The 144,179-nt window shown below is 38.9% G+C and overlaps 6 protein-coding genes across 13 annotated transcripts; 1 reads left to right on the top strand and 5 right to left on the bottom strand.

Annotated features, from left to right (window-relative positions):
- Nucleotides 1-38,845: 38,845 nt before the first annotated feature.
- kctd12 (potassium channel tetramerization domain containing 12) lies at nt 38,846-43,108 on the bottom strand. Of its 2 annotated transcripts, XM_012956312.2 has the most exons (2): nt 42,986-43,108; nt 38,846-42,896 (listed from the first exon to the last, which is right to left on the bottom strand). In XM_012956312.2, exon 2 carries the CDS (start codon nt 42,889-42,891, stop codon nt 41,917-41,919), a length of 975 nt encoding a protein of 324 aa, XP_012811766.1. In that variant the 5' UTR covers nt 42,892-42,896; nt 42,986-43,108; the 3' UTR covers nt 38,846-41,916.
- A 19,970-nt stretch (nt 43,109-63,078) lies between these two features.
- On the bottom strand, nt 63,079-78,950 carry acod1 (aconitate decarboxylase 1). 2 transcript variants are annotated; one of them, XM_031897089.1, is made up of 5 exons: nt 78,909-78,950; nt 67,888-68,049; nt 66,243-66,332; nt 65,567-65,772; nt 63,079-64,662 (listed from the first exon to the last, which is right to left on the bottom strand). In XM_031897089.1, the coding sequence occupies exons 2-5, from the start codon at nt 67,963-67,965 to the stop codon at nt 63,708-63,710; spliced, it is 1,329 nt and encodes a 442-aa protein (XP_031752949.1). In that variant the 5' UTR covers nt 67,966-68,049; nt 78,909-78,950; the 3' UTR covers nt 63,079-63,707. The 2 variants fall into 2 exon arrangements, with proteins under 2 accessions (XP_031752949.1, XP_002931983.3); XM_002931937.5 differs by lacking the exon at nt 78,909-78,950 and adding an exon at nt 69,780-69,881.
- A 4,884-nt stretch (nt 78,951-83,834) lies between these two features.
- LOC100490530 (ES1 protein homolog, mitochondrial-like) lies at nt 83,835-87,829 on the bottom strand. Its single transcript, XM_002931936.5, has 4 exons — nt 87,695-87,829; nt 86,191-86,362; nt 84,849-85,053; nt 83,835-84,080 (listed from the first exon to the last, which is right to left on the bottom strand). The coding sequence occupies exons 1-4, from the start codon at nt 87,800-87,802 to the stop codon at nt 83,888-83,890; spliced, it is 678 nt and encodes a 225-aa protein (XP_002931982.2). The 5' UTR covers nt 87,803-87,829; the 3' UTR covers nt 83,835-83,887.
- A 42-nt stretch (nt 87,830-87,871) lies between these two features.
- Nucleotides 87,872-106,417, top strand: cln5 (CLN5, intracellular trafficking protein). 2 transcript variants are annotated; one of them, XM_012957729.3, is made up of 4 exons: nt 87,872-87,957; nt 91,806-91,980; nt 95,948-96,173; nt 103,538-105,681. In XM_012957729.3, exons 2-4 carry the CDS (start codon nt 91,867-91,869, stop codon nt 104,026-104,028), a joined length of 831 nt encoding a protein of 276 aa, XP_012813183.2. In that variant the 5' UTR covers nt 87,872-87,957; nt 91,806-91,866; the 3' UTR covers nt 104,029-105,681. The 2 variants fall into 2 exon arrangements, with proteins under 2 accessions (XP_012813183.2, XP_002931974.3); XM_002931928.5 differs by having other exon boundaries at nt 87,945-88,298; nt 103,538-106,417.
- Nucleotides 106,418-108,737: 2,320 nt separating this feature from the next.
- On the bottom strand, nt 108,738-114,788 carry lhfpl5 (LHFPL tetraspan subfamily member 5). 2 transcript variants are annotated; one of them, NM_001017269.2, is made up of 5 exons: nt 114,551-114,693; nt 111,302-111,748; nt 110,391-110,453; nt 110,217-110,267; nt 108,738-108,800 (listed from the first exon to the last, which is right to left on the bottom strand). In NM_001017269.2, exons 2-5 carry the CDS (start codon nt 111,711-111,713, stop codon nt 108,784-108,786), a joined length of 543 nt encoding a protein of 180 aa, NP_001017269.1. In that variant the 5' UTR covers nt 111,714-111,748; nt 114,551-114,693; the 3' UTR covers nt 108,738-108,783. The 2 variants fall into 2 exon arrangements, with proteins under 2 accessions (NP_001017269.1, XP_031751863.1); XM_031896003.1 differs by having other exon boundaries at nt 110,217-110,453; nt 114,551-114,788.
- Nucleotides 114,789-120,892: 6,104 nt separating this feature from the next.
- On the bottom strand, nt 120,893-140,090 carry fbxl3 (F-box and leucine-rich repeat protein 3). Of its 4 annotated transcripts, none has more exons than XM_031895952.1 (6): nt 139,761-140,090; nt 133,566-133,680; nt 125,960-126,323; nt 123,682-123,804; nt 123,081-123,252; nt 120,906-122,233 (listed from the first exon to the last, which is right to left on the bottom strand). In XM_031895952.1, the coding sequence occupies exons 3-6, from the start codon at nt 126,320-126,322 to the stop codon at nt 121,590-121,592; spliced, it is 1,302 nt and encodes a 433-aa protein (XP_031751812.1). In that variant the 5' UTR covers nt 126,323; nt 133,566-133,680; nt 139,761-140,090; the 3' UTR covers nt 120,906-121,589.
- Between the last annotated feature and the right edge of the window lie 4,089 nt (nt 140,091-144,179).

The following is a 144,179-nucleotide window of genomic DNA, read 5'->3' as shown; positions in this document are numbered from 1 at the left end:
ATCGTTCTGTACCCTGCCATGTTATGAGCACCCATGGGTGCAGTCCCATAAGTATCATGTTGGTTCTGTGCTTTCCAAATGAAAACAGCATTGCCTGCATTCAACAGTACTATATTCCTGAGGGTTGGGTGGAGAGGAGCAAGTAGGCATCCATGATCATCCCTCTCCCTTCCATTACCCTGACATGCAGATCATTCAGAAATGGTAGTGATGTATGGAAACTCTCATCTCGGGAAAGATGTTCTTGCTTGAAAGTATAGTACATGTTTATAGGAACCAATATGCTACAATCATGTGTACAAAGCTTCATCAATTTCTTTTGAAAAACAGATTTTGTTTTCTGGTTTAAAATGAGTGTATGACCAGCTTAAGGCCTAAGAAGCAGCAGGACCTGCTCCTGCTTATAGCTGCCTTAGAAGCTATACAGCATCTCTGCACCTACCAGGGAACATTGCCCTGTACTGTGCTGGATTGATTGTTGTTGCTGGCACTCACAGGAGTGAACTGGGATCTTTAAAGTTTACTACCCAAGAGCAACCTGAAAAACTTTATAGATCAAATAAAATCACATATGAAAAGTTTTGTACTTCAAAAAGATCACCAATGACTGCAATACTAACACAATGTGAATTATAAAATTGTACAAGCTCAAGCCCAGTCCTAACAGCTGATTTGGTTTTTATAATGGCCCAACTGCAATTTTGTACAGAGAAAACACTATCAAATTAGTGTTTAATGTTTTATTATTCTTCATCCATTCAGTCTCAAATGAGTTACTATAGTTGGGTATACACTAAAAGGTCCACTACTTTATCTTCCCCTGACATGCCCACGTCATTGAGCTGAGGGGGTTTTTAAACCTTCCTGATCAATATCTGGATGATTTTTCTCCATATATTTGTTGGGAAGGCCTGTTGGAGGACCCCATACATGGACAAAAAACCTGCTAGTTGGGTCTGAAGGAGCTGAATCGACAACTGCCGTGTATGGCCGCCTTAAGTTTCTTAGAAAGGCCTTATCTGATGTAACTTGCTCCCATATAGACCAGATAACTAACATAGTTAATTTTGGTTGAAAAAAGGCAAAAGTTCAGCAAGTTCAACCCATCCAAATAAAGCCTGGTGTTCCTATATACACACACTCTTACTGACCTATCTATATACTCACATGAATAAACTATATATTCACATATCTATACTAACTGTAGATCTTACAATCCCAATAGCCTTGGATATTATGCTTGTTAAAGAAGTCATCCAAGACCCAAGTCACAACCACATTGCCCTCACTCTGATGAACCATTTTTGTTGCTTCAAATGAAAGTTAAGTTACTTAAGTCTAAAGGGGCAGCTGCTATTTTTGTGTTCTTCTTCATGTGAAAATAAAAACCCTGTCCATAAGGTTCTCACAAGCGCCTATTTTCCAGGGAAAACAACCCCAACATTGACTGTCAAACTTCATAGTTTTAATCTTCCATCCTCTTTACCAGTTTAGTTGCACGTCTCTGCACTCTCTCCAGCTCATTAATATCCTTCTTAAGGACTGGAGCCCAAAACTGCACTGCATACTCAAGGTGAGGCCTTACCATCTGATCTAATAATCTACCTTAATTAAATGATTTTGCTGTTGTGTGTTTGTTTTTGAATCTGTGTGCTTGCAACTTTGATGTTTGCAGAAGTAGACCAAACCAAATGTCAACTGCTACCTCCAGCATAATATTTTAAAGTCCTACTTTATGAAGCAAAGTTCATGCTTCTAACTTGTGATATATGAGTGAACTTAATAATGTTATCCATGACACCAGCTGTCGCTACAATGCCATGGCTAGCCATGTCTAAAAATAATAAACATTAAAACCTTTTGAGAACCTTAATATTTGGACAGTGTTTTTTTATGATGAAAATGCACTTTATAATATCAGCAGGCAAAGCACAATGCCATTTCTGACAAATACTGTGTATCTTTTTAATTAAGCTCTCAAATATACTCTCTGATTTATTGCTTCAAAGCTTAAGCAGATTAGCCTGTTATTGAGCACTCCACTGTGTATGCTATCTTTTATAAATAAGGATTTAAGGTTTCCATAAACATCATCCTGCAGCAAATATTAATTGGATCATGTGAACTACAACACACAGAACACTGAGTAACTATTCAGTTGAAACTCATTAGAATTGCACCATAAAAGATTATCCTTGCAGAACAAGTTATTTATTTACCCATTTAAGTGTAATTCAATTAGGAAAAGAAAACAGAAATCAAGAACTACAAATGGTAAAATGAATTTTTGTGTATAAACACTCACACACTCACATATATATAATTGTTATAGCAACAAAATGTGCATTGTTTGTTTACACCAAAATGTACTAATATACAGAAAATTGGAAACAATGTCAAAACAAATGGCAGGTGTTATGACTATTCTAAAAATGTACTTACAAATAGCAAGAATGTACTTAATTCTCCCTCTTCCTATGTCTATTTTAAAACCTTCTAGTCACCCATCTGTCCATTCTATCCCTTCTTCAACATGTGTCTGGCACAAGGGGACTATGAAAAAGGTGTCTAATTCCATTATTATGTATATTTATATGCTTTTTATGCTTTGCATGTGTTAGGTGTTGGGGGGTGTGGCCTCATGACATGCCACAGCAAATCAGCTTTCACTCTGCTCTGTCACTCACACATTTCTGCCAGAGATTCTGGAGGGTGGGGGATGGGGGGCTGCTTTAATAATTAGCCATAACTTTGTAATAGTGCAAAATCTTTATTTTTTATGAATTGTCAAAATGTTTGTCTAGGCTATATATTAACAGTATTATCTATGTCAATAAGGATCAGTAACCTTGCTATAGCATTAACAAACCTGAGACCCTTCAACTCCTAACTGTATAATTATGTTTTATTTACAGTGATCCCACATAAGAAGCTGACCAATGTCCTTAATGCTCACTGAACTCTAAAAAATGAACATTAAAAAATAAAATGTTTAAATCCCCAAAACCTGATCTCAATGAACTATAGAAATACTGTAGTTTCTATTGGAATGGCTCCTCATTTTCAATATTATGAATAAACCAACAATTTATATTTTCTCTTTAAAAAGGTGTAATTACAGAAAAACAGGATTGTAATGGGCATTTCTTTGTGAATGTTAAAGGGAGGTCACAGTCTGATCCTGGACAGTGTAATTATGCCATTAAAAGCAGGGAACATTACATTAATTAACCTGATAATCTGCATTAAGAGTATCAGTAACCTGTGACTCCAGTAAACAAGGCCGGACCTCCACTTCATAAAGCATCTCAAGAATTCCACTGGAGCAGAGAGAAGCTTTAAAGACTAAGGCAGAAGAGAGGAAAAGCTGATAAATGTTCACTGCTGCAAGAAAAGAATTTACATTTGTTATTTTAACACCAAAATCTAAACATTCACATAAAGTATAAACTGCAGTATATATGTCTTTTCTAAGTAAAAGGGAACATGGAAAAGAGAAATTAGGTGATGGAAAATTCCTTTAAATTCCAGTAATAATTAACTCTTAGTACATATATAAAATTTGACTGAACTGTAGAAAATATGTGATTTACAAGCCAAAGTTAATGGGTCAGAAATGAAATATGAGCCACTCCAGGGTTTTTTGACAAATGATTATATCATGACTAATATAAAACAACATTTTTTGTCATTTGCACAGGCAGAATGAATGCTGAACTAAATATTTTATTTTTCAATGGAAGAAATGATATCATAGTGAAACTTGATTATTATATTATGCATGCATGTTGGAACTGGAAATATTTCATAACGTTGGTATCATTAAGCACATTTTCTAAGGTACCATTTAGCCTGCTGGAAGCATCACAAGCTGTCTGTTCAATCTGGAGAAAGACTGTGGTTAAGTTTTACACCATAGAGGAAATGAATACCAGGAATTAGCATGTATAACTGCTTTCAGATCATTTCAAACTCTTAAAAATGATGCATTGCTACATTTAGAAAGGAATTCCATGCTGGTTCAATCCATTTTAGCATTGCACAGCAGGCCCCTTTTATTGGGAGTAGGATATGTTTTATGCTATAAGGCTATACAAAGCCCAACACTCATTTCTATATTATAGGGTAAAACTGATCCACTAAACCTTTAAATATAAACACAGAATGCATTTTATTTAACACTTGAATTCCTTATAAAGTATTCTCATTGGGATACTAATCCAACAAGAGATTGAAAGAATGTTACAGTTTTCCAGACAATTGGGCACATTTACAGATGCAAAAAAGTGCAGTCACGAAAAAATGGACTCAGCATTGCACGTATTGATAATCATCAGGTACTCGGACCTTACACACGCTCCATGCACTATTTTTTTTGCTCCAAGCTCCATTGCACCCAGCCAGTCTGTCTAATGAATTGCTGCAAGTGTACTGTATCTATTCACACAGGTAAGCCACCAGATTTCCAAAGTTAAAGGGATTCTGTCATGATTTCTATGCTATATTTTTTTTCAAAATTACACTGTTTACAGAAAAAATAATTCACTCTACCATTTAAAATGTTATTCTTGAACCAACAAATTTATTTTTTTTAGTTGTAATATTGGTGTGTAAGCGCCATCTCAGTGCATTGTTCCTGAGTCTGAGCTTTTAGAAAGAGCCAGCGTTACACATTAGAACTGCTTTCAGGTAACCTATTGTTTCTCCTACTCCCATGTAACTGGAGGAGTCCCAAGCCAGACTTGGATTTCTTACTATTGAGTCCTATTCTGATATCTACTGGGAGCTGCTATCTTGCTCCCTTCCCATTGTTCTGCTGATCGGCTGCTGGGGGGAAAGGGAGGGGGGGTGATATCACTCCAACTTGCAGCTCAGCAGTAAAGTGTGACTGAAGTTTATCAGAGCACAAGTCACATGGCTGTGGCACCCTGGGAAATTAAGAGTATGTCTAGCCCCATGTGAAATTTCAAACTTAAATATAAAAAAATCTGTTTGTGTTTTTGAAAAACAGATTTCAATGCAGGATTCTGCTGGAGAAGCTCTATTAACTGATGTGTTTTGAAAAAAAACATGTTTTCCCATGACAGTATTCCTTTAACTTTAGGGACAGAAAGGGACCTGTGGCACATGTAGCAAAATGTTTATATGCCACACCCGCTTTTTGGCCTTACCCTATTGCTGTACACCCATTTAACATCACAGCTATACATTTCAGTCCAAATAAATTTCACTAGGAAAGCTTCAAAATAATTTTATACATATTTCCAGACCTAAAACCATAATGCAAGCAATATTTCCAAATTCAGAACTTAAGGAGCCAGGAGTTGGAGGGTATGGGAGGATGGAATGGGGTCAGGTGGCAGAAGATCACTCTTTTCTTCCTCCTGTCCTAGAATAGCAATGATTGGCTGGGGGGGGCACAGGGAAAGCCAGGGACAGCTTTCAAATCAGGGATGCTTGCTGGGGTCAATTTTCCATGGGGACCAGGAATCTGAAACAGGGCAAGTTCTTCTTAAATGGGGGACTGATTGTAATGTTACACACAGGGGAAGCCTGGAGCTACTGCTAATTACAGGGTTTCCACTGAAAGCTTTTTCAATATGGGCAGCAGTTTTGTGCCTAAAACGTTTACCCTTACACAGCTGCATTTACACTGGAATTGTGAAGAAAACATGGCGATTTGTGTTGAAAATGGAACTTTGCACTTTGCAGCTGCGTTTGTAAATGACCCCAATAACTGGCAGCATTGTTAACCGAATTCTCTACAAAGTTCTCCATTGACAACTGACAATTTCCTGCTTTCACTACGTTGTTGAAAAGAGAAAGGCAGCCGCCTTCAAACAATACATGTATACTTGTAATGATGTTGTTTTGGTCTAGATTTTAATAACCCTGACTTGCAACAAAGACAAATTAAAGCCAGCTGATGCTTTATTTGACAGTGGCAGTAAATTTTAGTATTCTGAGTATATGAACTGCTTAGTCTAACAGGGTACTTCTAAGCCTTAATTGTTTGCTGTTACCTAGTGATTTTATTGCTCTGTCGGAAATGTCAGGACTTTAGTATATAAATACAGAGTTTATATCGTCATCACTATAAATAAGGAACCATTCAAAAAGCCTAAAAGAAGGGTACTTGGTAACATGCTGGCCAGCAGTAAAATCCTAATCATCCTAATCAGGTTCCATTTCTGCTTCATAAATTGATCCTTTAATCCCATTGTTTCTGAATTTGCTGCGTGCTTCCGTTTCAGATAACCAGGCAGACTTTTAAAAGCAGGCTGTGATCCTTCCATGTTTTGTGGATTTAAGGTTTTGCACGCAATATGTTACAAGGGGAATCGTAAAAAAATATTTTTATAATACTTTATTTTTTTATAATGCTGAAAATATATAGTCTATACAAACATTATACCTTTTAAAGATTTTGCACCCTTACAAAGTTATGGCTAATTATTAAAGCAGCCTCCCATCCCCCACCCTCCTGAATCTCTGGCACCCTGATCTGTCTCAGTGATGCAGAAATGTATGAGAAATGTATGAGTGAAAGCTGATTTGCTGTGGCATGTCATGTGGCCACCCGCTCAACAGAAAGCATGTGCAAAGGGAAAGTAAAGGAATGGGGCTGGGCTGGGTGCTGATGTACATTTGTACATATAACAGTAAAGCAGATTATTGTTTATATCCTATATATCCACATAAAAACACAAGAAAATGCAAAGTCTTGTGTCTTTATGCGGATATCGGTTCCATGTGCCTGCACCCGAGTGTATTCAATTCATTTGGACGCAGGCACTGGTAGAGGGAGTTTTAAGCGTATGGAGCGTATTCTTGGCAAGCGTTTTTGCGGCTGGCCGAAAATATGTTACATAAATGCTACAGACTGACCAGGTGGGACTGATTAGACTCAACTGGCAAATCAAGAAGCCTGAAAGCCTGGCTAGTCAGTCTGCAGGAGAGCTCTGATAGAGACATAGAGAGGCCTCTGCCTCCCCTGTGGATAGCACAGCAACATCCAGCACAAAAACACAGTAGGGACCATATAATAACTATTTCCAAATGCTAACAATTTCCCAGTACAAACCCGTGCCAGGTTCACATACCACAGCCAACATAGGGCAGGCAGAGTACTGCCTGTGTGTGCCATACTCATTCTGCCCTACCCTGCCTATGTGTCATACTCTGCCTGTCCTATGCTGCCTGTGTGTGTCATACTCTGCCTGCCCTATGCTGCCTGTGTGTGTCATACTCTGCCTGCCCTACCCTGCCTGTGTGTGCCACACTCTGTCTGCCCTATGCTGCCTGTGTGTGCCACACTCTGCCTGTCTTTGCTGCCTATGTGTGCCATACTCTGCCTGCCCTACACTGCCTGTGTGTGTCATGCTCTGCCTTACCTACACTGCCAGTGTGTGTCATACTCTGGCTGCCCTACCATGCCTGTGTGTGCTATACTCTGCCTGCCCTATGCTGCCTGTGTGAATAGGTGAACAATGTGGGGGTTTACAATCTGAGCCTGAGGTATGAACAATGCAGGGGGTGAACAATACAGAGGATTATACGGTGTGAACAGTACATGGGCTTACATGTTTAAACAATACAGGGGGATTACAGACTGAATTTGAGGTGTGAACCATGCAGGGGGCAGTTAATCTCAGTACTGATACCATTTAAAGGGGATATATACCATACAGTTTTACAATTTTTATTATTATTATTATTATTAACATTTATTTATAAAGTGCCAACATATTCCGCAGCACTGTACAATGCACTAAACCATGTAAAATAGAAGTGCTTTTATTTTAATACCTTTGGGTATATGTATATGTATATCAGAATTTGGCCAGAAACATGCTTGGCCTAATTGGTAACAATGTGAGCATTTCTGACCAGTAGTGGATCCAGTGCTGCAACCTTGCCAGTGGCCAATCTAAGCAGATGACTGCAGTTATTAGTTTTTGACCCCCCAATGCATGCTTGTGATGCCCAAAAGTATTCCTTTTAAGGGCGTTTCAACTGGGGGTTACTAACCCCGGAAAACTCTCCACTGCTCACATTGTTACCAATTAGGCCATGCATATGGCTGGCCAAATTCTGATATGATTATTCAGCATGTTGGCCAGTCCTTATGCAGTGGTAGCTGGTGTGATGGAGTTTGATCTACCAAATTGCTCAATAAGGGATCAGCACAATGGCCCATGATCGTAGAGCCTGGATACAAATCAAACTGTATAAAGAAGTAGTTGATGGGATCCTCTCATTGCAATCCAATTGCCCCATCTGCACAAACATGGAACTTCCCATTGGAGATAACAAGCAGCATGTTTCCCATTCACTGGAATGTAACTTTGGTCTAAGGCAGTGCTATCCAACTGTTGGTCCGCGGGCCCCCCTCTTTGTGGTCCCCCACCTGTCTGGCTGCTGTGTCTGCTTACCTTTGCTTAAATGGTATCCGTACTGAGATTACTGATACCTGCATTGTTCACACCTCAGATTCAGGCTGTACAGGGGATTACATGTTTAAACTATGCAGGGGTTTGCAGCCTGAATCTGAGGTGTGAGCAATACAGGGGGCCAGTTAATCTCAGTACTGATACCATTTAAAGCTTACTCAAAGGTAAGCAGTCACCGCAGCCAGACAGGTGGGGGGCTATGGGACGCCAGTTGGACAGCCCTGATTTACTGTATTTAGTTTGGGCAAGGACAGAGGACATGGGGTCCAATTCAGTGCAGCAAGGCTGCGCCTCAGAACTGTGTTATTATTTTAAGTAATTTAGAGCTAAGCAAGGAATGTAACCATTTAGTATGAAAGCTAATAACACAGTACTTTTTCCATTTTATTCACTAAAATCCCTGTATACCTGAAATGGTATTCTATTCATATTATTCTATATGTTGATATTCAGATGCAAAACAACTATTCTCTTTCTGCATCATTTGAAATTCTGGCAGGGGAGGAAGGTCTAAAACACTGACGTTACAATTTGTAACTTCTCTACAGCTTACAGACAGCATGCAAGAACTATATAACCCACGACGCATTGCACTGTGATGCACTTGATATCATGTGTGCAGGGAATTGTGGGATTTGGAGAATGCAGACTGAAGTCAGGCTGAGGACAGTCCACTACTGTTACATTTTTGTTTGAGTCTCAAAATAGTCAGTCAGATCAGCAGGAGAACAGGGGGCCAGGCTTGGAGAACTGTGCCAAACAATATTATTGGATTACAAATCATAAACAGGCTGCATATTTTTAATTGATGTATTTTGCAAAGATGCTTGAAATTATATGTACTTTTCAAAAAGCTTAAGTTTTGTTTGGGTGGAGTTCCCCTTTAACTAATTTCTTTTTTTATTTATGATATTAATCACACAGACGCCACCAAATGGTGCACAGCTTGGTGACAACAAAAACAGCAGTAGACAAAACCTAGACATGTTGGGACAAGTGTCTGTGGGTATAAAAATACGTACTTAGCAATGAACTCTGGGAACAGTGAGGAACAATATCTATGGGTAATGGTACATGTAGGGTTTCTCCTTAAGTACAGTTCAGCTGACAGCATTTTGGGAAAATTGTTGTTTTTTTTTCTTTTTTTTTTTGACTGCACAATTGTGTGGAAAATCACAGCAAAAAAATCACAAATTGCAGGGAATTTTTATTAGCTGACCATGTTTACATCTATTTTTATTAACTGGCCATATATATTTGCATGATTGATCTTATATTTAATAGCTGTCAAATGCTTGTTCTGTTACCTGCCTGTGCTTCCTTCTGTAGGAACCTTTATGATACAGTCAGAATATCTTCTTCTATGTGCAGCCACAACAACAGCCACCGCAGCTGTATCTGACCAACTACAACATGAGGTGTCAAATGCCAACTCTAAACCAATTAACCCACTGTCTTACCAACACTGTACTCTCAATTTATATACTCAAAGCACACTCTGTTAGGCGTATTCTCGGCAATCGTTTTTCAGCTTCTGAGAATACGCCACGTCTGACATCAGCCTTACACTGTAACCACATCCACCTTTTTAACCCCATATTGTTATACAAAAAAAAGTGTCTCTCAAAGAATGGGAGGGTTTATGGTCTGCAATAACTTTAGGCAGCCTGAAAAACCCAAACAGCCAAGACATCAACATCTACTAGGAGCATGATTAGAGGTACAAGCTCCTTAAGGTGACCATACACGGGCAGATTTCAGCCCCCGGTGAACCTCCCCAAAAATATCTGGCCGAAAATCAGCCAGCTGTAAATCAGTTAGTTTTGATTTTCCCTTATGATCAGGGGCCCTAGGGCCAAATGATCAATTAGTCCCATATCGCCCACCCAAGGTGGGCATAAGGGAAGAAGATCCACCCGTTTGGTGTCCATGCCAAAGGAGTGGATCGTAATGTATATGGCCACATTTACTGCTAGAGGGAGCATGAGAGAGCATAAGGTATAGCAGGGATCCCCAACCACCAGGCTGCGGACCAGTGCCGGGCTGTGGGCTGTGTTACAATGGGCCACCTTTGATCCCTACTTACAAAGTGGCGTTTGGAAGATGTGCTGCATTTGACATGATGATACGCCAGTGCTTATAGCGCTGCTGCGTATGACTCGTCGACACGCATTACACCATGTCAGTGAGTCATATGTGTCATACAGTGATAGCTTTGCATGCTTATTACCACCCCCTCCCAGTAATTGAAATGCGCACCCCTCCCCCCCACTGGTCCGTGGGAAAATGTTCTTAATTAAGAACGGCCCGTGGCACAAAAAAGGTTGGGGACCGCTGAGGTAGACCATACCTACTGAATACTGTCATTCTTTAAAAGGCATAATTTGTTTAGAAAAATTGATTTTCTATTTATCCCAGAGGAAAGTTTATGTAGTAGTAACTAAGTTATGGCCATTAAACTCCTGTGAAATATCTGATGCTGCCTTTTACTAACAGTAAATTCACTTTGTATAACAAAATCTATACTAGGGTTTGTGTGTAATAGAATAAAATCCAGTGTTTAGATCCTAGGAATTGATCCTGTGTTATACATTGTGTAAATTATAATCCAACCGAGAAACCCTATTAAATGGGGAGGCCTTCATAATTCTTGTTAATATCGTTACTGAGGAAATGCACGAAGATGTTATTGATGCATGGAGCCAAGTCCTGCATGTACCCATCCATTTGTTTTCAATTACATTACAGATAAACATTTGTGTATACATTCCTTCACTTATTTTATATGCTCTGGGAACCACTGTTATTTATTAAGCATCTAAATTTAGTAGTACTATGGTGTGAAATCAAGGGTAGTGTTGGTTCATTGCTTTTATAAGTACTGCAGGACTTTGTCCAAAGCTCTTTAAAAGCCTCCCTTTTAGCAACAGTGGTGCTTCTACCATGAAGCAAGGTTTGAACTGTGGTTTAAATGAACCTTTAATTTAGCAAAAATAGATTAGCAAAAAGCCACCCCTAATAACATTGACATTCTTTTAACTGTAAATTAAATTCTACTTTGTTTCAAGTAGATGTGCACAATTTTCCTCCCTATATTAGCAGTCCTGTTCCCTCAGGCCCCATCCAAGCATAGAAGTGGTAAGTGTATACAGGGGAGCACTTTTGTTTAAGAACCAAAACTGTGTACATTGCTTTATAAAATTTAACCAAAAACAAAGAGAAACAGGGCACTCCAGTGTATGAAAAAAGTCAACTAAATTTATTTCATATTAAACATAAAAAGAACAAAACCCCCCAAAAAAGGGGTCTTCATTAAGGGGGAATGCAAAAAAATTGAGATGCAAAATAGAAATGTTAAAGGAGAGGAAAAGGTGGAATCACTGGGGTGGGGGGGGGGGGTGCCAAAATGCAATCCTGGGCCCCACACATGGGCAGTAGAGTCAAAAAGTTGACTTTTTTTGTTAAAGTGAAGCTTTTCTTTCTACAGCACATTTGCAGCCAGCGCAAAGAAAGTAGATGGAAGAGGATCACTGGCCTGCATGTACCCCGGGGCTGGTGAGTTTTTTTGCAACAGGAGCCCAGTGTATCAGGTAAGTGAATACATCCTTCCACACTCCAAAATATACAGGCAGATTAACTGGCTTCTGATAAAATTGAACATAGATGACGATGATAGTGTATGTGAATGTGATTTAAAGATTCTCTAGGGCAGGGATTGATGTAAAAGATGTATACTATCTGTAAAGCACTGTGTAATATATTGTGCTATTAAAGTAATGAATAGTAATAAAAAAATGAAATTGTTCCAAGGGAGTTTGCACTGACCTTGCACAAAAGCAGTAAATCAGACTATAAACCTGTGGCATGTAGGGGGGCACCTTCTGTAGTGGCAGGCCACTTATGGAAATGATTGATAAGGGTCATTTCCTGCTCAGAGCAAATAAGCTAATATGGTATTTTCATGTTAAAGTGTTTAAGTACCTCCAAAAATTAAATACCAACCAAAAAATAAATACATAAAGTAAAATGGAAATGTATCATTGATGCTGTAAACATATTACAAACAATCAGCACATTCATTACTTTGTTAAAAAGAATTGGTATTTCAATGCAACGATATTCTGCAGTGCTCAAAGCACCCTGTATGCCATTACTCTAAGAGCTCATAGACAAAAGTATTTGTAACTCACTTTGGCTTGCTTTCTGCAATAAGGTATTCAAAATACTCCCAATTCACCTTGGCTTGGTTCCTACAATTCAGCATACCAGGTGGTAATTTACACTTGACTTACCTTGTCTTACTTTGCACTGACACCATTAGAAAGAGCAGAAAGCATTCCTGCACCAACTTTTATCAGTATTGATATTGCTCTAGATATGCTGCAATTTCTATATGAAATTGTTTAGGGTATGGTTTAAACTACCACACCAAACACAAGGCACTCGGGCCGAATATGGCTGTTTTCTGTGGCCCCTGGTGACTGTGCCTGACCGTGCAGCACCAATCACCTGACTGTACTGTGACTGTGCTGTACAGTATCCTAATAAAAAAAATTTGGCCAGCGACTTAGCTTGTGCTTTAGATTTTGACCCCCTTATGTGATTGAGTTTGACACCCCTGGTCTGAATAGTCTAATGGTCTAAATGTGGTAACGTCCTAAAAATATTCAAGAAATAAGGAAAACTATAGGACATCTTTAAATATACTACTAGTTGCTATGGGTTACTGCACCCTGGCAAACCTTGTTCCAGGTGCACCTTTACAATATATGTAGGTGTGTGCTTATTTTTTTGCTTGGGAGGTTTTTACACAGGTTGCCATGTAGGTCACCATGTCATTATTCTGCATAAACATTTGTGTTGGTCTGTTGTTGGGCAGAAAGAAAGAGACCAGGTACATTTTGGCTAATTCTAAATTAAATTTTCAAGGCAAATCTTTTTCAGTTCATAATTCATAACTTCATATACAAATTGTTTTCTGCTTGGCAAAACTGATTTCAAGCACAGTGAACAGCAAGAGATCGACACATTGTCTCTCTGTCTCCTGTCATCACCCAATTCAGCATATATTAAATACTTAATAGATAAAAATCCTTTTCACTGGCAATATAAATAATAAATAAGATTTAACAAAAATAAGCAAACAAAGCTGTGAAGTGTATTATTATTATAGAGCTCAGGGAGGCCTGATATTCTGCCTGTGCTCAAAGCTGCTGGGTTATAATGTTTCTGCATTCTTCATTGTTGTTCGTGACATTTTCCATAAAAGCTTCCAAATAAATGAAAAGCACATAATTACCATTCTGCACTTGTCACATATCTCTTTTTATGTAACTTGCAGTTTAGTCTGCTAATGTGGAGCAAGGATAGTGGCAAAGATAGATGCTTTTTTTTTTTTACACAAGGCAAATTAAAGTTAGTCTTTTCCATTGTAATAGAGCATATTTCTACCTTCACCCATGTATCTCCTTTACCCAAATACCCACTGCAAGCGTTGCCACCTGGCCAGTTGAAATGGCAACCTTACCCACTCTAATAGGCAACTTTACAATATTACATATTTATAATGTAAGGCATTTGTGGACCTGTGCACATCTAGTAATGACTGTGCAGTATCCATTGTGTCCCTGCCACGTATGTTTACATGACTTTAGCTACAGTACCAGCTAGAAACTGTATAGAAAAACATGTTTCACAAAACATACCCCTTAATACCAACCAGTGTTCTAAGCACCCAAGGCCAAATTAATTTAGATCAGGGCTTTCCAGTATATTTATGCCCCCCAGTCTTCTCAAAGGCTCCATAGACTTTGATGTATGACATCATCTTTTTAAGTGAATCTGGCCCTCAGTCATGCTGTATTAGTAATAGTAATAATTGGCCTACAAAATGTAATACGTTGGACAACACTGACATAGAGGGACTTTTGGTCTAATTTTAGTATATGAAGTTAATATAGTGCTCTCTGTGACCCAGCTCATACAAGATATAGCCATGCCCACAAAAGAAAATCTAGGGGGCATAACAAACAAAGGTGCAGCTGTGCATTGCTGCACAAAGCACTCTGTAGTAGATCTCGGTAGAAATCTCTCCTACACTCTAAGTGCAGGAGATTTCCCCACACATTGGACTGATCTGCTTCCTTAAGACCCTTTCATGGAGCCCTGGTTCCTGTAGCATTAGCAATGCAAACTGCCCTTTGAACTATATTTAAAATCAGGAACAAGGTGCAAAGAGCAGAAATAGCAACCCTGCAAGCAGTATGTATGAGGATCTCATGAACCTTGCTGCCCCCAGAGTTCCCAAGCAGGGGTGTCTGAAGCTATGAGACATTTTAGGGGACCCCCATTATATTACTGTGCCATATTGTGTATGCATTAATATGCATGTACTATTGATCACTGGTGCATCATGCTTTTTATGGAATACTTAAATTTACTGTTAAACTTCAGTGCTTAATTTTATGGTTCTGATAAAATATGTAACTATTATACTATTACAGTTGTGTGAAGTAGTTTTGCCAGGGCTGGTTTTAGGGGATAACAAAATGGGTGCTAATTCTGGGGCCCAGCATCACAGGAAAAACTTGGGGAAAATATTGCAGAAAGCATGCTATGTTGCCTTCCTGCAACTGCTAGATGTTGTCTCCAACAGCTTCTGGACAGATGTAGGTTGGCCATCCCTAAATAACATAGTTTTTCCTTTGTTTGGGGCCCCAGCCGTACCAGCTAATGCAGTGCCTGAGAGCTAAAACCCTTTAATTTTCAGTTCTCAGTTTTGTCCTTAAGTTTTATACTGTTGTTAGTCCCTTGATGTGGATCGAAGCATGCCCAATTTATACATATCGTTGCTCTTCAATATAATAAGGCTGCCAGATCAGTGGAAAGATCAGGGACACTTGTTGAAAACCCAGCTAGAAGGGTTGTCATGATTGAATTGCACTTAAATGCAATCAATTTCCAATCAGTCCAGCCCAGCGTGATGCATTTTTTAAAAAGTGTCTCTGATTTTTCAAGTGTTCTGGTAACGTAATGTTAGACTGGCCTATTTATCCTTTGAAGTTTGGCCATAATGCTATTTAGTTTTTTTTTTTTTGCTATCTTTAATTTTTACATGTAAAGCTACTTTAAAATGAAGTACTTATTTTCATAGAAAACTTGTCTCTACCAATTACGCTGATATTGACCTCTTATTTGTCACCGGTGAGCTGCAACTCCAAGTAGCAGAGATTTCATTATTTCTAGAACTGCCTTGGCCATGCCCTGTTATGCCTTGATCACTCCCTGTTATACCCCTGGCCATGCCCCTCATTCAGCCCAAAGTTGCTTCAGGTAAATGCAGCAAAATGTATTGATCGAATCAATAGCAGGGGTTGGAGACAGGCATGTTACTAAGACTGGGACATGTCTGCAATAGAGTATGTGTTATATATGCTCTTTCTATGAATCTCCCTGCTGTACAACTGGAGGGAGTGTTTCCACACTGACTTCACACATGCCACAAATATTGCAAAAACTTTGACACCAGTAGTTTTAATACACAGTTACCTGTTTATTTTATATAACTTCACAACATCCTTTTTTCATATGTCTCAAATATTACTCCAGAACACAGTATATTCACAGCATTTAACATATTAATTTAGTCAATGACATGGCTACAGGTAGTATATAAATTACAGTCAGCAGCAGTACTCACTCAACAGGTGTCCAATCCCCAAAGCACATTACCCTTACAGTGGTGCTCCTGTTATGATCTCTTAATAAAATGATCTGCTTCAATTGCTGCATTAGTGAGTGATGCATAGAGTACTAACCCTTTTTGATCTCCTTTGTAGGGCCTCTGACTTGTCGGATAGCTATCCTTAACTATCACCCACTAATAAATAACTATATTACTATGTTACCTTAAGCTAGTCCTATCTTAAAGATATTCTTCTCCTACTTAACCCACCTGTCTCAGGGTCTTCAGTACCATCCACCCCCTTCAGCAAGCAGAGACACGTGGCACTCCTGGTCTATAAGAAACACCAAATACCCCTAGAGCATGCCTAGTCACTGGTTGGGGAATACTTCCTCTTCCCAATTCTCTATATATCCAGCCCCTACATGGTGTTTTCCTTTACGAGGACCTCTACCCTCCTACAAAAAGAATATATTTCTAATGATACTATAAATCTAAAGTATCATTGCTTCATGATTATTTCTACTTTAACTCGAGTCTCTAATTATCATGTTTTTTTCCCTCTTGAATGTTGTAAAAGCTAAAAAATTGAGCTGAATGTTAATGCGGCTGTAACTATTCTGTTTTGGTAAAAAGGTCAGAAAGACAGACAAAGAGATGACTCCCTGCTGTGAAGTCAGTACAAGCCATACCTATAAATCCAAGTGATTTGGAACAGCTGTTCACATACAGACATAGAACGGGTCCGGAATAGCAGATCAGCATTTCTTTGTGATTGTTTGATAAAATCGTGTTGTGCCCATCTACTGCATGAGAAAATTTAGACCTGGAGCTTTTCCCTAGACGTCAAACAAAACCTTAAAAGCCTGCTGTATCAAACACCATTTTATGCCTTTATGTATTGCTTTATCCCCAAATAAAGCATTTCGCTGTTCATGCACAAAAAGGAACATGAAAGCAAACGTGTAATGCTAAGGTAGGCAGGACTATTATATATTTCTTAATAACAAAAAAAGGTGGAGTGTAGGGAGTAGATATTTAATTAATCTCTTGGCAAAATTAGTAACTCCAGCAATAGGCTGGGTATGTGGAGAATTTGGAGAGGGGAGAAATTTTGTATCCATTGGTTAGATGTGCCATGAGTAGGATAGGAGTTTCCTATTAGCAAGGGGTCTCAGATAGAGACAGGCAATTTGCAACCATGACTGGCAATTACCAGCCATATCTTGGTTCAAAATCAAAGCAAGTCCCTGACTGGTTGTAAATGATCCCCACAAGCTTACTCGCTTCTTAAATTCGATTACTTGCTTAGATATGCATGGATAAGATATACAACTCCTGCTTCAAAATAATCCCTGTTTTTAAAAATATATGCACTTGCTTAGATACTAAATTGCTTATGAAACAGGGGACCATGGAATGTGCACTGATCAATCCCCTCTGTTTTGTGTGCTTACAGAAAAAAATACTCAAATCTTTACTTTATTTAAATCTGTTTTTGAGTTGTCAAAGCCAGCAGTAAGTTATCTAACTTACCATACATGCAGCAAACATTTAGCTGTTTAGAAATATGATGCTTTGTTACAATACAGCAGACAATAAGGAGAAGCAGAAGTAAGGAGGGTGTTCTAACCCTAATAGTAAAGGGGGAATCTTGCTGAAGGTGAACTGATATTTTAGAAATGTACATAGAGTTGGAGGTGATAAGTCTAGAAAAGTACTTAGATTGTGGGACAGTTTATTATTGGTACAGCAAAGTACTGCTGAGCCTTGGAGGAAAACATTTTGCTGCTATTTGGTTATTAAAAGCTGGGGGAGATGGTTGTATTAAGAAATGTAATAAACCCACTAAGTACATTCCAATACAACTAATGTATTCTATTATAATGTTTAAACATATTCATCACTTCAAATATTATAACATTCATAGAACTGTAATTCATTGTGCCGAAACAGTGTTCAGATTTGTGAAGTCACTGTGTAATGCATAAAGCCCCTTTTTATGAATTTTCAGAGTGTGAAAGGTCATAAACGCCTTTTGATGAGAATGTAAATGTACTTTGTCACGGGTCCAGTATTGCAATGAAAGTTGTGAAGCATAGAGCGTGATGAGAGATAAGAACCAATTTGTCTGGCTTGTGCACTTGCCCTGCAGGCTATCTAATGAACTCATTTGTATTTGTTCCTTAGGCCGCACTTACACAATATCGAATACATTTGCTTCATTTATGCCTCAAAGCCATACACTGCCTAAGAGAAATGCAGTTTAGTAAATGTAACATAATGTAAAGTAATGTAATATAGAATTATATGTTCAAGAGACGAGAAAATAGAGGGCAATCAAATATCTTTTAATACTCCTGCAAATGCCCTACTGAATCACCCCAGGTTAAAAATGTTTTTTTTTTTTTTAAAAAGTACAAATGTACACATCAGACCACTTACAAACATATACTGTATGGACCCTTGTATACAATGGAGTGTGCGTGATACCACTGGGGTACAAATTATATCCATGACCAAAGCACCCTGTTTTTTCTACTTTGGCTTGCCAGTTTCACTCCAAATTGCAACACTTTGTGCTCCTAGAGTGGAACATTTGGCAAAGCTGTATTCAGAATGGGCAGGTGGCGGCAGCACAAATGAATCCCTTTGAATGCATCCTAGCCTGTGGGTCATACTGACCTGAAGATATTCTCCTTACTTTATGATGCTATGAATGGACTTAAGGCAACCAATCCAGGTCTAGGAAACAATCCTTCTCCATGTTAAACTGTAGGGATGTTGTCCATTTTTGTTTTTATCCTGTAATGATTATGCTGTATCCTACCAAAAGGCTGTTATTTGGTCTAATCTGTCCATAGGACATTCTACCAGAAGGATTTTGGGTTACTGACAACATGTTGCTCACCAACCCCTTGGATGTTGCTCTCAGTGGCCTCAAGGCAGGTGCTCATTTTTGAATTCCTGGATTGGAGGCAAGTTTTGACTGTATAAAAATCAGGTGTACTGCCAAACAGAGCCTCCTGTAGGCTGCCAGCCCATAGAGGGGCTACCAAATAGCCAATCATAGCTCTTATTATATTTCATGCTTGTGTTGCTCCTCAAGACTTTTTCCATTTGAATGTTGCTCAGGTATAAAAGGTTGGGGGTCCCTGCTTTAGACTCTTCCTACCTTTTAAATGGGGGTCACTGACCAGATAACATCTGGAATTCCAAACTGGAGAGCTGCTGAACAAAAAGCTAAATAATTAAAAAAAACACAAATAATAAAAAATGAAGACCAAGTGCAAATTGTCTCAGCCTAATAAAATAAAACATAATTCTTTGCATTATACATTCATTGCAAATCTGCAATGGTTTTTGGCTTATGTGTATTAATAACTGCTAATAAAAGCAGTGCCTGCCTGGCCTTTCTATTCTCTGCCCTGGAGGCTCTGGCAGTTGAAACAATGTAACACAAGGCAGCAGACTTGACAGACCTGACTTGCTGGAGGAGACTGGCCTTTGCAACATTGTTTAAAAAGTAACAGCCAGGAGTTCAGCAAATGCTGCTTTCTGTAGCAATTACATTTACAAATAACTTTTAAAACACTAATAATTTTCAATAAATTCACATTGGAAAGTTGCTTGGAATTATGTTTTCTTTTATGTCCTTTAAGCTGGTGGTGGATGTTGTAAATTGTACCTTATGTCTGAAGGTCAGTTTTATCTGTCAGTTTATGGAGATTCTTTTGCCACTATTGGAACAATCCTCATCGGCAGAGTTTGATGAATTTGTCTCTTGCAACCACATCCAGAAAGATTGGCTACAGTGCCATGGGCCTCAGATTTCTTAAACATTATAGATGGTGGACGCAGGAACACTAAGGTCTCTGGAGAGTGACTTGTAGCCTTGAGCCTGTCCATGCTTTCTAATACCTTTCTGTCTCACCTCTTCAGACAATTCTTTTTTTTTTGCCATGTTCTGTATGGTAAATAAAGACAATTCAAACTGGCTAAATGTGCACTTCTTATATTCCTGGCATCTGCTACTCATCACTGGCGCGATTACTAACAATGAAAAAGAGTGTCACCTTGTTGAAACTAAAATATTTCTTCCAATAATTTTGTCCAGTATATGGATATGATTAATGATTCCATACATGCATACATATGTGAATGCTATAGATTTGCTGTTTTCAACAATTCCTGGCAGAACTTAAAGGAATGGTTCACTTTTAAGTTTACTTTTAGTATGGTATAGAATGGCTAATTCTAAGGGACTTTTTGAATTATTTGTCCCCTACTTCTGACTACTTCAAATAGGGGTCACAGGCCGGAACATCTGGGTTTTATTGTTTATTGATACTTTTTATTGCTCACCTTTCTGATCAGGCTGCCTCCTATTCCTATTCCAGCCTCCCATTCAAATCAATGCCTAGTTGCTGGGGTAGTTTGGGCCCTAGCAAACCCTCTGAACTGGAGAGCTGAATAAAAGAGAAGATATTTTCTGCAGATCCTAAAATATTTAAGTACTCAATATATATTTAAAGGAAAATAGCAACGTAAATGAACATCCATCACACCTTTCTATTAACCCCTAAGCACATAAACATATTTTCTCTAATTCTGGATATTCCATTCTATACATGTAAGTGGTACATTAATATTACGACTGCAAGGGTTCAAGAAAAAAAAAACATGAGCATGAATAAAAACCACAGACAAAAATTTTTTTTGCGAAAAAATAAAAAATGAAAAGCAAAATGTGTGTTTTTGGCAGAAAAAAATCAATGAGGCTGAATATCCATGCTGTGTTGGTGGTCGATCTAATGGTCAGGTCTGTAAGGAGCAGTTTAATATTATTGTTTGTTTGTTCTTTTTTTCAAGTAAACTGGTTAAATACATAAATATATAAAGTTCAGAATATTTACATTGATTTCTGTATAACCTTGTCAGCTTTTATTTGCAGAGTTTTTTTCTGCTGAATTAACGTGTTTTTTTCTTAAATAAAAGGTTTCAGAAAAAACGTCCTTGTTTTTCTCAAACTGAGAAAAAATGCAAACTTAATTTTTAATAAATCTGCCCTCAAGTACTAGACATGAATGCAACAGGAAATGTCTGAATAAATAATCTCTAACTTTAAATTAGAGAGAGAGAAATGATGAAAAGCATATGAAACCAGGGTACAAATGAAAGAGGAAGGGAAAGAAAGGAAAGAGAAGTTCTAATAGTAATATTGAGAATGCTCAGCTTTTACAAGCACAGAGTGACCAGGGTATCAGTAAACACCTGGTGAATTTATAAGAGTGTGTGGATCATCAGAGGGTAGAAATGTATTGCTTTTTTTCATAAATGTTATAATTTAAATATACACAGAAAAGGGTTTCCCTGTAATGTTAAATTCAAAGGTATGGCTGTACTACACACAGTAAGATGTGGGGGCAAACAACTAATGATGGTGGCTAGACAAAGTATGGCTGAAGAAAGATAAAGAGGTTTAAGAATAAGATAGAATGCCCGTTTGTGATCCTAGCCTGCACAATAGCCGCGCGACAAAAGAATAGCCGCGGGCGACAAAAGAATAGTCGCAGGAGACAATTTTCTCTGCCACGCGACATTTTCACCGTTTCGCGAATCTTTTGAAAGATACGCAAATTATTTGGCAAAGCGAAACGGGACAGATTCGCTCATCACTACTGCTCATTCATAGGTAAACACATGAATGTATCCATTGAGCCAGCCCTACCCTATCAGGTATCAGTGGCCCTGCTAAGGGCACCAGTAAGTTTGCTGATTTGGTTTTTCTAGGCATGTAATCGAGACAATATTAAGGTAAATAAACTGTGCAGAACTTATACATTGTAATATCTATAGCAAACCTGGCGTCTTTGTAATGTCCATGTCTCTAATCAAGCACATTAGCTTTTTTTTGCTAAATTCCTTGCAGAGTGTAGGCTTATACTATTTACACTAACACTTCTCTCTTTTTGTGCAGAACATTTCTGCTTTATTCATCATCAGAAAATGCTAAAACACATTTTCAGTTTCAAACTAAATGACATCCATGCATTTTCATAATTAAACGTATTATATAAACTCAAAAAGAAATGTGTTCCGACTGGCAAAGTTTGATGCAATTTTGCTAGTGATTAAAATGTATAATTAAACAGCATAATAGTGAATAAAAATAGGCTTACATTTTCCATCAGGTACAAACAGAATCTACAATGAGAAATGATTTGGTTAGCAGTCTACGTGGTTCATCATAAAGTCCATGTTAGTGGAATATTCCATAACAACCCAGAGGATATTAAATGATAAGGGTGTCCTATTTCCTCAGCATACTGCACAATAAAATGCAGCTTAGTTGCACCTGTAAAAATGTGTCCGTTGTAAACTAATTCTATTGGCTCATTCACAGTCATAATCCTCCTTCAGTATCAACCATATGGAGGATTAGGACACACTGTTCTCAGTTTCAATAAAATATTTAGAACCGGAGAATTGGTAGAAATTTGCATCGTAGTTTAGTCTAGTTAAACAACCAAATGCAAAACTGCTCATTGTGTGGATAGATTATAATTACTATGTTTATTTTTTTACTAATCTAAGTGATATTGACACTTTTTAAAAAATAATGTGTCAGTATCACTCTTAAAACATTTTTGGATCAAGCGTGTATGTGTAAGTTAAACTAGTTCATTAGATATTAGATACTTCCTAGATATCTGTGCCTTGCTCAAGCATCCCTTCTACTCTTTCTGTTACACCTTGCTTTTGATATCCATGGGGTTATCCCCCTTACTTAGTATAAGTTAAGGCATGTCCTTAGCATCTTATTAAGAATTTTAAAGCTACAGTTTTTTTAAATGATCATTTTATGATCTACAAATTGGCAAACTTGCCACTCATTCTGCTGTAAATGATATTATTGGTACAAACATTTATCATAACTCATATTGACACTAACATTGGTGTGCTGTTACATGGCAGATCACTATCCATAGGCAGCAGAATGGATGTGCCATCAGAGCCCCCTGCAGTGTCACTCCTGCCTCAGCACACCTGCTGCTTTGACAGTGGGTCTATTTTGCTGCATGTCAGTATGGATGCCAGTTTATCTGCAAGTTGCTCACAAGCTGCAATGGACACCATTACTGTAGGATTTGTGTTACTTTAGAAGTGGCATTAATAATAAAAAGAAGCTTCTGATTTGTTTGGTACAAGTCAGTTGGCACAACACACTAAGGGAGCACTGGAATTATCGTGATCTCCAAACACAGGGTTCTCTTGTGTCAATGAGCGCACTTGTGAGCAGGCAGGGCTGGTGCTGTGGTTGCTTCCTGCTAGTACAAGTGCAAGGCGTATGTAGGGGGACAAGTGTCTGTTTTATTGCGGCACAATTGCATTTGTAAATAGGCCCTTTAATGCCTTGTTTAGTAGCGCATAAATGAAAGTTCATGTGAACTATCAGTTATACACAACCGTAATTGATTTAGTGTGAGTCAACCAAATACAGTATATAATACTTATAAGCCAGTAAGACCAGTGCTGTCCAACATAGTAGATATAATGGTCCAATTAATTGTCATACAGGATGGTTTGATTATATAAAAATGATGTTATATACAATGATGTCTAGAGCAAACTGGGGGCCATAAAAATCCTTTAAAGGGCCATATCCAGCCTCCGGATCTCCAGTTGGACAGCCCTAAGTTAAACCATGAAGAAACAGAGACAAAAGGGAGTGGGGGTGTATCTAACATATCAGTTTTGCTCATTTATACATCCAATGTCACTTGCCTATATGAATAATCAGTCTTTGCTATGTCTTCAAGTATAATACATAATTTAGTATAACTATAACAAAGTGGTGCTCAGTGGCAGAGCATGTCATAGATGAAAGAATGTGCCACATTTACTATACATGGGACCAGGTCAAAGTATGTTTGAAAAATGCCTCTTTAGCACATAAAACCTGTGCACTCTGCTCAGTTTAATGATTTACTATAAAGGAATACAGGCTCCCAAGAGTAATTTCTGTGTATTTTCAGGTGCATTATCTTGATCTAAATAACTGCAATTATGTCTACAAAAGCCTTCTTTGAAGAGTTTCAGATTGTGTAGGCTGAATACAAACCCACTGTTCTATTTTTACTTGCATGATATTAAAGAACATTTTTTGCAGTTATTGATGGTAACGATGCAGACCATGGAACAATATAAGATATATTTTTTTGAACTATCTACCTTTAGATGCACATGAGCTCACACATTCCAAATTAAACCAATCTGTAGCAGCTGCTTAATAAATGTCTGTATTATGTTTTCTTACAGTTATCAGTGATTTCACTGATCAAAGTCTAATGCCTTTTCTCAAAAGCCTTTTCTCCTCCAATGGAAAAATGTTGGCGGAAAATACAATCCACCCGAAGCCACTATATGTCTCTTAGCAATGATAGGAATGGAATTTGCCAGTTACAGGGGAAGGATTTTATCCCTGAAAATACACACTGCTATGTCTCTGCTTCTTATTCTCCTTTTGCCAAAGGAAAATCATGGACAAGATTATAGATATAGGCAGTCAGAAAAATAGACACTCATTCTTCATGGCCAGGTTAGAGATCCAGTATTTGTATATTTACATGCTGCATTAGTGAGCCATGAACAGACAAAACTAGAAAAACAGACTTTTCTAAATCAATGTTAATACAACTTCCCTGTGACATTTTCGTTTCCTACCTCTCGTTAACTTTCCCTTGCTAAAAGCCCAAGCTACGCTTTAAACGATAGTTCTACCTTTTAAAACTGTATAACCGATACATAAACATGACAGGGCTCATTTATGAAACCAGGTACAGCACTAAAAGTAACTTCAGAAAATGCTCTGGAGACATTTCTTTTAGGACCTTTAAATACTACAAGTGCTATAATGCAGCAGTGGGGAAGGCAAAAGTGTTCAAAATACAATACAAATACTTAACCTAAACAATTTTTTCAAGTATGTCTGCACTAAGAAGATGCAAGACGTATGGCTTCATTAAAAAAAGCAATTTGTGCATAGACAGTAAATTGGCTTAAGGATCATTTACATGGGGTGGTTGGAAAAGGTATATTCTCTATTTGAAGAAGGGTTGTTAGTGGGGGTGTTGCAGGGTTCTGTATTGAATCCACTTTTATTCAGTTTGTTCATAAATATCTTGGGAAGAGCATCACAATCACTCTATCTCTGTTTGCCAATGATGCAAAATTATGCAGGTTAATAAATTCCATCCAAATTGGTAGACTGGCCAGATAAATGGCAGTAGAGGTTCAATGTTTATAACTGTAAGGTTATGCAACTGGGATATAAAAATATGCAAACCACATAACCCTTCATGGGATTAAATTAGAAATATCTTTGATAGAGGAGGATTTAGGGATAACTGTATTGCAAGCAATAGCAGTCGGCATCAGGAAGGGCCAGCTAGATACTGACCTGTATTAAAATGGGCATAGATTTATGGGAGAAGAGGATCATTCACCCTCTTTAGAAAGCATAAGGTAGGCCTCTATTAAATGTAGTGCAGGTTTGGTCTCCAATATTATATTATATAGTAACATAGTAAGTTAGGTTGAAAAAAAGACATACGTTCATCATTACTGTATTATCATTTATTCTACAAAGCTGTGGAATATTTTGGAGTGTAATCGAAATAATATTTTGTAGTTAATAATAAAATAACTCAAAGGACATTGACTGTTGGAACAAAACCCCACCTTTAAAGGAACAGTATCACCAAAAAATAAAAATGTTTGAAAGTAATTCAAATATAATGTGCAAAAGCCCTACACTGGTAAAAGTTGTGTTATAAGCTGCTGTGTAGCCATGGGGGCAGCCATTAAAACTGGAAAAAAGGAGAAAAGGCACAGGTTACATAAGCAGAATTAGATAAGCTCTGTAGAATACAATGGGGATATATGGAATTTATCAGTTATCTGCTATGTAACCTGTGCATATTCTCCTTTTTTCAATTTGAATGGCTGCCCCCATTGCTACACAGCAGCTTTGCTTATATGTACTATGGTAGGGTTTCTGAAGCAATCACGCAACTTTAACCAGTGCAGGGCAATAGTATATTATATATTGTATGTATGAATAATTTTATTTATAAAGTGCCACAGGGGTATGCTGCACTGTACAATCTTACACACAGGGAGAACAAGTGTTATAATAAATACAATAAATAAATATAAATACACAGGGAGTAAGTGCCATCTGGTATGAGACACAGTAGGAAGGAGGTCCCTGCCCCGTAAAGTAGTTGGTGTCTTTCTCCCACACCCCCCGGAACATTGGACGTGGTGGGGGAGATGGAATTCTCCTCTCCTCCTGTTGTCGGTTCGCATCTATTCCTATTCCTATGCCCATGTCCCCGCTCCCTGCCTGCACATAGGAGAATGGCAGGGAAGGGGGGATTTATTTGCAACTATAAAAGAAGTCCCCCAGGCCCTCTCCTTCCTCTGTAGTCAGTGCTTATATCCTGCTCATAGTAAACAAGCTCTACAAAAATCAAACCAATTAAGTGCTGACAAATAGGGACTAAACCAACATGTAATTTTACTGCATCCTTGCAATCTTTTCTTTTTATTGCATTTCATATTACGTAGACTACATGTTTGTTTGATTATATATAAAAAATAATCATTAAAAAGTGTACAAAGTTCATGCTCCTCAGATTCAGTGAAATGTTAATTCAATGACGCATTCTGCACAAGAGTAGGAATAAAAGTTCATATTTGACATTTAATATGTATTTTCTAGAAGGTGCCTAAAGGAGTTTGTCAGAACATCTTCACTTGATCTTGCCAGAAGAATTTACAAGCTTTGCATTACGGGTCCCAAATATATATGTTGCAGAGCATTTATGGACAAGAGCAGCCACTAAGCATCTTTGTTTACTTGTTCTGATTAACCTTGCTGTGAAAACAATTATCTTTGTGCTCTGAACAAGAAGACAGTAGCCGTGTTCTCTTTAGAAATAGTGTCATAGTAAAACAAAAAAACAGAGTACCAAGGTTAGATTTAGCAGTTTATGGAAAAGCTCAAAGGCAGTCAAAATAAAAACACACAGCACCTGTTCCCATTGATTACCAGTGCTAGCCCCTGATCAACCATGTATACTGTGTTTGGGCATAGGCTATAAAATTATACTTGCAAAAAAGATGGGACACTACGTAAAATTTAAATTTAATTAATTACATTTAATCACAAATAGTACAAAGACAACATATCATATGTTGGAACATCATTTTTTGAACGATAATACTAAAATAGTACCTGCACTAAACTTGCGGTACAGGACTTGAAGAACAGAATGTGTCTATACCTGTAACCTCATTAAGTGCTAGGAGGACAAATGCTGGACATTAAAGGAACAGTAACACTAAAAAATAAAAATGTTTTAAAAGAATTAAAATATAAGGTCCTGTTGCCCTGCACTGGTAAAAGTTGTGTGTTTGCTTCAGAAAGACTACTGTAGTTAATAGAAATAGCTGTTGTGTAGCCATGGGGGCAGCCATTTAAATTGAAAAAAGGAGAAAAGGCACAGGTTACATAAGAAGATAACAGATAACTGTGTAGAATACAATGGGAATCTATGCTACTTATCTGTTATCTGCTTAGTAACCTGTGCCTTTTCTCCTTTTTTCAATTTAAATGGCTGCCCCCATGGCTACACAGCAGGGTATTTATATAAACTATAATAAGGTTTATGAAGCAAACACACAACTTTTACCAGTGCAGGGCAATAGTACATTATATATTAATTATTTTTATACACTTTCATTTTTTGGTGTTACTGTTCCTTTAAGCGGGCTTGAACTAAAATAATCCAAATACCAATGCCTTTAGTTGTAGGTTCTTTATAAAATGCATTTGATGTATCAACCTGTGTAGCAAGTTGGAGGTCTTATGGTTTTTATCCTATGCGTACATTCCATGCAGATGAATTGGAAATGATTTTTCTATAAATAGCTTCCTTGTTAAAGCAGAGCAGGAAAGCAGATGTACCAATTCCACATCAAATCTTTAAATGTGATGGGAATACGAGACTAAATCTCTTTATTTAATAATGCTTTGTACTTTCAGGTTCTTCTGAAGGAAAGAATAAGAAAACAGGCCTGTTAAAAAGGGAAGCAAAGCATAGGGGTCAGTGCTATTATTATTCCTTATTTATGTACCTCCAATGTATTCTGCAAGTCTTAACAGAGATTATACATCATTCATATCAGTCCCAGTTCCAGTGAAGTGTACAATCTATCAGTCCCTATAACATTCACACACAGTACGGTCAATTTTATCAGGAGCCAATCTCTACTTGGAAAGCAATGTCATTACCCAGTATTCCAGTGTATTTACATTTGCTGCAGAATTTGTAGGTCAGATTTTTTTCACCTTTTTTGTCAATAAGAATAAAAATTTTGTGCATGGTACGGTGTCATCAGCGAGTGCTTTCCTGAACATATGCCATCAATATTGCTATTTATGGGCTTATCAACTGGCAAAAGTAATAGCAGTAGTTGCTTTATGCCTTCTTCTGCAAAGCAAACTTAGCTGGTATGCAGGTATGGGACCTGTCATTTAGAATGACCAGGACCTGGGATTTTCCAGATAAGGGATCTTTCTGTAATTTGGATCTCCATACCTTAAGCCTACTAAAAAATCATTTAAATATTAATTAAACCCAATAGGTAACAAACAATTATATCTTAATCAGAATCAAGTACATGGTACTGTTCTATTATTACAGATATAGGACCCGTTATCCAGAATGCTCGGGACCAAGGTTAATCTGTATAAGGGTTCTTTCCGTAATTTGGATCTCCATACCTTAAGTCTATTAAAAAATCAATAAAACAGTCATTAAACCAAATAGGATTGTTTTGCATCCAATAAGGATTATTTATATCTTAGTTGGGATCAATTACAAGGGACTGTTTTATTTCTACAGAGAAAAAGGAAATCAGTTTTAAAATTCTGAATTATTTGATTAAAATGGAGTCGGGAGATGGGCTTTCCGTAATTTGGGGCTTTCTGGATAACAGGTTTCCGGACAAGGAATCCCATACCTGTACAGAGAAAAAGGGAATCTTTTTTAAAAAATTTAATTCTTTTCTTAAAATGGAGTCTATGGAAGATAGTCTTCCCATAATGTGAGCTTTCTGTATAACAGATTTGTGGAAAACAGATCTCATACAGCAAAAAGCACTTTCATTTGGAATGGCACAGTTAATGGTCATTTTAGCATCTAGTGCTGCACATTTTGATAATAAAGGAGCACTTTATTAAAAGAAAAAAACAAACTAACAATAACAGAGAACTTCCTAGCTATAAATAACAGAACATACTAGTAAAAAGAAATATAAAAAGAACATTTTATTGCCATATCAACTGTATGAATTATTTATTTACACTTTAAATGCATTTAATATTATCAAATAAAACAAAGCTTTGTATTGTGGCAAACGAAAGCTGCTCCCATATTTTTAAAAATGTTTGAAATCAACAAAACTGGTAAGTTATTCAAACTGCTGAAGTGAAACTGTCAGTCCCATTATTCTCAGAAGCTTATATTCACTTACTCCAACCATATGTATGGATAAACTCCACAGAAATTATATAATGCTAGCCTTATTGAATTATAAATATACAAAAGTAACCTATACAATAATGCACCGTGATTGCCATACATTTTCTTAGCAACATGTGTTTGGCTTTCATGCATGACTAACACAAGCCTTTGCAGTATAAATGTTCTATGAGTCCTTACATCTCAAGTCAGTGAACCCTCAATTCACATGACCTGATAATGTCACACTGTCACTCTAAAGGATATAACCATATTGTTATTTCAAAAATTGCTCCCATTTATGATCTAACATACAGCTGATTGTATTTAGATACAGATATTGCTTGAAACGACAGGCAAAGGTAATTTATTCATGAGTAATTTCCATGAAAAATATTTTTTATATAGTTACATTTCTATATATACTGTATAAAAAAAAAATCTCAACCATATTTAAGATATCAAGGGTTAACTCTTATCCTCCCCATCAGCAGCATTCCTATGCTCTAACTAGGGCTGCGTAGGAGTCGGATTTAATGCTTAGAAAAGAACAATTATTGTCCCTTGCTGAAGCTTTTGCAGACAGTCTCCCAGAAATCCGACAAGAGCTGAACTGAAGTCGGATTTTAGCCACATCACTGGCAGCAAATGGAGGCCAGCAATGGTTCATAAAAGCTAAAACTGGAGACAGTGCTCTTTGTTAGGCAATAAATATAAAGCAGCCCTAGCAACAACCAGCATCCTTAGAGCTGGGGAATACAGCTGTGTGGGGGGGGGAGGTAACCCTTCATATTTTAAAAATGCTGCAAGAGTATATTTAGAAAAAAATCAGGAGTGCCAAATACAACACTGTAAAAAAATCATTATAGTTCCTCTTTAATAGTATGGGCAGAAATGTACAATAATGGAATATTCCAGTTTTGCTTATGCCAACCTTTGCTTTAGTAAAGGAAATACATTAATGTGCTGGTTGCGTCTATACTTGTGCACCAGGCACAAAGGTGTAACGGGACTACCCATGACTGCATGACTTTTGCAGATTCCCTCTCTCTGCTTCTCACCTAGGGGCACATTTACAAATCCTCGAATCCGAATCCCGAATGGGAAAAAAAATCGGATTTGAAACAAAAATGTTGCGTTTTTTTCGGTGCCGTCGCAATTTTTTCGTATTGAGCAATTTTAAACAGAATTTTTCGCGGCAGCGATGAAAAAGTCGCGGAAAATATACAATAAAGTCGTAACGGCGACGAAAAAGTTGCGCAAAATACAAAAAATCGTGATGGCGACGAAAAAGTCGCAAAAAATACCGGTGATTACGAAGAAAACTCATTCGGACGCTTTCGGACGTTCATGAATTAGTAAATGTGCCCCTTAGTGTTGAAAAAATTTGCTGCATGTCCAAAAATTGTCGCCGGCGTCAAAAAAGAATAGTCGCGAACATCAAAATAATAGCTGTGCGACAAAATAATAGCCGGGGGCGACAAAAGAATAGTCGCGGGCGTCATGACATTTTCGCCGTTTCGCAAATTTTTTGCCGTTACGCGGATCTTTTGAAAGATTCGATAATTTTTCGGCGAAGCGAAAGGGAACAGATTGGCTCATCACTAGTTATCTGTGTTTAATTCCCTTCTCATAAGTTTTCTCTTCCTTCTTTTCAATTTATCCTCTGCTCTCTTAATTACTTATTTTGTATCTCTTTTCATTAGATTTATTTTGAATATCTGTTTAATTTCTCATCCTCTTCTATCTTTCTCTTCTTCTGGCCAAGAATTATGATTGGACATACATACACTCAAAAATGTTCTACTGTTCTACATAAAGGACAAAAGCGATGAACCAAACTCCCATGTGTCCTAGGCTTTCAATGTTAGGATTAGAATCCACAACAGGTCTTATGCAATGTGTGTGTGTCAGTACAGGTATGGACCTGTTATCCAGAATGCTCGGAACATTGGGTTTTCTGGATAAGTGCTCTCTGTAATTCAGATCTTCATACCTTAAGTCTAATAAAAAATTAATAAAAAATTATTTAATCAGTAATTAAACCCAATAATATTGTTTGCCTGCAATAAGGATTAATTATGGTTATCCTTAGATGGAATCAAGTACAAGGTACTGTCTTATTATTGAAATAATTTTCAAAAAAGTTAATTATTTGATTAAAATGGAGTCTATTGCAGTTAGCCTTTCCATTATTTGAAATTTCTTGATAACGGGTCCCAAACCTGAACTGCATTGTTATTGCTATTATTTTTTTATATAATATATATATATATATATATATATACATTCCAATTGACAATGCACACTCCTCATTCTTTATAGTTCATTTATTGTTGCATTAAAAACATATATATTATCTTTATATTATCTATTACCTTCATCCTACACTGTTGTGTGATCATTTTTTTGTAACCCTACAGGTTACAAAAGAGATAATTAATGACAAAAATATTTTTATTACTATGTCGAATCAAGCCATGATTGAACATTTATGACTGCCAATCTGTGCAGTCTGTGTTTAAATTGAAATATAAAATGAGAGCTTTTGTGCATCCTAAAATTGAAAGTGGCAATATTTTGCTTTGATGAGCCCTTCTGTTGCTGTGTGGAAAAGCTGCTTTTAGAAATATAAGAACTTATATAGAAGTAACTTCATGAATGGAGGAAAGCCAATAATCTTGATAAAAAAAAGTTTTTAATAAACAAAAAAATCAAACTGGGTTTGTAAATGGGCCCAAGAGGGGTCATGTACTGTATTACAGAAGCAAACCTCCATGGATTCCCCCATGTATCTCATTCTCCCACATTCCCCAATGTGCCTTCATTTTCTTTCACATCCCTAATATGACCATGTACACCAGGGGTCCCCAACCTTTCTTATTTGTGAGCCACAGTCAAATGTAAAAAGACTTTGGGAGCAACACAAGCATCATAAAAGTTCATGGAGGAGCCAAATAATGGCTAAGATTGGCTATTAGGCAGTCTCTATGCACACTATCAGCTTACAGGGGGCTTTATTTGGTAGTAAATCTTGTTTTTATTCAACCAAACCTTGCCCCCAAGTCAGGAATTCAAAAATAACTACCTGGTTTGGGGGCACTGAGAGCAACATCCAAGGGGTTGGTGAGCAGCATGTTGCCCCCGAGCCACTGGTTGGGGATCACTGATCTCATACAGTCATTCATTTTTTTCCACCAACACCAGGGCACCATTTATTCTTGTGTTAGGAATAGTGATGAGTGAATTTGTCCTGTTTGGCTTCACCGGAAAATTTGCGAATGACACACGTCATTTTTTTTTAAGCACGCAACAATTTTTTAATGCGGGCAACAATTTTTTGACGTGGACTACAATTTTTTGTGTCAAATTTTTCTGCATGTTTCGCGAAAAAAAATGCAAGACACACAAATTCACAGGGAATCCATGCCTGGAAAATTATTTCGCCCATCACTAGTTATGAATTATTATTACTCCCTATTTGAACAATTTAGAGGAATTTCCTATCACTTTTATAGATAATCAAATAGTACTATACTATATACTGTATACTGCTGGGCCATTTAGGTACTTGATTAACATACTTACATATTTTGGCACCTCTAAGATATCTGAGATACTGTTTTACAGTACTGTATTCTTCTAACTTGACTTAGCTGTGCTACTACTTACCTTGCTTGTATTTTAGTCGATTTTATGTAAGTCTTTATTTGATCTTTATTTTTTAGGGTTCAATTTTACAATATTATTATTTTCTCTTCTTTTCTTTTTATTTTGTTTCCTTACCCTTCCGTACGCATTTTTGTTCCAGAAACCTGTGGTATTCCACACCTGGTACTGTGACACTTCACATCTAGTTGACACCTGAAAATTGTAGCCCCCCCACTGAAATAATGGGACTAGATCAGTTTCCTTTTGCACATCAGCGCCACCTATTGTTAGTATGCTTTTATAAGCCTACATCTTACGTTACCATAATAGTGATTACTGCTACAGGGATGGCCTTGGTCCTTTTTGTTGGGCAGTGCTTCACTCATTTGATCTGCTGCCTCCCTTAAGGTTTTGTCATTTAACCATGTAATGCCAACTCTTTTCTAATACTTCATCTATCTATTACAAATATCACATTATATTGCGTCATAACATAATAACTACTTGAATTTTTGATGTGCTTCCATCTTGCTAGATCTTTATACTGATTTAACTGTGTGAAACATAATTATCTCCTCTATATGTAATGCCTAATAGCTATTAAGCTGTTCTTTCCTATGCTCTTTCCTATGTTACAAGTTAAGGGAAGTGGATTGATACACTGCAGTGGATCCTGAACTGTTTTATAAAGCTACTTTCTTTGTGCTGCTATCTGTTTTGACTTACATTTAGGTATTATAATTTGTATTCTTTAATTTTTTGCACTTTGCTCTCACTTTTTATTCAGGACTGTTTGTTTTGTGATGTGTCCCTTCCTAGTGACATTTGCTGACGTCACTCACTTCTCCTCTTCTGCCCTGAAGTGTTTATCAGGCTCAATTGAAAAACAAACACCAGATGAAGGTTTCTGTGTGAGACCGAAACATTGAGTAATAAACCTTTACATAACTCATATAGTGACCTGTTAGATTAGACTAATTATTTCATAATATGTCATCTTGGATTTTTTTTTATTGTTGCCAGAATTAATCACAGAAAAAGCTTTATGTGTGTCAAGTTTGTGTGAGGACTAAAAGGCATTTGCAAAGACAATTTTGTTTATAATCATTGCTATGGTTTCCTGTCACATGGCATAATTCCACCTGCTTTGATGACTCTATGGAAATAGACAAAACATAATATAGAATAATGAAAAACAGAATGCAAACATGGCCTGGTAAGCATGGGTGGTGGAACACAAAGATATCAACAGATTGTATTACATATGGGTAAAATGTGAGCGTAAAAAAAAAGAAGGCTTAATAAATAAAAACTATTATTTGAAATATTGTATGCTCATCACAGTGGACAAGAAGTGGTTCTGGCATAAATATACAGTATATATATATCAGTTGCACAAACTAAATTTATAGGGAGTAGATGGAGTAATCTATAGGGAGTGTAGGTCCTATTATCACTCTTTTGATATATATCTATATATATACAGTGTATATACAGTATATACATATATGAGAGAGAGAGGTGTAAGGTGCACACCATAAATAGTTCCTTTACCTGGGTGCCAGAGCTGGGAAACAATGTAAACCATGCAAAAGAATGGCACTCAAAGGATTTGCTAAATTAATCTAATAAAGGTTTATTTTGCTCAATGTTTCTTTCCCCCACAGGGACTTCCATGAGGGGTTTTTGCACTGTTTGACTCCCAATGAAGTGCAGAGCACTAAAGTGCACAAAAGCCCATGTGTGCCTGAATGACATGCAAGTTAGGGAAAGGGTAGGGGTGGGAGGAGAGGGGAGACGTATAAATGCCAGCGTATACACCCCACCCTATTTTGTCAAGCCAACAGTCTTGTGTTCGGGAATTCATTGTGCTGTAAATTGTTCAATAAAGTGGGGTTCATCATAAAGAAACATCACAGTGGAAAAACAGACCATGTTTCAAAATCACAGCAAAGCAGAGCATAAAGGATGACATCTTTTTACATGGTTGTTCTCCATGAATGACATATCATATGGTCATAAATATTGTTTGACAATACATTTTTTTTTTATCTGAGAACAAGCAAAGTCTGTGCAGGTGACAGTTAGCACAACCCCTATAAATATACAGTGGTGTGAAAAACTATTTGCCCCCTTCCTGATTTCTTATTCTTTTGCATGTTTGTCACACTTAAATGTTTCTGCTCATCAAAAACCGTTAACTATTAGTCAAAGATAACATAATTGAACACAAAATGCAGTTTTTAAATGAAGGTTTACGTTATTAAGGGAGAAAAAAAACTCCAAATCTACATGGCCCTGTGTGAAAAAGTGATTGCCCCCCTTGTTAAAAAATAACTTAACTGTGGTTTATCAATTTCAATTTTCAATTTCAATATCAATTTCTGTAGTCACCCCCAGGCCTGATTACTGCCACACCTGTTTCAATCAAGAAATCACTTAAATAGGAGCTACCTGACACAGAGAAGTAGACCAAAAGCACCTCAAAAGCTAGACATCATGCCAAGATCCAAAGAAATTCAGGAACAAATGAGAACAAAAGTAATTGAGATCTATCAGTCTGGTAAAGGTTATAAAGCCATTTCTAAAGCTTTGGGACTCCAGCGAACCACAGTGAGAGCCATTATCCACAAATGGCAAAAACATGGAACAGTGGTGAACCTTCCCAGGAGTGGCCGGCCGACCAAAATTACCCCAAGAGCGCAGAGACAACTCATCCGAGAGGCCACAAAAGACCCCAGGACAACATCTAAAGAACTGCAGGCCTCACTTGCCTCAATTAAGGTCAGTGTTCACGACTCCACCATAAGAAAGAGACTGGGCAAAAAACGGCCTGCATGGCAGATTTCCAAGGCGCAAACCACTTTTAAGCAAAAAGAACATTATGGCTCGTCTCAATTTTGCTAAAAAACATCTCAATGATTGCCAAGACTTTTGGGAAAATATCTTGTTGACCGATGAGACAAAAGTTGAACTTTTTGGAAGGTGCGTGTCCCGTTACATCTGGCGTAAAAGTAACACAGCATTTCAGAAAAAGAACATCATACCAACAGTAAAATATGGTGGCAGTAGTGTGATGGTCTGGGGTTGTTTTGCTGCTTCAGGACCTGGAAGGCTTGCTGTGATAGATGGAACCATGAATTCTACTGTCTACCAAAAAATCCTGAAGGAGAATGTCCGGCCATCTGTTCGTCGACTCAAGCTGAAGCGATCTTGGGTGCTGCAGCAGGACAATGACCCAAAACACACCAGCAAATCCACCTCTGAATGGCTGAAGAAAAACAAAATGAAGACTTTGGAGTGGCCTAGTCAAAGTCCTGACCTGAATCCTATTGAGATGTTGTGGCATGACCTTAAAAAGGCGGTTCATGCTAGAAAACCCTCAAATAAAGCTGAATTACAACAATACTGCAAAGATGAGTGGGCCAAAATTCCTCCAGAGCGCTGTAAAAGACTCGTTGCAAGTTATCGCAAACGCTTGATTGCAGTTATTGCTGCTAAGGGTGGCCCAACCAGTTATTAGGTTCAGGGGGCAATTACTTTTTCACACAGGGCCATGTAGGTTTGGATTTTTTTTCTCCCTAAATAATAAAAACCCTCATTTAAAAACTGCATTTTGTGTTTTCTTGTGTTATCTTTGACTAATAGTTAAATGTGTTTGATGATCAGAAACATTTTGTGTGACAAACATGCAAAAGAATAAGAAATCAGGAAGGGGGCAAATAGTTTTTCACACCACTGTAGTTGGATTGTTAAGTATATGCTGTCAATGAAATATTGAAGTAGAGTGCTTTAATGGCTGGTGGTGCCAGTAGTACCCAGTATCCTTTTGTGTAGAAAATGTAAATGCAGTAATTAAACCAAAACGGGCCTTGAACTAGGTGTAGGCAGAAAATGGATGTGCCTAGGGTGCAATAGTGGCAGTGGCGGGTGCTAGGCACATCCTCTGCCTTCTTTTCCTACCCTGAGTCAGAGTCCTCTTCCCCCCCCCCCCCCCCCCACACCTTCCCCTCACACCCCCTTTGTCATTGGGGGCCAAGTTGGCAAGCTGGGTTGTATAGGGCTAGGTAGCAGCCGTGGCCCGGCACTGAACCAGAGTATCCAAACCCCCCTAGTCCATGCAAGCGAAGTAAGAAAGGGGTGTGGGTGGCAATAATTCTGACCTCTGCCCACAGTTTACAAACCACTGCTTTAAAGTGATGAAGTGAAACAAATTAAAATAAACCAGACCTTCTATTTATAATACAAATGACTTCAAGAAATGTTTTTCTAATTTATGTTTGTGGTGCTGGACATGATTACATGTATATAATAAATGAGAGGTCTAATTTGGGGTGTTAATATAACACCTTCCTTCAAAACTAATAAGATTTGTGAAGACCTTGCCCAATGTGAAGCAATCACTTCAAATGTTCCCATTGCACAAAAACCGAGGAAAAGGCATTTTGAAAATCACTAAACAGAAGTAAATATGTTTCAAAAAGCTTATGAAGAAAGTTTAATGAAACACTAATTTTGAAAATACCAAAACAAATATTTGGCAAAAGGAAAAGTTGCAATTCAAAGCTTCAAGCACAAGTATCATATAAAAAAGCATGGTGTTATTTATATACTTGATTCTACATGACAAATTGTGGAATAAAATTGTGCCAATCAGCTTCTATTTTATACATATGGACTGTACCTCAGCTGTATCTGCAGCCACTTGTGTATATATACCTTAAGGCTTGCTCAACTCAGTGGTTTGTCCATTGAAGAGAACAAAAATGCATTCATGGGTGTTTGATGGTGTTATTTTCGCCTTGTTTATACATTTATTCTATACAGGTTATTATGGTAATTACTGTTTTGGAAGTACATATTTCCATAGTTTATTCACAAACTCTTTACTGGAGAAATGATTGAAGAAAATATCAGAAATAGCATTAGAAATAAACAGTAACCTGCTATAAGGTTATCAATTCCTCCACCCCTTGGCTTACCTTTAGTCCTGTGTTGTAAATTGCATAGGAGCATGGCCCCTTCTTCCTATATGGAAGCTTATGTCATTCTAGTGGAACATATTCACCTGGCAAAACTTTAACTGCCTGTTACTGTGTGTTCTGAAATGCAGTTATCCTATCACTTGCATTACTGAACTGCTTGACACCGATTGCTGGGATTACAATGAAATTAAAGGTCTGTGTTGTCACAAGAAGGCAGTGATTGCAGAAGATCAAACAAACACACAGAAAATGAGCAGCGTACAACAGTAACTGTCTGTGTATTATTTATTAGCTTTTCTAACCTGACATTGGCAATGAGTATCTCCTTTGCAAATGAAGGATGTCATGCCTGCTGGAGGAGGGCGTTGTTAGATCTTGATAATGTTGTGCCTTATTTCCAAGGGCCAAAAGAGACACATTCACAGTGAGCTAGCTACTTTTTTAATGCTTAAATAAAGACAACTAAAAACCACGGCATTTACTAAACAATGATATTTTTATTAAAATTAGAAACAGGACAGGAAACATATTAGTTGTGGTATTTTTATTATGTCTGTAATTGGAAACATAACAAAGCCACCATGAAGAGTTTAGATTATGTCTTGTCGATATAATTAAAGAACATCACGGTCGATTGGTATGCACGAGAAGAGTTACGTAGTACAGCATTCTACCACTGACTGCTTTGGATATGGTACATTAGACCACATAAAGCCGGAAGCTTCTAAAGAACGTTATTGATATATTTCAGTGTTTATATTTTGCACATCATATTTTTTTTAGCTATATAGTCTAGTCTTCAGGATGCTAATAATAACAAAACTGGTTTTTGTTAGATGTTATATTATATACATGTACATGTAGAGTGGAGGTCTCTACAGTACAAAGGTCTCTACAGTACAAAGGATGGGTTAAATTCATAACCCCTGATAATGGCTAGTTCCATTTCCATTCTGGGCGTATTGCAATCAATAGAACCAGATAATTACATTACGGAACAGGAATCTTCAACCTGCAGCTCTCTATCTTCTATTGTCCAGCTCACAGAATTCCCCAACATGTTGAAGATCCATGTTATAATAAAACAATGAAAAATAATTATATTAGCTAGGTTGTCCATTCCAATACTACACACACCCGGAGTCCATAAGCTAGCAGTGAACAGACTAAGCAAAGTGTTGCACTATAGTTGATAATAACATTCTTATATAAATGAAACAAATGCAGAGACATACAAAACATTATACTGAAGCAGGAAACAATGGCAACAGCCATCATAAGGTCTGACAATCAATAAGTTAAAGCAATGGGTAAACATAACTTATGATTTCCAAGTTTGGTTGTTTTTTTAAGGATAAGTTTAATGAAATGGCTGCAGAATATGATATACATTGTATATAGTGCAAACATATAAATGCAACAGTTCTATTATCATGAAATCCTCACCCTCTTCCAAAAGAACACATTGCTTAGTGTACAAAGGCTACAAAAACAACTGGTTAAGTTTTGTTTATCTGGACTTCTGTTGCTGAAGATGTTTGCTATTTTCTTATTGCTTCTATGAACAGTTTAATATGATAGAAAAAAGAAAATAAAAATATTTTTTGCTGTCTTCAGATTCAGATTCTTGTGAGAAGAAAAGAGAGATCACATAACAACAACAATAACATAAAACAAGGTTATATAGGATGATAAAAAGACATCAGCTTTTCAATGCAGTTACCTCAACTAATAAAGTATAGGGTGGACAACATGTCTGAGGCAAACATATCTGGACAGAGTACTCTTTTATTGCAAGAAAAATAGACTTTCATTATCTCCATGCTAAAGCAGTCTTTGGTAAAGCCACAATTGCCTGAATTGTCTTAATCATTAAAAAAGGGGTTTTAGCTCTCTTTATTTAATGTTTATGTGCCAGGAAATATAGGATACTGGTGAATGATGACAATGAATGTTTACAAACTCTATTTGTTTTCAGACAACACAGACTATTGATTATTTCAGTGCTTATGACAAAGTGTAACCAAGGCCTGGCTTTAGGCATTAAACTAGAGATACAGCTTGTACGTTACAGATGTCATGTGAGCATTAGAGATGTTAACTGTGCTGCTCCTGGGCATACATTCTACTCAAACAGTAGGTCATTTCAGTTAAGGTCAAATAAATACACATTTAAAGAAAATCAATCTTCTGTCTAATGCTATTAATATTTCCCACATCTCTTATTAATTGTGACTAGTCTCCTGTCATACTGTATGAAAAGAGTATTGTAAATCAGGAGAAGTCACACACACACTATATGGCAATATATTGTGACAGGACAACATTGGCTTCCTGCTGTTACCAGGTTCCCTTAGGACCTTAACCATGGCAAAGCTAATGCAAAAAAATAGCATTTTGTTCATCAGAGAGAAATATCTAGTTTGGTATATTTCACCATATTATCATAGTGCTATTTGTTTTTGGGGGGTTTATGCAAATAGTATTGCTGGATGGTGTTCTCCACAATTTCCCTTACCCTTTTTAATTATGTTCTAATTACTTTCAGATGAATAGAGCATAAAAAATGCAGTAGAAGAGGAAATATGTTATTATCTATTATTGAAACAGGAGCCAGCTCTAACCAGCTCCACATTATACACTCGGCATGATACACATCAAGCCTATTTACAGCACTTCCAATGAACTCTGTGGTTGCACAGTTCTCATCTGTGGGGCTCTCAAAAATATGCTGATGTATGAATTCATCATAATGAACCACAACCAAAACATTAAAATGAAAGGAAGGCAGTGTCTTGCCAAACAGAAGCCGTAAAAATGTTTTTGTTCTTTAGGAAGAATAAAAAGCTTGAATTAAGATTTAATTAATTTCCTTTCTGTAAGAAGCAGAAACCACTGTTAAAATGACCATATAACATAAAGATCATCTTGCTAGCTGATTTGCCTTGAATAGTATCAAATAAAAAGTACATTTTAAAAGAGACTGAGCATAACAGGGGATACAAAGATAACCTGAAATGTTCTTTTACCCTTCTCATTTTAATTTGTACCTACAGTAAAGTATATATATTTATGCTTGAGGGTATATTGGTAAAGAAATATGTGTTTCTGCATATCAGTCAAAAACATTTTAAATGATGTTAAGCAGTAGCATTTTTTGTATACTTCCCATAACTGAAAAATAATCTGATCACATGGGTTATTTGGCGTCGAATGCACAGTCCATTACTAAAAGGAAGTTGGTAAAAGCTGTTTAGTAGCAGGTAAACAACATTAATAAAGGAATGGCAAAGTTCTATAGCAGGGGTGGTATAACACAGAGTATTAGAAACATACCTAAGCCAGAGCTGTTGCAATCTGTTGCATTATACAGTTACCAAATGTTCTCTCTGTTCATAAGAAACCTACATGTAGGAATTAAAAATGACAATATTGCAGTTCACTTTTGCTGTTGTCTTTATATGAGGAAGAAATACCTTCTTTTTGGGATCAGGAGATTAAATAGGTGTGACACTTTTTCTTTCCATTTCTCAGTCTATGACAATGTTTTAGTCCCTGCAGAAGACATACTCGGTGTAGCTTGTCCAGACTTTATCCTCACTCTGGTCATTGCTGGCAAAGGCACATGTTCCAGTGGAACTACATGCCACCATGTGGAAGCCAGCTTCAGACAGCTTGTCAAAGGCTTGTTCCAGGAAGTTGAACTTGAGGTAATACCTGGAAGTGTACCTCTCAGGTGGCCTATCAGGATCTCGACTCTCATTTAATGTCTCTCCAAAAACTTCCTTGGCCAAGGAAGTTTTGCCACAGACTGTGATGCGAGCTACCCTCCGAAACTTGGCATCTGCTTGAGCCTCCCGTCCTATAGTATAAGACCCCCTATAGCCAACTGTTATGTACCCATTTCTTCTTCCTTCCAAAGACTGAGAAGGTGTGAGGCGTGGAACTGAGGCTGGGCTGCAGGACGAGGAGGCATTGAATCGATATGGATCTAATGTTGGGGATGGAACCCCAGCTGCTGGAGATGTTGAGGCAGGGATAACAGCTGTGTCTGAGTCAGGATCGTGTATAGCTGCAGGGGTTAGAAGTAAAGGTGGTTCTTCACCCCCAATAGAGCTCTCTTTACTGACTCGCAGAGGATTTAAACGCTTCACCAGTTCAGGTAGCTGAAAGTGCTCTGCTTCTCTCTGTAAACGGCTTCTCTCAGGAAAGTAGTCAGGTAGGACCAGCTGCAGGTCTCGTAGGTAATCCAGCACATAACGAAATAAGAAACCATCCCGGTCTAAGAAAAAACGGCCTTTACTGTCCCGGGCCAGTTCTCCTGGTTTCTGCTGAGAAAACATTCGCCATAGCAGGGAATCAGGTACTGATACAAGAGTAGTGTGACGGGTCACATAAACTTGTCCCCCAACATTTAGTTCCACAATCTCTGGGAACAGAGGATCAGAAGTTTTGTTTTCTGTACAACCTCCACCGCCACCTCCACCATTTGGTAATCCACGTGCAGTATCAGGTAAAGCCATGAAGACTAGGAGAAGGAAAATATTAATATACCCCTTCTAAAACAAAAAAAATGAAAAGGGTAAAAACACTTGGAAAAAAAAGAAGCATAAAAACCTGTTCTCGAGCAAAGCACAGTTTCAGCTAGGGCTGTGCATGTGCAGCCAAGATACACAGAAGAGCCGACTAGTCTGCTTCCTTCCTCCGCTTCTCCTTGTGTTTCTGATTGAGAGAGATGGCAGGGTCTGTGTTTTTATGTGGAAATGTACACTAGAGGCGTGGGAGGGAGGAGGGGAACGAAGAGAGAAAGCCCAGAGACAGCTGATCACATACACATACAAAAAGGGGATGTGTGCAGTACTGTATTTGCAAGCTTTGCAGCTGGATCCCTGCTGTTATCCACTCAAATAAAACCTGCACAGCTCTGCAACTTGCTTCTTCCTTCTCATAAACAGTTATTATTTCAAGGCATAAAAAGTAACATTAGCATTCATTCAGTCAAGTAGTCAGCAGCTTCCACTCATCTATCTTAATGCACAGTCTTGTAAGAATATGTTTGCTGGAAAGGGTAATTATAACATGTGAGACTGACATTCATGGAATAAAGGCACAGTCCAAGTCTCTAAAGAGCTCTATAGTATATCTGATACCTTCCTTTGTATAGCAGGCACAAAAAATACATTGCCAACAAATATGACACACACATTAAGTAGCAGCAGAAAAAGAATAGTATAGAAATATAGTTTTAAAAAGAATTGTTCCGATAGCTAAGTGATAAAAGCTGAACCTCATCTTATTTAGTTATATATTAAGTCAGCAGTAAGTAAATCCTTTAAGGTTTATGACTGCATTCTTATCTACAAATAATAGGGTTTATGCAGCATGGCTGAATACAGAATATACTGAGCACTGCCCATAACAGCTGTAAAAAGATGTTAATAAAAGATAGCTGACTATATATATATATATTGTATATATATATGCATTATGTTAGCATTACAGTCTAAAATGTCCATATTAGTATGAGAACACATTATTTTTCTTTTTCTCTTATTTTGTTCTTCCAAAAAAAAAAAGTAAAATATGCTATAATATCATCATAACATACATTATTTGTGTATGTCTTTTCATTCAGATACATAGGGTAAAAGGGTAACTTTTTCAGGTAAAGAGGAATTTACAGGCTAAGGTTTTGTCACATTCTCATACACACACTATGGCCAGTGTTGGACTGAAGTGGCAGGGGCCCACCATAAAACCCTGGACCGTGGGCCCACTCTCAGAACTTTTATTCTTCCTCTCCTCCCTCAAACTCTTTATTATCCTACTCTTTTTTCTCTACATACTATACTCTATTCTTCCATCTTGCAAGCTTCCTTGTCACCATACAGAAATAAGGAATGACTATGAAATAGGCTAAATAGTTAGAAGCAAAAGGGCTCACTGATACCTGGGCCCACTGGGAGTTTTCCTGGTATCCTGGTGGGCCAGTCCAACACTGACTATGGCCAATATTATGGCCAATATTAACTAGAATACCCAGAAGAAACTGATACAAGCATGGGAAGAACTTGCAAACTTCGTGTATATAGAGGAATATTTATCAAATAAATCAAACAACTCTCTGTTCACTTGTATAGGTTGTTAGGGCATATCTGTAAATTCTCACTTCCACCCATTGAGAAATATGCCCCTACTAACCTGACCATACAAGCAAATAGAGATCTGTGAAACTTCCCTCTGGCACCTGTGGCAACCTCTGTTTTCCCCTATTAATAAAAAGTTCCAGTGTTACCTGGTAGGAAGTGAAATGTAGAACCTGCAAACCAGCAATGCTAACCACTGATATTATATGATATTAAACTTTTCAAATAACTTGTTTAACCGCTGTTTTATATACTTCCGAATTATGGTTTGGTTTATAATTACATTTATTTATAAATATTTCTGATTCCATATTATTATTATTTTTTTTTTTAAAGGCTTTATTTTTTCATTTTCAGTAAATAGATACCCCAAGGATGGGGCAGAGGGGAGAGGGATGGGGGGATAAAGGGAGAAACTACCAGTAATGAAGTCTCTTGTAGAATAAAGTTCAAGTTATTTGCAGTTGGAGTACTCATCAGCGGTAGTTTCCTGGCAGGAAGTCCATGCGTCCTATATTTTATTACATTTGGTGGGGCAGCCTCGGCTCTGATAGGTCAAATTTAAACATGGGAAGAATGTCATTCACAAGCTTTTTTCAAAATTATAGGGTGTGAGGTAAAAAAAATGTTGGTTTATTGACAAGGAATTAAATTGTCAATGTGTCTCAGCAGATACTGTATATTATCAGTGACTTGATGCAACCTGGGATTGTAGGAAGGGAACAATCTTGTCCCAGTATAAGGTAATCATTGTACAAGACAAAAAGGCATGTAAATAGGTACTTGGGGCCAACTGGGAATTAAAACAAGGGTTGGTGGGACATATAGTTTGCACGCATACTGTCATATAGTACAATCTATGAATCACTGTATATTGGATAAGAATATCTGTACTTCTGATCCCTGACAACTTAAAGTTGTATTGTCCCAGTCATCAGTGTTTAAAGTGCGTATATTGTGCATATAAAATTTTTTTGTATGGGTTCCCTCTTGGGTTTTGAGCAGAAAGTAAACCTTGGACAATAATTTTTCTCATTGGGCACCCTTAGTACAGTCTTCAGGGCTGAAGGTTCCAATTTGGGCATAGATTAAAACAGTGTATTGAGAGCATGTTGTACCCGGAGATACTTTTAGAACATGGTGTGAGGTAATTCAGGTACCCTGAAGCCTCTTTAATGAATTCAGAAGGCCCTTCTCTCCATCAGTTGATCCCCTCCATAGTTTTTTTACCATTATTATGCCCCCAGCAATCTCTTACTATCAACCCTCCTTTTCAATCTGTCTCCCCCAAATCTGTTACTACAACTGTTTGTTTTTAACCATCTTGACTTTTCAGCAGTATATTGGCTTATGTCTCCAGCTGTCTGTTTAGCTCTATCTCCAGTGGTCTCTCTCTCCATAAGTCACTTGTCTGCAGCCTTTTTCTCCAGCAGAATGGCCATCTCTTTGGCAATCTCAATTGTTGTCTATTTGTACACCCTACTACAAAAGTCGTGTCATGCCTTTATACCGTCTAATGAGTTGTATATTTTGGATGAGTATTACTGAACCTAAGTGGGTTATTAATTGGAAAATATTCACAAAATGTATGTCTCTGTATGAAGACATTTATTTTACACCAATTTAATATAGCTTTTGCAAACTTTGCAAAATTATTTAGTGACTACTTCTGTCAGTGAAAGAAATGCTGCAAATTTTTGCACCAGTGCACTATGTATGTAATAAAATGTCCTATTATAAGCGTTATGTTTGCTCCAAACTATTACGCCACCTTCAAGCATTCCTATAAATGTGCAATGCAATAACTGTCTAACAAAGAATATTATATTGCAAAATGCTAATTTTTATTCTTATTAGTGCTAATCTCCCATTTGTGACTTTTATTACATTTCACCCTACGTCTGTTATGTTCACCTATGCATAAGCATGGCAGTTTTAGTGGATTTGATCTTGCTACATTATGTCCTGAATTTAAGCTGCCCTGGGTTATCTTAAAAAAATCTCTTAGTTTGATGGTACCACCAAAACCCTCAAGATTTGAGAGCAAAAGAAAAATGTGAAGATGCATTACTTAAATAAATGATAAGTTATAGCACAAAATGGCTAAGAGGAAAACAACTTTGACAAGGGGAATGCCAATAAAAAATTAAAACACAGTCATTATTATACACTGTCACTGATACAGAGAATCCGTAGCAAGTCACCTACTTACTTACATAAACCTATTTATATTTAATACATATTCAGTCTGAAATAACATTTTAGTCATGGCTTTGGAATTACTTTTTGGTCATTTTTCTAAAAACTGTATAACACATTGGGAACTTTGCCCCTGCACTAGTAGCAGCTGCCCACAGCAGTGCATGGGTTTAATTCCCAAAACCTATTACACTCAATTGAGCCACATACAGAGATTTGGGGTGACAGAGGGTTTTCATGAGACTTAAACCTTGTTTTTAAAAAAAATAAAACCTGCACAGCTCTGCAACTTGCTTCTTCCTTCTCATAAACAGTTATTATTTCAAGGCATAAAAAGTATGTTGCCTCAAATGGTGCCCGCCAGCAAATCTTTGTGCCCCATACTGGCAGATGCAAAGGAGCAAGACAAGGTGCACTATGAACACTTTGCTCCTTGCACCGTTTAAGTTCTCAGGCTTGAAAACCTTGTAAAGTGAATTTAGTCTATTTCCTGGTTTATAAAACTGTTTGCAATACATGTAATTTACTGATGTGTATAAAAGGATCCAGGTTTTAAAAAATCATTATCAAACACAACCACATCTCTCATGGATCGTTAAAAAAAAACCCACTAACATGCTCAAATAGCATTATTGCTGTGTTTTGACATACCTAGCATATCCTTATGTCAGTGATACGGTGTAACCTTCAACAAACCGATATGTAACAAAGCAAATCTATTTTGCTGATCTATTTTGTGTGGTGCAAAAGTTCTAAATGCAAACAATATTGATACGCACAACCTGTATAGTTTTCCATTTGTAAAAAGCAGATCTAAATAGACTGGCAGCGAAACGTTACCACATACTGTAGCCGAGAATGTTGGGCATGATATGTTGTAAATTCTACCCAGTAGCTTTCACTGAAGGGTTAAGAAGTCATCATTAAGCAAGCTGCATACAAAGAGGAAGCATTATCATCTGTCTCAATGTCCACACAGCACAAATCTAGCAATAGCCTGAGTTACATGTTATAGTGAATTGAGGAAGGAAGAACAGCTATGAGTCCATCTGCAGGTGTGATTTCTTTATAGTTTTTATTTTTCAGTTTTCAGAGAACAAAAGGAAAAGAAATATACAACATAAAGAATTAAGGAAGGCTAGTTGGTAAAGGAGGGCAGTGGGGAAAGGAAGATCTGAGGGGTTAAGCCTATAGGTCCCAGTTGTTATAAGCAGTTAATTTTAGGCAGTGGTCTTTTTTGTAAAGGATTCTTGTGTTCTTTATGTCTGTCCTGTCATGAAATTATATGGTCCCAGCAAATATACTTTGAGTTCCATATTATTGGGAAACGCTAGTGAATTTGGAAAAGAACATAATGTCACTCCCATAGTATGTGATAATTCTACGGGTCCAAAAACATGCAAGTATGTGCCAGGCTCAGACTGGAATTAGAAACAAAAATTGTTAGGACATATTATGTAAACTCACAGGAGTAAAGGACTATCATCTTATATTTATAAAGGTTTTCATTGCTACTAATCATCATTTGTAGAAAGTGATTTGTTATATCGCTCCAGTCATCAGTATCCAGATTAGGCATATCATGCAATATAGCAATTTTCAAATGAATTGCCTTTTTGTATACTGTGTGAATTATAGATATGTGACAGCCCTAAGCACTGTCTCCAGGTCTGGAAGATCCAGTTTAGGCATTGTTGGAAATTGGGAGTCTAGGGCCAGTTGGCCTATAGGTAAAATGGTATCAGTACTGAGATTAACTGGTCCCCTACATGGTTCACACCTCAGATTCAGGCTGCAATCCCCCTGTATTGTTTAAAAATGTAATCCCCTGTGTTGTTCACACTTTTTAATCCCTACATTGTTCACCCCCTGCAGTGTTCACACCTTAGGCTCACGCTGTAATCACCCACATTGTTCACCTGTTCACACCTCAAACTCATAAACAAAACCCTGCACACTATAAAAAGAACATATACTGATGTGGTACTGCAATTAGAAAGTTTTTTAATACATAGTTATTGTGCAGACTGTAGGAGCAGTGCCAGCTTTGTGTCACTCTGCCTCTGCCTGCCCTATAGCTGTCTGTATGTGGCATACTCTGCCTGCCCTACCCTGCCTGTGTGTGCCATACTCTACCTGCCCTATGCTGCCTGCGTGTGCGACATACTCTGCCTGCCATACCCTGCAATGTGCGATATACTCTGCCTGCCATACCCTGCCTGTGTCCCATACTCTGCTTGCCCTATGCTGCCTGTGTGTGCCATACTCTGCCTGCCCTACCCTGCCTGGGTGTGCCATACTCTACCTGCCCTATGCTGCCTGCGTGTGCGACATACTCTGCCTGCCATACCCTGCCATGTGCGATATACTCTGCCTGCCATACCCTGCCTGTGTCCCATACTCTGCTTGCCCTATGCTGCCTGTGTGTGCCATACTCTGCCTGCCCTACCCTGCCTGTGTGTGCCATACTCTACCTGCCCTATGCTGCCTGCGTGTGCGACATACTCTGCCTGCCATACCCTGCCATGTGCGACATACTCTGCCTGCCATACCCTGCCATGTGCGACATACTCTGCCTGTCACACCCTGCCTGTGTGCCATACTCTGCTTGCCCTAGGCTGTCTGTGTGGCACACAGGCAGGATATGGCAGGCAGAGTATTTCACACACACAGGCAGCATAGGGCAGGCAGAGTATGACACATACAGGTAGCATAGGGCAGGCAGAGTATGGCACACACAGGCAGGGTAGGGCAGGCAGAGTATGGTACACAGGAAGGGTAGGGCAGGTAGAGTATGCACACAGGCAGTGTAGGGCAGGTTGTGTATGGCACACATGCAGGGTAGGGCAAACAGAGTATGGCACACACAGGCAGGGTAGGGCAGACAGAATATGGCACACACAGGCAGGGTAGGGCAGGCAGAGTATGGCACACAGGCAGCCTAGGGCAGGCAGAGTATGCCACATACAGGCAGCATAAGGCAGGCAGAGTATGGCACACAGACAGCATAGGGCAGGCAGAGTATGGCACACACAGTCAGGGTAGGGCAGGCAGAGTATGGCACACACAGGCAGGGTAGGGAAGGCAGATTATGGCAGGTTTTTGCTGTACTACCAACACTATTATGGGTATGGGCATGTGATAACATGGGTGTTGTTTCAAGTGGGTGTGGTTTTAAAAGGGGGAGTGGTCAAAACTGGCTTCCATTATCGGCCCTCCGCCATGTAGACCGGAAAAATTCCGGCCACAGAAGTTAGACACCACTGGTGTAGACTATGGTGCATGGAAGGTGGAATTTCTATATTGCAGGTGTAAATTAAATTGTTATTAGTGCATCAGCAGTCCCTGCTTAAAATCTAGTAAAATGAAGGTTGATGGTGACAACTGCACAGCTTCTATCCCAGTGCATCATACCCATAGTCCACTTAGTTCCCACATTACACTACACATCCTTCAGTGTTCATGTTAGGTACAAAGAAAATGACAAAATAATGTGGCCTTCAGAAAATATCTGTGTACCTTTTTTGGACAGGACACGCTCCAACCTGTATTCAAGCTGTAATAATAAAGAGGGGACATAGCTCTTTGTTATATACTTCACACAGCTTTGTAGAGTAAAGAGCATACCCTTCTGAGACAGAGTGGATATGAAGCACAGTCTATTGCAAACATTCTGCCATAATCACAGCCCTGCTAGCTTTGCTCATGAAACTAGTATAGTAATATTTTGGCAGTTCTAAGCCATTCAACCCTTATTTGAATTTCCTCTGGTGGAGTAATTGTTTGCAACTCATATGCCATGGGACCAGTGGGGTAGTGCAGGGGACTTGTATGTGTCCTTGTGTTTCTATGCTCTGTTTTTTGGTTACCATTACTTACATGTTCTACAGGAACAAGTCATTCTGCTTTCTGATGGGTTTTTTTTACATTTTGAACTTGACAATGCATTGATGTTTTATATTTATGACATTATCCCTACTGTTTGTATTTGTATTTGCATTTAAGCAGTGCTGCCTCCAATCCCTGACTTACATTGTCATATTTTTAAAGGTTCTTCAAACAAGTTCTTCATACTGCAGGAAGAACTACCTATTTGAAAATATCTCTCCTTGGCAAAAAGCAGCAACTACCATGTAGCAGTCACACACAACATCTGTCAACACACTGGGTAACATACTGTTAACTCTGGGGTATGGGGTTAAGTCCTTTTGATCCCCAACACTTTCCTGGATGGATCTTCCTTGCACACCTTTTAAATAAAGTGTATTAAGCCCTTAATGCTACTGCTTTTAATTATACAATCTACCTCTTGAAACTTGCCAAAGTACAGATGCAAATAGTGATTACGATCTTGCACTACACTGACTGCTAACATATGCTTCTTAAGAGTCTGGGACCACTTACCATTATATCTTTGGTGGATTGCACACATAAACCAAGTTATTCCATAGTTAAAGCAAAATGAATGGCATTTTGCCATTTTATTGCCAATAGATTAGCCACAATAATGTAAGCTAGAACGCTATATTTATTCTGCAAAATGCTTTACCATACCTGAGTAAACAGCCCTAGAAGCTCCCTGTGTTTGCTTAAGATAGCAGCTGCCATTTTAGCTTGGTCTCAGTAATTTCCGTGCTGCAGCTCTGGCTGCTGGTAGCTCAGATTACAGAACAGTTGGGAGGGGGAGAGAGTCCAGATGAGAGGGAGAGGAGAAGAAGGGAGGGGAGAGAGGAGCAAACTGAGCAGACTTGTGTCGTGTCCTGAAGGAAAGTCTGATGCAGAAGTTCATGTATACAGAATTAAATAAAAAAATGTGGTGTTTCTTTTCACTGAGGACTGTATAGGCCTTTCTGATAAAGCTTACTTACATCTCATTCTCCCTTAAGCTAGGCTAAAAAAAATCCAGCAAGTTTAACCCCTCCAAATGAACCCCATTTATTTCACTGCAGTGAACAAAGGATCCCACTACTCAAATAAAAGGCAGAACATCTATAAAACTTTTTTTTCCCTATCAACAGCCTAGTACCCCATAGAACTAGACCAGACTGACACAAAGGGAAAATGACAATTAGTACTAAGGTAGCCTCTCTTTTGCATCAGATATTTAGTTCATATAGAAAATCCAATTTTAACAATAATTAGGAGAATGATAAACAGAATATTTTGTTAACACCCACCATCTTAGCACCAACCTTTTCATATTCTTTATATTGCTTCAACCATTGGGTTCCACCTTCTTCCTAATAATAAAACTTGAAATGGTAAAGGTACTTGGCTATCATTCTGCACAGCAGCCAACAAGTTAAATTCGTAACATTAAAGTTAATGGGCTGAATAGTTTAAAAACTGATGAATTGTTGTTGCTTTACCACCATTTTTCTAGTTTTATGTTAGGGAAATTTCATAGGGACATTACAGGACTGCAACTTAATAAGAATGACATTTTTATGAGCAGTATTCTGAGTAAGTACTTTATTAAGCTGCTGGAGTCAGAAAACAATCAGCAGAATAGGAACCATTCTAGCATATAGCGAGGCAATGAGAATGTGATTACCTAAGATAGTTATCAAATGAAAGAACTGATTAGTGCTGAAAGATGGCATCTGAGGTCTTTAGGGGGACATTCCTTACACAAAGTATTACTGATATTATCCTACCTCATTATACTTGGTAGTGCTTTACTAGCACAAATAAAATGCACACAAAGTTGAATCCATAGAAGTGCTATTTCCAAAGGAATTTGACTCAATACACAATCCCCATACTTGTACCTTACACCAAATAAAGTTCCCACCCCTATTAACACAACCATCCTCATTGATTGCTTGTGGGTTAGTTTATTTATGCTGGAATTTTGGAAAATGATGTGTGTTGTGAGTAAAAAAAAATACCAATAGAAATTTGCACATGCCACTTGTATTAGTGCTATCTCATAGCTGCTGCCCCTTTACTGGAAAAGAAATAAATCTTATGGGGTCAGTGGTGTTTTACTACTTAAATGGGTTGGTCACCTTTAAATTAACTTTTGGTATGATGTAAACAATGATATTCTGAGACAATTTGCAATTTTTTGTTTTATTGTTTATGTTTTTTTAGCTTTTTGTTCAGCAGCTCTCCAGTTTAGAATTTGAGCAGATATCTGGTTGCTAGGGTCTTGTTTACATTAGCAACCAGGCAGTGGTTTCAATGAGAGAGTTGAGTAAGAATTGGAGAGGGACTGAATAGCATAGGTGGGCCAAGCCGAACAGGTGCCTTTGGCGACCCAGCCAGCATTTCACTTCCACCATTGCTTCCCCCCGCTCAGGAGCATCGTTGGGGGGGGAGCGTAGCGCTTAAAACATGCAGACGGCATGCAGGAAATCTGTGGTGGGGGTAAGAGATCCCAGACTAGGGGTTGGCAGCACAGGTACCTGCCTAACACCCCATTACTGTTGTGCTCTAGGCAGATGCCTCTTCTCTGCCTACCCCAGGTTCCGGCCCTGCTGAATAGAAAGCTAAGGAATAAAAAGTAGCAATAATAATAAAATTGTAAGCTTACAGAGCAGAGAATAGTTTTTTAGCTGCAGGGAACAGTTATCCCCATTTGAAAGCTGAAGGGATGTAGTAGAGGAAGGCAAATTATTCAAAAACTATAAAATATAAATATTTAAGACCAATTGCAAAGTTTCTAGGAATAGGACATTCTATAACATATTAAAAGCTAACGTAAATGTGAACCACCCTGTAAATCTCTCCATCGAACTGCTGGTCTGCAGAGCTTTACAAAGACAGGGGCTTCGGGATATTCTCTTGAATCCCACTAAAGAGCACTGTAGCATAAAGAAAATCAAACTTCTAATTGCCAGCAGCACTACAAGTTACAGCATCCCCCGCGAGTTCTGCCTAGCCCTGGCTTTCACAACTAATGCTGGGTGTTGCCTATGCTTTGTTAAATAAGATAGCTCGGCTAAAGCTACAAAAAGAGGAAGAGTTCTGCTTCATGTTTAAAATAACCAGAAAAAAACAACTATTTTTTTCCCGAGGGGGGGGGGAAGGTTGATTATATATGCACACTTATAAACACCAACAAGTCCCAAGCAGTTTTCTGGAGCCCTATAAGTTTTTCCTGCTTTGAAGAAAAACACTGTTGAAAGTTTTTAAGTTAACATTTTGCTAAATTAAAAAAAAGGCATTACGCACAGCAGCATACTTCAATAACCCACCATGCAAACCAACAGCAAGAGTTTGCCTATAATTATGTGCAAGTAATCATTTCTTTCCATACATCTCTCACAGAACACTAAAAATACATTACCGCACACTGAATTCTCCCCCCACTTTTCCTTTTAATGTGGTTCAGACAAGACTGCTAAACGTCATGTTTATATCTTTTTATCGAGTCTGTTTACACATTTCTATAAAAGATTTACCACACCACAAATCACTTTATTTTAGACCGGTTTTCATTTTTTCCATCATTTCCTGGGAGCCTCTTTAAAATTGCTTTTTATGCTTCTTTTTACCAGTACAAGTATATTTTGATCTCACACCCACATATTATTTCATGCATACATTAAAACGCCTCCTTTGGTTTACAAGCTTAAATTACTGTTTAAATTGGTCCCAGATTTCTGGCTCCCATAATGCATTTCTGAAATCTCAGTTTTGAATAGATATACAGTATGCATTGCTTGCTGCAGGTAAAAAGAAAAACCTCTGCAAAACATGGACTTTATTAAACAGAGACAAGTAATATGAGTAGGTTCAACAAATATGTCTTTAGTTATACATTGTATTGTAGTAATATATGGTGCAGATTTAATAAAATGAGAAAAGCTTATCCCTTGATTTATCCCTAGATTTCCCTTTGACTTCAGTGGAAATTTCACTAGATATGAGATGAAATTAGTTTTTCCTCAAACAGCTGTATCTATCCAATATAACTATACAATAAGCAATGGAATATAGATAGATGATCCTGAAGATCAGTTGGGGTGAGATTTGAGGTCAGTGCTTATTTGTGATCCTAGATACTCCTGGAGCTAAGCCTAGAGGTGAATTATTATGGAATATTGGGGGAATTCATGTGTAGTTCTAAATATTCCAAGAATAATAAAACAATGAAAAATACAAAAAATACATTTTGTATAAGTCATTGTTGTATAAGTCAACAAAACATGTAATAATTATTCTAGATACTTTCTTACTTACCTTAACTGGGTTATGCAATGGTTCAAACTGCTTGTATCCCAAACCACCTCCCGCAGATCTGATTCAGTGTACACTACAACAAAATATTTCCTTTTTAAATAATAAATAACTCATTCCAACCACAGAAAATAGTTGTTACAAGTTTAGATGTAGAGATGCTGATTTTGGCCATTTTCCTTAAGAATTTTTTAGTGACAATTTTCTAGTAGCCATATGTTACCAAATGCCAAACTAGTTCAGATACCTATATAGAAGGCATGTATACAGGTCCTCTGCAGAAATGTAACCTCTTGCAGAAATGTAACCTATTGCTATGAGCAGGCCAGGCTACATGGAGCAGACAGACAAAGCAGGCTGATAGCACTGGATAACATCAATAGAATGGAGTGACTAAATGAAGGCAAGCTGCTCAAATATGCTTCTGAGGCAGAGCTGCATTGTGCATTAATTAAAGAGGTTGCATGTATGATGCATGGACACTACAGCCAAAGGCAGACTGAGAACATATGCTGTGGCTGTCTACATTCTAATTCAGGCAAATATGTAGTGAACAGTACCAAAAAATATTTAATATATAAAAAGCCTTTATTCCATCATGGCCAAACCCTGGATCATACATTTCAGGCCCCAACCAGCTTTTTTCATGCTAATTCAGTTCCAAACTGAAGGAACTCCATTTGCCATATTTGCATTTGATGAATAACATATTGAGCGCCATCCCCAGGAAGAGTTTTGTATCTTGAAAAGGATGAAAGGTAAAACAGAAATACGGTCCAAAAATCGCGCAAAACTATGTTTCGAACAAGTATATCGGTGCAAGCATTTTGGGCAATTTTTCAATAGCTGGAAAACACGGGCAGAATCTATGCCCTGTGTGCCATAGGCATCAGTGGTATTGTAAATGAAGTGGATCATTATTGCCCTTATACATAGGGTTAGTTGACATCTTTGTTTCCTACTGCCTCCTACATGCAGCCACTCATTCGATAAACTTGGGTTTGTGCTGGTAATGTGGAGAGAGGCTGGGACTCAATTACGAATAGCTTGTTAACTCCATCTTATGGGATACATGATAACACCAGGGTGTAAGGTAGACCCAAAACCAAACCACAAACATCATACAGTATTCTACCATAACCTTTATCTAAATGACAAAGACCATCTAATATATCAAACACACCTAGCTCTTAAGCTGGCCATACACGTGGCGATCTAACGATGTTTCGTGCGACCATCGGTCGCACGAAACATCGTCAGGTCCGCCACACACAGTCAGGGCTGAAACAGCAGATAAGGAGGTAGAAACAATAGGATTTCTACCTCCTTCTGCCGATTCAGCCCTGACGGCAGATTTTGGTCAGGCGCCTTCTATGGTGCCCGATCAAAATTTTCTAACCTGGCCGATAGGCGAGTCATCCGATATCAGCAGCTCGCCGACATGCCATACTTGCACCGAATATCGTACGAAACGAGATTTCGTACGATAGTATCGGTGCGTGTATGGCCAGCTTAACTCACTGGTCCTTATCTACTAATCAGTGAATTACTAAGCAGTATCTCACAAGAAATATAAGCAGTGTGCAGCTGAATAAGGAAAGCTACTCTCTAATAGACCCATTTATCCAATAATACATTAGGCATGCAATTTATGTTGTATAAATAATAAGATGCATGAACATTTGCAGAAATATGTCATGTTTAAATTTGTTCTCAGATCACTTCCCATCTCCACTGTTTCACCAGTCCATCTCCTGAAGGATATCAGTCTGTTTATAGGGCTAACCATATTCCTGCAGTATTTCCTGTTCTCCTCCACTTGGCTGTAAGTTACCCACCTAAGAATGAGGTTGCTGCCATTTTTGAAAAAACATACTAGCCTTCAATATACTTATCTTTCTTCCATTTTAACATATAAGTGGCAACCCTATCTCAGAACCAGCCAGCTTCAATATAATGGTGCGGACTGTGAGCTGCAGATTTCAATATTTTCTAAAGCAATATTGTAATGGGTAAAAGTCGTAGCTTTTTCATGTTGTTTTTCAGCAGGTAAATCCAAGATGAGCAGTCAGAGGTCATATTGAAGTTTCTGAACTACTGTCATGATCAATGATAACTAATAAAAATTCATTTTTATAAGTGACTAAATGACGAGCAGATGTTACAAGAAAGGAATAGCTACAGTTGTATTTGCCTTGAAAGCACATGAGCAGCACCTAGTGATCTAAGCACAACATAACATCAATACTATTTCCAAAGAAATTTGCAGCACAGGGGGAAATAGATTCCCAATATGTCTCATAATCATATTGATTATTGATATATTATGTACTGGAAGCAAGGTATTCAGCATTGTACAATCGTACAATCATATAACAAAGAAGCAAAAACAAAAAAAAGGAGGACAATACAACACTGACTGTAACAGGGACAGGGACACCAGAGCTACTGGTTGCTATAAATGAATTAATGCTAATTACTCATGCTACAAATGTGTGTTTTTATCAGTTAAATGTGCATATATACATACTGTATATATCCTGTCCTTCACTCCTCATATCCAATCACTTATCAAATCATGTCACTTTCACCTAAGAAATATCTCCAAAATCCGATCATTTATCACCCAAGATGCTGCCAAAATTCTTTTTCACTCTCTTATAATATCTCACCTGGACTACTGTAACTCCCTATTAATTGGCCTTCCCCTCCAAAGACTGTCCCCTCTCCAGTCCATAATGAATACTGCTGCCAGGCTCATACACCTCTCCAACCGCTCCTCCTCTGCCGTGCCGCTCTGCCAATCCCTGCACTGGCTTCCCCTACCATTCAGGATAAAATTCAAACTAATGACTCTCACATTTAAAGCAGTTCATAACTCTGCCCCACCCTACATCTCTGAACTCATCTCTAGGTACCATCCAACCCGCTCGTTACGCTCCTCTACTGACCTGCTCCTCAACTCCTCTCTCATTCCCTCCTCACAAGCTCGCATTCAAGACTTTGCAAGGGCTGCCCCCCTTCTCTGGAATTCGCTCCCACAAACTGTCAGACTTTCTCCCAATCTCTCTGCTTTCAAGAGATCTCTAAAAACACATTTATTCAGAGAAGCTTACCCTAATCTAGTTTAGCAATACCCTGTGCCACACCTCTCACAACTCTGGTCATGCCCATTCCCACACCTTGTGTCTCAACCCTTTCTCCTTGTAGATTGTAAGCTCTTTTGGGCAGGGCCCTCTTCACCTCTTGTATCGGTTACTGATTGCTTTATATGTTACTCTGTATGTCCAATGTATGTAACCCACTTATTGTACAGCGCTGCGGAATATGTTGGCGCTTTATAAATAAATGTTTATGTAATGTAATGTAATGTGTATATATATATATATATATATATACATATATATATATTTAAATAAAGAATAAATGATCAGTAAAAATGAAAGTTTTCCTCCTGTGGGACTGTATCATCTGGATCAGTTACACCAAGCAACTGATCCAGATAATACATCATATTTGTCCTTAATGGATTTCCAATTTCTTCTCCACTGACTTAGCTCTAACTCACAGTCTTCATGGACAGATAACTGAGCAAACATATATAAAAAAGACTTATTATTGTTAGAGTGGAGCAGATTTCCTACACTTGCAGTGCCCAGACTGCCTTGGCAGGGTACAATGTTGCAACTGATTTTCATGGGAAAGTGTCAGTATTTTAAAATACATGCATTCAGCTGCAGTGGTACACACTTGACCCACCCAAGCTCCAACTTTCCCACCAACACTCTAGCCCCCTTAAAACTCTGAGCCCAGACAGAGCTGATGAGAATCCTGATTAGAATTTTGGTTTGTAGATTACATTTAAGTACGTTTATAGTAATTATAAAACTTTGTGTTCTAATTTTTAGCATATCTGAACACAGAAACAGTTTTGCTCTGTGAAGACAAGGGTAGGTAGAGCAATACTATGAATATTGCTGCGCAAATAACAGTATAAGGAAAATTTCTTGGGTGGGAGATATGAGGGACCATTCACAAAGTGGGTGCAATTGGCAAAAAAATGCACAAACTATTAAGTTTGTTGTATATTTTTCTGAAATCAACTTAGATTCCAGTAGAAACATAGACATTCATTATCTGCATATATGTGCATGATTTTACTATAGATTTCTACATTTTTCCATGCTATAAATTTCCCAGGCTTATTTCCAGTTGTCATGGCAACCCTGAAAGAATACATTGGTTGGCTCAGTATCAGGAACATTCTCCAATTCTCCTCGGGAATGTTTTTCCACACACAGAGTAATTTGCTGACAAGATATTGTGCTTTTATAATGGAGTAAGTGGTGTCAGTACCATTATTTGACCTCACCAGATCCCAAGAGGCTGAGCCTTTGAGCTGAAGCTGATTAACAAATAAACAACAGGGAAAATATATGAGATTGCATTGTTCATGATAATTATATTGCTGCTTGCTGGATTGACTCCTGGTATTTAACCTTTCTCTTCCCAGCTGAAAATTGCTTCTTTTACATTTATATCTAGGGCACATGGGACTTTTTGGAGAGTTTTTTCCCCCACGGCAATCAAAACAATCAAAATCCCTCTGTGCAATTTTCTGGAAATCATCTGCAAGCTCAGTATAGTCACTTGTCAATCAGTTATCACTTGGAAACACTATTGTCTGTGTTTCCAAGTGACAATATCCTGGCAAGAGGGTACATTTTGCCGCAGGAGGCAATTTTGGTTCGGTTTAGCCCCACCTCCTAATATGCAGGGACCAAAGCTCCACATTGCTGAGAGATGGTATTGCAGCTTTCCTAGTTAATTCACTGTATATATAAAAAGGATTTGTCATAAGAATAAAATTGCCATTTATGACTATTTGTGTTGCCTTTCCAGTAAATAGTGGAAATTTCATTTTTGGCTATTTTATATATATTACACATTTTTAAAAATTTGGCAAAAACTAAATGTAGGGGGTTGCGACAGCCTTTAGGCCTTGGGAGGTTGTGGGCATAGGGTAGGGTAGCCAACCCACAGTCAGCTATTTAGTCTATAGAGAATGCCACTGTTGGGTAGTGCTACAGTCAGTTACTGAAGTATGTGGGTTTCAGTATCTTTTGTCTTCCATACAGTATGTAAAAAAACAATATCAACATTGGAGATTTGGCAGCCAACTTTGTATTTCAGAAAAGGATTAGCCACAGTCATAAATTCAGAACAGGGTTTGATTCTTTCCAGAATGGTCCAATCATGTGGCAATCCAATCAAGCTGAACCATCATACGGACCAATCTGACCTTGAATTGTGATGGGGCAGTCAGGGCTAATACTGCGGGGCTTATAGCAATATAAGTCTGCCTGTAGGATCCAGACAGGACACAGAGCTTACTTGGACTGTAAGGTCTATATGGCAGGGACCTCTTTCCTACCATGTATCTTACCACATGGCACTTAATCCCTGTATATTATATATATACTTGTTTATTATTAAGTTTGTCCTCCCTGTGTGTACATTTCTATATAGTAACATTGTACAAAGCTGTGTATTGCAGTCAAGAGGACTTGGGACTAACTATGTATATTAGGGAGGCCTATTTTAAAGAGGGTTTCCCTCATAGCAGAGGTCAAGGTGAATGCAGGCTGACTACAATTTATATTATAAAAAAGGAAAAAAAACTTTTTACAAAAAGGAAAAATTTGTGTTTTAATGCCCCGGGTCTTTAGTATATCTTTGCCGGTTCCTCTCTGCTTCTCCTCTGGATATAGCAACTACAAAGAATTATGCACCATATTGTGATTTTTCTTTCTTTTTTTCCTGTACATTGAGCGTTGGCTTTACATACTACAGGTACAACCTATTGATTACAATTTACATTATGAACAAGGACCAAATGGTAGAATTTCCAAACAGGTTTGGTGTGGGTGGTTTGGGTGTCTGTAAACCCGCAGATTGTATTAAAGCTTTACTGAAATCTTAGTGTTTGATTATTGACTTGTCTGATCCTGTATTTTGAATAATTCATTGGCACCGCATTTAGGTTGATTGTCTTACCGTGTATGACCTGGCCTGTCTGAGTTCTGTGTTTCCTTAAACTGAATTGACATTAAGGGGCACATTTACTAACCCACGAACGGGTCGAAATGAGTCCGATTGCGTTTTTTTCGTAATGATCGGTATTTTGTGATTTTTTCGTATTTTTGCGATTTTTTCGGCTTCTTTACGAATTTTTCGTTACCAATACGATTTTTGCGTAAATACGCGAGTTTTTCGTAGCCATTACGAAAGTTGCGTAAAATCTGGCGATTTTTCGTAGCGTTAAAACTTGCGCAAAAAGTTGCGCTTTTTTCGTAGCGTTAAAACTTATGCGAAACTTCGCACCTTTTAAGTTTAACGCTACGAAAAAGGCGCAACTTTTCGCGTAAGTTTTAACGCTACGAAAAAATCGGGCGATTTTACGCAACTTTCGTAATGGCTACGAAAAACTTGCGTTTTTACGCAAAAATCGTATTGGTAACGAAAAATTCGTAAAGACGCAGAAAAAATCGCAAAAAATACGAAAAAGTCGCAAAATGTTCGTTTTCAAGTCGGAACTTTTCCAATTCGGGTCGGATTCGTGGGTTAGTAAATCAGCCCCTTAGTTTAGCAATTTCTACTGCCTCCCCCCATCCGGTTTCTTGTTTTCAGCATTTCAGCATAAGCTAATTTCTTGCCTAATAATTACTTGTAAGGCATTTAGTAGAACCAATGCAGGTCTCAGCCATTGGGATCTAATTACTGTTTGTTCCTATAAACAGGCAGACTTGGATTTTTACTATTGAGTGCTATTCTGATATCTAAGGGCTCTGGCACACGAGGAGATTTGTCGCCGGCGATTTTTAAAAGAGCGATTTGGCGACAAGACGCCAATGCTAAATCAATGGAAATCGCCAGCGTCAAAACATACGAGGCTACTTCAAATCGCCTGCTGTTTCAAATCGCACACAGACTCTTTTCTGAGCGACTTGAGTAAACATGAGGGGGGGTTAACTGTTGAGTGGTACCATGGGTAGCAGATCGCCTGGAGCTCAACTCGCATGAAATCTCTTCGCGCCAGGGGGAAAAAACGCAGGCGACAAATCTCCTCGTGTGCCAGAGCCCTAATGCTAGGTGGGGCATGGGAGCATTTTTAGCATTGCAGGTGTCAGGGAGCTGCTATCTTGCTGCCTTCCCATTGTTCTGCTGATCGGTTGCTGGGGGGGGTAAGGGAGGGGGGTGAAATCACTCCAACTTGTATTGCAGCAATAAAGAGTGACTGAAGTTTATTAAAGCACAGGTCACATAGCTGAGGGCACCTGGAAAACTAAGAATATGTTTACCCCCAGTTCAATTTTCAAAAATCTGTTTGCTCTTTTAAAAAAACAGATTTTAGTGCAGAATTCTGCTAGAGGAACGCTATTGAAATGCTATTGATATGCTATTGAAGATAAAACTTCTTTTCCCATGACAGTATTCCTTTAATAGACCAACAGTAAATAAAGAAACAGAATATTTATGTAGGACCCTACTTAAGTTTATAATACTGTGCCTTTAGAGGTGCCTTTATCTTCCCATGGTTGTTCTTAAATAAACATTATTTTAAATAATTATTTATCATTATTATAAAATGATGAATAATAAGCACTGGAAAAGTCATGTGATACAGTTTAAAAGAATAAGTATTTCACAACATTCTAGCACAGATTGCATTATTTCCAAGTGACAGTACCACAAGAAAATTCTACATGAGGTTTTTCTACATGAGGTTATGGGAAGCTACAGGATGTGATCATGGAAGCATTTCAGCTAGCTAAAATGTGTCGGCTGAATACCACCCCTTACAACATTGGCTAAAATACCCCCCATCAACATCTAGTTTGTGCAAGAAACAAGGAGCAAACTAGATACATAAAATTTAGTAAACAGGGACCTACAATGCCTTTTTGGGGTTTTTTTTTTTTAAGTTGTAACTTTTTTATTGAGAATAACAAGTTACATAACATATTTATGCTTGTTGAAGTTATGTATAGTTACATCAATAAATTGTACAGTTGTTAATCATGTATAATTCTTATGAGTCATTATTTATGGGAGGGAAATAGGGGTGGAATAGGGTGGGGCAGAAAATAAACATCAAAGAAATGGATATAGAGGAAGTACAACAAAACTTTTTATTTGTTGCCCCAAAACTATATTGCTTTAAGCAATATTACACAATAGTTTGAAGCAACGTTGTAAATGATTAATATTAGAAATCCCTTTATCAAAGCTCAATTAAATACACAGCTCATTTTGTTCTTCCCAGTATAAATGAATATATTTAAAATAACATAGTCCATTGCAAACTTATTATTGCACAACATCAGTTTCAAAGAATTAGAAAAAAGTACTCTAGTGTTTCCTTTAGGGACACTCACAACATTAACCACATAAAGAATTTCTCAAGAGTCAACTTTTTTTGTGCGAGCTGTTGCACAACACCTTCAGCATAACCTCCTACAGCCAGATAGCTGAAAGTATTGTATCCCTGCAATACAAATGGCTGCTTGCTCATCAGTGCATGATATTTCCAACCATTGCACCTAATCTGAGGGAAGAAAGAACATTCTACAAGTCATGCAGTACAGATATGCTAAGATAAAGGTTTTAAAAGATAAACATCAAACTGCAACTGGAACAAACTGTGTCTGTTGAAAAATCAAAAACTACTAGTATTACAGTATTAATAATGCTGTTAGTGTTAACATATAGGCCTAATATACAGTAGTGACTGGTCTGAACACAAACTAGTGTAAAATAGTTTCTTTGTGTTTTTCTAACGGCTCATTTCTTAATTTCAGAAAGTCACTTAACACAGAACAGTCTGCCACATCTTCCAGTCTGTACACAGTTTCCAGAATACCTTCTACTCCATCGTTTGAAAGAACAGTGGAAGCATTAGACCTAAATTTGCACACAAGATCTTCTTTGCTAAGAGGTTTTCTCCAGTGACCATAGAAAGTGTCACATCTCTCGCTAAAAGTATCTCCATTTTGCATTGTTATAGTCACCTCACAATATAGCTTCTCAAAATTTGGTTTGTTGTCAGATGGGTGAACTACTTGTATCTTACTTAGAAGTTCTCTCAGATTTGGCCGAGAAATGTTGTTTTCAGTAAATGACTGAACAGATACAGTCCCATCAAGGAGAGCAGTGCACGCATTAAACTGGAAGGAATGCCGAGCTTCATGTTCTGATGTGGGGAAAGGACGATTTACATACTTAGTGTCTGGGAATTTTAGTACAATTTTTTTTATACTGTCCACAGGCAGCAATCCATTGTTCCCAACAATGTGCCTTCGGGCAGCTGAAGCAGCATCTGCAACCCAATGCATTCCAAGATGTGCTGGAAAGCGCTTAAAAGCCACATCTTGATCTTCCAGAAGCCACGTAAAAGAGTCTAAAGATGGTAAACTCTGGGGATCATAGTCATTATAAAAAGCACCAAATCCAGTCTCCAAATCAAAAATATTCTTGTTCCCCTCAAGGCCTAGATATGCCAAACAAGAAGCCTCAAGGCCATGTCGAGCAGCATTGCCGATGTGCAGTGGTTTGGTTTGTGTGGCTACATTAGCCATTGGGGCTCCAGAATAAGATGCAGCAATTGCAAGGGCCTCACGGCACTGTGACTGGTTCAAACTTAGGAATTTAGATGATGCTGCGGCACTTCCCATAGGTCCAACCACAGTGGGAGGGTGAAATCTGTTAAATAGGTAGTTTTAAATTGTTAAACATACTCAATAGGCAAACACTACAAATCTACCAACACTAATTTAAAGAGCAACTATTATAAAAGATAGTTATGATAAATTCCCAGTGCAGTAACTACTATACCTTTCAATAACACTTTTGTGTTAGTTGTGTTGATATTTTCTTGATCATTCACTGGCAGGGCTTTTAAAAAAATGCCTAATGAAAATAATCTGATTTTATGCACCTTTCCTATATAAATAAAAACTTTTGATTGGCGGATTGATTGGGTTAAAGTCATTTCTAAATGTAATTGCTATTTGAAAGAATCTCCCCGGCTGACAGTAACTGATGCCATTTTATTACATTGTTTCATAGCCAGAACTAGAAAATACAAAGGCATAAACATAAATAGTGTTTTGAATTACATTTACCTTTGGAAATAACTTTAAAAACAAACAAAAACAAAAATTCTGAATCAACATATGCTAAGAAGTAGCTTAGAGTTACAGTTTTGGTGTGGCTGTCCTTTTCAGAAATATGAATCACTGTAAAAGTTGGGGTTTATTTATAAACAATGGTCAAATTTGCACCTGAGCAGTAACCAGTAGCAACCAATTAGTCAGTCTGGTTGTCATGGGTTACTGCCCAGGAGAAAATTTGCCCTGTGTTTATAGATGAGCCCAAATTAATTTAGTTGAGCCCATGACTGACTGGTTCATATATTCGCACCTTCGTAGTGTAATCAGTTACATACATTGTACAAATGTACCCTGGCATTGTATGAAGACTGCATTCAAATGCATTATTATTAGCAAGTGCCCTTTTATTTATTTGCCTAAATCTAAAAATTGTATATACATTTAAACTCTCATTTTTGTATTTGTCCATAAAATGATTTGTCTGCATTCTATACCTTTTTGGGATGTCTCTGGCTTCTTTAGAAAAGCGCATGAGTCTTCCCTGAACCTCTATGCCAATGTTGAATGCCAAAAGAAGATCAAGTCCAGATGGCCTCTGGTTTCCAAGATAAGATTCTGACAGTGCAATCAAAGAAGGCAAGACTGCCCCTGAAGGGTGGGTGGCAGGGTGCCAGGTGTCATCAAAATCCATGGAATGAACCTACAAATTAACAAATAATGTCCAACATTACTATAAATGCAGGGTAGGAAATCTATACTGGTTGCCACTAGGCCTAACACCATATTCCAAACACAAAATGGTCTATTAATAGAGTTACAAATGATCTGTAGTATTCCACCCACCCCCACTAACTAATATAAATGTATATTTTCTGTTTAGGCACCTAAACCTTGCAAGCCTTGGCACTTCAAAATGTCAGTATAGCATTTCCCTCAAGAACTTTTACTGTAATTGTGGTTATGATTGCTTATATTACAAACTTAAATGCACTTCTGCTATGGATTATTTTGACCTCTGAACATAAAAATGGTCGTATTTTTCTACTAGGGCTTTAAAACAAACTGTTCACAAAGCTCCAGTATAATTTAGTGTTATTACTAGACCCTGGCTTCAGGAAAATGGACAAGAGCTATCTTATATTGATCATAAATAATTCAAAAGTTTCTTACAGCAACTCCATTGACAAAAGAAGCATAGAGAGGAGGAAGCCGCACGTCTGATTGGCCCCAAACAGTGCTGGTGATGTCTGTGCTGTAAATCTGAAATCAATGAAATATTCTCTCATTTCATGCAAGGACAAGACAAAAGAGAGGAAGTCATATGCTTACTTTAAATCTCAGTCTCTTTTACAATGCAGAATAATAGATACCCTATGCAGCATTGCCAATTTCATTTCTTATGATTGCTACAAAAGTAAATTACATTTGCTTGTAAAAGGCAAAGCCAACTTAGATGAATAGCTTTAATAGAGTGGAAATTGCAGGCTGTGTTTTTACATATTCATTACATAGTTTTAAAGCTTTCTGCAACAAAAATCACAGGAATTAGATCAGGAAGTACATGGAAGAAATTAATCTTTGAAAATTCACATTTAAATCACCAAAGCAACAATAAACTTTCCCTATTACAGTAATAACAATAAGCATATTTCCTCCATAATGTGGGCTCGGTTGATCATACATTTCTGTTTTATGCATATAAAACATAGAAGCTTTATGCTTCCCTACCTTTTCAGTAGTTGTGGGGGAGAAGAGGCAAGGCTGCGATGTGGCAAACAAGATAGCAAAACACATTCCCTTCACTATTTTATATGGATTTTAGCATTGCTCTGTTATCCTCTTGCCACATAGAGGTTCAGATTTAAAAAATATTAAGTTCAGTAGTTTCTCTTCTATTCTCATACTGTAATTCAGTCTGGCAAAAGACCTCTCCAGTCAGTGTGCCATACTTTTAAAGAAAAGTTTAAATATGCCTTTAACATAAAGTGTTCCTGATATTTGTCTTGTTACACTCATGCTCTGACAAGGTCTAAAATCCCAGCCATAAAACCAGGCTGCAAACAACTTTCATATTGGAATTATACTTAAATACCATAGGGTTGATTCACTAAAGGTCGATAAGTTTTATCGCACGCTTTTTTGCGTTAAAATTGACGCAAAAAAAACAGCGTGATTCACTAAAGTATTAATGCATGCGGTAAGTCGCCTATCGCATGCGTTAAATTTCGTGCTACGAAATAATATTAACACATGATTCACAAACACTTAGACGCGTTAAATATCGCATTTGTCTGTGCGAAAATTAACACCTACCAGAGGCAGGCGGTAATTATAGAAAAGTACAGTTAATGAGCTTTTGGCAACACAATATGGACTTTGCAGTGGGATTTATTCAAGTCTGTGTTGGCCCTAGAGTGATGTAGCCTCCAGTTTGCAGGGAAATGGTCATTTTCTTAATAGTAGTTTTATGCAAGTAATGCCGTGTATTGCTAATATGGCGTCCGTCAAATACCGCACTAAAATAGTCTTTGCAACTTAAATAGCACAAACAGCATCGGGTCTAAATTAACGCAAATATACTTTTAGTGAATCGTGCATTAAAACGTGAAAAATTAGACGTGATAAAAAATTTTACGCATGCTATAAATAGCGCTCGTTTTTACACACTTTAGTGAATCAACCCTCATGTATTCAAATACCATGGTGACTAAAAAATAATATTGTCCTATACTTTTTAATTATGTAAGTAAGATATCCTTTGAAAGCTTTCAAATTAACACCTTAGGTAAAAACTCAGGGCAGTCAATGTTCTTACTTTACTATACTGTAAAGCTTTGTGGAAGACTTCAGTAGTTGTCCCAAGCAATCCAACTCCTAAGGTATCCAGAATCATACGCTTGCTTCTCTGGATCACAGCTTCGGTGAGGCTAGCACTGCTCAAACCATGGATCACATGAGCAAAGCTCCCAGTCACTGTCTGCAAAGTACATGAATAATTGTGAGTAAAAATGTTTGTCTACTGTAGCTGAACCCTACAACTAGTCCTAAGCTTGTCGCTTATAGCATTCTGTCAATGGAAATGACTGTTAATGGGATTTCTTATGCATCAATATAAAAATACTGTACATACTGTATCATACTGTATCATTTTGGATAATATGTGGGAAAAAACATTTTTTCCTATTTAGGTTCATGTGACTATTTTGCCAAACCATGCTGAAAGTTAGAGTCAGATAACCCTAGAGTTAACTATCTATGCAAGTACAAATAAAGTACGTATATAGTTAGGGTTGCTGACACTGTGACCTTCAGTGAGAGCTGTTGATCTAAAACCCTAAAATTAGCAGTCTAAAATGCTAATATATCAGAAACCACTAAAAACAAAAAATAAATATAAATTGCAAAAGTGCAGAGTACGTTAACCTTTATAGCCCTGTGTAAAAAATAAATGTGCAGTGAAAACCAAGCTTTTGTTTATTTAATTTGCTTAATATGAGGCTACTAAGAAAATGTTGACATTGTCTTTTTTGGCCCTATCCAAGTCCCTAAAAGAATTGTAACATATGTGTGCCTAGTGCACGCTGTGGGGGTGATAATGGATATGCATCACCCTAATCATGTAAGGTCAGACTTCAAACACAATATAGGCCCATCAAGAAAATATTTTCTGGGTCATCAAGTGATCCACTGGCAGGAGCACAAGTAATTATTGAATATAGCAGACTGCACTTCCACTGTAATATATGAGAGCCTTGAATGCTTTTGACCTGATATGACATTTTCTTTTATAGATAATATTTCAAATAATAGCATATAATAATATTAATATTGTGCCAGCTGACAAATTTTGTAACCTTTTGCCTCTTTAAAGGAGAAGGAAAGTTAAAAACTAAGTAAGCTTTATCCGAAAGGTCTATGTAAATACAGCCATAAGCACTCACAGAAAAGCTGCACTGAGCTCTCTGTCAAAAGAAACAGGATTTCTTGTCTCATTTTTTGTAAACATGTTCTTGGGTATTTGACTTCCTCTCTCAGAAAAATCCTTCATTCCAGGGGCCAGAGTCTCTGCAGTTCTCTCCTCTCCTTCTCCCCTCTCCCATAAGAATTCATAAAACTCACTTTTCCCCCCAGAAATGTGAGAAATGTGTGATCTGAGCTATAACTGCTAAGCTGCAAGCAGGAAGCTATGAACCCAAGCTAAAATGGCAGCTTCAATCTTAAACAAACAGAGAAAGCTTCTAGGGCTGTTTACTCTGGAATGGTAATACTTTCTGCAGAATAAATATAGCATTCTAGGTGGCACTAATGTGGTGATTCTATTGGCAGTAAAATGCTCAAATGACTTTCCTTCTCCTTTAATAAATTTGCATCATATTAAAAGCTGTGATGTTTTAGCAAACAAGTATAGTAACTATTATATAAAATATATACTGTATGATAGTAATAGGAATGTTGTAAGAATATAATGCCTCAGTCAGCGATACTAGTCACACTGTCCATTAAAGCAATTAAATGAGCCCCATGCTGTCTAGGTTAGATATCCATGATCATTTTTAATACAGCAGAATTCCTTTCTACATTAGACAACAATAAACAAAATTTGAAGTTAATTCTAAACCAGCTCTTGGGTCCTCACAATACAAGTATATCCCAGATGCATTAATGGTAACACTTTATTTAAAAAAAAAGAAAGGTCATACACAGTACCTTAGCAAGCATGGTTCCTGTCAGTTTGACTTTAGGATGGCTGATACCGGGACACAGTTCAACCTTTCATGGTGTCTGTCCCTTATGCACTTTATACCCTAGGAAGTACTGGTCCCTCCCATGTGCTGCTCTCATCTTTCTTCCCCTTTCCAGCGCTGGGGTTTCCAGTTTACATAATTTCTAATTTCCCACTTCGAGGAGGCAACTCATCAGTTTTACAGATTACAGAAGCAAAACCAGACAAGATGGCAAAGCAATGTCACTGGGCATTTATTTCATTTTATTTCTTGTACGTGTGTATACCACTTTACATTACCAAACAAATGTCCTGGATCTCCTACAAGGAGGGTAATATAGTTTGGGAGTAAATCTGTGTCTTGTTAGACTAAGGGGCACATTTACTAATCCACGAACGTCCGAAAAGCGTCCGAATGCGTTTTTTTCGTAATGATCGGTATTTTGCGATTTTTCCGTAAATTGACGCGACTTTTTCGAGCTCTCAATACGAAAGTTGCGACAATTCACGAAAGTCGTAATGGCTATGAAAAAGTTGCGACAATTCACGAAAGTTATAATGGCAATGAAAAAGTTGCGACAATTCACGAAAGTTATAATGGCTATGAAAAAGTTGCGACAATTCACGAAAGTTATAATGGCAATGAAAAAGTCGCAACAATTCTCGAAAGTTATAATGGCAATGAAAAAGTCGCGACAATTCACGAAATTTGTACTGGCAATGAAGTCGTACCGGTTACGAAAAAGTCGCGACAATTTACGGGAAAGTCGTAACGGCGACGAAAAAATCGCAAAAAATACGAAAAAGTCGCAAAATGTTCGTTTTCCAATCTGAATTTTTCTCATTCGGATTCGGATTCGTGGATTAGTAAATCAGCCCCTGAAGGGCAGATTTATCAAAATGTAAGTTTAGAGCTTAATACATAAAAACTCACATTTTATTAATTCCTATGGTATTTTTAGAAGTGTATTTAGCAAATAGCGAGCTGTATCTTTCAGCCATTGATTAATATGCTTCTTCTAAAAATCCCATAGGAATAAATAGAATGTATGTTTTTATGTATTAAGCTTTTTTTTATGTATTAAACTTACATTTTGACAAATCTCCCCAATATATAAATGATTGGCAGATTTTGTAGATTTTGGCTGTTTCTGACAAGCACACTGGCAGCAAAATAAAAGGGGCGTTATTGAAACTACTGTACATTCCTATTTGCTCTTAAAGGACAAGGAAAGGGTTATACCCCAATATGTGTAAGAGGTCCTTTGCCTGTACTTGGTAACTAACTTTTTTTAAAAAAAAAAAATAGCAATCATTTCTCCCGCAGTCTGTTCCCAAATATTTCTGTTTTCCCCCTCTGTTGTGTTCGCCAACATAAAGATGGCGCCGTGTCAGTAAATGCACAAAGCTACAGCCACCCCCTAGACTCTACATAGGTGGAAGAAGACTGAGAATAAGCAGCAATGGTACCGGTAAACAGGCAGGAGCAGTAGGAAAAGCAGGACTTGTTAAATGCAGCCAAAACGATGGAGACAGAAGGCAATGACAATCAGGTCAGATTAATAATTTCTTAACGATAGGAGAAATGTCCTCTGGACATTTAACTGCACATGTACACCGGTCTTGGTGCAGGAACATAGAATTATGGGTATTTCCAATAAAGAACTAAGCATTATCTTTTCCATGTGACTTCAGATCAGGAAAACATGTTGGATATGAGGAGACTTCAGGGCATTGTTGACACCACAGGAGATATGTCTCTAGATGGGGAGAACCAACAGCTTAATTTAATGATTTTAGGATGTAAATAACACTTTTACCTAATAGTTTTCTGCAGAATAATAAATTGAGATTGAAGGTAATGCTGGGCACAGTGCACTTTTTTGTTACATAGTTACATAGTTAGTTACATAGTTACATAGGGTTGAAAAAAGACCAGAGTCCATCAAGTTCAACCCATCCAAGTAAACCCAGCACACACAACCCACACCTACCAATCTATACACTCACATACATAAACTATAAATACAACCACTAGTACTAACTGTAGATATTAGTATCACAATAGCCTTGGATATTCTGATTGTTCAAGAACTCATCTAGGCCCCTCTTAAAGGCATTAACAGAATATGCCATTACCACATCTCTAGGAAGGGCATTCCACAACCTCACTGCACTCACCGTGAAAAACCAATGGAAGCTCCGTTCCTCTAATCTAAAGGGGTGACCTCTGGTGCGTTGATTGTTTTTATGGGAAAAAAGAACATCCCCTATCTGCCTATAATCCCCTCTAATGTACTTGTACAGAGTAATCATGTCCCCTCGCAAGCGCCTCTTTTGCAGAGAAAACAACCCCAACCTTGTTGATTAATACATTTGTGCCCTTCTTCAAGGCAGGTTTCTGATGGCCTTAAATTTTCATAGTGAAAGGTTGTTCTATGTACAGTATGCATGAACACCATTTTGGCACAGGCCCTATTTTTGCCAACTGACAGAATTTGATTGCCCAGCAAGCACTCATCTGGCACCTTGGTATCATACTATAATAAGACTGTAAAAGTGATACATTTAGAAATGATTAGCTTAACTTCTCTTAGCCCACACCACAATCATATATTACCCCTACCAGCTTTGCTTTTACTCTCCTTGTCATAGAATCTATGGCATGGAATGTCAAGTACCTGACTGCTAAGCACCATAGAACTAATGTTTGAGAGTTCTTTTTAGTTCTCTGTAAATGGTATGATGCCTAGGAACATATTACTAAAATAGTGGCTGCCAGTACAATGGTCAATCCCAGTTTAAGCAAAGGCCAGGTAATATTTGGGTAATGAAATAAATTAAATAAGCAACCATGGAAAATCCCTTGGTTAGACTACAATAATCAGCATGGGTCCTGTCATGTTGTTGTTATTTTTTCTGCATTTACATTAATTCAAACTGTGTGACTTATTGCACAAACATTACCCTAACCTTTAGCTTGCTCAGATTTCAGGTCACGTCTGCAAGTAGTGAGGAAACATCCTGGCGATGAATCAGCTTCCTGTATATTTGCCCATTACCGTAATCCTGTACTTTTACTCCTAGACTTTACTGCCTACCCTTTCTGGACATCTGTCTTCCATATAAGGGATGCTGTCCCTGAACTTAGTTTGGTTGACACAGTAACTGGTACGATTTGATACCTTTTTACCAAACAGGTAAAAATGTGGCTGATTATCAGAAACTGATGTCACCAAGCTACCATACAGCAAAATTTAATTTTCACTTATTTCTGACAAAATACCCAGAATATAATAACAAAATCAAGTATACGATCCATTATTACATTTTAAAACATATTCCTTTTTTTCTGTAACGATAAAACAGTACCTTGTAATTGATGGCAACTAAGCTGCATGAATCCATTTTGGTGTAAAAACAATCCTATTGGTTTTATTTAATGTTTCAATTAGATTTTTTTCATATACTCTAAAAATTAAGTGGTCCAAATGATAGAAAGATTCCTTATTGGGATAAACCCCATGGTCTTGACCATTCTTGATAACAGGTCCCATCCTCACATATAACAACATCACAGTTATATGCCCAGTTTTATACTGCCACATAGTGTGTAATGATGTCCCAGTGCTTATGCTTCAAGCCACTATATGTCCATGCTATGCTTATATGCCCAGCTTGACACTGGCAGCAGTTAATAATGAGACACTCAGTTTTAGGCATCCAGCCTATATATAATGTCACAGTGATATACTCTGTGCCTTTCTGTTTTGAAAGTGGCAGATAAGCAAGTTCCTTTTTTTTTTACTTCTACAGTGAATACATGTACCAAGAATGATAAATTCCCGGAATCTCATGTCAAAATAGCACCACTTAAAGACTACTGGCATAGTATCATATACAACATTGTGAAAAAATATGTAACTGTAACTGCTATTCAAATTCAGCAAACTATTTGCAGTTTTTGATTTATTTAGCTTTTTTTTTTAGTGGTTTAGGAATTTCTGGAGCTATCTGCTTGCTAGGGTCCAATTTAACCTATTATCTAGGCAGTGGTTTGAAAGAAAGAATATGAATAGAGGAGGGTCTAAATAGTAACATAGTAAGTTGGGTTGAAAAAAGACATACGTCCATCACGTTCAACCATAATGCCTATATATAACCTGCCTAACTTCTAGTTGATCCCGAGGAAGGCAAAAAAACCCATCAGAAGCCTCGCTCTAATTTGCCGCAGAGGGGAAAAAAGGCCTTCCTGACTCCAAGATGGCAATCGGACCAGTCCCTGGATCAACTTGTACTAAGAGCTATCTCCCATAACCCTGTATTCCCTCACTTGTACTGAGAGCTATCTCCCATAAGCCTGTATTCCCTCACTTGTACTGAGAGCTATCTCCCATAACCCTGTATTCCCTCACTTGTACTAAGAGCTATCTCCCATAACCCTGTATTGCCTCACTTGCTAAGAATCCATCCAGCCCCTTCTTAAAGTTACTGAACTCATCTCTAACATTTGTGTGGGTGAGCATTTGGAGAGCAGTGATCATAACATGGTATCCTTTGAGATAATGCTGCAGAGACTAATGATGCATGGGTCACTCAGGAGGAAATTCAAAAATGACTTGAACATGTAAAGGTAAACAAAGGTCCAGGACTGAATGGTATTCATCCCAGGGTATTACCGTAAATGAGCTTAGCTCTGTGATTGCCAAACCTCTCTACTTAATTTTTCAGGATTCATTGAGGTCTGGTATGGTGCCGAGAGACTGGTAAATTGCTAACGTGGTGCCGTTATTTAAAAATGGATGCCGTTCTCACCCTGAAAACTATAGGCCTGTTAGTCTGGCATCAGTGGTAGGAAAGCTTTTGGAAGGGGTTATAAGGGGTAGGGTACTTGAATACATTGCAAATCACAATACTATAAGTTTGTGCCAGCATGGTTTTATGTGTAACAGATCTTGCCAGACTGCATAGTAACATGGTAAGTTGTGTTGAAAAAAGACATACGTCCATCACGTTCAACCATAATGCCTATATATATAACCTTCCTAACTTCTAGTTGATCCGGAGGAAGGCGAAAAAATCCATCAGAAGCCTCACTCTAATTTGCCGCAGAGGGGAAACAAGGCCTTCCTGACTCCAAGATGGTAATTGGACAAGTCCCTGGATCAACTAAACTTGTGCCAGCATGGTTTTATATGTAACAGATCTTGCCAGACTACATAGTAACATGGTAAGTTGGGTTGAAAAAAGACATACGTCCATCACGTTCAACCATAATGCCTATATATATAACCTTCCTAACTTCTAGTTGATCCGGAGGAAGGCGAAAAAATCCATCAGAAGCCTCACTCTAATTTGCCGCAGAGGGGAAACAAGGCCTTCCTGACTCCAAGATGGTAATTGGACAAGTCCCTGGATCAACTAAACTTGTGCCAGCATGGTTTTATATGTAACAGATCTTGCCAGACTACATAGTAACATGGTAAGTTGGGTTGAAAAAAGACATACGTCCATCACGTTCAACCATAATGCCTATATATATAACCTTCCTAACTTCTAGTTGATCCGGAGGAAGGCGAAAAAACCCCTCAGAATCCTTGCTCTAATTTGCCGCAAAGGGGAAAACAGGCCTTCCTGACTCAAAGATGGCAATCGGACAAGTCCCTGGATCAACTTGAAAACTATAGGTCTGTTAGTCTGGCATCAGTGGTAGGAAAGCTTTTGGAAGGGGTAGTAAGGGGTAGGGTACTTGAATACATTGCAAATCACAATACTATAAGTTTGTGCCAGCATGGTTTTATGTGTAACAGATCTTGCCAGACTACATAGTAACATGGTAAGTTGTGTTGAAAAAAGACATACGTCCATCACGTTCAACCAAAATGCCTATAAATAACCTGCCTAACTTCTAGTTGATCCCGAGGAAGGCAAAAAACCCATCAGAAGCCTCGCTCTAATTTGCCGCAGAGGGGAAAAAATTCCTTCCGGACTCCAAGATGGCAATCGAACCAGTCCCTGTATTGCCTCGCTTGCTAACAATCCATCCAGCCCCTTCTTAAAGCTATATAATGTATCAGCCAGCACGACTGATTCAGGGAGGGAATTCCACAACTTCACAGCTCTCACAGTAAAAAATCCTTTCCGAATATTTAAATGGAACCTCCCTTCTTCTAAACGGAGTGGGTGCCCTCGTGTCCGTTGGAAGGACCTAATCGTATATAAAACATTAGAAAAGTTATTATATGATCCCCTTATATATTTATACATAGTTATCATGTCCCCTCTTAACCCTTTCACTGCCAGCTGTTTTGAACAAAGCGGAACTTCTACTGCCAGACAGTTTTTGAATGTTTTGCACTGTTTCACTTTAGGGGCCTTTCCCTGGGGGGACTTTTAGTTTACCCAGAAAAACAATATATCGTTTTTTTCAGGACAACCTAAGCTTTTAAAATATGGTAGAATTTTTGTGTAATTCCAATTTTGTTACAAGATATAGGCTTCTAAATGTCTAAAAATGATAAAAAATAATATTTTCCATAATATAAACACAGAAACAAAAATTATTTTATGCATGAAAATACACCTGATTTGGAAAGTCCCATGTCTCCTGAATGTGTCAATACCAAATATATATAGTTTTATGGAGATTTCTCACTTGTATAGGTCAAAAACCTCCAGCAGTACACTACCAAATTTCCAAAGCACTGCTCCAGAAAGCTGCATACTTTAGATTTCAAGGCCAAAAACAGAAAGTTTATACCAGAAAATTTTACATTTTTAGAAAGAACAGATTCTGGGGAATCCAGAATAGGCACAAATGTCTGTCTACTCCAAACTATCAAGTCGCAATGCTTTCCTAAATTTATTGGTTTTTATCAAAATTTGTGAAATTTTTTAAAAATTGCTTCAAAGCTTCCAGTCTATAGTATCTTAACTCCTAAAGGTCATAAAGTAACCAAATAAAACACCCTAAATATGAATGCCAGGGGTCCACTGAACAGTTTGATGCCCAATATGTATAGGTTTACTTAAGTATGTGGCATGTAGGGGCCCCAATGTGAACATACACCCATATGTACGGTCATTTCAGCTTCTGCAAAATCAACATTTACATAATTAGATGTGGGATAATGCTAGTAAAAAGTACATTCAGCCCAGAAAGCCATATATTTTTGGAACGTACACATTCCCCCAAATCTAGAATGGGTACCCATGTCTTTCTACTCCAAAGTACCAAGCCGCAAAACTTTCCTAAAGTTGGCAATTTTGATAACATTTCCAAAAATCCACTCAAAGCTTCCAGTTTACAGCATCTTATCTCCCACATAGCATTAGGTACCAAGATAAAACACCCTGAATTTGAACACCAGGGGTCCACTGAACAGTTTGAGGCCCAATATGTATAGGTTTACCTAAGTATGTGGCATGTAGGGGCCCCAATGTGAACATACCCCCATTTGATCTATCATTTCTGTCATTTCAGCTTCTGCAAAATCAACACATTTACATCATTATATGTGGGATAATGCTAGTAAAAAGTACATTCATCCCAGAAAGTCATATATTTTTGGAAAGTACACATTCCCCCGAATCTAAAATGGGTACCCATGTCTTTCTACTCCACAGTACCAAGCCATAAAGCTTTCCTAAGTTTGACGATTTTTATGGCATTTCCAAAATTCACCTCAAAACTTCCACTATGCAGCATCTTATTTTCTACAGGTCATTAGGTACCAAGACAAAACACCCTAAATATGAACCCCAGAGGTCTACTGAACAGTTTGATGCCCACAGTACATAGGTTTATCAAAGCACATGGCACTTAGAGACCCCCAAATATACCTTGTGCACACTAATTTCATGGCTTATCTTTACCTAATTCATAAACACATGGCAGTTTTATGAGGGGTAGAAGCTGCAGAAATGTAGGGTGACCCCTAAAAACCCTATATTTTTGGAAAGTACACATTCTGAAAAATCAAACATTGGTAAAGAGTCCTTTCTACACCAAAGTTCCAATCTGCAAAGCTTTCCTAAAGCTAGTGGTTTTTATGACATTTCAGAAAATCACATAAAAATATTGCAGTTTGCCTCATTTATCTCACACAATTTCTTGCATACAATGGCAAATCACACCAAATAGGAACACCTAAGGTCTACTGAACAGGTTGATGCCCAATATGCATAGATATACCAAAGTCTGTGGTGTGTACTGAACCCAAAATGAAAATAGCGCATATGGATTTCTCGCCAAGGCAGCTTTTGCACACAGAGCCCCCTGACAGCGTATTATGTACCGTAACCCCCCCTAACTATACAGAGACCCCAGAAAACCATATATTTTTGAAAAGTACACATTCTGACAAATCTGCAAAGCTTTCCTTAAGTTAGTGGTTTTTATGACATTTGAGAAAATCGCATAAAAATGTTGCAGTTTGCCGCATTTATCTCACACAATTTCTTGCTTACAAAGGCAAGTCACCCCAAATAGGAACACCAGAGGTCTGCTGAACAGTTTGATGCCCAATATGCATAGATATACCAAAGTCTGTGGTGTGTACTGACCCCAAAATGAAAATAGCGCATATGGATTTCTCGCCTGCCAACTCAGCTTTTGCACACAGAGCCCCCTGACAGCGTATTATGTGCCGTAAGACCCCCAAACTACACAGGGACCCCCAGAAAACCATATATTTTTGGAGAGTACACATTCTGATGAATTCAAAATAGGTACACCAAAGTTACACATGGCAAAGCTATGCTAAAAACAGATCAGGAACACTTATACAGGGATAAAAATGCAAAAATTATGCAACTCAATGAAACAACAAAATAAGTCAAATGACAGCATAATTAGTGGTCAGAATAGTCACGCTGTCAAAATGGTGGGGGAAATAAAAAAAAAAAAAAAGTAAAATGAAAGTTTTTGTGAGTTTGTGTATACATGTGCACATGTAAAAGTTGTGTGACAGTGTGTATATGAGTGTATATAAGTGTATATAGGTGTGCAAAGTGGAAAAAAAAAAAACCTGTGTTAATTGTGTTGTATGTGTGTATAAATGTATGTAAGTGTGTGTAAAGGTGTGTATAAATAAAAATAAAATCACACTTACCTGTCCTGAAGGTCAGATCGGTTCCCTGCTCCTCCATGCTGCAGTCCTGGAGGAAGTAGGTGGGAGGCGGCGCTGGGGGGGGAAGCAGGAAGCAGTACAAGCAGCAGATGCTGCTTGTAGGATGGTCCTGCGACAATCGCATCGCAGGACCATCCCCCCCAACCCTCCGGCTCGTTGCCGAAGGGGTTTGGGGCACATCTGTCTCTCTGCGGCTTTTGCCGCCGATGCAGAGAGAATCACTTAGGGAGAAAAAACGTGGGTACTATGGTGTTGGCAGGAAACTGCCTTTTTTTAAAACAACGTAGTACCCACGTGCATGGCAGGGAAAGGGTTAAGCGCCTCTTCTCCAGTGTAAACAGACCCAACTTGGCCAGTCTTTCTTCATAACTGAGACTTTCCATACCCTTTACCAGCTTAGTTGCCCTTCTCTGGACCCTCTCGATAAGTAATAAAAAGTAACATTATGGGAAACTTCAGTTATCCAGATATTGACTGGAGCAGTGCTGTCCAACTTCTGCAGTGCCGAGGGCCGGAATTTCTCTCGCATACATGGTGGAGGGCCGCTAATGAAAGCCAGTGTTGGCCACTCCCCCATTTTAAACCACACCCACTTCAAACCACACCCATTTTATCACAATGGTCGCTGCAGCGATATCAACCATCATTCATATGTTAAAAAATTATATTATGTCATATTAAGACACACTCTTAAATCCATATGCCTCCTCCCCCCCCCCTGTGGATAGCACAGCAACCCCCAGCATATAATTACACACCTTAGGGACCATTTAATGGCTATTTCCAACTGCTAACAAACTCCCAGAACAAACCCCTGCCAGGTTCACCTCCCACAGGCAGCATAGGGTAGGCAGAGTATGGCACACACAGGCAGCACTCTGCCTGTCCTATGCTGCCTGTGTGTGCCATACTCTGCCTGTCCTATGCTGCCTGTGTGTGCCATACCCTCCCTGCCCTATGCTGTTTATGTGCCCTACTGTGCCTACTCTATGCTGCTTATACACAGGCAGCATAGGCCATGCAGTACATACAATGTCTGAGGTGTGAAGAGGTGAACAATGTGGATGATTACAGCCTGAGGTGTGAACACTGCAGGGGGTGAACAATGCAGTGATTAAAAGGTGTGAACAGCACAGGGGATTACATTTTTAAACAATACAGAGGGATTACAGCCTGAATCTGAGGTGATAACCATGCAGGGGGCCAGTTAATCTCAATACTGATACCATTTAAAGCTCACACAAAATTAACCCATCAAAGCAGCCAGACAGGTGGGGGGCCACACAGAGGGGGGTCAAGGGCCGCATGCGGCCCGCGGGCCACCAGTTAGACAGCACTGGACTGGAGTAATGGGGTGGCCAAGTCAGAAAAAGATAGTAGGTTTGTAAATATGCTAAATGACAACTTTTTATTTCAGACAGTTCAAGAGCCTACTAGGAATGATTCTCTTTTGGACCTGGGGATATCTAATAATACTGAACTCATCTCTAACATTTGTGTGGGTGAGCATTTGGGGAGCAGTGATCATAACATGGTCTCCTTTGAGATAATGCTGCAGAGACTAATGATGCATGGGTCACTCAGGAGGAAATTCAAAAAAGACTTGAACATGTAAAGGTAAACAAAGGTCCAGGACTGAATGGTATTCATCCCAGGGTATTAAATGAGCTTAGCTCTGTGATTGCCAAACCTCTCTACTTAATTTTTCAGGATTCATTGAGGTCTGGTATGGTGCCGAGAGACTAGGAAATTGCTAACGTGGTGCCGTTATTTAAAAATGGATGCCGTTCTCACCCTGAAAACTATAGGTCTGTTAGTCTGGCATCAGTGGTAGGAAAGCTTTTGGAAGGGGTAATAAGGCGTAGGGTACTTGAATACATTGCAAATCACAATACTATAAGTTTGTGCCAGCATGGTTTTATGTGTAACAGATCTTGCCAGACTACATAGTAACATAGTAACATACATGGGGTTGTTTTCTCTGGAAAAAAAGGCGTTTGCGAGGGAACATGATTACTTTGTACAAGTACATTAAAGAGGATTATAGGCAGATAGGGGATGTTCTTTTTTCCCATAAAAACAATCAACGCACCAGAGGCCACCCCTTTAGATTAGAGGAACAGAGCTTCCATTTGAAGCAGCGTAGGTGGTTTTTCACGGTGAGGGCAGTGAGGTTGTGGAATGCCCTTCCTAGTGATGTGGTAATGGCAGATTCTGTTAATGTCTTTAAGAGGGGCTTGAATGTGTTCTTGAACAAGCATAATATCCAAGGCTATTGTGATACTAATATCTACAGTTAGTATTGATTTTGGTATATATGGTTTATGTATGTCGTGTATAGATAGTTCAGTATAGGTTTGTGTGTGCTGGGTTGAACTTGATGGACTTTTTTAAAAGTAACTATGTAACATTATACTTGCAGCCTCCCAGAGCTTTTTGGCTATAACAAATACAAAAATGAAGACCAATTCAAAAGTTGCTAAGAGTAGGCCATTGTATACTAAAAATTAACTTGAAGGTGAACCACCCCTTAATTTCTGACTTCACAAACTCTTAGGGCAAAAACACATGGGGCGATTAGTCACAACTTTTTAAAAAGTCCCAGCAACTAATCTGCACAGCGAACACTCACGAGCATTTAGTCATGGCGACTTCTAGAGTAGCCTATGGAAGCAAAGTAACTGCGATTAGTATCCACTACAGATTTACTTAAAAGACGCATTGAATATTTGCCCCCTGCATCTTTGCCCTTAGGGTAAAGACACACAGAGCTACTTAGTAGCAGCTACTTGTCAAGGCTACTAAACACCAGTAAATCCCCTGCCAAAACACATGTAGAGACAATGCAATGCCATCCCACCGGCAAAAATGTAAATCCCTGGTGGGGTGGGATGGCATGGCATACTCGTTGCTTTGTTACCTAAAGTCACCCGAAGTTTCCTTGAGAGGCAACAAAGATTTGTCGCTGGGCAACATATCTCCCCATGTGGCACTGCCCTTAGAGTGAAGACACAGAGCTACAAGCAGCAGCTACTTGTCACGCATACATGTAGCCATGACAAGTAGCTGCTAATAAGTGGCTCCATGTGTCTTCACCCTTAACTGTTTTCCTGTCTGCAATCTTCTATACTAAATCATTCTTTTCTCCATCTGATCTGGCTGCTGAGGGTATCTTAATCACCCTAGTCTTTTTTCCTTGCCTTGAATATCCTTATTTCATCTAACAAAATACATTACTACCTCTATGCCATTGGAACTTAAAATAGAAGGGCAGAAGAGCAGGAAATGCTATCTGAATAACTGATATAAAGAAATCTACAGTATAATCATTTTCCAGTGACCCACACTATAAATTGTATTCCTTTTTTATTCATTTATACTGTAAATAAATATGCACATTATTGTGTTCACCTTTCGATCGAGGCCCTGCCAGAATCTAATGCTGACGCCCATAGTTCGGTTTTCTGCCGCCCGTGTTGTATTCATTCCTGTGGGATTTTTAGAACCCTATTTATTAGCTCCTGAAATGAAAATTAGAACTCACCATTAAAAAAATACGCTTCTAAAAATCCCATAGGAATTAATAGAATGTGGATGAGTCTTTATGTGTTCAGCTCTAAACTCATATTTTGATAAATCTGCCCCTAAGGTTTGGATTTGGTATTTGGCCAAATTATGAATTCAGCATCTCCTAGATTGTTTTTTAAATCATACTTCTGTTATTCCTTTGACTGCCCCCACCTCCAGTCACTCCAGACATTTCCAGAATAGAACCCTAACAATGGATTCCCCCAAGACACACTTGATGACAACAAGCCTGTAAAGACTATAATAAATAGTGCTGTATGATTCATCTGCCTCAAAGTTCTACTTTCATTTCTGTGAATATATAAAATATATAATTGTAAATATTAATACATCCCTTCAACAATCAGATCATACTGCAGAAGAACTGTATCAATGTGCCAATGTGCTCCTTACTCAAAAGGACTTTTTTAACCAATGATCCATAACAATTTTTTGATTTATTAAACACAGATAACAAATTGTTCTGAACTGGTTTAAATTCTCCTCAAAAACATAGAAAAGTGCATTTTTGCTTTAAATTAAATTATATCAACAGCAATAGTGAGCAAATTAACTGTTGATTTTAAAAGAAAAATAAACATTGTCCATAACTTCCTACTGGATTTAATATCTGACACTTTATTTAGGAGTCTGAGAATCCCAGCAGGATTGGACAGAATTTAAAAAAAAAAGTAACTCAAACTGGATTTATCAAACTAAACGAAACAATAGGCCAGCTAGATATGATTTTTAGAAAATTCCCAAATAGACTGGATTTGAAGTGTCAGAATTAAAAAAGAAGGAAAGGTAAAAACTAACCAAGCTTTATCAGAAAGCTTTATGTAAAATCAGCCATAAGCACACAGGCTGCACTGACTTCTCTGTCAAAGGAAACAGGATTTCTTGTCTCTTTGTTTTCCTGTGCCAGAGACACAGCTCCATCCCCCCCCCTTTTAGGAATGTGTGATCTGAGCCAATCAGTAGGAAGCTTCCTCATAGTCTTACAAACTGTGCAAGTACACAGGTCGTGGTGCAGGAGCGAGGCATTATGGGAACTTTCTTTACAGAGCTCCAAGTTGTTTTTTTTTCCTATGAGGCTTCTGATCATCTGAATGGGAGAAATATGGGGAGACTTAAGGGCCCTATTGAGAGAACTGCAGGTATGCCTGCAGCTTGAGATTAACTCTTTATTAGCCTTTCCTTCTCCTTTAATTCTAAAGGACAAGGGTCAATGAAGAGGAAGATTCAGGGGTGATAGTTAATTGGTGGTAATATAAGTACTCAGATTTATAACTATAAAATAAACAAAATTCCAGGAAAATTATGACAAACACTTGTTGCTTCAGGAAATAAAGAGTGTAATATTGTTTATTCAGACACTGGGGATTTACAGTTTAAGCCAGTTCCAAAACACTTGCAACCATTACCCCAATCCCATCAAAAATCTCATGCAGCGGTGCTTTGCACATAAAAGCACAGGTGGTAACTATTTTGTTGCTGGCATCCACATGGCATTCATTCACATCTTTGCAGATATGCTTGCATCCAAGTTCTTGTATAGCAGCAGCAGTTTCAGCATCTGGAAACCTGGTCATAAAAAGAGGGAAAAGAAAATCTGAAATATGAAAAGAAATGACTAGTAGAGTCAAATAAGATATATAAAAGCATGGAAAAATGAAAACAGTTGATTGATAAATGTTAAATTAAAGTTTAAATGTAAAGTAAAGGCTCCAGTTTAGTTATTATTAGGTCACTGCTGCTGTGCTGGTTACAAGGCCTCAGCAGCGGAAGCAGAACCCAATCCACGTTTCTTCAGCACTACACTCCTCCTCCAGTAAGCAGAGTATCGGGGTCATATGCGTAGATCCCCCGCTCCCACTATGGATTTTTAAAAATAGTAGAGTCATGCTACAGAAACAGACTATGAAAGGGTAGCTTAAGAGGCACACAACAGTCCTTATTTTAGTAAAACAAGCTTAGGCCAACTAGGACCTTTATTTGCCATTAAACAAAATAACTGTCCGTCTCTAAAAGTCTCCAAACATGGAATCTAAGAATCAATAGATGAGCATTTTTATCAGAAAGAAAAGAGTGAAAATGAGCCTTTTTAAGCATATTCCACTAAATACAGTATAATGCAGAATAAAAAGAAAAATTGGAATGTAGGTCAACTGGTTACTGCCTATTATCCATAACAATCTTAGCAGAGTTTCGAAATAGAGGGCAACTTGTATTCTACTCAAAATATCTTATTTCATAAATCGTGTAGGTTTAAAGAGAATTTTTGTCACTGTACCCTTAGATGTCAAGAGAAGAAAAAACTCTTGAAAAGGCATCACTTTTTTGTAACATTACCTTCCATCCTCATTGCTATCTTTTCCAACTGTGACCTCACAGCCTGGGAACACTTTGGCAGCAAGCACGGGGGAAATGCAGCACAGCCCTATAGGTTTCTTGGCCTGGTTAAAAGCTTGAAGTGTAGCTTTCACTTGTTCATTTACAGTGCATTTATTTCCATCTACAGCCCATGAACACAAGTTTTTAGCAACTCCAAACCCTCCTTAATTAAGAAAAGAAAAAAAAAAAAGACATTTAGCGAGCTTAGTGCATTAACAGACAACCATTAAGAACACATTTTAAAAGAAAAATTGAAAGAGCAAAATAGTTTTGGACCATTTCAACTTTTGAAACAAGTCTGTAATTTTGAATTTTCTTTTAACTTGCAGGTAAATGTCCCTTCTCCTTTCAAGTCTCATTGTTTCACTGACCAGATGGCCTGAACCAAAGATGCCACCAATTTCAAAAATCTGAGACTGTAGCTAACATTGCACAGTTGCACAGTTGCTCACTTGCTGACCTCCTCTGTCACTAAAAACCTGAACTTTCTGCAAGCCCTATCCAGAAAACCTCTGCAGTGGTGGATATTAATTATTATTCATCATGTTCTTTTATAACATACATATATTATATCATTTTACTAACTATGCCAGTTTTGCATATTTTGCATTTCTGCTCTGCTTTTTACACAGCTTTATAACTATGCCAGCTAGTTGAAGCAAAAGGAAAGGGTTACGGGGGTGCCAAATAGTAGGCTGTATTTACTTAACTGCACCGGCCCGGGTTTCTTATACCACAGAATGATCCTCTTCCTGCTTCTTCTTTCTTCAGAAAGGTGCAGATGCACACTAGAGCGAAAAGCTGAACTTTTGACAAAAAGGCCCTTATTTTCAATAAGGTGTCTGCCCAGGGGCATTGAAGAAATCAATTGCTATGCTTTGCTCGCTAAAAAGTACCCCGTGCTAACAGGAGCACTGGTCCAGGGTATTAGGCAAGTGATTACAATCACTGGAAGGTGCCTAACCTTTGGGAACCCCAGTCATTAACCCTTTCCTTCTTCTTTAAGCTCTTGAAAGACAAGGCAAGGCTTGCCCAACAAAATCACAGACACCAGAAAGGTGCATACTGAAGTTATTTAGGGCTCAAGGAATGTCATGGGGCTAAGCAAAATAACATTTCTAAAGTGGTTCAGATCAATGTTTAATAAAAATCAAAAATTTGCCTCAATATCCTCTACAACATATTGATCTATGCTCACCATTAATATTACAAAGCCAAAGAAATGAATAGTGTATTTCTACATGGGTACCTGAAGAGACACTTCCTAGCATTCCTTCATGTATAAATAAAACAGCCCTACCTGGGAAAATAACTGCATCAATTTGATCAACCACAAGCTCTGCTAAATCCTGAATATTCCCACGTGCAAGTCTTGCACTTTCAACCAGAACGTTTCTTCTCTCTTCTGTGGGGTTTCCTTTAAAGTGATCCACTACATGCATCTGCTCTATGTTGGGGGCAAAAATCTTTACCTGGTATAAAGAAAAACAACCCAAGAGAAATATAGTTATTATTCTGATACCTACAATGAAGAAAAGGGAAGTTGCTGGCAATCAAATTGCAGGCATGAGAGATACAGGACTGAAAAATATATACTGAACCCGGAGCACTAATAAAGCACTGCATGAATTTTAGCTCATTTTAGGCCTATTAAAAGTAGTGATGTGATTGGTCTATATTACACCATACAAAACATAGCTCTGCCAATTATTTATCTATGGCAGGTCAATATGCAACTGCACATCAGGTATGTTGCATCCACGTAACACTGTTATCATCTTAGGTGCAATCTTCACAGAGGTTCAAAATTAGATTAGCTTCAACTACACAAATGCAGGAGATAAGGGTTCCATCTGGATTAAGGGCTCTGGCACACGGGGGAGATTAGTTGCCCGCGATAAAACGCCCTGTTCGCGGGCGACTAATCTCCCCGAGTTGCCTACCCCTGCCATCCCACCGGCGAACATGTAAGTCGCCGGCGGGATGGCAGACGCGGCGGGGCGATTTCCGGGAATCGCCGAAAAAGACTCGCGAGTCTTTTTCGGCGATTTGCGCGAAATCGCGCCGCCACGCCAAGGGGCTGGGAATAAGTATGTGTTTGGGGTCAATAAGCAGGGCCTACCTACACTGCATAGGGTTGACACCTTTTCCTGTTATAAAAAAAAAAAACAAAAACAAAAACCCATCCTTTCCAACCAGGTTATCTTTCTTCCCCATACATAACCATAGCATCAGGAAGCATATTTACCTCATATTTACCTTATGTGTATTTGCACTCCAAAAACAATATACAGAACATATTCCTTATTGTTATACAGGTATGGGATCCCTTATCCGGAAACCCATTATCCAGAAAGCTCCGAATTACGGAAAGCCTGTCTCTCATAGACTCCATTTTAATCAAATACTTGCGATTTTTAAAATTGATTTCCTTTTTCTCTGTAATAATAAAACAGTGCCTTGTGTTTGATCCCAACTAAGATATAATTGATCCTTATTGGAGGCAAAACAATCCTATTGGGTTTAATTAATGTTTTATTGATTTTTTAGTAGACAAGGTATGAAGATCTAAATTACAGAAAGACCCCTTATCCAGAAACCCTTGGTTTCCCTTGGTCCCGAGCATTCTGGATAATGGGTCCTATACCTGTACTATATTACCATGAACTGAAATCAGTTACCATGGTTTGCCCACTGTTGGTGGACATGCTCCCATATTAGTATAAGAAGAAGGTGTAGTAAGAATTCATATCTAATTATATAATGAATTCATTAGTTATGAAGTAGTTTTGCACTTCCTTTACCTGGGCTCCTCCCCTGCTCAAGTGCACTAGCACAGCCGAAGCTTCATGGATCTCACTCCCATCGAACACTCCGCAGCCGGCTAACACCACTGCCACCCGCTTGCCCATGCTGACACCGTTCAGTGAGAACTCCCCGGTCAGAGGGGACAAACGCCCTTACGTCACCAAGATGCGAGCATGAATGGCAGCCATCTTTTGTACTGGCATAACCTCCAGTGTCAAGAATTCCTTTTGGGAATATTTGCTACAGATTAAGTAAATTAGTAAGTAACAAACTAGCAGTTATATCCCACGGTCAGTGAGTCTAAAATCAGACACAGTGCTTAAGATATTATGAAATGTGGATACAATGGGTGGCGCTGCCATCACTTAAAACGTCGCTAACCTGAGATAGTGAAAGAGAAGGGGTGCGGGTCATATGACTGAACAGCTGAGAGAAGTAGCTGCGAGTGAGGCGCCTAGGCTATCGCCCCCTGCGCATCTGGGCACTCGGTATGGGGGGGCACTGGCGGCAGGGGCTGCGCTCTGTTCTGCTCCTCAGCATCGCTTGTGTCTCACTGCACAGCTCTAATGGCTTTCTGCAGAAGTGGCCTGTGCCCTACAAGTAAGTGACATCTCAGAAAAGGAGGGTTCGCTTCTGTTCATTACAGCACAGCAACTACGTTTAGTTCCACTGAACAAATCTATAGTTTGGGAATTAGGCCCAGTGTCACATGAGCCCCCCCCATCAGTCACTAGCCATTTCAAGGCATGTTTACTCTAAAAGGATAGTTAAAACCCCCATTTCTAGCAAGAGGGGGGCAGGATACGCCAATGTTATAGAGAGGCATATGTTCCTAACATTATGGGGATTAGATGCTTGAGGTAGAAATAATGTGACAATATGAGCAGTCAGACTAAAGATAACAATGTGCACAGTGACAGGGGCGGAACCAAGCGAGCAGATCTTAGCATGTATGGCAACCTTAAGTGTGGGGGGGATAACCCACCAGAGTAGAGTCCTATGCAGAACCAATTTTTGAGACCTGGACCTGCAACCCGCTTTTTGACATGCTCCCCAACCTGCAACTACCTTATCCATGTTGTTGCTGTCATTGATGTGATTAAAAGTGGGCAGGTTAGAAACAAACATTTAAACAATGTTTAAAGGAGTACAATATAGATAATATAGGTAATATAAGGGATAAGTTCTATATCTATAGCTGTAGGACTCATCACCCACTTTGATGTTGCTCCCAGTGGCCTCAAAGTAGGTGCCCATTTTTAAATTTCTGGCGTGGAGACAAGTTTTGGAAGCACAGAGACCCAGTTTTACTCCAAGCAGAACCTCCTGCAGGCCAGCCGTCCACATGGGGCTACCAAATAGCCATTCACAACCCTTATTTGGCCTCCCCAAAGAACTTTGGCTCACCACTACTTTTTACATTGCACTAAAGCATGGGTAGAATAATACAAACTATGATCGTGCCTTGTCTGGAATTGCACTTATAACCGCATTACAGAAAAGACAGCAATGTTAACCACTGAGCCAGCATGCTGCAAGTTGTGCTTTCCAAAGTCAAGCTGGGCCTATAAAGTCACACTCCCTCACTGATAGATTAGGGACATATTTAATAAAGTGTAAACGTTCTCCTTCAAAGAAATCATTTTCACCTTCAAAGTTTGCATATATTTAAAGTTTTTCACTGGAGAACTTTAACCTGGCGACAAGGTGTGATATTTCGCCAATTAGTGATTGGCAAGAAATTTTAATTTTTGCCAAAAATAATCCAAATTTTAACTTTTTCACTTTAATAATTAAGCCTATGCATTGTCAGTGTTTGGGGACTGCACATCAGTGCATATTGGAGTTCAAGACTGTATTTTGATTATTGTATAGACAAAGCTGCCATACTTTTTCTTGTTTAAGAAAGCCTGTTCTCTGAAAAATACCTCAACTAACAAGTTTTTTATTTTATCCCCAAAACCTCAAGTGCAGTTTTCTTTATGATTGCTCAAGCTGAAAGGCTGGAGCAATCATTAAGCTGCCCCTTAAGCTGGCCATACACGTGGCGATCTGACGATGTTTCGTGCGACCATTGGTCGCACGAAACATTGTCAGATCCGCCACACACAGTCAGGGCTGAAACAGCAGATAAGGAGGTAGAAACAATAGGATTTCTACCTCCTTCAGCCCTGACGGCAGATTTTGGTCAGGCGCCTTCTATGGCGCCCGATCAAAATTTTCTAACCTGGCCGATCGGCGAGTCGTCCGATATCAGCAGCTTCCTGCGATATTGGTCGACTCGCCGACATGCCATACACGCACCGAATATAGTACGAAACGAGGTTTCGTACAATAGTATCGGTGCGTGTATGGCCAGCTTAAGTGCTCCACCAGTGAGTGGTTTTGTCCTGCTGTCAGAGCCCTGAGGATTTTCATGACTGTATTGAAAATGCTTCCTTCTGGCTAGTGATTTTATGGCCAATCCAAACAGAGACAGAGGCAGTGAAGTCCTCTGTCACTTCATTTTACAAATCTTACAGTAACTGCTGAAGACACAGCATTGATGAATGAGCAGCTGCCGAGGTATTTATGGCATTTGTAAAGACTCGTGTCATACTACATTTTCATGTTTGGGGTTTTCATCTCCTAACTGTTTTGCAATAATAGTTATGTTTTGATGATCATGCAGGTTTTATGCAGGGTTGAACTGGCCTACCGGGACATTGGGAAAATTCCCAGCGGGCCCCAGTCCTGCTGGGGCCCACTCAGTGTCTTCTGCCATACCACCTACCGCCTGACAGTCTGTGGTCCCTTTCATTTTGCCTCTAATTCTTCTGTGCCCTGCAGTCAGTTTTATTTGTTTGGGTACGAAAAACTGTACTGTAATGTACAGTGTACAGTAAATATAACATCCCACTTTGCCACAGTGATGTCTCTCCTTGAATGTGTAATTGCTGTTATATGAATTTCATATAGGTGTGGTATATTTAAAAAATAATGAAGCTTTTAATATATGGTAATAAGTACCTATGAATACGTGTGTGAACACACGAAACGCGTTAGGTTCTACCATAAATAAAGCTTTTGGAACTTTTTAATCCACTGTCCTGGAGTTCGCAGAGTGCAAACCGAATCATTTGGGATCTCAAAGTTGTGTCTCCCTTTGCTGCGGGTCTGGGGCACTGCACCCAGGCCATCAAGAGGAAGCGGTGAGTGAACACCTTGATATTCAATGATACACGTGGTCTATTAACAGCTTGAAATGGAGAGAAGGAAAAAAACAAGTGAGAGGTTCGGGGCATAGACACCCCATTTGAGCATGATATCTAATCTCAAGTAGTACGGTAGATAGTTTCATCTCCACATACATTTAATTGTAGTGGGAACAACAGAGCCTCTTAATTAATTTAGATTAAAGGAAAAAGTACTGAAGGCCTCACTGAAACTTGCTGTTGAAATGTTGCAGATAATAAACATGTAATGTAGCTCGTCTGCATACATAACGGAGTAGGTGGTGGTCGCAGCAACAGTTTATGTGTTTGGTGGGCCCCTGGATAGAGGTTCTCTGGTCGGCCCCAGGTTCCCCAGTCTGACACTGGTTTTACGCGTCCATCTGTTGGTTTTGTGTTGCTGCAGGATCTGGAAACTGATCTTTATTCTATGTATTTTAGTTAAATGCAGTGTACATTTATGTGTATGTCAAAATAAATATCAATTTATTAAAATAGGTTTGTTTGCTGCAATAAAGGCAGCAATTCAGGGCTGCAGGGCCCTTTTATAGAGAGAATAACACACTGCAAGTGCCATTCATGGATCTACATGCATTTTTTGTAATCAAAAAAGGACTGCTTTTGACAAGACATATATTATTTTATATTGCTGGTCAGGCAGATTTATTCTATAAATGTATAGAAAGCATTTTGGCTTTTTATCATTACTGGTTATTCAAGAACTGTATGAGTTTTAAAATTTGAGATGAGATATATATATATATATATAATGTTTTGTCTACTATTGTTTGGTAGGCTTATATTGTCCCCATAGCATTTGAATATCAAGTCAAAGTAGCTGGCAATTTCCTTCTATCTGCAAACTTTAACCATTTAATTGTTGCACCCAATGCAGGAGGTTTGAATTTCGTCCAAAGACTGATCCATACTGCCAGGCCAAGTACACATTTTGTCCCATGGGCAATGGAGATGGTTCCATCCCTGTAATGAAGAATGAGGACATCATCCAGGTTTATCGACTTCAAGCTCCTGTTTGGGAATTTAAATATGGAGACCTTCTTGGACATTTTGTGAGTGATATGGTACTTGTATTTTCCAAGTGCTTGCATATAAACTAAGCAAATTAATTTTGTAATCCATGTGCTGGTAAACTCCATAGAAATACATTACTTTAATATGCCCTCACCGTGGGGTACAATTTGTGTCCATTACAGCTGTGTATTTTCATTTTAAAGCAGGGCTGCAGTAAGGGCATGGCTACAAGCAGCAAAATACAGGTACTGTGCTGGTATCCATATCATTATATTAAAGGAGAACTAAACTCTAAAATGAATACGGCTAGAAATGGCATATTTTATATACTGAACTTATTGCACTAGCCTTAAAGGAGAAAGAAAGGTAAAAACTAAGAAAGCTTTATTATAAAGGTCTATGTAAATACAGTCATAAGCACTTACAGAAACGCTGCACTGACTTCTCTGTGAAAAGATTAGTTGAGTCTGTTTTTCTCTGCCACAGACACACAGCTTTCCGCACTCTCCTCTCTGCTGCTCCCCCCTCCCTCAAGAATGCCAAGAACTCACTCCCCCCCCACCTTAGGAATGTGGATCTGAGCCAATCACCAGGAAGCTGACTCATAGTCTTACTAACTGAACGTGTTCACTTGGTCTGGGTGTCTGTGCAGGAGTGAGGCATCATGGGAACTTTCTTTACACAGCTCAGCATTTTTTTCTTCCTGTCTGGCTTCTGATAGCTCTAATCTAAAGGGGTGACCTCTGGTGCGTTGATTGTTTTTATGGGAAGAAAAGAACATCCCCCATCTGCCTATAATCCCCTCTAATGTACTTGTACAGAGTAATCATGTCCCCTCGCAAGCGCCTCTTTTCCAGAGAAAACAACCCCAACCTCGACAGTCTAACCTCATAGTTTAAATCTTCCATCCCCTTAACCGGTTTAGTTGCACGTCTCTGCACTCTCTCCAGCTCATTAATATCCTTCTTAAAGGGGACCTGTCACCCTAAGAAATAACTCCAAATTATTTTCTATATTCTTAGTTGAGCAAAATGAACTTTACTTACTCTATATAAATAATATAAATCTTGTTTTTTTCCATCTTGGAATTACTCAATCACAGCAAGCAGGCAGCCACCATTTTTTGGACAAAGTTATTAAGGCAAGCGTTGTATCATGCCAAAATCTTGTTTCTGTGCCAGAATGAGGTACCAGATGTCCAGGCCCATGCACTGGCTACACAATTAGATGATGAGGAGGGAGGGGAGAAGTGAGATGTGCAGTGACATCTAGGAAGTGCTGAATGGAAAGCTAAAGTTATTGTCTGCCCCGCCTCTATGTCTAAGGCATAGAGGTGGGGCAAGCAATATATGATTGACAGCTTGGATTTTTAAATGCCTTTATAATGGGTTTGGATGTGTAAATATCGAAATGAATTTGGGTATACAGCTTTTTATGTCTGGGTGACAGGTCCACTTTAAGGACTGGAGCCCAAAACTGCACTGCATACTCAAGGTGAGGCCTTACCAGGGACCTATAAAGGGGCAAAATTATGTTCTCATCCCTTGAGTCAATGCCCTTTTTATACAAGACAGCACTTTATTTGCTTTAGTAGCCACAGAATGACACTGCCTGGCATTAGACAACTTGTTATCTACAAAAACCCCTAGATCCTTCTCCATTAAGGATACCCCCAACACACTACCATTCAGTAGATAGTTCGCATTTATATTATTTCTACCAAAATGCATAACTTTGCACTTATCAACATTGAACCTCATTTTCCAGTTTGCTGCCCAGTTTCCCAATTTTGTCAAATCGCTCTGCAAAGTGGCAGCATCCTGCATGGAACTTATAGTTTTGCACAATTTTGTGTAATCAGCAAAAATAGAAACAGTACTCTCTATGCCCTCCTCCAGGTCATTAATAAACAAGTTAAAAAGCAAAGGACCAAGGACTGACCCCTGCGGTACTCCACTAACGACACTGGTCCAATTAGAAAATGTTCCATTTACCACCACTCTTTGTAATCTATCCTTCAGCCAGTTCTCTATCCAATTACAAATATTATGTTCTAGGCCAATATTCCTTAATTTGATCATTAACCTTCTGTGAGGTACTGTATCAAAGGCTTAAGCAAAGTCCAAGTAGATGACATCAACTACCATTTCAGCATCGAGGTTCCTACTCACCTCCTCATAAAAGGCGACTAAATTAGTCTGGCAAGATCTGTTAGCATTAAAAAAACCATGCTGGCACAAACTAATAGTATTGTGATTTGCAATGTATTCAAGTACCCTACCCCTTCCAAAAGCTTTCCTACCACTCATGCCAGACTAACAGACCCATTAAGTTGATCCAGGGACTTGTCCATTTGCCATCTTGGAGTCAGGAAGGCATTTTTTCCCCTCTGCGGCAAATTAGAGCTAGGCTTCTTATGGGGTTTTTTACCTTCCTCGGGATAGTCTGGCAAGATCTGTTACGCATAAAACCATGCTGGCACAAACTAATAGTATTGTGATTTGCAATGTATTCAAGTACCCTACCCCTTATTACCCCTTCCAAAAGCTTTCCTACCACTCATGCCAGACTAACAGACCCATTAAGTTGATCCAGGGACTTGTCCATTTGCCATCTTGGAGTCAGGAAGTCATTTTTTCCCCTCTGCGGCAAATTAGAGCTAGGCTTCTTATGGGGTTTTTTACCTTCCTCGGGATAGTCTGGCAAGATCTGTTACATATTGTGATTTGCAATGTATTCAAGAACCCTATCCCTTATTACCCCTTCCAAAAGTTTTCCTACTACTGATGTTAGACTAACAGGCCTATCTGAACAAGAGAGATATGGGGAGACTTAAGGGCATTATTGAGACAACTGAAGGTATGCCTGCAGCTTGAGATTAACTCTTTATTGTCACAAGAGCTTCCCATCTTGGATTCTGTTGGAACTGTCAATGAAGGTTTCAGAGCTGCCATGTACTAATAATCTGTATTAATTACTTATCAGCCTTAAATTCTGACAATTATATTTTATATATTGAGTATATTGTGCGTTTTTAAATTCAGTAAGTGACAGCAGCACAGAGCATGTGCAGTGAATCAGCAGAAAAGAAAATGGGGAGCTACTCGGGACATCTTTGGAGGCACAGATCTTCCCTGCTAAAGGGCTGTGGTTGACTTGGCAGGTACAGAAGCCCAAAACTTAAAGGAGAAGAAACTAAGGTAAAAACTAAGTAAGCTTTATCAAAAAGGTCTATGTACAGTAAATACAGCAATTAGCACTCTCAGAAAAGCTGCACTGAGTCCTCTATCAGAAGAAACACAGGATTTCTTGTCTCCTTTTTTGTAAACATGTTCTTTGGTATCAGACTTCCTCTCTCAGAAAAATCCTTCTTTCCAGGGGCTAGAGTCTGGCAGCTCTCTCCTGTCTCCCTTCTCCTGCCCCCCCCCCCCCCCCCCCCATAAGAATTCATAAAACTCACTCCCCCCTCCCTTAGGAATGTGTAATTTGAGCTACTAGCCTCTAGAGCTACAGCAGGAAGCTTGGAAGACCAAGCTAAAATGGCAGCTGCAATCTTAAACAAATGGAGGGAGTTTCTAGGGCTCTTTACTCAGGTATAGTAAAGCTTTCTGCAGAATAAATATAGCGTTCTAGGTGACACTATTGTGGCAAATTTGTTGGCAGTAAAATGCCAAAATGACTTTCCTTCTCCTTTAATGTACAACATTTCTGCCCTACTTCCTTATTTAGGCTTTAGTTCTCCGTTAACCCATGTTTAAGCAGTGGCCAGCTACTTACTGTAGCAACCCTACCCCCATATTCTCCTAAGTAGGGCAAAAGGCACTGTCCATGATATTTAACTTTTGGTCCATTAGAAACCAGCCTATCATTTTTTGTGAAAGAGGTTTGGAAAGGAAACAACAAAATTAACAAGAAGAGTATTGTATATAAATATATCTGTATAGTTATCTTTTATATTTTTCAAGTGGCAAGCACACTAATACCTGAGTGTTTTGTGTTGTTTAGAAAATTATGCATGATGCCATTGGATTCAGGAGCTCTTTAACTGGTAAAAACTACACTGCAGAGTGGTATGAGCTTTTTCAGCTTGGAAACTGCACTTTCCCTCACCTTAGGCCAAACATGGAAGAACCATTTTGGTGCAATCAAGGAGCAGCCTGTTTCTATGAAGGAATTGATGATGACCATTGGAAAAGCAATGGGACTTTGGTTCCAGTAGCTTCAATGTCAGGTAACTCTGAAATCTGGGAATTTGTGGATGTTTGTTCTTGATGCAAAATCACATTTCTTTAACATACAGGTACTGGACAAAATAACAAGTGTTAAAGTGAAACTGTTTGATTGGCAGTTTGGTTGTAGATACGTTTATTCGTACAAAGAGTATACAGACAGTCCTGACTCAGCAATATGATACGAAAGACATGCTCATAGTTTGCTTTGAAACACTCTTATCAGTAGCCAGTCACTGATGCCACTCTTACAGCTTTGAAGCTGCATCCCCCAAACTTGAATAACATAATAATGGGGTCACCCCGAATGAAACAGCAACATTTGTTGGATGACCCCAAAGTGGGAGGGGCCAATAACAGCCAATCCAATTTCATCCATTGACTTTAGAAAAAGTGGGTTGAGCAACCAACAGCCAATCAGATTTTAACTATTGATTTTCAATGGGGAAATTCAACCTGCTGCCATTCTCACAGTATTAACACCAGGGTCACTAGGGGACTGCATTTTTAGGTTTTAAAAAGTGGGTGGAGCCACCAACAGCCAATCAGACTTCACCTATTGAATTTTTTTTTGTTTAAATTCAAAATGCTGCCTTTCTCACACTATTTATGTCAGGGTTCCCAAACTTTGCACAGTCAGTCACTGGCTGACTACATATTCAGGGTTAGAACAAGTGGGCGGAGCCACCAACAGCCAATCCATTTCCATCCATTAAGTTTCATTGGTTTATATTAAAACTGATGCCATTATGTAAGTATTAATTCCAGGGTTGTTAAACTTTCCAGAGTTAGTCACTGGGTATTTGCCGTTCAAAGTTAGAACAAAGTGGGCGGAGCCACCAACAGCCAATCACATTTCACCTATTTACTTTCAATGGTGAAGTGTAAAATGCTGTCAGTCAATTTTTATGCCTGAGTCCCCAAATTTGCAAAGTTGGTCACTGGGGGACTGCAGTTCAAAAATAGGAAAAGTGGGTTGGGCCACTAACATCAGATTTCATCCATTGAATTTTATTGGTTTAAATTTAAAATGCTGCCATTCCCATACTATTTATGCCAAGGTGCCCACTGTTTGTCGCTGGGTGACTTCAGCTCGAGGTTAGAAAAAGTGGGCACACCCACCAATCACAATTTACCTATAGACTATTATTGGTTTAAATTTAAAATTCTGCCGTTCTTTAACTATTAATCCTAGGGTCCCTAAACTTTGCAGAGTTAGTCAATGGGTAACTGCAGTTCCAGGTTAGAAAAAGGGGGTGGAGCCACTAATCCGCCAATCAGATGTCACTTGTTGACTTTCAGTGGGGAAATTCAGACACTATTAAAACCAGGGTCCCCAAACTTTGCACAGTGGTTCTTTCCATTTAACTGTGGTCCAAGGTTAGAAAAAGTGGGAGGAGATAACAACAGATCAGTTTTTATTCAGTGACTTCACGTTTTTCAACCCCACATGAAGTTTGTTCTCAAACTTGCCTTTCTAGTTAGCTCTGTTATCTCTAAAAGCAGAACAGGCAAAGGGGCCAGTTGGCCAACACGCCCAGAGGCCCCTTGTCACAAGGCTCAATGGGTGGAGGGGCTTTTTGAGGCCCCTCTAGCGGATTCAGCAAAACTCATCTTTTTAACAAAAAATAACTTAAGTATTATTTCAGAACCGTCTTATTGTAAATGATATGAACAAGATGGAGTTAGGAAAACAAGATGGTTTCTTTTTTCTTTCACACTTCCTCCATATATACACACTCTTCTTACCCAGACCTCTCCTCCGCTCACCTACTTCTTAATAGCAGGTTCAGTGGCAGTACAGAGTTGCCTATCTAGGTTCCCATCTAAATCAGCAAGTTCTTTCTTACCCTGCTCAAACAGGAATGGGATCCTGCTATGGATAACGTCAGGCAAAACACACAAGTTTGCTGATTACAGGGCTGTTGTATAATTGATCCAGGAGCTAAATGGATGAGCGCACTCCCTTCAGCTGCCCCTCCATGTAACCTCTGGATGAAATACTGTATTTGCAGCAACACAAAATCAACCTTGCTATAATATAAAACACAAGGCCTATTGCAATCACACACTATAAGTACCATCATTTTTTTAAAAATTTGATAACCAAGTCCCTATGATTCCCATCCATGAGAAAGGGTTCCGTGGGCCTCAGTTGGGTCATGTGAGTCCCCAATCCAGGTAAAACACTTCTCACCTATGTTTGCACAAACCCCACCCTCATCTATTATGCCATCCATTATACTAGCATACTTATTTAATCTATTGACTAATTCTATTCCCCATCCTATCCAGGCAGGGAATCACATCCATACTTTATCTGGAATGGATACCTTGATTGTCTGTCTATGTATGAGATGTTCAGATGTTGTCTGACAGCAGGTACAACTCTTCCTATGGTACAATATCCCCATGCTCCCATAGGGAGCCATGATTAAGCTTGGCTTCCACAAATATAATATAGTCCTTGTCTGAGTATCCTAGGAACGATTGTATCATGATACCCTAGCCAAGTCTGAAACCATCTCATGTTATCTGTCAGCTTAGATGCACAACTTCATCTTCTTTTTTGTCAGGGCAGGAACACCTAGGGGCACAAGAAGCATGCATTTTTACACACAACAAAAATAATTACAATTACCATGCATCTTATCACATTTCTTTCTCAGATAGTCCATGTCGAAATTCAGAGTAGCATTTTAACAATCTGTGTTACCTACATGAATTTTAGGTAAGTACACTAAGGGGTATACTTATCATGCTGTGTAAAAAGTGGAGTAAAGCAGTACTGGTGATGTTACCCAGAGCAACCAATCAGCAATTAGATTTCAACAGTTAGAAAATCAAAGCATCTGATTGGCTGCTGTATACAACAACACTGGTGATGTTTTACTCCACTTTTTACACAGCATGATAAATATACCCCTTAGTGATCTTTTATTTTAACGGTGTGATTGGCAACATGGGTCCTACGCATATGGCAGGTGTATCTAGTAACCCTGTTATCTTTAAGTATGTTCCCTAATCACCAATTGCAATTTGATACTATAATCTGAAAGATTAAGATCGTTCATAGAGATAGGTATCCCTACTAAAGGTATTCCCTTGTGGTTGACTGGAACATGTGAACATATCCAGCTGTCAGTAGTATTTTACTGCTTTGCAGCCTGCTGGTGTAAGAGCCAAATAGAATTTGTTTGCCAACCCCCCTTTACTGGTGTAAAGTAGTGTGAAACAAAGATAAGAACCTTTACCCAGAATAACAAACACAGAGTCATAATTTTATTAAAGTCCTTTCTTCCTGATGGTGATCCTCTTCGCCCAGAGTCGGACCACCGTCTTAGTGTCAAAACCTCAAATTGGGACTGTTGGCTAACAAACTAGTGGAATTATTGTTACCACTCTCGTCTGACTTACTTTGAAGATGCTTTTTATCCTTGATTCCAGGAAGGACTGAATCAATCTTTTTGGTTGTCTTCCTGTTTGTATGCTCTGGTTTTTTATCTCGTTGGGGGGCTGGTGAGAGTGCAGGGACAGGTTCAGGCTCTGTCACTGGAGATAGCACTCTCAGTGCTTTGGCTCTCAGCAAGACTTGGTGGGGGAAATACCTTCTTACAGTGTTATGGCATGGATCCAGTTTGGCTTCCCTTCCACTTTAACTGAGGTGGCAGTAGTAAGCACAACCTGAAATGGACCATCATATCTAGACTCTAGGTGTCGTCTCACAAATCTCTTTATCACCACCCAATTTCCTGTTTGGAGAGAGTGAGCTCCAAATAAAGTCTCTGGATCTGGTAAAGAAGAAAACGCTTTTCCATCCAGGTTAGTTAGTTGCTTATGCAATTACTTAGTATAGTCATTAAGAGAAGCATGCTTTCCCTGCAATTCCTGTGGAAAGAACAATCCAGTATTTGGTGGTCGGCCAAAAAGCACCTCAAAGGGAGACAACTGATGGGGACCCTTAGGGTTGTCTCATAGATGACAATGCAAGGGGCAAAGCTTGTACCCAAGTTAGCTTTGTCTGTTATTAGTGCTGTGGCTTTTGTTACTGGCCACGCTTCAATCCACCCTAAAACATGTCTATGCAAACCAATACATATTCATATCTATTACATATGGGTAGCTGAATATAATCTATCTGTAACCTCTAAAACAGATAGAGTGGTTTAACCAGGTGTTATAAAGGAGTCTTTTTTTTGTCTTATCGCAAATCCAAGAGCAAACCATAATCTGTTTACCATTAATATCATTCCCCCCCTTTGGAAACACGAGATGGGAGGTGTGTAGTGTTTGCTAGCAAAGGAGATAAAATGGGAGGAGCACACAAACGACCATCCTCGTTTTTCCAAATATCACTTTCTATCTTATACCATTTACTGGTCCATTTAATATGGACTTGTGCACCAGCCTTGCTTTTGCAACGTTTTAAGTGACTAAAGTGACTGGTGTATGTGGGCTGTCAGCGTCCCTGTTAGAACCATAAAAGCAGCCTGTTTGTTAGCGGCTTTGTCTGCCTTATTACTCCCTGCAGTAATGTTATCTTTCCCTTTTGATGTGCCTACAGCTTTTTCTAGCAATTCCTTAAAGTTATAGTGACACCCTTAATTTTGTGAATCAATATTTTCTTGAATAGCAATAATAACTGTTATCCACAAACCTACCAGATTAGCAGTATATATCCACATACATACACTTTCCCCTGTCAAGGATTAAACTGTTGGATAGGCCAGTTTGATTGTAGCTACATTTTATTCGTACGAACGTAGTATACAGAACTGTCTCTAAGCTGATACTACATCTAGGGGCACATTTACAAAAGCACGAACGCTCCGAGCGTATTTTCGACGATTTTTTCGGGCGTCCGCACAACTTTTTCGTACGGCGCACGACTTTTTCGGACGTTTGCACGAAAAAATCGGAAAGGTTTTACCGTTGTTTACAATTGTTCGGTACGAAATTTCGTGACTTTCGGATCGCCAATACGATATTATCGTGACTAATACGATTTTTTCATAAGCATTTTCCTGATATTTGCGATCTTACGAAATTTTCGTTTCCAATACGATTTTTTCCCATTCGTGATTTGGATTCGTGGATTAGTAAATGTGCCCCCTAATGTAACAAAACATGTCGTATGAGTTCATCCCAGTTAGTCCTTGAGCCTGGTTAATAAATCTGCTACTACTGACAGAGCCACTCCCTCTATTTCTCTAATTTGGTCGTAACCCTCTGCGTCTTCCTCACTCCATGTCTTCCTAATCTTAGTTACATGGATCCCTACTGTGTGTCCCACTTCTAATGGAATACCAGCATCCATCTGTCCCATGCTTCTAACTCATTTGAGTCACATAATTTTGACTGGAAATCTTGTATAGGGTAGCCCATTTGAGTGTATCAAACTTCCTTCACGTGGGATAACCATATCGGTCTGTCTTGTTAATTTAGACCATTTATTTATTTAGCCACTTAAATACCCACTTGCCATATTTCTCACTCATCACTGCCTCAGGTGACAGTGGAATCCCTCATCACTGCCTTAGACAGTGGAATACTAGGAGCGCCTCTATCTTCCCTGATTCTAGATAAGTGGTATCACAAGTTGGGGTATGGAGGCCCCTCATTATTGGTAAAGTGTTCCCCTGGGACTGGGTTTGGAGATGCTCACGCTCCCCCCTTTTGCACAAAAGAATCTAAATTGTGGCTAAAATTTGCAGACATGATAACCCCTCTTTTGATCCTGGCAAATTTTCCAGAACAGATGCAACCAAGTACCATAGGAAGTACTAGAACTTATTTCAGTGACGCCACTCTATATCTGATGGTAGGCAATCCTTACTTGTATCATTCTACAGTGAATCCTTATTAATATTGTTATACAGAGAAAGGTTAGTTATAGAACATTTATCCTGTGAAGGGCAGAGAGAGGGCTCTTATCGCTATTAAACACAAAATACTTTCACTGACACATTAGTACATCCACAGTTACCTGAACATGAACACAACATGTAATGGGTTATGAACAGCTGTCACACTAAACTCACAAGTGTTAGGCACACACTAAAACAGACATACAAAACAACATATGGCTGGCCTATCCAAGGTTCTTAGAGTGGGCTACTCTTGTGGATACAGCCAAGCGAGGGTATGAAAGTGATAGCGAGAGCTTATAAGAGACAAATCTTGGTCTCACCTTTGTTGGCACCAAAGGTCTCAGTATCCAATCATCTCCTCCTGTATGGCTGTTCTCCAATTTCTCCACTCCTAGGTTTCGGCACCAAGCTGTTAAATTTAAACTGTTGGATAGGCCAGTTTAGGGCTCTGGTACACGGGGAGATTAGTCGCCCGCGGCAAAACTCCCTGCTCGCGGGCGACTAATCTCCCCGAGTTGCCTTCCCCCTGCCATCCCACCGGCGAACATGTAAGTCGCCGGCGGGATGGCAGACGCGGCGGCGCGATTTAGCGCAAATCGCCGAAAAAGACTTGCGAGTCTTTTTCGGCGATTTCCCGAAATCGCCCCGCCGTGTCTGCCATCCCGCCGGCGACTTACATGTTCGCCGGTGGGATGGCAGGGGGAAGGCAACTCGGGGAGATTAGTCGCCCGCGAGCAGGGAGTTTTGCCGCGGGCGACTAATCTCCCCGTGTACCAGAGCCCTTAAGTGTAGATACATTTATTTGTACGAAGAGAGTATACAGGCAGTCCTGACTGAGCTGTCTCCAATATGATACTCTGACTATTGTCAAAAGACATGCTCATTTTATAGTTTGCTCTGAAACACTCTTATCAGTAGTTAGCTCTGTTATCTCTAAAAACAGAACAGGCAAAGAGGCCCAGTTGGCCAACATGTCCAAAGGCCCCTTGTCACAAGGCTTAATGGGTTGAGGGGCCTTTTGAGGCCCCTTTGGCGGACTTGGCAAAACTAATCTTTTTAACAAAAAAACAACTTAAGCATTATTTCAAAACCCTCTAATTTTAAATTATATGAACAAGATGGATTAGGAAAACAAGATGGTTTCTTTTTTCTTTCACACAAGCGCCCTGTATATGTGTCACTAAATTTTGCATGTCCTAATACTGTGTATGATAAGTATTGGTATGTGTGTAATGTAACTTAGGTACAGTATATCCTTGGAGCACTTTATTTATAAAGTTATACATACATACAAAGACAGGTATGAGATTCCTTATCTTGAAACTCATTATCCAGAAAGTTCCAAATTACAGGAATGCAACTCAATTTAGACAGAAACTAATATTAATTTCTGTCTAAACTGATATATATATATAATATTTCTTCAAGAAAACACAATATAATTTGTGCAAATATGAATAGCTGATAACCTAAAATGTGGCTTTCTTTTGTAATAGGTGTCATGTTTAATAGCATGGCAAAATGGATAAAAGAAGATAATGACACCGGGATATATTATCAGACTTGGAACGTAAGAGCATCCCCAGAGTTCAACTCATCGGTGTGGTTTGATTCTTATGACTGTGCCAGCTTTGTGCTTAGAACATACCAGAAGCTGTTTGAGCTCGGAGCCACATTTAATAGGAAAGTACAAACAAATTATACGCGTTTACTCTTGTACAGTGGAGAGCCAGCCTTTCTAGGAAATGGTACAGAGATTTTTGGTCAGCATGGGAATAAATCTTTGGCATTAGACATTCGGAAATTTTACTTCCTTCTTAGACCTCATCAGTCTTGGAAAGAGCTTCTCTTGAGCATTTTGGATATATACTATAAGGTTGCCGTGGATAAAAATTTTTACTTTTTTTATAATTTTGAATATTGGTATTTACCTCTGAAGTTTCCATATATCAAGGTAGTATATGATGAAATCCCTCTGCCATCATAAATGCATTTTTCATGTCTGAATTATAATGAACTAAACTTCTGTAAAAGTGCCTAAGAATTACCTGCTCGTTTGTAAACTGCACTTTTTAACTCAAGCATTCAGTAAAAAAGTTTTTCTATTCAATAAATTTAAATGCCTAAAAGTGCAACAAATCTGCCTGCTCCCCCACTCACTGATGCACCGGAGTTGCAGAGGGACTGACACTATGGGTAAACGTGTACCATGGTGCCCTGGACACATGCCTCTTCTGCCTTACCCCTAGTTCCTGCCCTGATGCCGAATATGCCAGCCTACACAGATATGTTGCACATCATTCCATTAATGTTGATACTTTTCAAAATTATTCAACATCCTTTCTGTATTCATCCTTCATTTTTTCCACTCCGTAATTATATGTGTTGCTTATATGGCCAGTCGAAATGTTGAATGAATATGTGAAAACAACTGCGGGTGTCGCAAAGGAATTGTAAAAATAATATGTGTTGTATAGCTTTATTTTTCAGTAACATGTTTCATAGATTGTTCTGCATTATCTAGAAGATGGGCATATTATAATGCACCAAACTGTAAATGTATATACTTATATCACACAAGAGCCACAAATATCTTGTAAATGATGTCTTTATAATTGGTGCTTAGTGATGTCATTAATATCACATGGCTCACGGAAACTTGTGTGTCATAATAAGTAACCCTGTTGACAAATATTAGTAGAAGTCATACCACAGCTTTTTGACATGTATAAAAGCCCTTAGCCTTTGGCCTCATTGTTTATATAGTTATGGAACTCCCCGGTGACTTATAATATCCTTATATTTTACAATAGGAGGTACTTTATTCATTATATAATCTACAAGATGCCCATTTTCCAATGACTCATCTTGTAAATTATAGCCTTATAAAGGACAAGTTCTGACATCAGGTCCCCTTTAAGTTATAAACGGTGTGTACTGTCTCCCTGTGAAATATTTCCAAATCCTATTCTGTTAGTTGACCCAGCAAGCAGGCAGATGCCATTTTGTGCTATCATGTATGCCAGGTGCCATTTTGTATATCTGTAGCTTGAATATAAATATTGTGAAGTTTTTTGTAACTTTAAATCTTGTAGCTTATAAATGGTAATTTACCCTCCTCCTTAAAGGAGAACTAGCCCCCACCACAGACAAAAGCCTCTATGCTCCCTCCACACAGATTCTATTACTTGGAAATGTTTCCCAAACGTCTTCTGTATTTTGGATGTTCTAGTGCTAGTCCAGGATTTGCTCCAACTGCACATGTGCCACAAATTTCTATCCATCGGCAAGGTGAAAGAAGAGGATCCGCTGATACAGAAGATGGTGCCTGTGAACTCTGCTGCGCTACTCCGCATCCACGTGTCATGTTTACAAACACAGACGTTTTTGCATGTAAAAGCCTCTGCAGAGAGCGAGTATGGAGAGGGGCCAGTGGAGGGCAGTGAATATTTGTGTCCCAAAACTATGCGGGAGCTTTTTATTTTTTGGTCGGGGAAAGGAAGAAACCACACAAGAGTTTGGGAACTCCCATGTGATACGAAAGCTTGAGCCCAAAGACTCAATGTGCCCTTGAGATTTGCTTGTTTGCCAAGGTTGCCAAACAAGCTAATCTTTCTCCTGATACCCCCCTTGGGTAGGCGATATCGCACCAAACAATCGCATTACAATGTAGGAGATACAGAAGTTGGAACAAGGGCCACATCAATTAGCTGATGTTGTCCCTGATCCAACTAAAAAATCAAACCTGCTCGTTCAACACTTGGCCAGTTTTCAGGTGGGGTCATCGGGGGTCCCCATACAGGGGCAGATAAGGTGCCAAATCGGTCTAAAATACTCAAATCAGCAGCTGAAAAATTCTCATGTATAGCTACCTTAATATTCACAATTGCTTTGACAATCAGCCCTGGATCTGTGGCAAGGCCACAAAGGCCCTGGGCCTAGGGTGGCACAAATTAAGGGGCAGGATGCCGGCTTGTTGTACCGGAAGCTTGCTTTCATCTGGAGCACTAGGGACTAGACACATGGGTGATTTTGCCTGTTATTTAAATCTTCACGTGCCCTGCTCCCTGTGCCCGGAATGTAGGAACAAAGCATGTGCATGCACACAATCCTGTGAGAGAAGGGGGCAGGTCAACGAAGGACGTCAGCCTCCAGTAGAAATCTGGCCCTGTAGACACAAGGCGGGTATAGGGGTATATAAAACATTTTCTTTTGATGGCCTATATACTTATTTTAGGAGCTGTATTTGAAACTAATTCCAACAGCATCCTGAGAAACCAGATTTACTGGATACAGAGCTGATGGCGTTGGCAAACAATCATGCATAGGATTCCATATGCTGCAAATCATCTCCCCACACCTATTGTGTAATTTGTCACATGGCTGGAAACTACTAATAGCTCAAAGTTCTATATAAGATTTCAGCACAGACCTATTGTAAATCCTGCCATAACAAAGCTAGGACGTATAAACATTCTATGCATCCATAAACAGCAGTAGCAGATAAATGGAGAGTGATTAACCAAATGCAGGTTTCGGGGTTGGATACCTTGGGAGTAGTACTCGGAGTGAGACCCTAGTTTCTCTTAACAAGCTGCACACTCCCACCAGCACAGCAGTGTTTAAAATGCAAAAAAATGGCCAATTGCAGCCTTTATATTGTACTTTGCATACTGTGTTCTTTGATGTAAATGGCCCCTTATATGTTCCAGTTAGGATCTGTAACCACTGAGACATGATCACTGAGCTACTAATTTTGGAAAGGATTTAAGGAAAAAATGTTCATCCACCCCTATTGAAATAGATGTGTTTCTCACCACTTTGTTAAACATTTAGGGACACATTCACAATGTCCCATGCAGTGTGCAAGTACAAAAAAAAGACAGCAGTCAGCCATTTTTTTACTTATTGCTTGGGGTGTGTATGAATATCACAGGCCTCTCTGCTCTGATTCAGACTGTGGTTTGAATCTAAATTAGCCTGTTTTAGGTCATGCTAGTTTGAAAAGGGGCGAGAGGGGGGCACATAGGCATATCTCCCTTCCCACCCCTACCTGCCAGACCTTGCACATCAGTTACGCTTGCAAGGTTTGGAGCCGCAGGAGGCACAGGCAGCATAAGAGCCTGCTCTAAGGGAGGCGGTAAGGACAGAGCTGGTGTGCACTTCCTGATGCTGCGTTTTGCACGGTGTGCTGGATTTTTTATCCCGCACCTCCTGCAAAGAGTGCTCTTAGAATGAGAACTCCTCGCAGATATATGTAATAATAATAGTATCAGGACACCCCAGAGCTGTGACCCCCATCAGATGCAGTAATAGGATTTACAAACCCCAAATGTGTATTCCCCTGCGGCACACTTATAATAATAGCAGACCCCAGACAGGATTAGCCGACACTGACAGGTTCAGCCGACCCCAGACAATGACAGGTTCAGCCGACACCAGACCTTGTGGCTCCCCGCTGAAAATATAATAATAGTATAAGGACACCCCAGAGCTGCTGCCCCCTCCATAAATAAAATAATTGCAGACCCCAGACCTTGTGGCTCCCCGCTAAATGAGCAATATTTGCAGACCCCAGACCTTGTAGCTCCCCGCTAAATGAGCAATATTTGCAGACCCCAGACCTTGTGGCTCCCCGCTAAATGAGCAATATTTGCAGACCCCAGACCTTGTGGCTCCCCGCTAAATGAGCAATATTTGCAGACCCCAGACCTTGTGGCTCTCCGCTAAATGAGCAATATTTGCAGGCCCCAGACCTTATGGCTCCCCGCTGAAAATATAATAATAGTATCGGGACACCCCAGAGTTTTGGCCCCCTCCGTATATGAAATGTTTTCAGACCCCAGACCTTGTGGCTCCCCGCAGATATATGTAAAAAATAGTTTCAGGACATACACCCCAGAGCTGTGCCCCTTCCATATATAAAACATTTGCAGACCCCAGATCTTGTGGCTCCCCGCTCAGTTTTCAATATTTACAGACCCCCAGAGCTGTGCTGTAAAATAAAACCAACACAAGTGGAAACCCCCCCAAAAAATGTCACAGGAATAACAGACCTCAGATCAGTGGGGAAATGCTGCAGCACTAAGAAAGAAGCGCTGAAAATACACTGCCGATTGAAGAGACCGGTCACCAGGAAAAACAAGCTGCAAGACCAGCTGAAAATCAAGCTGGAAGAAAAGCGATGCCAGGAGACCCTGCAAGCAACCGATCCCTTCAAGCGCCGAGGAGAAAGTGAAGCGAGAGAAGCGGTTGCTGACAACTTAGCCGGTTGCTAAGCGACGTCACTTCCGGAAGTGGCGTGACGTCACGAAGGCGGGATTTTCAAACCAGGAAGAAGGTTTCAGCAGTCTCGGCAGCGCGCACGCATCAGGATACTATGGGTCTTGTCGCCATATCGCCTTTTCGCAAAACTGTGTCCATACCATGGCAATCAATTCTACTGAAGATGTTTTGACCAATTTCAATGTAAATCACTACAATGAAGCTGGGCATGGGTACTATTTAGAGGGTGTAGTTTAATTTTTTTTTAATAATAATATTTAGTGTTACTGGTCCTTTAAATGTTGTTTTAAACTAAAAGTACAAAATTTGTATTGCAAGGATTGAGCGCCTTACATTTGGGGCCTAACTTTGTACATTCATTTATGTTTGTGGCAAATTTTTATTTCTGTACAAAAAAAACACAAGCAGACACATTATTTAACCATTTATCCAGTATAAAGAGAGTCTTTTCTCCTGGTCAGCCGCTTTCATCTTCTGCAAAAGAGAAATAAACTGTGTTAGGGTGTAACTGTATAAGCAGAATGTAAGCAGACTATCATTGTAAGGTAAGCAAGTCAACAAATCAAGTGTCCCCAGTTTACATGTTACATACCAGAAGTATTTTTATATTTTTTTAATGCAAATGTTTTTACTACTTTTATTCTGCTGGTGCCACAACCTTGAGTAGCTCTGTTATTTTTTATTATGCTAGAAGCTAACACCAGAGACATGTCTAGATAACATATCGGTTATTGATTGCTTTATATGTTACTCTGTATGTCCATTGTATGAAACCCACTTATTGTACAGCGCTGCGGAATATGTTGGCGCTTTATAAATAAATGATAACAAAGGCTTCATTATTTCTCTTAAACAGGTAATTACTCTGTAGCTGTGTGCAAAGGGGTGTAGACACACCTAAGTACTCTTCCCTGGACTCCCGGTGCCTCAGAGGGAAAGAGAGCCGGATTGTAGAGGTCTCTGTCTTTAGAAAGGCTCTTAAAGAAAACCTGGTTCCAGTAGTTGGGGACCTTGAATAGTGAGGGAAGGTCTGCTGTGCTACATGCCCAATATGTGCTATACATACTGGGCATCAAACTGTTTAGAAGACCCCTGCCATTCAGATTTATGATGCTTTCACCTTGTACCTCAGAACATGTGGGAGTTAAGATGCAGTAAAATGCAACATTATTTTTATTTTATAAATACAGTAGTTTATAAAAACTTCTAACTTTAGCGAAGCTTTCCAGTTTGGTAGTTTGAAGTAGAAACACACATTATCCATTTGAGGATTGTATTTTACAAATATATATGGTTTTTATGGATTTTAGAACTGGAAGTATGTTTTTCCCGTTATATCTACATAGATTGCATTTATAAATTTCCCAGTCTTCATTTCTGAAAAAAGTGGCTCAGTTCTAAAAAAACATGACCTGTTTATATCTTTGTTTAAAAATATAACAGGTTTGTGGGGCTTTTGGATCAGGTGAGGACATTGATATAAATGGGGACAGTGTAATTCTAAGAAGGAAATTAACAAAAGCACTAAATTTGGGTCATTAGCTGCAAAGAAAATAATATCATAACAGCTAGAATGTCAGTTCTATAATAGTGTTAGACTTGTTGAAAATTATTATTTTTAGCACATTTTAATAGCCTGCTCTGTGAGGGGTCTGTCTAACTAAGCCTGCAAGCAGAATCCAGGAATGGAGCCAAACTTAAATGAAATTGGTTCCCCGATGATACCTGACTACGTATTACTGTTAGAAAGTATGTTTATAATTCATCCTAAGACTGTTAGATCATCCTAAAAACTAGAATTCAAGCAGATTAATAGATCTGGTGATATTTACAAAAGAAAAAAGTCCATGTATATGACCAGAAAAGCACTGTAGTTATAAATAGTGTTACCTTTGGTTTGGATCTTAAAGTCTTCAGGTAGTAGGCTATCCTGCCTGTTTCCTAGCACAAATGCAAGAAATGAGAGAATGAGGGCATCCATGATGGCAATGATAGCGAGGATGTAGGCCCAGCGCACAGTGCAAGCACCTAGTGAGTATTTATCTGTCTTATCACCACACATACGTTTCACTTCTGGAGAGTCCCAACCATCTGGGTAAATAAGGCATCCAATCATCAGGCCAGCTGCTGCAAAGACAAAGGTATCTATTAATAATCTTCATATCTTTACAGCATTTTCCACAGTATTTACACATTGGGGGAAATGAAAAATAAGGCAGGAACAAGCACATAAGGAGCCAGAGGCTACACTGTCAGCTCATATTCTAAAGAACTAGAGCAGGCCTAGACTGGGATTCAAAGTAGGCCCTTACATTCAAGTACACAGAGGCCAAAATGGCCCCCCACCAGTCCAAGTTCTGTTCATTGAACTTATGTTGAACAAAGGGGTATGCTGTCACTTTAATACTGCTAAATAAGATACAAGGATGGAGAAGGTAGGATCTTGGAAATCTCATGTTTTGTTATGAATAATCTGCACTGAGCTGGTGGGTTGTAATGTCACATGAAATATGATTAGATGTTGTAATAATGCCCAAGGCTTTAGGCCATGACAGTTGAATTGTGAGGCAGACTAGAGTATGTACAACAGTTCTCAGAAGACTTGGGGAAAAGGTTTTAAAAAAAGGAAACATTCTTGCAGGTTTGCTGAAACAATCTAACATTTTTTTTTCATTTTTAAAGATTTTCTTTATTGCATTTTGCTTTAGTTACATAAATCAAAATCAAACAAGATAAAAGGGTAGGAGAAGAAGGAGGAGAGTGTGGATAGGGGGGAGGGGGGGTTGGGCTTCTGTAGTTATCTGGTGCATTTAGACTTTGTTCTATATTTGCTCCATGGCCCTATATTATGTTTTAATAAAGAGTCCTAAGGTTTTATCTGCTAGTCCAGTGTCCATTCGTTGTATCCGTTTGTTCTATGCCTCTGTCTTGGATCCGTGATTCTTTGTCTACAATGTAACATTTTGTCCCCTTACCTGCTGCCAACTGCATCCATGCACACACCTTGTACACTGTCGCTGAATTGCAGAAGAAAAACAGGCTGAAGCTCAACATGGACCCAACAACTAAAAACATGGATATGCCCACAAAAAACATGGCTGTCTTAAAAGCTCCTGATGGAATACTCGCAAAGTCCAAGGCACTTCCTTTGCAGATGAGTTCAGAGGTTAAGGCGTTCCCAATACAGTAGCTGAATAGGCCAAAATAGCCAGCTTGTGGTGTGTTGATACTGTCCCCAATCCAATAAGGCTGGATAAAAATCACCACCATAATGATGGAAAAGCAGATGGTGAACACTGCCCACAAAACACCGATAGCGCGAGCATTACGTACATAGTTTGTGTGGTAGATTTTGGCTGCTTCTTGAGCTGGCAGCAGCTGGGCCATTGTGGTATTGATTTAAAGCTCTCCCTGCTGACAGCCTAAAAAAACCAAAATAGAATTAATGTATAAAATCCTAAATTCCTTGGGCATTACAATGTTACATGTTATGGTAATGTAGAATATCTTGTAATCATCACTAGTAACAGTTACTACCATATGTTATGGATTTTAAATGTAATTTGGAACACTGCATGTATGTACTGGGAGATTTCTGCCACAAGGTCAGAAAATAGAGGGCTTTCTGCAGCCTTAAACTCCATGGAATACCTACAGTTTGCTAGGAATACAGGTTGTTACTAGGGCTGATTTGCTTGGTCTTTGCCATGACTGGCCATGTCTCCTTGGTCACATGACCATGAACACTACTGGTTTTTAAAAGAACAAAGGGGGCCTTGAGGGAGATTTGGTGGATTATTTTGAAGAGAAAAAAGACAAAGGCACAAGCCTGGAAAGTCTAACATATTTTCAGAAACCCACCAATAGAATTGTACATTTATCTCTTAATATTAGCTAAGCATAATGGGAAAATAAATATGTAGGTTTAGTGGTAATGCAAATGTCAAATCATACAAATACTAATGAACAGGTATTCTTCATTTGGAAGAACTACTAAGAATAGTAATGTGGGACTGTATGGAATGTGCTGCTAATCATGTAAATCTTGAGCATCTGCCCTTAATAGCCTGCACCTCCGACCTATCTCTCATGAATTATGCAGAATGAATAGCTAAACAAAGGGCAGAAAAACACAAAATATAATAATGTTACATTGCAAACAATGTTTAGCTTCAGTTTAGCACATTATATCTTGATACAGTGCATGGATTTGTAGCCAAGTTGGTGGGTCTCCTGCTGATCTGAGGGGATTTATCGTTTAACAAGACATAAGATAAGTGGAGTAACACAGGGATATCGGAAGAAAACGGCTCTTGAAGCACCACAGCCCGCCAGAGAATCGATAAAAATCCAATCCAAGTGGATATTTATATTGCGTACGTGTCAGCCACGTGGTTTAAATTCTATATTTGATATCAGTTGTTATATTCCCTCAAAGTAATGCTGCTGGAGAACTGTATTGGTTATATTGATTTAGCTTTCTTTATTTCATCCATTTCATTTATTGACACGGACAAAAAAAAAAATGTCATTAATTGATAGGCTTTATATAGTATGTGCATTTTCCAGAATGTATGCCTATGATTAAGTGCTTCAATGCATGAAACGTGTCAGGCGTTCTGGGTTTTTTTAAAGATGTAAATAAAGATTGGATTTTTATCGATTCTCTTGCTGGCCGTGGTGCTTCAAGAATCTTCTTCCGAGATTCAAGTTTGCTCCCTTCGCCTACGGGTTCGGGGCTTCAAGCACCCCAACCAGATTTCGGCATCGGTGAGTGCTTCTTACTTGGATCTCCCTGAAATTTAAAGTGTCAACAACAATGCAGAATATTTTATATAATGGTTTAAAAATGTGTCTTGCAAAAGTGCTCAGAAAAGCAGTTATAGCAAAAAGGTTTTTTAGGTGATATGTCCGCTTAAAGAACGAGAGAAGGCAGACTCAGTAATAGCTTGTAACTGTATACTAAAGCCAAATGGATCCAGGTGATTAAGTATCTAGAATAGATGGTATAAGCCAGAGAAGCATGGCTGCATAGCAGGAACCAGAGTGACAAAGAGACCTACATGTCTTATTGGCAAAATTCAACAATTTGTTGTGTTCACATCTTAAGTCTGAAGAAGTTCTAACTTGTTCATGTGGCTGACTTCAGCTGTGGAGTGTTTTGTCTGGTTTATTTTCATCAATATATATTTGTTTTATTATGAAAAAGCATTATTTTACCAAAGAACGGCAATAAGTCTTTTTCTGGGGGTATCATTCACCAGGACCCCAGTGCGGGCAACAGGGTCTCATACAGAGAATGTGTATATGTCATACAGAGGATAGGATAGCCAGTTTACAGCCCATTTCTACACACAGTCATTTTTTTAAGCAATAAGTTAGTTAAGAGCTTTCAACTTCAGCTACTTTGTATGTAAACATCAAATGTGTAACTATATAACTGCTTCCCACCCAATGCACTCGCACTCTCCTATAGCATCTCAACTGTGTGTGTGTGTCATACATCTCTCCATAGTTAAATATCATACAAACAAATGTAAAATAATACAATCTTATTTTTTTTAACCTCTTTAAAATGTAGAGAATGACATGGGAAATCAAGAGAACCCACCACTATGTTATTAAGGTGTTTGTTGCACCCAACCCTGGTGCTATATTGGGGGGCCATAGGAAATATGGGGCAACACCTTAATTTTGCTTTACCTCTAATCTTACATTTTGCCAGGGAAGACATAAGTGTGTAGGCCGAGTTCAGTCACTCTTTCAAACCACTCCCTGGTTATTAAGGTACATTAGACCCTAGCAACCAGATAACTGCAGAAATTCCAAACTAAAGAGCTGTGGAACATAAAGTAAAATAATTGAAATACTACGGTTAATAAAAACGAAGACCAATTGCAAATTGTCTCAGCATAGCACTCTCTACATCATACAAAAGTTAACTCAGATGTGAATTACCTTTCTAAGGGCATTATCTGATTCCATACATTATACTGTACACAATAAACACCTGCTTACGGTCAGATTGCTGGTGTGCTATAATATAATATAATAATAGGCAATACAACAGATGATAATGTGGCAATGTGTATGTTTAAATACAGATATAAAAGCAATATAAAAGGAGATAAAGCTCAGTTATTTAATGTAACAGTACAAACCAGCCAGGCTGTGCAAACATACTTCACTGCATGCGCTAATTGTGAGAAATAGAGGGAACTTACCTTGAATGAAATAGTTGAACCAAGTGGCCCAGCGTTTATGGATTTGTTGAAACAAAGAAGACTATTTTATCAAAGAAAGCAATTCTATAGAGCGAAATGCCACTAATGGCAGAAGAGGAAGATGCAAAGTGAATCAGGTGTCATTGCACTGAAAGAATGAAGCATTCGTGGCCCAGGAAAGAATAGGAAACACTGGTAATGCTATGCCTTCTCTATTATTCATTCCTACCTGGTGCACAGTTACAGCTCTACTGACAGAATGGAGGGCTGTAAGCAGGGTCTTAGCATTTAAACATCCCTTCAGTGGTGCATTGTGGGAATAGCTCTAATCTTATTAGGGAGTATTAGTAGTGTATGTCTGTTAAACTCTTCTGATGATTAACTCTATAATAGGCAATTTAATCTGTAGGTGCTTTTTTTGTTTAAATGTGAATATAATGATAGTTCTAATGAACCTACCTATAAATATTTACCATGGAATCAGCAGCTCTCCATAGAACTCCTGAGCAATGTCCCTTATTTACAGTGATAGGATTTGCCTGAGATCAGTATAATACTTATGATGACTGCATTTGACAGAAATGTTTCCATACCACACAAGCCATGGTACTTAGGCACATTTCTCTGTATGGTGCAAGGTGGCAGTTTGGTCAGCCCCTCACTCAGTGTGTAAGTAGGCATTATAATGGCACAATTAAGAACCCACGGGGTGGCACACTGAAGTTGCACGTACACTAGGGATTGTGCCTATCTTGCTGCTGAGCAAAACCTGTTTTTCTGTTATCAGTAATTTCCAGTATGTTGATCTGACCCATTTATGCAGAGCTTTGCTTAGACTGTTGACATCAGTCCTTGTTCCAGTGGAGCTTCCAATGTAAGGTCCCTAGGAGCCCACTGACATGCTTGTATGTCAAGTGTGGGAGCACCTAGTTTTCCCTTCTCTCCTAGAGTGAAAACAAACGCAACCTTGATAATCTTTCCATTTTGAACTTTCAGGTTTTTTTGTCAGTTTAATTGCTTGTCTCAGCTCAATCTTCTAAAATTACTCTAAACAGTCCCCAGAATAACATATCCTTCTCCCTGCAGGATTTATTTTGTTTCTCTGTTACAAGCAGCAGAACTGCAGCTCTTTTACAGACTTCATTGTCTAGTATGAAGCTCCACCCCCTTTTGCTTTCTGAGCACTCTCACTCTCTCTGACTATGGAGACTTCGAAGAGGTGCCTACTGGCATTCTGCCTCTGCTCCAATTGAAATCAATCAGGCATGTGCAGTAAGCACCTCCTTGAGGTCATCACAGTGGGAGAGAGCTCAGAAAGTAAAAGATGGCAGGGCTTCATGCTAGACAAGGAAGTAACTAAGAGCTGCAGTTGAACTGGCTGTAATAGAAAAACAAAGGTGTTATTCTGGAGTTGTACCGAGTAATTAAATAAAAAAAGTTTTTAAGGACTGGGACTCAAAACAAAAACAGCAGTTTAAGATATCATATTTATCCCTGGTTCCATTAACCAATTTACCTGCATTCGATACCAAAGGTCCCACACCATCCTGATTTATTCCTTCTTTATTAATTATTCAGCAATACCCTTTCCCTTCCCCCTCTTTTATTATTGTGTATTATGTTTATTTAGTGCTGCATACAAGTAGTGATATAGAAAAATAAACACACAGTATACTGTATGTGTGGTCGGGTAAATACTACCCACACCTCTAAAACCCCATACCTACATTAAAGTAGTGCTACAATCATATGTTAAAAGGCTGTTTTTCATTAGCAGGGGCTGTGTTTCTGTTCTGTATATCAATACGTAGTTCTGGCTTTCCAGGACAATAGGTGATTATCTGCAGCAAAACCCAAGGCACAAAAATCCAAAGGACGAGACAGATCAGGAACAATCAGGTATCTGTTTATTTTATATTCAATTTTGCAGAAGAATTTACATAATTTACCAACTTTTGAATATCTCCCCTTAATGAATGACACACTTGCTTACAAACTTCAACGCACATTTTAGAAAACATTAGCAGACAGTACAAAATATGTGCAGCCTGATTTGTTTAAGCAAAAATGCTTTATATTGCAAAATAATGAACGACATTTCAAAATTAATCAGCAGATTTAATTGACAAAATGGGAATTATTTGCCTGCTAAATATACAGTTTACAAATATGTTGATTTGAAGGGTTTCCACCCCCTCTCAAAATAATGTACATTTACAATACCCCCCCTCCCATGTTTTTGACACTAGCTGCTGTATACTACAGGTACAGTATCTATTATCCAGAATGCTCGGGACCTGGGGTTTTCCAGATAAGAGATCTTTCCATAATTTAGATCTTTATACTTTAAGCCTGTTTTATAATAATTTAAACATTAATTAAACCCAATAGGATTGTTTTGCCTCAAATAAGGATTCATTATATCTTAGTTGGGATCAAGTACAGGTACTATTTATTATTACAGAGAATTTTTTTAAATTATTTGCTTATAATAGAGTCTATGGCAGATGGCCTTTCCGTAATTCTGAGCTTTCTGGATAACGGATTCTATACCTGTACTAAAGCTTTTGGCATGGCAGCTCTGAGTTGCTCTGTCTGCTGTCCAGCTGCTGCAGGGTAAAATGACTCTGCAGGCATTTCCTATAGATAGAGTTCTACCTCCTTGGAAGGAAAGCAGCAGACTCCCTCCAGCTCAGCCCCCCTGCAATCAGAATTAAAGCACTCAGCTGCATAGCTATATTACCCTCTGGTGCAGAGCAGGTACAGAGCCTTAGAATAGAGCTGCACAGCCAAATGCATCTCTGCAAAGTAAAACTCATAAATATAAAAAACTGAAACAAACAAAATTAAAGTTAATGACAAAAAGTGCTCATTTATCTTTGGGGGGTAGTTTAGGGAGTTGCAGTTTTAATAAGTACTGTACTGTCAGAATTGCAGTTGCCGACTGACAAACTAAATATGAATGATCCATGCACTGACAACTCCTGCTGTCACAGCAAACCCTATGACAACAGCATACATGCACACATCGTGTCATTAAATGTATTCTAGCCTGTCATTCATGTTTTTCCGCTAAAATGTAATTTACTAGTACTGTGTCCTCGTTAGAACCTGTTAGACTGCTTTGATCAGTCTTGTGAATCACACAAATATCAGTACAACTGGCATGCACGTGGCTGCTTATAGTGATGTAGAGATAATTTAAATACTTTTGTTTTCGATACTAGGAGATATATTTATGACACTAACAGAAAGCAGATTTCTTGATAACCAACTACATTTTACAGTGGTTGTTCCCCACAATTGATAAGAGAAAAACAGTAACGATTCTGCAACATTTCATTCAGGCTAATCCCTTACTGACTGGGGTCACCGAATGGATATAGGTGCATGTTTGCTGGAGTAACACAACTCCGGTGTTACTAAGCTACCCCATTACCAGCCAGTTGTATAACCACCTGCCAGTAGTCACAGGTTCAAACACAATGAAAGAATAGTGCATTCACTTCCATTTCTCCAGTACATGTGTGTGTAGAGCTACTGTTATTATTATCAGATTATTACATCTTGGAAAGACCATCTGCAGGGCTGCATTAGTACTAACTTGAGCCTGGGTAATATGGCCAAAGATAAAATAATGGAAAAGATCCTGTTTTGTAGCAAAAAAGTGTTAGGTTAAAAGGCAAATAAAGTCAGCTGATATGAAAATAGTACACAGGGAAAAAAATTCTGAAAAACAGGTTTATAGAATGGCAAACACCAATAGGTTTCTGCTATTACACATACATCTCAGTATTCCTAGTCACTAAAACAGGAAAGAGGGGGCTACAGCAGCAAAGCCTTTAGCTCCTCGGCACATGGTCAGTTGGCTATGAACATGGGGCTGCCACACAATAAACAGGAAGTGATGTTAAACCACATGTTATATCATTGAAGTAAAGGCCAATGATGAATTAGTAATGTGGATTTGCTTGTTAGATTAAGAAGAAGCAGATGCTTTCTGCAGTCCATTCATTATAATGAAACATTTATTAACTAACTTTACAACACTGGTCTCTATTTAGCCACTCAGAGTACACCATAATACCAATCAGCTCTGCATAATATGGATTGAATTGTTTTGTTTTGAATCTACAGAACTGTCAAATCCTGCCAATGCAGGTACTCCTGCACCAATGACATTCTCATATTGCATGTCATGCACGCCACGTGCAGTGGCCAGTCTGCAGAGTGTCTGTCCCACTGGAGGATCCTGGGTTGCAATTGCCTATTTTTTTCAGTTATATAACATCTGGTTTAAAGGAACAGTAACACCAAAAAAGTTTTTTAAAGTAATTAAAATATAATGTACTGTTGCTCTGCACTGGTAAAAGTTGTGTGTTTGCTACAGTAACACGACTATAGTTTATATAAATAAGCTGCTGTGTAGCCCCGGGGGCAGCCATTCAAGCTGGAAAAAAGGCACAGGTTACATAGCAGATAACAGATGACCTCTCTAGAATACAATAGTGTTTTATCTGTTATCTCCTATGTGCCTGTGCCTTTTCTCCTTTGAATGGCTGCCCCCATGGCTAAACAGCAGCTTTGTTTATATAAATTTCTGGGGCAAACACACCAGTTGTACCAGTGCAGGGCAGCAGTATATTTTATTCTTATTACTTTTATACACTTTCATTTTTTGGTGTTACTGTTCCTTTAAGATCACTTTGTTACCAAAGGCCCCACTGATGTTTTTGTTTGCCAGTTTTGTTCTTAGAATTGAACCTCCTAACATGTTGGCCAACTACAATGAAGCAGCTGGGCAGCATGGCCTACAGCAGAGGATCTAACCACACCCCGGCATGTATATACTGAAGAAGCATACCTAAATGCAGCGCTTAAAGCCAGCCTATAACCAACAATGCATTGTGGGGGACAGCAATAATCATTACTGATTTACACAATATCTTTGCATGCAGAGCTCCTTAAACGTGAAATAATGAAATGGTTTCTCATGTAAAGGAGATGATTCAGATTTGTCTCTAGATATTTAGAAGAGGGCAGTATGGTGGTGCATAGCTGCCTTAGTGTGGAGCAACCTAGGTTTGCATCCAGCCAGGGTATTATCTGCAAGGGGTTCTCTCAGGGCTTTTGTGGCTTTCCTTTGTCTCTAGTTTCTTCCCCCCACACACTCCAGGGGCCACTACGACAGAGACAGATGTATAATCTCTGCTGAATACATTTCATTATATAAAGGATGGTTGATGGGTAACAGTTAAAACAACCTTTTAAAAGACAAATCAACCCCAAATATAATTCTTTGCCTAATAAACAAAACCAAAATTCCAAGCAAATTTGCAATATACATTCATTACAAATTTGTAATTGTTTTTGAGTTATTTGTATATATAACTGCTATTAAAAGCAGTGTCTGCCTGGCCTTTCTATTCTCTGCCCTGGTGGCTCTGGCATTGGAAACAATGTAACACAAGGCAGCAGATTTTACAGACCTGACTTGCTGGAGGAGCCTGGTATTTGCAACATTGTTTAAAAAGTAACAGCCAGGAGTTCAGCAAATGCTGCTTTCTGTAGCAATTACATTTACAAAAAAACCTTTAAAGCACTAAAGATTTTCAGTACATTCATATTAGAAAGTTGCTTAGAATTAGGTTCTTTTATTAGGCAAAACATTATTTTTAACATGTTGACATGTCCTTAAAGGAAAGGCTAATAAAGAGTTAATCTCAAGCTGCGGGCATACCTTCAGTTGTCTCAATAATGCCCTTAAGTCTCCCCATATTTCACCTGTTCGGAAGATCTGAAGCCAAACAGGAAGAAAAAACACTGAGCTGTGTAAAGAAAGTTCCCATAATGCCACACTCCTGCACCAAGACCCAGACCAAGTGAACACGCTCAGTTAGTAAGACTATGAGTCAGCTTCCAGTTGTTTGGCTCAGATCCACATTACTAAGGGGAAGGAGTGAGTTCTTAGCATTCTTGAGGGAGGGGGGAGCAGCAGAGAGGGGAGAGAGCAGAAAGCTGCGTGTCTCTGGCACATGGATTACAGACATAACAAATCTTTTGACAAGGAACTCAGTGCAATGTTTCTGTGAGTGCTTATGGCTGTATTTACCCCTTTCTGATAAAGCTTACTTAGTTTTTACCTTTCTTTCTCCTTTAAACTGAATACATAAAGAATATCAATGCACATAATCTAGCGTTCAGTGAAAAGACTGAATGTGACTATTTTTGTTCACAGATGATGCACAATGTTGGTTGAAGTTTAAAAACATTTTTCTAAGGGATCTCACCATGGTTTCTTCTTTCGTATAGAACGTCATGTTGTTGGCAACTATTTTATTGTTTTTTTTATTTGTTTTTTTTTTCCTCTTTAAATGGGGGACACTGATCCTGGCAGCAAGAAACAACTATTTCTTGGTGAGTCTATAACTTTATTGTTTAGGCCTTCACCTATTCATGTTTAGTCTTTCATTAAAACCACTGCCTGGTTGATAGGGTAAATTGGATCTAGCTGCTTAACAAAAAGTCAATTAATTAAAAAAAAAAAAAAAAAAGGTGGGGGGGGGGAGACTAAAGATTAGAACTGCATAGAACTGCCTAAATCACACAAAAAGTTGAGGTGAGGTACTGTGAATAGAAAAGTATTATGCTGTATTGACAACTTTATGTTGTGGAAGATACATTTTAGTATTGCCACCTTTAAATTTTATGTTTATGTTTTTTTACATTCAGAATTTATATTGTAACATATACTACACTTTTATGTCCAATTAAGAACAAAATTTTTTACTGAGAGTGACACCTGTTTGGTCCAAGTTATAGACAACCAGATTTTTAATACATTATAGAATGTACAATTTATTTAATGGTCCCTACTTGATCCTGATTCTTATGAATTGTTTGATAAATTAGCTCCTACATACAAACAGGAAGGGAAAAAAAACAAAATAAAACTGCTGATTAATTTAGCTTTCCATGCAGATGTACTGGAGATCTAAGGTGCTCTTTTATATAACAAGTAGTTAGAAAGTTTAAGAGTCTACCAAGTGGGCATCATGTCTGGAAACCACACTCTGCCAAGATGCTTGGACACTTCCCAGTGGATTTGCTCTAAGTTATATTTCTGATCAGGTATTAATACTTCCTCCATTATTGAAAGCTGAGAGAGACGGCCTCCACACATCTTAACAAACTCAACAAAAGCTGAGCAAGAGACTTCACACTCCCCGAGTCCAATGGCTGTTAGACTCTTGCAGCGCTCAGCTATGCGGATCAACTCTTCATCCAGAGGCCGAAGTCCATTTGCACACACAACTAATTCCACCAAACGTGGGCATGTCATGCCAACACGGCCAAGCACCTCTTTGCTTACTGATCTGCCAAAATACAGATGTGTGACTGGTGTTTCATAACGAAAAAATGGATCAAACTCCTCTTCATAAAGAAAAAAGTACATAACCAAATTTACTTTAGGCGAGTGTTTTATCAAAGCATCCCAGCTGCTTTTCTGGATCGTGTGGAACTGGGTTTGACCTGGATTCTCACTCACAACGTCAATACGGAGGTGTTCCAGTCTAACATGTTTCTCTGAAGATAATGCAATTAGCAGCTCATCACTTAGCAAATAGTAGTTCAGGGCTAATTCACGTAACCCATGACACTGATCAGCCACACAAAGGATGCCTGAAATGATATAACATGAAATTAGTACATATGTACTTTTACTTATCTATTAAAGAACAAGGAAATTCAAGAGCCTAGCACAGCACTAAGCATAAAATCAATAAATGGTGTGCAGCAAAATTAGCTTGCAAATGTGGCTGTGTAATTGCAATCAGTTACTAGAAATTGTCTACTTTCCTATAGAAATATATAAAGGACTTTTTAAAGTGTTTTCTTGTGTGCAACATAAGTACCCAAGGCATGGATAAACCTGCAAACTCACAGGATCACATGGCTATATAGATTTATATATATACCCAATATAAAAGGAAGTATATAACACCAAGTGCTACATCATACACAACTGCCACTGAAAAATTGTGATGAGTTTAATTTTGCTTGTTGGCTAAAGGTTTAAAGGCCAAATTATCAATTTGTGATATAGTAAGCAAGAAGCCAATTTCTTAAACTGAATCACCTAAACAAGTATATTAGAGGGTATTTCTGCAACCCACCTTGCAATGCTTTAGCATCCTTTGCACTAATCCCCTATTCAAAGACTGATTTAATGCCTTAATGTGCAGGTAAGGAAACCCAACGAAATTAAACCACAGAGCGTAGGGTTAAGCATAACTTATTTAAAACCTTTAGTACAATAAAAGGCATCTTTTAAACTGCAGGAAGCACAAGTCAAAATCCCAGAATCCCACCAAAATCGATGCTGAGACTTTGAGTTTTTAGTTCAGATACATGGGGAACTTAGTAAGTTGCCTGTATTTGCATTAGTATATTTTTTAAAGGGCTACAGAAAAAAAAGCTAGCTTTGTACCAAAAAAATGACATTTTAGAATAAATAAAATAATCATACCTGCTGGAGAAACATGGGGACAACTGCTCATTTTTAAAAGCTTCAGTGTATCGCTGTTGTTTGCCACCAATACCTTCAGTGATGGGTCATCAACTGGTGTGTCATCAATTTTAAGGGAGGAGAGCGATTTTGAATTTACAAACACCACAGTCAGTGCAGATATGAAATGTGACTACATAAAAGGAAAACACAATAGAAAAATAAAACTTTAGCAAAGATATTGTTACCAGTTTACATATACAGGTATGGGACCCATAATTCAAAATGCTTGGGACCAAGGGTATTCCGGATAAGGGGTCTTTCCGTAATTTGGATCTACATACCTTAAGTCTACTAAAAAAAATCAATAAAACATTAATTATACCCAATAGGATTGTTTTGCATCCAATAAGGATTATTTATATCTTATTCGGGATCAATTACAAGGTACTGTTTTATTTTACATAGAAAAAGGAAATCAGTTTTAAAATTCTGAATTATTTGATTAAAATGGAGTCTATGGGAGACAGGCTTTCCGTAATTCGGAGCTTTCTGGATAACGGGTTTCCGGATAAGGGGTCCGATACCTGTACTGGTTTGTCCTACACACAAAACAGCCCACCTTTGGCAAGTCCATAAAGCTTGGTCTGGCAGTAGAAATAAGTCCAAGAGTTTTAAGAGAACAGTTGACAAGCTGTGAGAGGATATCACAAGCAGCTTCTGCAGATTCTTTACTACTATCAACCTGAAAAATCAAAGAAAAAAAAATCACATTCCTATTATCATTTTTATATAGGGCTGAAACATTTACAAAGCATTTTACAGAGATCATACTTCATTCACATCAGTCCCTGCTCCAGTGGAGAAAACAGTCTAAGGACACATTCACACTAACCATGGTCAGTTTTATGAGGAGCCAATTAATCTGCTTGTATGGTTTTGCAGTTGGGGAGGAAAATGGAGAACGATCAGAAAACCCATGCAGCTGTGGGGGTGGGGGACATACAAACTTCTTGTGGATAATGCCCTGGTTGAAATCAGACAGTGCTGTTGTTTTATTAGATCAGTGGGGTAAAATTGCTAATAGCCTGAAAATTAGAAAAAAATTGGAGTACAATAAGAATTGGAGTGATAAAGTGCTTAAAATTCTATCCTCTCTCTGATGAAAACAGAGACTGTGATCTGACTTTTTGTAGATGTTTGTGGTGGGGTGGATAATTTTGGGGGGTCTAACCAAAGCCCAGCACTAAGGGTGAGAAACCATTACATATATCTCCAGCATTATTTAGTGCTCACTTAATCCTGGGGCAGAGCATTCTGAGATAAAAGTGAGGGCTGTAGTGTAGTACTAAGCAGTAAAATATTGAGGCTGGTAGGGCTTTGCAAAAGGTGGGTATCCACTTTAAAGTTTGCATACAGCCTATGCAGAGAACACTGAATTATGCCAGCACTGGCATTCCTTTACAATTTTTTTAGGAAAATGAACCCTAGACATACCAGGCAAATTTCAATCCCATAAGTTAACATGTATCTGTGAAACCAGAAACATACAATGGCAACTAATGGGTTATGCCATCTTACAGAGGTATCTTTCTCATGTAGACACATGTACACAGACATGGAAAACTTCCCCTACACTCGCACAACACACATACCTCTATTAAAATGACAGAACAGTCATCATAACAAACCTGGAGGAAAAAAAGCTTTCAAAGCAACTTACTTACCACACCTTAAAATTACAACTAGAGTACAGCAGTAGGCTTGATAGAACCGTAGGGAGAAAATAGTAATAAAAATGTAGTATTCTGCAAGAAGGGTGTGTTTAAATTAAGCTTAACCAAAGCAGACACAATAAGAGATAATAGGCTTGTTCACACAGCTACCTCTGGAAAACTCTAAACAATTTTCATAACATTCAAACAGTAAAGAAAACATGTACCATTCTTAATAAATAGAAATATTAATGTAAATTACATGATGCAAACTATAATCAGGGAGGTCGACCCTATAAACAAACATCTTAAACTATGATCAATGTTGTACTACACATGCTGTACCAAACCAGGCTAGACCAGCTGGCCCATTACTGGATGACCTTGGCTAACTGCTCACCAGGAAAGATTCTAAAATTTGAAATTAAAGTGCCGTGAGGGTGTGACCACAAGAGAAAAAACAAGATCATCTGCACTGTTGAGTAAAGCCTGTCAGTCAGTGCTGTGACTACTTCCTGTGGAAGACTGAAGCGACACTCCCATTTCGCTCTGGCTTCTGACTTGAGAGGTTCTCTATTCAGCTCTCATATAATGACAGTTTCAGGAGGTATAATGCTTTCAAAACATCTTCTTTTTCTGCATCATTTCACATTTTGAGGGAGGATGAATATTATACCTGAATATGAACTTTATATAAAATGTCTCCTTTAAGTCTGCTACAAGAAAAAGATTTAAACATTAAATAAGATGAAGAGGACTGCTTTGGCAACAGATTTCCAAATCATGTTTCCAGAAAAGAGATGCCTTACCTTTATATTTACATTTAAGGCTTTATTGTGGAGATAAGTTTGGATATGATAATCTTCCATGTGTGCAAATTTCCTGTTCTATGCAATCATTTGTGCCCAGCAGGTGTCACAGTCTGTTCTTTCTGCTTGTAGCTTCTATTTGCACATTTCAACTTTCTCTTATTGTTTCTGGTTTTTTAAAGCTGTACTAATATCTCAATCCTAGACTACATAAATGTTTATTTCATTATGAATTAAGCTATAATCGATTAAGCTAAACCATACCCACAAGAATGTCTAGCATGGTTTAAACAGAATAAGAGAATCGTTTTTTTTTTACTCCTAAGCAGGAACAAACACATTTTATTTTGACAACATGGAAGGATAGAAAACCCACCTTAAAACTAACATATTGCAAGTGGTTTGAGTGCCTCTTGATAATCTGCTTTATAAGGTCTGGATGTGTAGCATTCAAATAAGATGTAGCCGGCTGATTCAGTTCAAATTCAAAGCATCTCCACAGGTCTGGCATATGAAACACATGGTTCCAGTTACGGCATACTTGAGAAGCATGTGCGCGGTCCAAGAGAGGCAAATACTGAAATATCTGTAGAATAATATCTGGAAGCAAGTTTCCCCAGTCATGACTCTTTGACATCTCAGGAGGTCCACTTTCAGTATTTTTTGCCTTCTTTGGTACTTCCCCTATATCTTTAGAAAAACTAATGCCAGCCTCATTGACTTTCCTTCCTCTTTTCATTCTGTAAATAAAATAGCAAACAAAATTAGGATACAAGGGTAACCATAAACTTATTCATTTAATAAAATATTAGTGCAAACTGGTAATGCTTTCATGTAAGGGAAAATATTAAGGTTAACTTATAGTATGATGATTAAAACAAAAAGTATATAATTTTTGTGAGATAACATTTTGCAGATACAAAATTGTTTTAGTTATAGATAGAGATGAGAGATCTATTATCCAGAATGCTCAGGACCTGGGGTTTTCAAGTTAAAGGAACAGTAACACCACGAAAGTGTACATAAGTAATTACAATATAATGCACTGTTGCCCTGCACTGATGCGTTTTGAAAAAATGAAAAAAAAATGTTTTCCCATGACAGTTTTTCTTTAAGAGAAAAAGGATATTCTTTTTAAAAATTAGAATAATTTGCTTAAAATGGGCTCTATGGCAGATGGCCTACCTGTAATTTAAAGTATCTGTTTTACTATTTAAATAAAGTATCTTTGAGGAATGCTTTAAATACAGTCATGGCCAAAATTGTTGGCACCCAAGAAATTCTTCCAGAAAATCAAGTATTTGTCACAGAAAAGTATTGCAGTTTATTCCCTTTGTGTGTATTGGAACAGAACAAAAAAGGGAGGAAAAAAAGCAAATTGGACATAATGTGACACACAACTCCAAAAATGGGCTGGCCAAAATTATTGGCACCCTTTCAAAATTGTGGATAAATAAGATTGTTTCAAACATGTGATGCTCCTTTAAACTCACCTGGGGCAAGTAACAGGTGTGGGCAATATAAAAATCCCACCTGAAAGCAGATAAAAAGGAGAGAAGTTCACTTAGTCTTTGCATTGTGTGCTGTGTGTGCCACACTAAGCATGGACAACAGAAAGAGGAGAAGAGAACTGTATGAGGACTTGAGAACAAAAATTGTGGAAAAATATCACATCTCAAGGTTACAAGTCCATCTCCAGAGATCTAGATTTGCCTTTGTCCACAGTGCACAACATTATCAAGAAGTTTGCAACCCATGGCACTGTAGCTAATCTTCCTGGGCATGGACGGAAGAGAAAAATTGATGAAAGGTTGCAACTTGGATAGTCTGGATGGTGGATAAGCAGCCCCAAACAAGTTCCAAAGAAATTCAAGCTGTCCTGCAGGCTCAGGGAGCATCAATGTCAGCGCCAACTATCCGTCGACATTTAAATGAAATAAAACGCTATGGCAGGAGACCCAGGAGGACCCCTCTGCTGACACAGAGACATAAAAAAGCAAGACTACTGTTTGCCAAAATGTACTTGAGTAAGCCACAATCCTTCTGGGAAAACGTCTTGTGGACAGATGAGACCAAGACAGAGATTTTTGGTAAAGCACATCATTCTACTGTTTACCGGAAACGGAATGAGAAAAGAACACAGTACCTACAGTGAAATATGGAGAAGGTTCAATGATGTTTTGGGGTTGTTTTGCTGCCTCTGGCACTGGGTGCCTTGAATGTGTGCAAGGCATCATGAAATCTGAGGATTACCAAAAAATTTTGAGTCGCACTATAGAGCCCAGTGTCAGAAAGCTAGGTTTGCGTCCGAGATCTTGGGTATTCCAGCAGGACAATGACCCCAAACATACCGTATATACTCGAGTATAAGCCGATCCGAATATAAGCCGAGGTACCTAATTTTACCTAAGAAAACTGGAAAAACTTATTGACTCGAGTATAAGCCTAGGGTGGGAAAGGTATGTCCTTTTTCATTATGTCATTTACAAATAAATGTCTTACTACACTGCACTGCTGGGAGAAAACATATACAAATATATATTTATTAATGAATGCCAGTTTGGCCTCCCTTCAGTCTGCCGTCCGTCTCTGCATCCTCCCTCTAAGCTCCCAGTGCTGTCCCCCCTGTGCCCCCCTGATGGTGGCCCTGTCCATGACAGTTGTTGTGCTCCAACCCCATCCAACATTCTTTACAGTTTCACCCCATGAATAAGACTTTTTATGCCACAGGATTCATATTAAAGTACAAGAAGATGAAATCAGTGTCATTACTCACCAGCTAGAATATCTGTGGATGCTGGAGTCTTGCCCACATTAGGACACATTTATAGGGAAACATAGCTATTCTGAAAATGTTATCCAAGCCACAAGAAGCATTTGAATCAAAATGTTCTGAGATAAGCTCTGCCTTCAAAAATAAGCCATTATGTATATGTCTAATATTTAGCCACCTGATACCCTAAGTCGTATGGGATCTTATTCCATAATGCACTTTGATTGCAGGCGCTGAGTTGGATGCGGTGGGAGGAGGCAGAATGTAGAGCCGGCCATCGAGGGCTTTAATATCCATGGGCAGTACTGCTCCCCGTTCCAATCCCCATACTGCTCCAAGGGGGGACCGGGTCAATTCACGGACGGGGCGCACGAACGCCAGTAACTCACACGCACATTCGGCGCGCTCTGACACTGCTGACACTGACGCGCTCTGACACTGCTGACATTGGCGCGGCGCAGTGTCAGAGCGCGCCAAATATTATTGATTTGGCTGCTTGATGGGAAGCGAGGTCATGCCGGCTGGAGATTCCATTTGGTCACACACGCGAACAGCCACACTCCAACGAGCTTTACCGGCGCGAATGTCAGCAGTGTCAGATCGCGTCAGTGTCAGCAGCATCAGAGCGTGCCGAATGTGCTCATGCGCCCCCCGTCTGTGAATTGACCTGGTCCCCCAGAATTGACCTGGCGGACAGAGAAGATGCAGCGGGAGCAGTATGGGGAGCGGTACGGTCAGCCGTATATACTCGAGTATAAGCCGAGGCTGAGTTTTTGAGCACATTTTTCGTGCTGAAAAACTCGGCTTATACTCGAGTATATACGGTACATCAAAAAGCACCCAGAAATGGATGGCAACAAAGCGCTGGAGAGTTCTGAAGTGGCCAGCAATGAGTTCAGATCTAAATTCTATTGAACATCTGTGGAGAAATCTTAAAATTGCTATTGGGAAAAGGCGCCCTTCCAATAAGAGAGACCTGGAGCAGTTTGCAAAGGAAGAGTGGTCCAAAATTCCCAGTGAGAGGTGTTAGAAGCTTATTGATGGTTATAGGAAGAGACTGATTTCAGTTATTTTTTCCAAAGGGTGTGCAACCATATATTAAGTTACGGGTGCCAATATTTTTGTCCAGCCCATTTTTGGAGTTTTGTGTGACATTATTGTTACTGCAATACTTTTCTGTGAGAAATACTTGATTTTCAGGAAACATTTCTGGGGTGCCAACAATTTTGGCCATGACTGTATATTTTGATACTCCTTAACAAAACTAAATATAAAAAGTAGGAAAAAGGCATTTCAAATATTAAGAGCACAGTAAACGGCTGTTTGTCTGTGCTAACTAACATAACAATACGAAGGAATAAAAGCAGCATCCCCTAATATTAGTTTCAAGGTAATATTGTAAAAAGGATGCACAGATTCCACTATTTTGGGATTCGGCCGAATCCTTTCCTGAACCGAATCTTAATTTGCATGTATAATAATGTATAATACAAGTAAAACATTTAAACTTTTGTGTTTATGAGGTCAAAAGTCACATGATTTTAAGAATTTGGTTCGACCAGGTCCATGGATTCGGCCAAATCCGAAAAGATTCGGCCCATCCCTACTTTGTAAGTTAGGGTGAAAAATGACATACATCCAACAAGTTCAAATTTTATGTCTATATAAAACCTGCATAATTTCTAGTTGATCCAGAGGAAAGCAAAAAACACCATCTATAGAGTCTCTCCAATTTGCCTCAGTGTGAAAAAAATTCCTTCCTGACTACACAATGTAATTTGTAATGATCAACTTGGTAACTAAGAGCTATTTTCAATTTCTATGTGCTATTTTTATTTTCAAGTCATCCAACCCCTCAGAATGGATGCCCTTGTGTCTGCTAAAAGAGCTTACGGGTAAATAAAGCTATAGATAGATAGATTTATTATATGGTCCCCTTATATATTTCTGCATAATTACTAATGGGCCTGCACAACTGCTACCTGGCCAAAAAATACAATTATTATTTAAGGTATAGGACCCCTTATCCAGAATGCTCGGGACCAAGGGTATTCCGGATAAGGGGTATTTCCGTAATTTGGATCTCCATACCTTAAGTCTACTAAAAAAAAATCAATAAAACATTAATTAAACCCAATAGGATTGTTTTGCATCCAATAAGGATTATTTTTTATCTTAGTTGGGATCAATTACAATGTACTGTTTTATTATTACAGAAAAAAAGGAAATCAGTTTTAAAATTCTAAATTATTTGATTAAAATGGAGTCTATGGGCTTTCTGGATAACGGGTTTCTGGACAAGGGATCCCATACCTGTATATGTAAGGAAGGACAAGTGTTTGGTTGAATAAAACCGTTCCCAAAGGTCACTACCTGCGCCAGTACATACAATTTCAACAGGGGTTACACAACCAAGTATCAAGGTGCAGACCATTTCTATCTACTTGTTGTGCACCACAATCTGTGGGACTTTTATGTTTCTCCAGCAACAAGCATGTGTCAATAAGGGAGTTGTGCATCCAGTTCTTGAAAGTTACTGTCTAAGCTGATGTAACTAACTTGGCTGTAGGCCAGAGGAATGCTGCTTAACATTTTTGAATGCAGTGACCTTAAATAACATTTAGCTATGGCGTGGCACCTCACGTTGACTGATGAGTTGAACATGCATTTCGGCTGATGCCAAACAGGGCTGATTCTCCGCCTGTGGAAAAACGGATCACCCTACGCTGGCATCTTCTTTGCATCCGGAACCACTGAAATTGCCCAGGTGCAGGAAAACGCGACAGATATCGGCTTTGAAATGCAAACTCTCACGTTTCTTTGCCGTGTGTGCCTGCACCCAGGCTAATTTAATGGTTTGGCAGTAGTGCAGGCAAAGACAGCTAAGGGCAGAAAATCAGCCCTGTGTGGCATAAGCCTAAAACATATAAAAGGCACCTATCGGCATGAAATTGCTTCCCCCACCAGAGGTGTAGGCTATAGCGCCCACACTCTGGTTGGAGGAAACACAGCCCCCGCCGGTGCTAGCGGGCAGGCATGTTATGATGTAGGAGTGGTGGATGCTGCTCATCTGCCTTTGTCACAGGCATGGGCTTATTAAGCGAATTGTGGCACTCACTTGTTATGCACATGTGGGTGTCAAACTGCACCTCAAGCTTAAGGGGGCTTTTTTTTTTTTTTTTGAAACTATTGTTTACTTTATCTATTAGCCCACACCTCTGGTGGGAGAAGCAATTTGAGGGTGATAGGTGTCCTTTAATATCTAGTATAAATAAATTTAAAGCAACTGGACTTGTTTGGTAATCATTGAAGACGTTTCACTACTCATCCGAGCAGCTTCTTCAGTTCAACGTTGAACTGAAGAAGCTGCTCGGATGAGTAGTGAAACGTCTTCAATGATTACCAAACAAGTCCAGTTGCTTTAAATTTATTTATACTAGATATACCATGACCTGGATGAATGAAAATCTTCATAGACATATTGCCCTTTAATAGTTCTGCCCCTTTTTAATCTACTAAACAAGTTTGTTTTAGGCTATACCAGCCACACTAGTCACAACTCACAAACAACAGACTATGAGTTAAATCACACCTTTTTGCTCAAATCTGAATACACTGTCTAGTTCCCAGGAGAAATCCCTGTTTTCCACTTTTGAAAATTCCCCTGTATCATTACATTTATGCTACAATGTAGAAACAGACACATTTTTTCATTCTCCCTAATTAATGTAGAACATTAATAATGATATAATATTTCAGAACCGTAATGTCCACAAAAACAGTACTATCCCTTATCCGGAAAACCCCAAGTCATGAGCATTCTGGATAATGGGTCCCCTACCTATACTTGGATTTACATCCCCTTTAATTTACTGAAATAAAAAGTTAAATAAGCAGCTGTTACTGAATTTAACGGGAATAATGTTCAGATATTAAATACACTGAATTTCAGTATGTGTAATAATCAAATGAAGCAACAGAAAAACACTCAGTAACTTATGATTATTTTGCACCAGGAAGCAAATAGATTAAATGAGCAACGCCCAGCATCAACAGTGTAATTATTTTTTTTTTTACAGACCTGGACAAATATAGCTTAGACCTAGGCTACAATGAATATTATGATATCAATAATCTTATAATACAGAGAACATTTTTTATTTTTTCCTTATTTCTTAAATAATTTTTGTACTACAGTGTGGATCAGAGACAAGGGTTGGCTTGGGAATGCATGTGAAGGCTCAGTGGAGAATCCCAAGCAGTATATCTCACTGGCTAGCACATAACTTCTCAAGAAAATCAACTGCCGATCCAATGGACATCCAACTAAGTGACTTATTCAAACCAGAGAAATCTCAACCGGCTCAGCTTTTCCTCTCTGGACAAAACCCTATCATAATCACTAAAGAAAGACCACATAACAACAACTATGACCATATAAATAGTTCCCTGGACATAAACTCGATTCACCCAACCCTCCACCCACGAACTTATGGACTACCTAATGAAGCAATGCAACATGATGACTATACCTTTCCAGGCTGTGGTAACGTGCTTGTTATTTTTATGTATATTCTACTTTTTCTTTCTTCTTTACTTCCTTAATTAAAATTAAAGTTGCAAAAAAAAAAAAAAAAAAAAAAGCCAACTGTCCTCGATTACCTACTAAAACACTAATTTGAAACCATCAAATTACTAGTTGTTTATTGCAGGTAAGTAAAATGAGCTCAGAACATCAAAAAGAGAAGCATAATCCCAATGGTTATAAAGAGCTGCACTGTACATGTTTGAATTACAGTAATCATACTAACATACAATAAATAGAATTAGGTACACAGCAAATATAAGAAGTCCCATGTGTTAAGAAACCCATGAGGAAAAGGTCTCTGCTGCTCAGAGCTTTCATGCTGGAAACCACTGTAAAGGGATAAAACTTAGAAGAGATGGGTTTTGTTTGCCTTTAAAAAGGTTAACACTGTGACTCAGACATGTATTTAATTAAGGGATAACATGTTTATGATAGTCAACACCCAATCCTCCCTTCTTTTGTAATATCTCTTCCAAAATACAGTTCGAGTTACAGGTGCTGCAGAGGCACGTGTTGTGTTCTGTCTATGCGGTGTTTCAAAAGGGAAAAAAAAAATAAACTAGCCACCCAGCATGAGGAATTGCGCAAAACCACTGTGCATTACAGATAATGGCTACTCACGTGCCTTTAGCTTGCTGGTTCCTCTGATCTGTGTTTCCTTAGGTGTCCCATAAGCACCACTATTCCCTCTAGCTATTAGTTGGAAGTAATTTGAGACACGTCCATAGTATTGTCACTGTATTTTTGAGAAAACCCAGAAAGAGGAAAGGCAACGCGTTACCTTAATCTAATAATGTAATAAATAGAGTTTTTTTGCATTTCTGGCACACATCATCTAATAAACAATCCTCCTTTACAGACTGTTAAATTGACTAAACTCACGTGGCACTTTCTTCTCCAAAAATCCAAGATTACAGGTAAATGATTTGCTTGTTATATATATGTTACAGGTAAATGTTGCTGAATATGACAGCTAGCAGCAATTTTTTTTTTCTCTGCTTGCTGAGAAAAGGCCACATGTGATATTAGACTTAAAAAACCTAAGGCTTTAAGAAGTGGGAAAGGTCGAATCACCTGGGGTAACATTTGGCACCCCCCACTGATTTTACTTTCCTTCTCCTTTAACAAAGAAGCAGGCTAGAAATGCAACACATGATGTTTTGGGCTTCTGTATCAGCTACTACCACTACAGCCCTTTAGCAGTGAATATCCATGCCTCTGAAGATGCCCCATAAGCACATGCTCTGGACTCCATTTGCCTGAGTTTAGGGACAATATATTTATATAATACAGGGCATATTATTAGACAAGTCACACTATGAGGCTAATAACACATCAGAATGTAATAATCAGCCCTGTAACACCATCTTCTAAGAAACTCATTTTTTTGATTCATGATATATGATTACCGCTATGCGTCTCAACAGCTTGAGAATGTGCAGTGTCACCAACACACTGAAAATGGCCTAACAAGATCCAAGATGGCGAGCACCAGTCGACAGCTATGAAGACAAGGTTCATTACACTTATGGAGCTACTTAACCTTTCTGCTGGTGCAGTATAGAAGATACTGTATTACTAGCCATACTCTTTTTTTTACGTTTAGTTCTTCTATAACAGGACAGTATAGTACAACTGTACAATACCATTATATCCACTTCCGTGTTAGGGTTCCTTGATGTTTCCACATGTCTGGATTGGGATTCAAATTAGGCCCTGGTATTTCAAAGACACAGAGGCCCAAACAGCCACCCACCAGCTCACTAAATGGTGACTGTCTAAGGGCCGTGGTAGAAAGGAAGATTAGTTGCCCACGACAAATCTCCCTTGTAAGTTTCCTCTCAAGGCAACTTCCGCGATTTCGAGAAATCGCATTGCCCCATATGCCATCCCATTGGCGATTTACATTCAAGCCATTGGGATGGCACATCGGGGAGATTAGTCGCCCGCAACAAGGGAGATTTGTTGCGGGCGACTAATCTCCCCATCTACCACGGCCCTAAGGCAGTGCTGTCCAACTGGTGGCCCACGGTCCCCCTTCTGTGTGGCCCACCTGTCTAGCTACTGTGACTGCTTATCTTTGGGTAAGCTTTAAATGGTATCAGTACTGAGATTAACTGCCCCCCTCTATTGTTCACACCTCAGATTCAGTCTGTAAACACATGTATTGTTTAAAAATGTAATCCCCTGTACTGTTCACATTTTTAGTCCCTGCATTGTTCACACCTCAGGCTCAGACTGTAAGTGCCCACACTGTTCACACCTTAGACAGACTGTAGAAGCAGTGCCAGCACTGTGTCACTATAAGTACTGCCTTCCCTATGCTGGCTGTGTGTATGGCACACACAGGCAACATAGGGCAGGCAGAGCATGGCACACACAGGCAGTATTCTGCCTGCCCTATGCTGCCTGTGTGTGTCATGCTCTGCCTGCCCTACCCTGCCTGTGTGTTCAATACTCTGCCTGCCCTATGCTGCCTGTGTGTGCCATACTTTGCACTATGCTGCCTGTGGGAGGTGAACCTGGCAGGGAGTTTGTTAGCTCTTGGAAGTAGCCATCATATGGATGTATGTTAATAATATGACATAATATAATTCTTTCACATATGAATGAAGGTGATATCCCTACAGTGAGCACCAACCATTTGGATTTTTGCTGCACTACCACCATTAATGTGGGTATGGTCTTAAAAGCTCTTGTGATAACACTGGTGTGGTCTGAAGTGGGTTCCGTTTAAAAAAGAGGAGTGGTAAAAACTGTATTCCATTATTGGGCCTCCACCATGTAGGCCAAAAACATTCTAGCCCTAAGTACCACAGAAGTTGGACAGCACTGGTCTAGGGCATCTTACAGCAGCCCCTCTGGCATTTGCCAGATTGAAAGCCGGGGCCTGTGTTGCCAGTGTGTTTGCTGGCAACACATGGTATAAATAAATATGGAACACACGATAAATGATCGATAAAATCAGCATGGTGGCATTTATACCAGTTCTAATAATTAAGCTTCTACACCTTCACAAATTTGTTTCTTAAAGGAGAAGGAAAGGCTAATAAAGAGTTAATCTCAAGCTGCAGGTATACCTTCAGTTCTCTCAATGGTGCCCTTAGGTCTCCCCATATTTCACCTGTTCAGAAGATCTGAAGCCAAGAAAGTTCCCATAATGCCTCACTCCCGCACCAAGACCCAGAGCAAGTGAACATACTCAGTCAGTAAGACTATGAGTCAGCTTCCTGCCGATTGGCTCAGATCCACATTCCTAAGGGGGGGGGAGTGAGTTCTTAGCATTCTTGAGGGAGGGGGGGAAGAGGAGAGAGCTGTGCGTCTCTGGCACAGGAATTACACAACAAATCTTTTGACAGAGAACTCAGTGCAGTGTTTCTGTGAGTGCTTATGGCTGTATTTACATAGACCTTTCTGATAAAGCTTACTTAGTTTTTACCTTTATTTCTCCTTTAAAGTTAGGATGAGACACTCCTCTCAGTTCTTGCCCTGCTGTGCATAGCCTTACTGTTCTGGCAAATTATTCCTTGCACGAAATAAAAGCAATTACAGGTTAACATACAAGGGAAGTGAAAGGGTTTTGGCTAAAGAGTAGTTCATCCTTAAATTTAACCTTTAGAATGATGTAGAAAGTGATATTCTAAGATAATATGCAATTTTGGATGCTCATGCTTTTTTATGATCTTTGAATTATTTAGGGTTGGAGCTGTACAATTATTAGAGTCTAATTTACCCTAGCAACAAGGCACTGGTTTGAAAGGCATTCTGTATTATGAATAGGAGAGTGCCTGAACAGAAATATAAGTAATTAAAGTAACACTGTGGTCACTGACCCCCAACATAACATTTTAAAGGAGAAGGAAAGTCAAAGTCACTTGGGGGTGCCAAAATGTTAGGCACCCCCAAGTGACTTCAATAGCCTACCGTTTACCCCTGAGACGGAAGACTTATTCCCAAAGACGGAAGACTTATTATTAAAAAACGTTAGTCAAACCCCCCCCTGGGATAACAACGGGTGGGCTGAGAAAGGGTCAAACGCCCACCCTATCTTGTCCATTCCCATTCATATGAACCGCAATTCCTTACACACACACACCAGACAGCCCACCTCTGACATTATCAAAGGGGGTAGGGAGGGGCTGGTGCGAGTATTTAAATTAAATGTAGTAGTGACTGACTGGGGCAGTTTGTGGGAGAGGGTGAGGGATAAGTCAGAATGGGAAAGGTTCCCAATATACCACTCAGAAAGAAAGTCAGCCATGGCTGCTCACCACTGGTGTGAGACTCTCTATGAGATTTATCAGCTGTTGTACCTGTCATGAAAGCAGCAAGTAGAAAAGCTGTGCCCTGGTTCAACTTTTGACAGGTTCACAAACCAAAAGCAGACACCTAGAAATACTATCATGTTTCTCCTATATCAACTTTCCCAAATTACTTGTGGATGGAAGGGTAATTAAAACAAGGTGTAAATACACACAAAACATATTTATAAAGGATTCAGCATTTTAAACCTTGTAGCATAGTACAACTGAAACACAGATTTACTTTTTTTGTGAGTTAGAAGTGATATATGGCAATCAGACATACATAATATAAACTGTTAGAACTACAGCATAAAACACATAGTGTATTCAGCAGCCTCTGAAAAAGGTACCACCAGTAAAAGCATGCTCCAAAGCAGCAGCTTACACCACAAATCAGCTTGTTTGTTCATGCTCTCTCATAGGTACCCAGACTGTATGAATGCAAGTGTCTCCAATCTTTCCTGACACCATCTTATCATCACCTATGTGTTCTAACAATGCAAATGTTTTGCACTATAATTATTGGACCTCTAACACGTAAACCAAATAGGCCAAACGACTGAATTGATCCAATCGCTCGGTCAACAGGATGCAGGCCTAGTCCTGGCGGGATTTTAAACCTGGCCGATTGACATTGGCCAGGTATCGGTCAGGTAAGTCTGTCTGAGGGTCCAATAAGCTGCCGACCATCGGCAGCTTTGATTCGGCCCGAGTATGGCCGCCACCCATAGTGTCCATTTCAAGCAAATAATTCTAATTTGTTAAAAATGTTTTCCTTTTTTCTCTTTAATAGACTTTGCACATGTACTTGATGGAAACTCAGCTAGTATAATACTGGTGACATAATCCTCTTGGGTTCATTTAATGTTTAAATTTTTTTCTAGCAGATTTAATGTATGGTGATACAATTACAGAAAAAAACGTTTATCTGAAAACCTCTCATGCATTTTGGATAACAGACCCAGGCCAGTACATGTTTTATTTAAATGCACAACAATCATACCTGTTGCTGTTATGCTAAAAACAAAACCAGAACATCCTAGAAGCACCTGTTGATCTACTGTAGTGATCCCCAACTCCTTGGATGTTGCTCTCAGTGCCCCCAAACCAGGTAGGTATTTTTGAATTCCTGACTTGGTGGCAAGTTTTGGTTGAATAAAAACAAGATTTACTACCAAATAAAGCCTCCAGTAAGCTGATAGCGTGCATAGAGGCTGCCTAATAGCCAATCTTAGCCCTTATTTGGCTCCTCCATGAAATTTTATGACGCTTGTGTTGCTCTCCAAGTCTTTTTACATTTGACTGTGGCTCACAGGTAAGAAAGGTTGGGGACCTCTGATTTACTGGAATTTCTTGTAGATAACATTATAAACTGCTAGCCCCAACTCAAGGTCTACTGGTCGATCAGTCTACCATTTGGGTAATACTGCTCTATGAAATGCATGCGTATCCACTGCACTTTAAAAACAAGTTGATATTGACAAGTCTGTCAAGCACTGCAGAAGACACCTAACTATCTAGATAAAAATAAGACCCAATATAAGACACCAGTATTTATAATAACGTGAAATTTTACATAAAATGCACACAAATGTGAGTGAAGGAATGTGCAACTTATCAAACGTGCAACTGGGGCAGTGAAACATAAATGCAGGAATGTTCAATATTAGCCTCACTAGTTACTTGTCAACTGCTAAACTGTGGCTAAAAGTGTACAGGTATGGAATTCTTATTCTAGAAACCCAAATGATGTGATGGCCATTTACCATAACGTCCTCTATAAGCAAATAACTATTTTTGAAACATTTTTTTTTACTTTTTATTGTAACAGTAAAAGCCATATGGAAAAACCCCAAGCACTGGTGATAATATATCCTATACCTCTATATGAATTAGAGCTAGAAGAGCAGAGGTCGTGGATTCCTGTAACAATATTTACAAACTGATAGGAGTGTGGGCTGTGAGAAGGTTTTGGGGCACATATGAGGGATGTGAGCAAGCAACAGAGCAGACATCATCACATTAATCATCAACTTATCATTTACACTGTGACTCCATTAATAAAGACCAGGTCCAGACTAGGATTCAAAATAGGCCCTGGCATTCCAAGTACACATAGTGCCTAACAGCCAGCCCCTCCATGTCTAGGGCATCTTATAGCATATTCTCTGACATTTGCCATGATTGTATTTTTGGAACAGGAAAGGGCATTGCCAGAAAAGATTTCAAAGTTTTGAGCCGTAAAGTGAAACAAGGGGCGAACTGTGTGCGACACATAAGCCGTTCAGCAATGCCCATCAGAATTAGTAATACGTGTTAGACGTATATTAGTTTCTGAACATTTATAGCGTCAAAATTAAAACCAATTCCAATTGGAAAAAGCCACCCAATCCGAGCGGGTGTAGGAGAGACAGGTTCCCTAACTCTGTCGCTGACTACATCCCCCAGCATCCCTAGCGCGGAGTGAAGAGCTGGAAGCCCTCAGTCCAGGCGAAGTAGTGAGGGTACGTACCTGTTCCCGGTGCTGCGTGAGCACAGTACGCGCTAGATGTAGATCTGTCCGGCTATACGGTGTCCGTGTTACATTAGCCCGGAACGGCAGTGTCCCCGCTCAGCTCCCAGTCACTGTGCAGCCCTTCCCAGGCCTTCATTAGACAGCCAGCTCTGGCCAAAGGTACAGAACAGTACGGCGACTGTTGTCAGTCGGGACTATAGTCGCCTATAACAATATGATTCTTATTATTATTACTACGCGCTGTGTCGGGCAAGATGGCCGATATGAGGCGCGCTCCCGTCCTGTGGCGTCGCTCAGTCACGAGAAGCAGCAGTCTGGCCCCGCCCCCAGTGTAGCGAACTGCAGTGTAGCCCCGCCCCCAGGTACGGAGCTGCTTGCTGGGCGGGAATACAACGTTCCTTGTTGTGCGGTTCAGCACTGCGCAGTGAGGTGACTGTGATGAGTTGGTAAATATTGATAGCTATTTTTACAGTCTCCATCAGGGATATCCTGCTAGTTATCATCAAGCCCGAGCTCCTTAGTAGCTTTTTTTAATTGTTTAACCCAGTGTGTATGATGGGATATTTTTGCAAAAGAATATGTGAATAAACATTTACTTTATCTGAGCTTCAGGTACCAGCAAGCCCTGCAGCTGGTTGGGTACTTGCGTGTGACCTGCAAAAATAGGATTTTCTCATGTGGGTATAAATGTGTAACGGGTTGCTGGTAGTGAAACCTAGGTGATCTATATTTTATTCCTGTAAACATTTTTCTACTTTGCCCACTTTTGGTTTTGGCACTTCCTGCTTGCAGTAATTGCGCTTTCTGTTGGTTGTCAGTGGGTGACAGAGGTTATGGGTTGGGTACAAACAGGTAACAATGCAGGCTGTGGGTCTGGGTTGGTTCTGCGTAGGACTCTACCAGCAATACCCAGCTGCCACTATGCCTACGCTGCCAATTGCTTACCAGTTATTGTAGTTTTGTTCCTTTGTACTTGCTCCCAACTCACATATAATTAAAGGGGAACTCCACCCAAACACAGCTTTTTAAAAAGTAAGCATAATTTAAAGCAACTTTGTAGTATACATCAGTTAAAAAATATTGAGCCTTTTCATTTTTTTAATGTAATAATATGGTTAGGAACAGTTACCTAAGCCCCACCCTCTGGCCTACCATTAGCCTGCATCCTCCAAATTCCACAATCCCCTGCACACACAATGTCAATAAGGAAAGGAACATCACAGTGCAATGCATTGTGGATTATGTAGTTCAATATCGTTTGTAACATCAGTGTTTTAGTCCCTCCTTCCCTGCCAGGATTTAAATGATGCAGAAAGAGTAGAACTGCAGCTGGATTCCAGCGTATCAAAATGGTATTTATTCATACATTTTACAGAGTAGTGGAAGAGGAGAGCCTTCTGTCATACCTGACAAAGAAGCAGCTTTTGGGAATGCACAGAGAAGCAGAAGCCAGTGTGCAACAGCAGCAGATTCTTTTCTGTACCCATACATAACTGCCTGTCTCACTGCATTCCCACAAAGCTTTTCCTCTGTCAACCATGCACAGAAGGCTCTCCTCTTCCACTACCCTGTAGTCGAAAAGATGAGGAGAGCTGAACAGGATAAGGGGGGAAGGAACAGAAATATTTTAGACTAAAGAAGAAATATTTAATACATTTGATGTAGAGAAACTAAAAGAAACACCTGAAGTTTCTTTGTCCCCCAGATATCAATAATTTTATGACCACCAAAACCGTTATTCTGTTGGTATCCAGTCAAGGAATGGCAGAACTACATGTCTCCTTAATCATGATATTAATTAATCAAATTGAAGCATTAGGCCATTCAAGTCTCAGTTGGTGAACAGAGTGAACCATTTTTGTCAAAGGCCTTCATCAAGGGAATAGTCAGATGTTAAATCTCAACATACCAAAGGAAGCATGGTTTAAAATAGTCTATCAGTCTCATGTGAGTCAGTGCCTTCCAAACCAAACAAAGAGAAAAGGAGACTAAATCCCCACTTGAATCAACCTATATCAATAATTATCTGATTGTAATCTTATAATTAAAAGAAGAGCACGTTTCTTATGCACCAATAATAAAAAGAAAACCTTAACCCTTAAAGCCATGCTGTAGGGCAGCATTTCTTGTACATTCATTGGAGTGAGATGCAGCAGCCTTAAAGCTGACATCACTTTTCCCTTGATATAGTAGTGGGGGCGATGAAACGATCATTGGGGGCACACTGTGGGATTGGTTAAAGGAGAACTACACCCCTCCAGGCTATAAAAGCCCCCTTAACTGGCCTGCCTCGACCCCCCTCACCTCTCCCTTATTACATACTCTGTAACTTAAAAAACTGCCTCTGTTGCAAATCCCAACCTAAAAATGCAGAGCAGCACAGCTGCTTACCTGGGCACCATCTTGCATTCAATCGTAGGAGCTTCCGGTCTCACTGCCGACACGTATCCTGCTTGAGCATGCACAGTTGAAGATGATTTCCTGATTGCCAGTTAGTACAATTAGTAAGTTATTGCTCACATACTGTATATACTCGAGTATAAGCCTAGTTTTTCAGCACCCAAAATGTGCTGAAAAAGTCACCCTCGGCTTATACTCGAGTCGGGTGCCATGGGTCCCTCTAGACTAGCACCTTCTGTCCTTTGTGTGCAAATTAGGCCACCCGCAACCAGACCCTCCATTGCCCTGGCCTAGGCTCCCACTATTTGCCCTTACATCTCCTCCGGGACCAGGTCTGCTGCCAGTTTGCCAATGTGCAATGAGCGTGGGGTAGTACTCATATTGTTTTTGTCGACCCTCTTCTCCACTTACAGAGCTAGTTTACTGTTTTTCTTTGTAATAAATATTGAAAAACATGTACCCCACTGATGCCTCAATTAATGTAATTTTATTGGTATTTATTTTGATTATTAAAACTTAGCAGTAGCAGCTGCATTTCCCACCCTAGGCTTATACTCGAGTCAATAAGTTTTCCAGTTTTCTTAGGTAAAATTAGGTACCTCGGCTTATACTTGGATGGGCTTATACTCGAGTATATACGGTATATATGGGCACAGGGCACCTGTGTTCATTTGTGTTGTAACATATTGCTTATATTGCACTTTAGATATTGGGAGATAGGGCCCCCATCCACTCTGCAGCTTGGTTTCTGTAAGGTTCCTGACCGCCGATCTTAGATTTAGTAATCCGTGGGAGCCCTCCTGCCAGGCGTATACGGGGACAAGAACGACACAACTCCAATGGAAGTTCAAACTTGTCCAGTTTATTCTTACGTGATCATAGAATTTATATCTCTTGTGTACGTACAGAGACAAAGGAATCATTATAAAATAAAGATGGAGTAGAACCTCATTATCTTCAAGGATGGCCTTCAAGGATGGCTAATGCGGGACAGGAATTTTAAGGAGGACACAAGGAGTAGAAGAGTCGTTAGTGCACAGATAAGATTAAGTTGTTTTTAAACCATGTATTTCATAAGATGCAAGCTGTGCAAGGGTACTATTTGGGAAAAACAACTATTATGTTCAAACCTTGCTGTTTGCTGTTACAAAATGGAGATACATTTCTAAAATGGAGTATGATATGCTAAGCATCAAAGTGTATCAAAGTATCAAAATACATGCATATATGAATATATGATTATATGAATGTGAGAATATAGGATATTATATCAAACCTTACAATTTCAAGGGTTAAGGTTTTCTTTTTAATTCATATGGGTATATAATAAATCTGTTATTTTAATGGAATAATCTGATCATTATTGATTTAGGTTGATTCAAGTGGGGTTTTAGTCTCCTTTTCTCTTTGTTTAGTTTGAATACTCAGATGTGTCTGTGCCCGACAACTCATCCGACCTTCACAAAGAAGAATAAGAAATATGAAGGAAACCTTGTTTCAGGGCCAGATTTTACCAGTTGGATGACAGAAAATGCACTGTCTACTCCTTTGAAGTTCAATTTGTTTTGTCTTCTGCTGATATTTTAAGTTCTGAATAAGATTCAGAGAGACTTGGAGATAGAGCAATATTACCAGAGTGGCCTAGATGCCCCAGTACCCTTTCCTACTATGGTGCACATTTATTAAAGTGTAAAACTTTACTGTGATGAGCCTCATTTCACTCTATGTCTGGAGACTTGGCCACAACAAACTTTTTTTTAATCCTGCTCCTCTTAATGCTATGGAATTTAAATGGAAAATAATGTAAGAATTACAGTATTTCTAGAAATCATTTTTTAGGCTTTATTTATCTGTTAAGTCCATATTGGGAAGAAATCTGTACAGTCCATTCCATGGTTAGTCCAGAGTTTTAGGGCCAAGACACATGGGACGATTAGTCGTTGCAACTTTTTAAAACATGGTTGCGACTGATCCATGCAGTGAAAAATGCGTTTTCCTGCCGCAGTACCCTAAGAT

The sequence above is a fragment of the Xenopus tropicalis genome, chromosome 2 (assembly GCF_000004195.4).
Source record: "Xenopus tropicalis strain Nigerian chromosome 2, UCB_Xtro_10.0, whole genome shotgun sequence".
Lineage (NCBI taxonomy): Eukaryota > Metazoa > Chordata > Amphibia > Anura > Pipidae > Xenopus > Xenopus tropicalis.
Note: the sequence above shows the minus strand (reverse complement) of the source record. Positions and strands in the feature narration are given on the sequence as shown.

Bases quoted from the DNA above. Each gene is read 5' to 3' on its own strand.
- kctd12 (XM_012956312.2), bottom strand. From the start codon at position 42,891: ATGGCTTTACCTGATACTGCACGTGGATTACCAAATGGTGGAGGTGGC.
- acod1 (XM_002931937.5), bottom strand. The intron at 66,333-67,887 runs GTAAGAACATTG...CATTGATTTCAG, and splicing joins AAGCTTTACAGTATAGTAAA to ATTTACAGCACAGACATCAC. The intron at 64,663-65,566 runs GTATAGAATGCA...CCTATTTAACAG, and splicing joins GCCAGAGACATCCCAAAAAG to ATTTCACCCTCCCACTGTGG.
- LOC100490530 (XM_002931936.5), bottom strand. From the start codon at position 87,802: ATGGGCAAGCGGGTGGCAGTGGTGTTAGCCGGCTGCGGAGTGTTCGAT. The intron at 86,363-87,694 runs GTAAAGGAAGTG...TCTTTATACCAG, and splicing joins TGAGCAGGGGAGGAGCCCAG to GTAAAGATTTTTGCCCCCAA. The intron at 85,054-86,190 runs GTAGGGCTGTTT...TTCTTAATTAAG, and splicing joins TGATGCAGTTATTTTCCCAG to GAGGGTTTGGAGTTGCTAAA.
- cln5 (XM_002931928.5), top strand. From the start codon at position 88,189: ATGGGGGGGCACTGGCGGCAGGGGCTGCGCTCTGTTCTGCTCCTCAGC. The intron at 88,299-91,805 runs GTAAGTGACATC...CACCCAATGCAG, and splicing joins AAGTGGCCTGTGCCCTACAA to GAGGTTTGAATTTCGTCCAA. The intron at 91,981-95,947 runs GTGAGTGATATG...TGTGTTGTTTAG, and splicing joins GAGACCTTCTTGGACATTTT to AAAATTATGCATGATGCCAT.
- lhfpl5 (XM_031896003.1), bottom strand. From the start codon at position 111,713: ATGGCCCAGCTGCTGCCAGCTCAAGAAGCAGCCAAAATCTACCACACA. The intron at 110,454-111,301 runs GTAAGGGGACAA...TTGTCTTTGCAG, and splicing joins ATGGATGCAGTTGGCAGCAG to CAGCTGGCCTGATGATTGGA.
- fbxl3 (XM_031895952.1), bottom strand. From the start codon at position 126,322: ATGAAAAGAGGAAGGAAAGTCAATGAGGCTGGCATTAGTTTTTCTAAA. The intron at 123,805-125,959 runs GTGGGTTTTCTA...TTGATTTTTCAG, and splicing joins TGCAATATGTTAGTTTTAAG to GTTGATAGTAGTAAAGAATC. The intron at 122,234-123,080 runs GTATGATTATTT...ATATCATTTCAG, and splicing joins TCCCCATGTTTCTCCAGCAG to GCATCCTTTGTGTGGCTGAT.